General features: G+C 46.0%; 5 protein-coding genes across 7 annotated transcripts; 2 read left to right on the top strand and 3 right to left on the bottom strand.

Moving 5' to 3' along the window:
- Nucleotides 1–30,134: 30,134 nt before the first annotated feature.
- mfsd8l2 (major facilitator superfamily domain containing 8-like 2) lies at nucleotides 30,135–40,227 on the bottom strand (the record flags this gene model as incomplete). The annotated part of the gene is made up of 11 exons (XM_079751339.1): nucleotides 30,135–30,218; nucleotides 30,515–30,645; nucleotides 32,282–32,404; nucleotides 32,851–33,064; nucleotides 33,621–33,694; nucleotides 35,970–36,240; nucleotides 38,295–38,374; nucleotides 38,876–38,995; nucleotides 39,191–39,253; nucleotides 39,530–39,715; nucleotides 40,152–40,227. 11 exons carry the CDS (start codon nucleotides 40,225–40,227, stop codon nucleotides 30,135–30,137), a joined length of 1,422 nt encoding a protein of 473 aa, XP_079607465.1.
- Nucleotides 40,228–43,663: 3,436 nt separating this feature from the next.
- Nucleotides 43,664–46,185, top strand: kcnmb3 (potassium calcium-activated channel subfamily M regulatory beta subunit 3; the record flags this gene model as incomplete). The annotated part of the gene is made up of 4 exons (XM_079751338.1): nucleotides 43,664–43,749; nucleotides 44,163–44,354; nucleotides 45,060–45,234; nucleotides 45,820–46,185. 4 exons carry the CDS (start codon nucleotides 43,664–43,666, stop codon nucleotides 46,183–46,185), a joined length of 819 nt encoding a protein of 272 aa, XP_079607464.1.
- A 2,084-nt stretch (nucleotides 46,186–48,269) lies between these two features.
- Nucleotides 48,270–99,025, bottom strand: LOC307086162 (phosphatidylinositol 4,5-bisphosphate 3-kinase catalytic subunit alpha isoform). The gene is made up of 21 exons (XM_079751268.1): nucleotides 98,823–99,025; nucleotides 97,610–98,039; nucleotides 96,953–97,162; nucleotides 96,229–96,479; nucleotides 95,373–95,618; nucleotides 86,233–86,318; nucleotides 77,932–78,037; nucleotides 74,718–74,870; nucleotides 71,438–71,572; nucleotides 64,576–64,700; nucleotides 64,362–64,443; nucleotides 63,326–63,490; nucleotides 62,856–62,959; nucleotides 62,448–62,619; nucleotides 61,789–61,895; nucleotides 60,813–60,934; nucleotides 60,198–60,276; nucleotides 59,536–59,706; nucleotides 53,627–53,744; nucleotides 53,179–53,330; nucleotides 48,270–49,445 (listed from the first exon to the last, which is right to left on the bottom strand). Exons 2-21 carry the CDS (start codon nucleotides 97,959–97,961, stop codon nucleotides 49,175–49,177), a joined length of 3,207 nt encoding a protein of 1,068 aa, XP_079607394.1. The 5' UTR covers nucleotides 97,962–98,039; nucleotides 98,823–99,025; the 3' UTR covers nucleotides 48,270–49,174.
- A 554-nt stretch (nucleotides 99,026–99,579) lies between these two features.
- Nucleotides 99,580–101,185, bottom strand: LOC307085785 (calcium-activated potassium channel subunit beta-2-like; the record flags this gene model as incomplete). The annotated part of the gene is made up of 4 exons (XM_079750646.1): nucleotides 99,580–100,124; nucleotides 100,465–100,660; nucleotides 100,865–101,035; nucleotides 101,130–101,185. The coding sequence occupies 4 exons, from the start codon at nucleotides 101,183–101,185 to the stop codon at nucleotides 99,837–99,839; spliced, it is 711 nt and encodes a 236-aa protein (XP_079606772.1). The 3' UTR covers nucleotides 99,580–99,836.
- Nucleotides 101,186–117,427: 16,242 nt separating this feature from the next.
- On the top strand, nucleotides 117,428–135,100 carry LOC307086182 (F-box-like/WD repeat-containing protein TBL1XR1). 3 transcript variants are annotated; one of them, XM_079751310.1, is made up of 17 exons: nucleotides 117,428–117,596; nucleotides 118,187–118,266; nucleotides 118,820–118,886; nucleotides 121,041–121,143; nucleotides 121,379–121,524; nucleotides 121,957–122,212; nucleotides 123,036–123,168; nucleotides 123,363–123,504; nucleotides 124,409–124,472; nucleotides 124,556–124,653; nucleotides 124,922–124,982; nucleotides 127,297–127,418; nucleotides 128,498–128,572; nucleotides 129,568–129,695; nucleotides 132,434–132,599; nucleotides 133,123–133,224; nucleotides 134,684–135,100. In XM_079751310.1, exons 4-17 carry the CDS (start codon nucleotides 121,086–121,088, stop codon nucleotides 134,708–134,710), a joined length of 1,578 nt encoding a protein of 525 aa, XP_079607436.1. In that variant the 5' UTR covers nucleotides 117,428–117,596; nucleotides 118,187–118,266; nucleotides 118,820–118,886; nucleotides 121,041–121,085; the 3' UTR covers nucleotides 134,711–135,100. The 3 variants fall into 3 exon arrangements, with proteins under 3 accessions (XP_079607436.1, XP_079607435.1, XP_079607437.1); XM_079751309.1 differs by lacking the exon at nucleotides 118,187–118,266; XM_079751311.1 differs by lacking the exon at nucleotides 117,428–117,596 and having other exon boundaries at nucleotides 118,255–118,339.
- The last annotated feature ends 9,079 nt before the right edge of the window (nucleotides 135,101–144,179 follow it).

The raw sequence follows: 144,179 nt of genomic DNA, 5'->3' as shown, positions 1-144,179 counted from the left end.
AATGTCATTGCACCGTTGTTTTTGGTTTTGCTGAATTTAGGATTTTCTTTTTCGTCATGCCATCTGTTTTGAAAAACTCTGTCCACAGAGAAGACATTCATCTGCTTTACACCAATGGTATCACTCCTTAATGTGTTTTGCTGCTCCTAGTGCTGGGCTAGGGCATACAGGGCAGTGACGAATGCATCTACAGTCTCGTTCTCTTCTTTCTTGCGCATGTTGAAACGTGCACGCTCATACACAATGTTCTTCTTCACCACGAAGAAGGACTGAAAGCTTTCCTGTACTTTAGAGTAGTTGCGCAAGTCCGCGTCACTTAGCTTCAAGCCTCTTAACACATCGTCGCCTTCCTCTCCCATACAATGAATCAAAGTATTCACCTGATTGTCGTCGGAGCTTGCCGTTAAGTTGCTGACTTGGCGAAACCTTTCAAATCTACGTATTCACTTTGGCCACTTGTGTGGTTTGGAAAAATCTAAGGGATCCCGTGGCTGAATGTTGAACTTAGCGCCGTGCGTGTTAGCCATCGTGCTAGTGCTAGCTCCTGCCCCGCTATGCTCGTCTCAACTTTCACTTATCTGCGATGCTCACCGGTGTCCTTTTTGTATTTCCTTCCAGGTGGACCGTATTTTACTTTTTCTTGGTTCAGTATAACAGCACTTCTGACACCATGTCGTGTTTACTGGATATTAACACACTGTTCACTGTTAACTGACTACCACTTTATTGAATGACCCGCAGCCTTCAAAACAGCACGTGACCAACACTAGCCATGCACCTGACTAAAACCTCCCCCCAACACAAAGGTTCCTATCACGTTATATTATTATTATGAACTAAAGTGCAATAATACCACAGGACAGGGGGCTGCTGGCAGGGAGTCGGCTGTCTGGCTGGTGTATTGAAGTTTGGGTTTTTTGGGGCCAGTATTTAAAAAATCTGAAATTCACTTCTGGGTGATGTTGCAACTAAGCTCTATCGATCTTTCGGGCATTGCGTATGCTGCCTTGTGCGTCATACATCAGCCTACCTACACAGACAATGTTACAAATTGAAATAATAATATGATAAATATTATAAAAAGGGTGGGTGTCAAAAATGTAATGATATGATGATGTTGTATGATAAAGTTTTACTTTTAAAAAAATATTGATTTGTCAAGAAAACGTTTTTGACTTGCAGTTACAGCCCCCGCCAGGGAGGGGGTGCTGCCCCCCCTTTCCCGCGTCCCTGAGAGAGAGGAGGAGAGACCCTGCCCAGAGGAAGCCTGGACCCCCCGTCTGGATCCAGGCCCAGGCGGAGGGCTCCTCGGCGAGCGCCTGGGTTTGCCACGGACCCCCGCCAGGCACAGCCCAAAAAAGCAACGTCACTACCCCCCCTTCTCCGTCCTGTGGGCTCATCACCTGCAGAAAGACCCACTGGGGTTGGGTGCGCTGCCGCTGCCGCGTTGGAGGCTAAGCGGGTGTGGGGGAAGTTCGGAGAGAGGCCATGAGAAGAACTTTCGTTCAGCACCAAAGTATTTTTGGAATACCATCCGGCACCTCGGGAGGGGGAAGCGGGGAACCATCCAAGCTGTGTAAAAAGTAAAGTAAGAATGTGACTCTGTTGACATCAACTGAGGAGGTAGTCGAATGCTGGGAGCAACACTATGAGGAACTCCTGAATCAGACTACCACTACCTTTATGATGGAGGCAAAGCTTGAGGCTGATGGGGGTTCGTCGTCCATTTCCCTGGTGGAAGGCACTGAGGTAATCAAACATCTCTGCAGTGGCAAAGTCCCAGGGATTAATGCGATCCAGCCAGAAATGCTGAAAGCTCTGGGTGTTGAGGGGCTGTCTTGGTTGACACGCCTATTCAACATTGCGTGGGGGTCTGGTACAGTGCCAAAGGTGTAGCAAACCGGGGTGGTGGTTCCCCTGTTCCAAAAGGAGGACCAGAGAGTTTGTGCCAATTACCGGGGTATCCCACTACTAGGCCTTCCTGGTAAAGTCTACTCCAAGGTGCTGGTCAGTAGGGTTCGGCCCATCGTCGAACCTCAGATTGATGAGGAAGATTTTGGTTTCTGCCCCGGATGTGGAACTACGGACCAGCTCTTCACCCTCACAAGGATCCTGGAGGGGGCCTGGGAGTATGCCCATTCAGTCTACATGTGTTTTTTGGATCTGGAGAAGGCGTATGACCGGGATCCCGAGAGAAACTGTGGGAGGTGCTGCGGGGAGTATGGGGTGACGGGGTCACTCCTCGGGGCCATCAAATCTCTGTACTCCCAAAGCAAGAGCTGTGTCCGCGTTCTCGGCAGCAAGTCAGTTTTGTTCCCAGTGAGTGATGGCCTCCGCAAACACCCACTGGGCAGGATATCGAGGCGTAGTCGTGGTGGGGAGGGGTTGCCATCCGGTGGTCTGAGGATCTCTTCACTGCTTTTGCAGATGATGTGGTCCTGATGGCATCATCGGCCTGTGACCTTCGGCACTCACTGGGTAGGCTAGCAGCCGAGTGTGAAGCGTTTAGGATGAGGATCAGTACCGCTAAATCTAAGGCCATGACTCTCAGCAGGAAACCGGGGGATGCCTACTCCGGATAGGAAATGAGTCCTTGATGATGATGAGCCCAAATGAGCCCAAGTGAAGGAGTTCAATTACCTCTGGGTCTTGTTTGCGAGTGAGGATTTGGTGGGGCGTGAGATTGGCCTGAGAATCGCGAATGCACCGTTGTGACGAAAAGAGAACTGAGCCACAAGGCAAAGCTCTCGATCTACCGGTCAATCTACGTTCCTACCCTCACCTATGGTCAAGAGGGATGGTCGATGACCGAAAGGACGAGATCGGGATGCAAGCGGCCGAGATGGGTTTTCTTTGGAGGGTGGCTGGCGTCGCCCTTAGGGATAGGGAGAGAAGCTCAGCCATCCATGAGGAACTCAGATTAGAACCGCTGCTCCTCTGCTTAGAAAGGGGTAATTTGAGCTGGTTCGGGCATCTGGTAAGGATACCCACTGGGCGCCTCGCTAGGGAGGTGTTCCAGGCACGACCTGTGGGGAGAAGACCTCGGGGAAGTCCCAGGACTAGGTGGAAAGATTATATCTCAACACTGGAATGGGAACGCCACGGGACTAGAGCTGGTAAATGTGGTCTGGGAAAGGGAAGTCTGCTTGAGCTGCTTCCCCCGCGACCCGACTCCGGATAAGCGGTTTGGCAATGAGGATGATGAGGATATTAGAATGTACAATTTAGAAGACGGAAGATAGCATGTACAATTTAGAAAATATATCTATATATGCAATATAGAACTTGGAAAATGTGAAATTAAATATAGAAAATATTGTATAGAATATGGATCATTGAATATAGAATGTTAATATAGAACATAAATCATGGAACATAGAGTGTAGAATGTAAAATGTAGAATGAAGAAAATAGAACATAGAAGATGAAAGACGTAAGATTTAAGATGTAACATAGAATGTGGAATACAGAATATGTTCCATGTAACATGGGACATAGAGCAGTCACCAATAGAAACCAAATGGTTTTCCACAGCAGGAGAAGAGGTGGTACCCACCCACAACACGTCCAACAATAAGAGATGCAGCCGCAAATGTACAAAGGGGGCACTCGGTTTAATTGGCCAGAAAAGACGATTTTAATTTCCCTCGAGAGTTGGAGGTTGCCAACTTTTGTTTTTATGTTGTATTGAAGAAATAATGCGTTCAGTGCAACGCCAGGAATTCACAATGTCTGTGTTTCTTTTTCACTGTCTCTGAGGCTTTCAAAGATAAGGTGCAATATGCAGTATACAAACACATGTTGGAAGATCCACTCAATTTAAGAGGGCCTGTGAACCTCCGGTGTTGACTGTATCTTTCTCTCTCTCTCTCTCTCTCTCTCTCTCTCTCTCTCTCTCTCCCTCTGTCTCTCTCTCTCTCTCTCTCTCTCTCTCTCTCTCTCTCTCTCTCTCTCTCTCGCTCTCTGTCCACACACTAAGGCTTTCTATTGTGCATAGGTTTAGATGAGATTTGCATATGTGTTGGACTTGATTACACACAAGGCCGATAGGAGCCTGGCCACCTGCGGTCCCACCCCCCTCTGTGATCGGAAATGCGTTCCATTTAAGGTGAAGAGTAATGCAAAAAAAAAAAATAAAGCACATCTTAATTGGCCGAGAAACACATTGGCCAGGCTAAGGTGTAAAAAAGTGTTAAGCCCCCAGAGCGATATGTTTAATAAGTAGCCTTATCCCTTAGCTGTGGATGCAGTGGGCAGATTTAGGACTGGTGGAGCTCTGCAGAGTGGCTCTCAGAGATTGGAGACATAACACTGGTCTGCTGCATACGTCAATGGGCCCTGTGCCAGATATCGACCGTGTGACTTACTAGCAGATATAAATGGCTTGGTGTCGTTGACAAAGTGGACTTTGGTGCTGCTGTGGTGCCAAAATCTCTTTCTCAAGAGTAGAGTTAAGATATAACTTAAATGTTTAAAATGCTGATCCTATAACCCCACTCACACCTATGTGTGTGTGTGTGTGTGTGTGTGTGTGTGTGTGTGTGTGTGTGTGTGTGTGTGTGTGTGTGTGTGTGTGTGTGCTTGTAATATTGAGCAGTTTTTGGGGCGATAGAGGGAGAGAGTAACTGTGCTTTGTCCGAGCTTTATCTATGTGAATTGTAACATACTTGTATTTTAGAGAGAGTGTGTGTGTGTGTGTGTGTGTGTGTACATGCGAGGCCATATGTGCGTGTGTACTTATTGACAAACACAAATAGATAGCGAAAAAGTGCCCCGTAAAAATGGACCTCCTACATTGTAACGCCGAGGTACTTCGTGACTTCGTGACTACGTCCTCCCTCATGTGAGTGTTAAAGTAAAGGGTTAGGGTTAGGCCAACACTCACTTCTGTTGACAGACGCACCGGAGTCAGTGGCATTCTTGGAGCTCAGCAGGATTGTTAATGAGACATGATTTATTATTGATCCCGGGCTGACCTCCTATGAGGTATACTCATCATCTTATAATATCCACCAAGCAAGCTGTTAATGAGATCCACGCAGCGCCCCGCCAGACAGCGACCTTTGTGTGTGTGTGTGTGTGTCTGTGTGTGTGTGTGGGGGTATGTCTGTGAGTGTGTGCATGTGTGTATGTGTGTGTGTGTGAGTGTGTTTCTGTGTTTGTCTGTGTGTGTGTATATGTCTGTGAGTGTGTGTAAGTGTGTGCGTGTGTATGTGTGTGTTTGTGTCTATGAGTGTATGAGGCCCCGTCCACACGGGAGAAAACAATCTTTTCCCCTCCGTTTTCCTTGGTTGTGGTTCAGGAATATCTCCATTAAGACGGACTCATTGCGAAAACGCATCGAGTTGTAGAAACGCTGTAGTACATATTCAAAGCCACTGTGTGGCGGTGGTTCTCCACAAAAAAAAGAAGAAGACGTCGGCTGAGCATGTGCATCAAGCCGATGAGCTGTAGTCGAGGAGGAGAAAGCAGTTGTTAAACCTTTTAGATTGAGCAAAAAATGCTTTTAATATCAGTTAGTAATTACATTTACCAAGGGGCTGTATTTAAAACTACAAAAATAATGCAAATAAAATCAAACAAAAAAAATCTACGGAACTCTAACTGGTGCCCAGCTGGTGGGGGGGGGGGGCGATGATGTAATCATTTGCCCATCAGTCGTCCACACAAATCCGAACACGAAAACTTTTCAAAAATGTGTGTTTTCGGACACCTAAAACAGCAGATCCGTCTGACAGTCGGCCCAAATGCACGAGACGTATTCGTTTTCACAAAAAAATCTGTGTGGATGGGGCCTAAGTGTGTGTGTGAGTGTGTGTGTGTGTGTGTGCGTGTGTCTGTGAGTGTCTGTTTGTGTGTGTGTGTGTGTGTGTGTGTGTGTGTGTGTGGGTTTGAGTGTACTTGTTTTTGCTACTTGGTGGGGACTTGAACCTGATTGCACACCAAACCCGTGGGAACCTCGTGTGCGGTGAGGACCTGAGTCCAGGTCCCCAGAGACACAAGCATTGCAAATTATAGGAAACATGCTTGGCAATGTACCACTCAAAATCCCTATAGGTCCTCGTCGGGTAGGTTTCACAGATACACACACTGTGTGTGTGTGTGTGTGTGTGCATCTGAGTGTATGTATTTTTCAGAGTGCACCCCTAGTGGTCAGTTCTAGAATAACTGTGTGTGAACTGCATGTTTACCTGACATACCAGGTCCCCACCACACCCACTGCACCCCCACCTCCAAGAGATCATAGAAGACTTGATGAACTTACTGGAAGTTTTAAGAACTGTGTGTGCACCTGACATACCAGGTCCTCACCACGCGCAAATTTAAATTACACTATACACCATGTATGTAATAATAATTTCAGTTTCTCACTGAAATTATTATTATTATTATTATTATTATTGAACATATAATATTGGTGAAATCATTTCAGTGGAGATATTGTTACAGGCACATAGAAAAGTTCCTGTAAAATATGAATATGAATTTGATTTATATTCAGTGGGGCCGCCAAAACTTTGGATTGGACCAATGGAATGAACAGGACCAGGTTTATTATTTATAACAAAACAATATTGAAGAATCAACATAGACATATATAACAAAAATAAATAGTCCCATTACATGTTTAAAAAAAAAAGGGGAGAGGGAAGCAAAAGCTTGTAGGTCCCTAACCCCTTCTTTCAGTTAAATTAACCATTTTCAAGATCAATGTTAAGTATTTACATATATTTAAATACCTTTTTCTTATAATTGCGCATTTAACAAAGGTCCCCCTTATGTTTTTCATAGCCTACTCACAAATAATACATATCATGATATATTTTAAATACAGGCTATTTTAGTTTTACTGTCATGAGATAGATGTCAATTATGAAGATTATGCACGTAGGTGCATTAGGTGAAAAAGAAGGCTACTTTTAGGAAGGCCTAAATGTCAACTAGCCAGCCTTTTGGTTTCTGCTGTAAATAGTCAGGACTAGCTACAACATTTCATGATGTCGTTTAAATTGGACTTGGATGTTTTAACATGAGGAGCTCTTTTCCAAAACTTGCTTAACGCCATATAAAAAAAAAAATGTTGTCATGCTATTTTGCTGCGTACTGAACCTATTCACTGCTCCATCAACATTTAATGCCAAATCGCTATATTTCCTTGTTTAAAATACTGCAAGATGTAGTTCTTTGTCCAAACCGCGACAAGCGCAAAACCTATTTGTGCTGCCCTCGATATGTGTGGAGTATATCTTGGCTTTACGCTAAACACCTTCTGTTCATCACGACTCTGAAGACAGTTGTCAGTTGTCCACAGGTTTTTTGATTAGAAAAGGGTAGAACTGAGAATAAACAGAAAGCATAATCAGATAAATTCAATGTAAACATGTTGTAAACACACTTGTCATTAATTAAATGACTTATATTTAAATCCTTTTAACATACTTATATCTAAACATGTATTATGTATTTATAAACGATTTATCATATATTATACTTTTAAACCTTGGTCGCCATTTGACGTCAAACTGTGCAAAACAACTCTTAAAACGTCAAATAATGAATAACAATCATACAATCACACAATACATACAATCATATGCAACCATTCGGTTAAGGTTATAATATCACATTACATACCGACGATGCTACGCATGGCATACGATGTGAGCAGATATTGCTGGTGTAAACAAACAGTCAGACATAGCGGAACTCTTTGCCTTGTGCGTCCTTAATGCCTTTACGTGACTTCCTGAACTTCTTAAAGGGACCACTACCCCCTAGTGGCAGGTTACATGAATTGACGTAACACATAGGGAACTATATTACTGTCTTTGCTGGGAAAGACTTGAGTTATAAGTCCCAGAGGCCATTCATTTCTCTTTACTTGGTCGTCCTTGAGAAGCACAATGCTTCCAGGCTGAAGGTCCGGCTTGGAAGACTGCCACTTCCTTTGTAGTTGAAGTGAGGAAAGGTATTGTTTCTTCCATCTATTCCAGAAGGTTTGAGCCAGATGTTGGACTTGGCACCACTGGTGTTTATGGAGGTCTTTGACCTGGTCATCGACTGGGGCAGAAAGGATCCTCACTTTCTGAGTGAGGAGGGTTGCCGGTGTAAGTATGAATGGATCATCTGGATCAGTTGACACCGGTACGAGAGGTCTGCCGTTGATGATAGTGGCCACTTCCGCCATCAGTGTGGAGAGTGCTTCATGGGTCAGCTTTGATGTACCTAGCTGTAGGTACATAGAGTCCAAGATCCTTCGTGCTACACCAATCATCCTCTCCCATGAGCCACCATGTGAGAGGTGTGGGGAGGATTGAATATCCATCTGCAGCCTTGGTCCAACAGGAACTTCGCCACAGAACTGCTGTTCGATGTTGGAAGGAATCTTGAGCTCCGACTCTCAGAAGGCCATCGGCATTGATAAAGGGATCTAAGGATTTGAGAGGACTTTCCTTAGGGAGAGCTTCCCCCTTCTTTATGCAGGCGTACTCTTGGGCATATGTCTCTTCTTGAACTGCATGAATGACTGTTCTCTTAGCCTGCAAGAGTTCCTCAAACAAGCTCGCTTTGTGGCAAAGATGCCAGCCTTTGCAGCCTCTGCCTTTGGTTTGTAGACATGTCTTGAACAGACGGGCAATATGAGTGAGGCGAGCAATAGCATGAATCAGAGAGTTCCAACTGGAGAATTTGGAGAACCGCTGAGACCCAAATTGTTTGCTTAACATGCTCGTTTTCATAGTAGAGACATAAGGGCGGATCTCTGTGTCCAGAGAGGGGTTTAGCAGCTCAAAGGTGCTTGGCTCAGGAAGGGCTTGCTGAGTGTGTTTCAAAAAGGCGGGTCCATGAAACCAGCTGGTGCTTGAGAGATGTGCAGCAGTAACAGACCGTGTTGCAATGTCCGCAGGATTTAAATCTGTAGATACATACTGCCACTGCTCGGGACGAATGTAGATCTTTATCCGCTGGACTCGATTACTGACGTAAACCTAAAAACGTCTGGTGTCGTTACTGATATAGCCCAACAGTACCTTGCTGTCGCTGTAAAAAATTGTGTCGTCCATCTCCATGTCGATTTCTGAGGAGATAAGCTCAGCAAATTCTACCGCCAACACTGGACGGCACAAAGCTCCAGTCTTGGAACTGTATGTTCAGGGAGGGGAGCAAGCTTAGCTTGGCCCATGACGAAGCCAACGTGGACGTTTACGTCTGTATCTGTCAGTTTAAGGTAAGCAACTGACCAAATTGCTTTTCTGAAGGCATCGCAAAAGACAACAAGCTCTCTGCGTGATCTTTTTGCGGGAGAGATTTCTGAGTATGTCCTTGGAATCTGGAGACTGGTTAAATCCTTCAATGAGGATCGCCAAGTGTTTCATATCTCTTCCATCCCTTGAGGGAGTGGAGAGTCCCAGTCGCCGTTGTCCTGCGTAAGCTCTCGCAGGATTGCTTTGCCTTGAATGGTGACGGGGCGATGAAGCCCAGAGGGTCATAAATGCTGTTCACGGTCGATCGGACGCCTCGACGAGTAAACGGCTTTTCCTCTTTGGCTACATTGAAGGTAAAGGTGTCGGATATCAGGTTCCAGTTGAGACCCAGGCTACGCTGTGTAGGAAGTACGTCAGAGCCGAGGTCTAGATCTTTCAGGTCATTGGCGTGGTCGTCAGATGGAAAGGCTTCCATTACCTCTTTTTTGTTTGAAGCGATCTTGTGTAGTCGCAAGTTAGAGTCCAACAGAACTTATTGTGTCCTCCTCAGAGGGTCTGCTGCGGCCTCTACTGTGGGAAAAGCATCTTTAAGCCATCATCAACGCAAAAGTTGCGGTTTACAAACTGCTTGACGTCAGGGTCAGCATCCAGTACAGACTGCCTTAAACAGTAGATTGCCACTGCCGGGGAGGGACAATTCCAAAAGACATGGACCCTCATGCGGTATTCAACAATGTCTTTGAATGGGTTGTTATCTCTAAACCACAGAAACCTCAAAAAGTTGCGATCCCCTTCTCTCACCAGGCAACAGTGGAACATCTGCTGGATGTCTGCTTTTATGGCCACTGCCTCCACGCGAAACCTGATGAGTACCCCGAGAAGGGTATTGTTGAGGTTGGTTCCGGTTAAAAGGACATCGTTAAGTGACACTCCACCGTGCTGGGCGCTGGAGTCGAACACTACGTGGATGTTTCCAGGTTTCCTTGGATGATACAGGCCAAAGGATGGCAACCACCATCGCTCCTCGTTTCCCTTAAGTGGGGGTGCCTCTTCAGCGTGTGTCTTTTGGAAAATCTTCTCCATAAAGGTGAAGAAGTGCTCCTTCATCACTGGCTTCCTCTCAAGACTGTGCCTCAGTGATGAGAGTTGATTTAGAGCCTGGCCCTTGTTGTCTGGGAGAAGATGCCTTGGGGTCTTGAACGGCAGCGGAGCTACCCAGCTGTTGCTTTTGTCTTTCTTTAAGCCTTGTTCCATGATTTGAATGAATGTGATGTCGTCGATGGACGGAGCCACTTTGTTATCATCCTTGGTCTGCTGAAACACTGTGGAGCCTAACAGCTTGGCTTGTTTACAACAGGTAGGTGTCTCTGGAGGGTGCCCTCTTGGATGATTGGGAAGTTGGGAATGGCTGTATCTTTCTCTCACTTGAAAGACGTTTGGGCAGGGCTCAAATATGGAAGGGCGCTTCTGTTCAGTTGTGCTCGTGAAGTATGTATTCACTCTGGTGGGTTTGTGAATACCTCCTAAGCACACGTTGCCTACTATCACCCAACTCAGGTCGAGTTTCTGTGCGCAGGGAGCATCGTGAGGGCCGTTCAACTGCTTGCGCACCTTGTGGATTGAAATTATGTCTCGCCCAAGAAGAAACATGATGGGAGCATTTGGATCAAGCTCTGGGATGAGGTGAGCCACTGGTTTCAGGTGAGGGTGGTTTGATGCAGCACTGGGTGTCGGAATCTCCGATCTGTTGTCAGCTATGTCATTGCATTTCAAGAGACATGGTAGAGGGCAACTCGCTGTCCCATCCATGGATTCGATTTGGAAGCCTAGAGCTCTTCTTCCTGACGTTTCTTTCACTCCAGAGCAAGTCCGGAGAGAGTACGGCGAATTGGGACTTTGGACATTGAAGGCATTGAAGAACTCAACAAGCTAGTGATTTGTTGCTGTTCTCGTCGATGATTGCATATACCTTCAAAGCTTTATCACGATGGCCAGCAGGGAAGACCGTGACAAGGCAGATCTTAGAGCATGATCTGTCACTCTGATCGCGGCCACAGACTTCGGTGCAGCGGGTTGTGACTTCTGAAGATGGGGGAGGTTCTTGCTCCCCGCCATGCTCTGCAAAGGGGCGTGGCTCTTCCGTCCAAGGTGCTGGTCCTGGGTGGAGGGCAGAGCTATGCCTCTCACTTCCACAATCAAGGCATCCTGTTGTAGACTTACAGTTCTTGGCCATGTGTTGTGTAGATGTACAACATTTAAAGCAAATCCCGTTCTCTTTCAGGAATGCCTTACGTTCCTCTAAAGGCTTCTCGCGGAAGGCCCGACACTTCTGGAGTAGGTGAGGCATTTTATGGATGGGGCACAGTCTCTCATGATCGTCAGCTTTGTCTGAAGCACGAGAAGCTATACGAAGTACGTCTGTTTTGTGGACAGATATTTCCTTCTGTCTGTTTGGTATCCAAGGGGTTTTGTCTTCCTTTGGAGGAACCTCGGCTAGCCCAATAAACTTAAAGCATGGATCGTTTCTTATTAAAGCTTGTTGCCTAATAAAGTTGACGAAAACTTCAAAGGGAGAGAATGAGATCTTGTGCTGTATTTTGTAGCTGGATCCGAGACAAAGCCATTTCTCTTGTAGATTAAAGGGCAACTTTTGGACAAAGGGACTTATTCCCCGTGCTGTGTCTAGGTATTGGAGGCCTTGGAGATCTCCGTCTGCCTTTGCTGCCTCCAGTTCCATAAGGAGATCACTTAACTCATAGAGCTTTGAATAAACTCTGTTGGACATTTTAGGGAAGCTATTGATGCGTTGGAAAAGTAATTCTTCAATCACTTCGGGTGCTCTGTAACATGTATCCAGTCTATCCCATATCATCTCAATTCCCCTATCCCTAAGTTCACGTTGACGGCCCTGATCTGTTTGGTGTGCTCAGCAGAATCTTTTCCCAGCCACTTGACCAACAAATCCATTTCCTCACTAGCTGTCATATCTAAGCCTCTAACCACATTCTTAAAGGACCGTTTCCAGGCTCTGTAGCTTTGTGGTTGGTCGTTGAATTGGATCATGCCTGTGGTGACCAGCTCGCGGCGAGCGAAATATCTGTCATGTTTGATTGTTCATGGTAGGAGTTCTGGGGTGTGTCCCTTGGTGTGGGTGGAAAGGGAGGACTGGGATTTCTGGACCTTTCTCTAGGTGAGTGATGATTTTCTTGCCTATTTGTTGAGTAGAGATGTGTTTCTGGAGTGAGCCGTGGCTGCTGAGTTGTTACTTTCGGGTACGGTGTTGAGGAGAAAAAGTCAGCGTTGGCTTGGCTGCACTTTATGTTGAAGTGTGGGTTTTGGATGGGGTCTAGTGACGCTGGATCTGCGTATAGCCGGCTGATTCCCGTTTGAGAAGTCTGTTGCGGCTCTGGTGCAGCTGTACTTTATTTTGCTCTCTGGCCTGTTCAGCAACATATTATTTGGTACACTCTGTAGGGTCGAGGCGAGTTTCACCTAGTTGGACTGAGTGTGGTTTGGAGCTTACTCTGTCAGTGTCATCAACAGCTGCCTCCAAGACTTCTGCTTCGGCTGCGGCCATTTCTTGCTGTAGCGATAGCATACTCATTTTTGCTTCTAGCTGTGCCTGTTCTACTTTTAGGTCCATTTCCTTCTCTGCATACTGCAGTCGTGCCTTTGCCGCCTCTGCTTTTGCATGAGCCATGGTAGAAGCAGCCACGGCGGAAGAATTATTTGATCATTTTGTAGAACATGATGCTGAGGATCTTGTACGTGCAGAGCCTTCTTTGCTTTCCATTGTTTGTATCTAAAGTATGCTGCGTTATCATTTACTGTGCTGCCCTCGATATGTGTGGAGTATATCTTGGCTTTACGCTAAACACCTTCTGTTCATTACAACTCTGAAGACAGTTGTCAGTTGTCCACAGGTTTAATGATTAGAAAAGGTTAAAACTGAGAATAAACAGAAAGCATAATCAGATAAATTCAATGTAAACATGTTGGAAATACACTTGTCATTAATGAAATGACTTATATTTAAATCATTTGAACATACTTATGTCTAAACATGTATTAAACGATTTATCATATATTATACTTTTAAACCTTGGTCGCCATTTGACGTCAAACTGCACAAATCAACTCTTAAAACGTCAAACAATGAATAACAATCATAAAATCATACAAAAATAAGGTTATAATATCACATTACATTCCGACAATATTACGTATACGATGTGAGCAGATATTGCTGGTGTACACAAACAGTCGGACATAGCGGAACTCTTTGCCTTGTGCGTCGTTAATTCCTTTACGTGACATCCTGAACTTCTTAAAGGGACCACTACCGCCTAGTGGCAGGTTACATGAATTGACGTAACACATAGGGAACTACATTACGGTAACAGAACACTATTTTTAGCCTAAATGCGATGTATCCACCTCGCGCATGAGGGCAGTGGGACAACGTTGCGTGTGAGGCCGAAAGGGTTCACCTTGTCAGACTTGGCCCTAGTCCTATGCCACGTAGTCCCTCTGCCCTGGAGGGTTCACCTGAACTCCACACTCTGGGCCACTCACTGCTTACCTTAGTAACTAGGGTGAGGAAATCCCGAGTGGTGAGGAAACCTGGAGGTTTTGTGGACCCTCCAGAGCAGCCGGACCGTGTCGCATGTGAGGCCAAAATGGTTCACCTTGTCTGACTAGGGGGAACAGAGAGTGGCCCCGAGTGGGGAGGTCTTTATTTCATGCATATGCATTTATTTGATTTATAGTATGAGATGAGTCCCTGTAGCAACCAATAACCTTATAACGGCCAATAACGTAATAACTGCCAAAGAAGCACGACTCCGTCGAAGCGTCACAGAGTTGGATACATGGAGTACTAAAACGGAACCCTTCCTCACAAGGGAAGCAGCTCAGCTTCTAGTCCAATCACTGGTCATCTCCCGCCTTGACTACTGCAACTCGCTCCTGGCTGGACTCCCTGCCTCTGCGATTAAACCTTTGCAGCACATCCAGAATGCGGCAGCGCACCTCTTGTTCAACCTACCAAAGTTCTCACATGTAACCCCCCTCTTCCGGGACCTCCACTGGCTCCCTGTAATAGCTCACATCACATTCAAAATGATGGTACTGGCATACAAGGCAGTCAATGGAACTGCCCCTGCCTACCTCCAAGCGTTGGTCAAGCCACACACCCCAGCTCAATCCCTCCGCTCAATTACCTCAGCTGGACGTCTGGTACTGCCATCGCTAAGAGCAAGCAAAGGTCGGTCAGCAAAGTCACAACTTTTCTCTGTTTTGGGACCTCAGTGGTGGAACTAGCTCCCTGCCGAAGTCAGCATCCCAGAGTCGCTCACCAGCTTCCGCAAAAGACTCAAAACTCACCTGTTCAGAGTTCACCTCGACTCTGCATAGCTACCCAGCCCCTTCCGGCCACCATTGTATGTTGTTCGTCCTGGCGCACTTATGTACGCACTTATTGTACGCACTTAATCTACGTTGCACTTATTCATAGTACTTAATTGTGTAACATCTGCAGTAGCTGCTATCACTGCTGTACACAGGGAATGGGTTAGCCTAGCTATTGTTAGTACTTGCACTTGGTTCTATGAACATCTTTACTGTACCGACATCGATATATTGTTTCACTTCTTATGAGAAATGTACTTATTGTAAGTCGCTTTGGATAAAAGCGTCTGCTAAATGCCCTAAATGTAAATGTAAATCTAAGAGTTACATATACATCCAAATTGAATCTTTGCTCCATTAAGGCATCCTGTTGAGGGGGTATGAGGGTGGAGGGGCATGTGTTGCAAGATGCAATCTTAGCGCAATATTAATACATATTAATATATAATAATTAATAATGTGCATGTTAAAAGACATGTTATGTTACATTGCTCATTTAAATATATTGAGGTGAGGTCCCCATTGGCAACCTTTGAAACACACACAGTCATATGACAAAATTAGCATATGAAAACGACGTATGATTACGTCACAGGTCCCCTCAAGGGTCTTCTACCTGACGGTAAACTTAGACTTAAATGATGGCTGTTAAAACAGCTGCACATGGCGTGTGGATCAGTTTCTGCCTTGTATGTAGACCACTCAGAAAGGGTGGTTCCCAACAGGCTACATTTTGTCATGTGTCCCCACATATATCCCCACGTGTGTATGTGTGTTTGTGTGTGTGTGTGTGTGTGTGTGTGTGTGTGTGTGTGTGTGTGTGTGTGTGTGTGTGTGTGTGTGGAGGTGTGTGTGTGTGTGTGTGTGGGGGGCTTTTAAAAACCAGCCATACATCAAGTTGTGTGTCCGATGACTGCTGAGAGGTGCTTTGTCTGATTTATTTCTTAACGTTAATGGGGTGGATTTGTCGCAGGTTCTTGTGTTTTCTTCAGGGTTCTTATTACTTCTGTGCGTGTGTGCTTTGTTTCATCATTAAAATCCGTCCTTGGATAATCTGGAAGGAGTTGGTCAGAATGTCGAGTCCCAAGCAGGACTGGGGGGGGGGGGGAACCATCGCTGATGTCTGATATTCGACGAATATTCAGAAAATGAATGTGGGTGCTGGGGGTGATAAAGTGCTCCCTGTCACGTGAGGGGCGTGCTGAGTTAGGCTATCATCAGTGAGCCATAACCCACTGGCTCATTTTCACGTCTGATACCGGGGTCCGTTAGTTATACTCTCTCTCTCTCTCTCTCTCTCTCTCTCTCTCTCTCTTTCTCTCTCTCTCTCTCTCTCTCTCTCTCTCTCTACACGCCTCACAGAGTACCTCGGTTGGTCTCTTTCGCATAAACAGACCACCTAATTAAATATGAATACATTTCCATCGCTAATACAATGGGCTGCAATTAACGGACCCCCAGCTCTCCTTTCAGCGGCTCCAAGGTGTGGCGTCCTGACGGTGTTTATAATCGTATTCCACCACAGCACCGCTACCGCTGCTATGCTATGGTGTGTGCAAACGGGTGGAGAAGGGAGAGGGTGTGTAGGAGTTGGTGAAGGAAGACGATTGATTCAACGTTTCTGAGGCCATGCCAGCACCGGAATACAAAAAAAAACAAACCAGCCAACCCCTGTCCCCCCATCACCGCCACAGACATGAGGAAGGTGTATTCATAACAAATGCTGCGGGGGGCGGAGGAGCCGTCGCGAGTGCCAGCACACCGGCGTCACATATCATAAATCAAATCAGGGCGTATACCGTCGGCGGGCCGTTTTGTAAAAGTTTAATTCATTTGAAGGCGCACGTTTCTACAAGCTCTGCTTACAAATGAGGGAAATGAAGTGTGTGTGTGTGTGTGTGTGTGTGTGTGTGTGTGTGTGTGTGTGTGTGTGTGTGTGTGTGTGTGTGCGTGCGTGTGCGTGTGTGTGTGTGTGTGTGTCTGCTTATTTTACCAACCCCCCTATTATGCTACTTCCTTTCAAAATGCATAGACTTTTGCCAGAGGTTTTTATTTTGCATATGTCGAAAGCGATGAGGGGAAGGGGTACTCCATGCATACACACCAATGAAGTATTTATATTTCTCTACACAAGCAATACTTGTCTCCCATCCTACAGGATTGTGTTCTCAACAATAACCTTGGATCCTATGCTACCAATAGCATTATCATTCAGTCCAACGGTTAGCCTACTTCCTTTTCCCACCAGTGATAAGCAAGGCGCTAAACAACGGATATGTGAAGAGGCTGGATGCAACGCAGGAAACAAATGTTCTCCAAATAATAAACTATCTTTCTCAGGCTCAGGACACGGCACCACAATATACAGACAAAAACAAGAATACTTGCTCAGTATTAATCTCTTCATGCATTATATAAAATACTAGAAACTAGAAAAGCATTAGCGAGAGCGGAAAAATAACAATTGTATTATCATCATGAAATGAGTGGATCCGGACAGATTTCTTCAGTTCCTCCTTCATATTTACCATTTGAGGACCTCATCCATCTTCTGTGGCTCATTAACAACAAACCGACGTCAGACTAATGCCGTCAGGCAGACCAGGGACTGCCCTTCACTTCAGAGACACATAATTGTTATACATCGGCTAGGGTGAAATTAAATGCTGTTTTGCTTTGCGGCCAATTACCTTTATCTTTCTCACATGACAAGAGTTGATGTACCTTAAAAGATATCTGATTTGGATAAGAATATCCACGGCGGAAGGGATAATGGTCCAACTCAACGGGAGTAGGCCTATGGCTGTTGAGGGGTGAATTGGGTTCTGTTTAAGAACAAGCTGACTGGTTTAGTAAGGAAGGGGTGTTCAGAGTAATCTAATGGGTCAGGGTGTGGGACTCCCACCCCAACCTACCTGCACCCTTGATGATCAACAAGCCTCACCCAGGGGTTCTTTGGCCTCAGGTCTTTCATCCACTGCCTCCCCAACACAGAGGGACGGTTCCCTTGGAGGTTGTCCTGTTGTTAAACCTAACCCTGAAAACCACCCCGTCCCTAAAACCAAACCCTAACCAGGCCGGACCCCCGAGGTTGAGGAGCTCTGTCGGAGACCCAACTGCTCCTCATTGGCATACATCAAAAAACTAAATTCACTGTGGAAGTTGCTTTGGATAAACGTATCAGCTAAATAGAAAAGTAACTATGGTAAATATAATCCAAATTGTACTTTTGTAACCCAGTTCATGTAAGGGACTTATTCTGAAGGGGCAGAACGGAAGTGTCTGCGTGTGGGTCGCTGTTTTGACTGAGTTAACCGATTCTTCCTTTATATATTACCCAAGTATAGGCAACAATAAAATGGACGAAACTGTTGGGAAAAGTGGTGAAAAGTTTAGTTAAGTAATAAATCACTTCTAGCGTGGTTAGTTTAGCTGTTCACAGTTTAGCTAGTATGCGTGGAGAGTCCGTGATGCGTCCAGCGTGAGGACTTCAGCCTTCATCTCATCGTCGTTGTGAGCTCAGTTAAAAAGAGCTACATAAATGAGATAAAAGAAGCAAAATGTGGAAGTTTAACGAGGACCCGTTGGACTACAGGCAGCGCTTCAGGGAAAGACCGTTCTCCAGCAATGTAAAGATTGAACTTCCACCGCCCTTCACGAGAGGAGAGAAGCAAAGTTTCCCCTGCTGGGCCAGGCAGTATGAGGTTGCCATGAAGGCGCTAGTGGGAGGCACTGAAGGTGACTATGACTTTGAAGTGGTCTGGATTTTACCAACGCGTCTGTCCAAAGCTGCTTTTCTGTTATGGGATGGCCTGCCCGCAGCCGTCCAGGCAGACTATAATGCAGTGAAGGAAAAGTTGCAGGAGGCCTTTGGACAAAAACATTTTCTGGACTGTTTCAGAGCGAACATCGCTGCCCGCCTCCGTGCTCCAGGCGAGAGCTTGGATGTGTATGCATCCGAAATAAGTAAACTAGTTCTGGAAGCATTCCAAGGTTACGGCGACATAGCTCAGAAAGAAGAGAAGTTTTGCAGGTTTCTGGCGGGGCTCGACCCGGCCCTGAGAGCTAAATGTCACGAGCAGGGGGCTACTGATCTGGATGAGGCCCTCATCATCGCCAGCCGATGTGAGATGGCTCGAGAGGCTTTACAGATTGACTATGACAACACTCCAATACGCCAGACTCCGACTGGAGGCGGTGCAGCAGCAATGGTGCACTCCATATCTGATGGAGGTGGCTTGTGCAGAAACATGGACAGACTGACTGAAGATATGAGAGAAATGAGAGTGGAAATGAGATGAATGGCAGAGGAAAACAAGAAACTGAAATTCAATAGCTGGGGAGATGAAGGAAGAATCGCTCACCCAGTGCGTGGAGGCCAGTGCCAGTATATGTGTGGTGAGCAGGGCTGCCAGTCGCGTCGCCCGCGGGGTGGCCACAGGTGGCGCTCACCCGACCGTGGCTGGCGTGAACGAGAAGCGGAAGGAGGTCCCGGCAGAAAACAGGATTACAAGGCGTCCTTTGGTCACCGAACCCCCTCTCCAACTAGGCGGGAACCTAGAGCTCCAGAGGTTCCTTCCAGGATGATTCACAGAGAAGAAGAGGGATGCGTTTTCTCTCATCCAAGAGGGAGGATCCTGCCAACCGTTCGGGAAAAGAGATGTAGCTGATGTTGCGGCCCAAACGTCAGCTACCGCACTTTGGGGCCCTTTAGAGCGAGAAATGCTTCTCTCCTCAGCAGGTAACATCCAATTACATGACACAACAGACCAGCAGCATACCTCATATGTAAGGGGCAGCATCGAAGGGACCGAAGTCAATATATTAGTGGACTCAGGAGCCACAGAGTCATTTATCAGTGCTTTTTTTCGCATGTCAGTTCTGGCACTACGTAAACGTCCCTTAAATGCAGACTTCATTGTCGCAAGTGCTGTGAATGGCACATTGGGCACCGTTACTGCAACTCTATGTCTAGGGGAAGACTCCTGGCAGCATGTTCTCCATTAGGGGGTCGAGACAAGCAGCACTGTTGGGACTTGACTTTCTAAATGTCAACCATGCACTACTGGAATATGCTTGTGGTAAACTACAATTATGGGACACTGTAATTCCCCTTTTGAGTGCCAAAGACTTGATTCCAGGGTGTTGCAATGTTTCCATTACCACTGACACAACAATACCCTACCTCAGTGAGATGCTGGTTCCAGTAAATGTGTCCCTAGCTGGCCTCATTGACCAGCTCCCGAACTTTGTGGGCTACTTAGCACCTGTGGCAACCCGTTTCCCCGATTGTCAGATACCCGGTAGGAATTACACAGAAAACAGGGGTTAAAGCCGCAGCCGGCGTTTATTTCCGCAGCATAAATAGTCTGTATACTCGTGCTAGGGTCTCCGTGAGCCTCTAGCTCGCCGGCGTGGTGCGGAATCCCTCCGTGTCGCTTTCTCGTGGTGCGGACTCTCTCCGTGGCACTCCCTCGTGGTGCGGACTCTCTCCGTGGCACTTCCTCGTGGTGCGGACTCTCTCCGTGGCACTTCCTCGTGGTGCGGACTCTCTCCGTGGCACTTCCTCGTTCGCCCGGTCTGGTGCGCCTTTTAAACCCGGCTTCTGGTCCTTTCCCTTCCTCCGGCCAGGTGTCCCTGATTGCGCTGATTGGGGGGAGAGACGTGGTGCTCTCTGTCGCCGGCTGGGGGTTGGCGACGGTAAACCAAGTCTACTGAGTGTCCTCGGACCCGCCCGGTCCGAGGTCCGGCGGCGGGATGCCACACTCCTCCACCGCTTGCTCAGGCCCCTGGTCGTCGGTGAGCCCGCTCAGGCAGGCATCCCGGCGTGACAGGGCGTCGGCGTTCCTGGCTCCGGCCATCCACTTCAGGGGGGCGTGGTTGGTGACCAGGATGACCTCCCTCCCAAGGAGATAGTACCTGACGTTCTGGAGGGCTGGGAACCACCGCGTCACTCGAGCGTTGGCGTCCCTGGCTCCGGCCATTCACTTCAGGGGGGCGTGGTTGGTGACCAGGATGACCTCCCTCCCTAGAAGATAATACCTGGTGTTTCGGGGGCCCCGGAACCACCGCGTCACTCGTGCGCCGGTGTCCCCGGCTCCGGCCATCCGCCCCAGGGGGCCACGGCCGGCGACCAGGACGACCTCCCTCCGCCCTCCACCGGCTCCGGGCCCGATCGGCCCACCCGCGGCCCAACGCGATCTGCCGCAGCGGCCCAGCGGTCGACGCACCCCTGGGGCCGGGGTCCCCGGCCACCTCCATCAGGTCGTCGTCGCCATCGCCGTGGCCCGTGGGTCCAGAGGGGACCAGGCGGTCGTCGGCGCTCCCGTCGGGATCCGGAGGCCCCACAGGTCCACCTGTCCCACGGAGGCCGTCCCCATACCTATCCAGCGTGACGGCGTCCCCGCTGGGGATCGACACGGACAGGCGATCATCCTCCGCCCCTCCAGCGGAGTCCCTTGCTCCGACCGACGTCCCCGCCGCCTCCGTCTCGGTGCCGACGCCGGCCCCTGGCTCGGCCCCGAGCCCCGGCTCCAAGTCGGCCCCGAGCAGCGCCACGGCCCCCGGCTCCGGCGAGGCCCCTGTCGCGGGCCCGGCGTCGATGTCGGACCCCGGATCGGCCTCGAGCTCTGGCTCCGAGTCGGCCTCGAGCAGCGCCACGGCCCCTGGTTCCGGTGAGGCTGCGGGCTCAGCCTCCTCTGTTCGCCCTCCAGGGGGCGACGGAGGCCTGGTGGCCCCGTAGGCCTGTTGAGCTCCCCTCACCCCTCTGCGGGGTGGTTCTCTCCGGCTCCGGAGTTCACGCGCCGGGTCCTGTAGCCGGTGGAAGATCGGGCAGTCCTTCCCGATTAGCAGCGGCACCGGTAGTTGGGGTACGATCCCTGCCCGCGTCGTGAATACCCCGTGCGGGGTCCGGATGACGACGTGGCAGGTCTCGAACGTCCGGGTGTCCCCGTGTATGCAGGTCACCTCTATGGGTGCGCCCTCCTTCCCGCCCGCCAAGTCGGGGCGGAGGAGAGTGACCACGCTGCCGGTATCCACGAGGGCCTGCGTGTCCTGGGTCATTACCCGCGCCGGTATGGTCGGGCTTCCCGTTTTCCCCTGCGCCCAGCAGGTCGCTCGCATGCATCGCTGCGTCTGCTGCCGGCGTGGCTCGTCTCGCGGCCCCTCCTCCCACGGCCTCGTCTCCTGCGGCCTCGTCTCCCGCGGCCTCATCTCGGGCCGCGTCGTCTCTGGCGGCGTCTTCCTTTTAAACCAAGTCTACTGAGTGTCCTCGGACCCGCCCGGTCCGAGGTCCGGCGGCGGGATGCCACACACCCAACCTCCAAAACAAATGTGGGTGTGTTGTGGCTCACACAGTGATGTCAGTGAGAGAAAGGGTTACTACAGCCCGCATGTTAAACCCTACAGATCAGGACATTGTACTCAGAGAGGGTATGCACCTGGGGGAGTTTTTCTCGGTGGATGAGTCTGAGCTTGTTTCACTCCCGCAGGTTGCTGTCGAGACAGTCTCTGCTATTTCACCAAATGAGCTGCTCCCTGTGTCACTAGAGGATTCGCCCATCAGTCAGCAACAGAAAGCGCGATTGGGTGCTCTGCTTGTAGAACACAGGGAGATATTCAGCACATCAAAAAGGTTGACAGGCAAATGTACACTTATAAAACACCACATCAAAACCGGCCACCATAGTCCCATGCGACAGCGTGCCTATCGGACCTCACCAGACAAGCGAGAAGAGATAGACAGGCAGGTGGCGGCCCTTCTAGCTGATGGGGTGATTGAGGAAAGCTGTAGCCCCTGGGCCTCACATCCTCTAGCTGGCTCCCGGTGGTTCACCACCCTGGATTTCACAAACGGTTACTGGCAGGTGGAGGTCGCTTAGGACGACAGGGAGAAAACTGCCTTCAACACCGGCAGGGGTCTCTATCAGTGGCGGTCGATGCCAATGGGCCTCACCTGCAACATTTCAACGTATGATGAAGAGGGCTTCCCTGGCAGGTGTGCATGGTCTATCTCAATGATGTGCTGATCTACAGCCCCACCTTTGAGGGACATCTTTCCTCTCTGCGTGAAGTGTTTTCCAGGATTCAAACAGCAGGCCTCAGGTTAAACCCTAAAAAATGTAATCTTGCCCAAGATCATGTGGTATTCCTCGGCCATGTTGTGTCCCGCCATGGCCTGCAGCCAGACCCTCGAAACACAGACAAAGTCAGAACATGGCCCACACCAAAGACTCAGACCGAGGTGAGAGCATTTGTGGGCCTTTGCTCATACTATAGACGTTTTATCTAGGGTTTTTCCCGGCGTGCAGCTCCTCTGCACCGCTTAACATGCAAAGAAATACTGTTCCAGTGGACAACGGAATGTGAGGAAGCCTTTGAATATTTGAAGGGAGTACTTGTGTCCCAACTGTCACAATGCCAGACTTTCATGTTCCCTTTAAAGTGTATACAGATGCCTCCACGGATGCTGTGGGGGCTGTGTTGGCTCAGGACAGGGACGGGCTGGAGAGAGTGGTGGTGTATGCTAGTCAGTCGGTCAGACTGAAAAACGCTGGTCCACATTCGACAGGGAGTTGGGGGCTGTCGTGTGGGCTGTACGCCAGTTCAGACACTACATTGGATCAGCCGCTTTCACCATTATAACTGACCATAAGCCTCTGCTGGGTCTTTGCAGCATGTCGATTGACAAGAACCCCACAGGAAGGAGAGCGAGATGGGTGTTAGAACTAGAACCTTTTAACTGGGTCATGCAGCACAAAGAGGGTCGGCAGCATGTCAATGCTGATGCTCCCTCAAGGCGGCCTCAAAACCCAGGGTCTGGTGTGGTGAATAACACCCATCAGGAGACAGCTGCTCAGGTGAATTCTGTTGGCTCAGACACGGAGCCATTGATTCCCCGGTCAGACATCTTCTCATCTCCGTCATCTGCTGTGGACCCCTGCACCTCTGACCTCACCACAGGGCAGCAAGTGGACACAGACAGTGAGTCTGACATGTCTTTCATGCATGCACTTTCACATGACGGGACTGGAATAAGAGAGCTGCAAAAGACCGATCCTGACACAAGTGCATTGTTACAATGGATTGAGGGGAGTGGTTTTCGACCGCCGCGGGGGCACATGAAAGGAAGCTTTCGGCAATGTTGGAAATTGTGGACTGAATATCCCCGCCTTGCTGTAATAAATGGACTGCTCTGCCGGACAGGGAAATCTTCCCGCACGGGGAGGTGACATGTGTCAGGTGGTCGTGCCCTCCTCGGGGGTAAAGGTCCTGCCTCTGCACACTTTTCTGCGGCGCGAGTATGGGAACGGGCAAGGCAAACTTTTTATTGGCCCTCTATGTTTAAAGATATTCAACAGTGGTGCGAGCAGTGCATCCCATGCCAAACCCACAGAGCCCCAGCGCCCAAGCATAGGGCGCCGATGGGGGGTTCTCAAGCTACTCTACCATTTCAGAGAGTGGCGACTGACATTCGTGAACTGTCTATGACTTTTAAGGGTAACAGATATGTATTGGTGATAGAAGACTACTTTACCAAATTTGTAAATCTGTATGCTCTTCCTAACCAAACAGCCCAGGCGGTAACACAGTGTTTGTTCGAGGATTATGTTTTAGTGCATGGTATTCCAGAAGCTGTTCACAGTGATCAAGGTCGGCAGTTTGAAGCCGAGATTGTGCAAAGACTGTGTACATTTTTAGGGATTAAAAAGAAATGCACCACCCTGTATAATCCCAAATCAGATGGCATGGTTGAACGCTTTAATCTGACCCTCATTGACCATCTTGCCAAATCGCTGCTTGCTTGTGGTGGTGAATGGGACGATTATCTGAAACATGTGGCTTTCGCCTATAATACGTCTGTTCATTCCAGCACCAGCTACTCTCCCTACTATTTGGTTCATGGACGGGAAGCTCGGATCCCGGTGGACGTGCTGGTGCCATCACAGGTATCATCAGACCTACCTTCTTCTCATGCAGACTTTGTGGCCTCTATGGCAGGGATGCTGGAGACAGCGTTTGGTGGTGCCAGACAGAGCGGTGTCCAAGCACACAAAAAATAAAAGCTGTGCTACGATGGAGCCGTCCGTCACACACCATATGTAGTAGGAGATTTGGTGTGGCTTTATAATCCCACAGAGGACTGTATGGAACTTTCTCCCCACTGGAAGGGACCATACCGGGTGCTGGCTGTGTTGGGCTCTCAAGGAGAGCTTGGGCTCACCTATCGGATAGCCTGTCCTTTGGACTCTGACGGACGGACACAGGTAGTCCATTACGACAGACTGAAACATTATACACTGCCACTGCTCTCTGGTTTGTCAAGTTGCCCTCCTACTTCCCCTCTTCATGCAGAACCACAGCAGGACGAGGTACCCTGCTATGGGGACTGGATAGCTGAGAAGCCCCTCGTTGCTGTGGGCACGGGGGTGCCACAACAGACTGTATCCCGTTCAGGAAGAGCTGTGAGACCAGTTCATTTCAAGGACTTTATCAGTTATGGTTAGCCAGTTCATTTCAATGCAAGCAGGGTGTCTAGCAATGTGTGGTATTATATCTGAGCTACAAATGCAGGTTGACATGCTGTTTGAATGTTGATTTATTATTATTTCTGTGGAGCTGAACGTAAATGTTGTACCGCAACTATTTTAAAGGGATACTTCACTGGTGGAGATATGAAGGTTATATGAAGTAAATAATTCTATGTATTATAAATGTGCAAAGAAATTTGAAATCGGTTCATCCTAGCCTGAGAAAAGGCAGAATGTCTCTCTGTCTCAAAAGTAAGAAATCCTCAAACTCCCACAGTGCATTGCGCCCGCTGCACCCCCCGCCTGTTTCCGTTTGGAGGGGGAAGGACCCATGGTCCTAGCACGAGTGGTAGCGCGAGCAAACTTTGTGTAAACATATCCCAGTGATACGTTGACTAGTTTAGACATCTTCCCTCGTTTTTTCAAACGCATCATTTGTATATTACTGTACAGCATAAAAACATTTGCTAATTACAGTAGCTCAGCATATCAAGTGTTTGTACTCAACCTTTTCTCCCCAGTTGAAATAATTGTTGATCTTATACAGTAGGCCTACTTTAGTATAACAGCACTTGGTTGAGTAAACAAATCACAACAACCAACATGAATATGAAGTTTTAGAACTGTTTTACCCAACTGTTCAGATGAGGTGTAAAGCCTGGGTGAGAGGTTACCACACAAGGCCCCGTCCTTACCCCCTTTATTATTTTTGCAAAATAACAACTATTTTGATTATGAATAGTGGGTATGATGCTCCATGTTTATGGTTAAGGATATAGTATGAAATTCCCTTGGTTTTTGGCTCCGCTTGTGGCTCCGCTTTCTTTTTCTTAAGTGCGCTTAGGATGTTGCTGTGTGGAAACGGGGACGTTTCTTTTTGAAGGAGGGGAGTTATGTAACCCAGTTCCTGTTAGAGACTCTTATTCTGAAGGGGCAGAACGGAAGTGTCTGCGTGTGGGTCGCTGTTTTGACTTGGTGTTGGGAGCGCTGAAAATAAAGTGCATCGCCCCGTTCAGTGAATGAAGTTAACCGATTCTTCCTTTATATTGTGGCAAGCAGCACTGGAAGGACGAGACGGGAGCCCAGCAACTCTTGCGCCCCTTACACCGCACGACTACGAGAGTTGCCTTTAATGAACACACACACATGACACACCAAAACACACTCAACATAACTAATTAACATAAACGTCTCGTTGATGGTGTCGGGAACAGTAACTCAAAACACACAGCAACACTAACCCACCCACAGACAAACAAACCCCACACAATGTCTCTGCCGCAAAGGACCTGGGAGGGCGCCAGAGGTCCAACTTGCGATGGTCCTAACCCCCCCCCAGAATCTCTTGCGGCACCCTGAACTCGGCGACCACACCCATGGTCGCCACACAGCCCCCCACCAGGGGTCAGATGTCCCGACGACCCCAACACCCAACGCATAGTTCAGAGTGTTCAGGGGGCCGGCGCCGCCACCTTGGCCCCTGCCAGCGGCGGCCCCATTGCGGCGCAGCCTTCCTTCCTTGTTGGGACACCCATCTCCAACAGTCCTCAGAGGTCCTTGGGGTGTGGTCGGGGACCACCTCCATCGGGGCCCACACCAGGTTACGCTGTAGGGGGGCTCTGGAGCGCCGTTTGGGCACCCCGTCCTCCGCCGCCCTCCGACGTCTGGCCCTCCGACGGCCACGCCGGCGGCTGGGACGAGGATGGGTGGCACGCTGCCCCGTCCACCCAGTCCTCGACCAGCCCCAGCTGCCCACACTGCTGCGGCTCATGGTCAGCCCTGTTGTGCAGCCACAGCGCATGGGAAACCTCAGCCGTCTCGGTGGCGGGAAGGGTGGCCGTCCGGACCCGGCCCTTCCGCTGCCTGGACTTGACCCCCACGTTCTTTGTGTCGGGGGGGGGGGCTGCCCCAGCCGCGTCCACGGATGCACCACCGCGACGGCGGCAGAGCTCCACCTCAGCCCGTTCTGCCTGGTCCAGAGCTGCATCGAGGGTCTGGTTCTCGGTGAGGTGGACATGCTGCCCCAGACACTCCGGCTGCAGTCCCCGCAGGAAGGCGTGGAGCACCAGGGCCTCCCGTGCAGCCGCAGAGAATTCCGGGTAGCCGCGTCGGGTCAAGAGCTGGACGTCAGCGGCGTAGACCCCAGGCTCTCCTTCTCCTTGCGGCGGTGAGAAGCCAGCAACTGCCGGCTCAGGTCGCCGAAGACCCGTTCGCCGAAGCGCCTCTCCAGTGCTCTGATCAGAGCCTGATCTCGCTGCTCCGCTTGGTCCAGGTCGAGCAGCACCCGTGCTGCCGTCCCCTCCAACGCAAGAGCAAGGTGGACAACCGCCTCCTCGGCCCCCCAGCCGTTGTGCCATTCAGCCAGACGGAACTGGGCCAGTGCTCCCGTGCCGTTGCCCCGGAGAACTTCGGCAGAAAAAGTTGTGTTTCCCTCCACTGCCTACAACCCAGCCAAAAATGATGCTATTCGCTCTTTCGCTATCATTTCGGTCGCCTGATGTGGTGTAGTCTCTTGCTCTGGATCGTCTCTAAGCAAAGCAGCGAGCTCGAGAATCAATGTGACGCAAGGCAGTATCACTCGAGACACAACGTTTATTCAGATCAACAAAACATTCCTACAGATCGTCCAAGGGAGATAACGCCCCTGACTAGTTATTTCAGTAAAGTAGCCTATACGAGCAGAAAAGTGGCACACGGGGTTTGCGCGCCCTTCTCCGGTGCGATCCGGTGCAGGCATGTTGGTCGCTGTTTCGGACCCTGCATCCCGCTGCTCATCTAGAGCTGCAGCGGCCTCCCACAGCAGCTCCGCCACCGTCTTCTCCGCCATTTTCACGTTGTTACTATATACGCCAACCCAGTCAAACCTTGCACAATGCTAGACATAGAAAATAAAGTGCCATGTACTAGGTCGTGGATGATCAGCTGGTCTGACGAGGAAGTGACATAGTTCCCGCCCAGACGCGATTAACTGATACGTTTTGCAAAACGTTTTTCAAAATCTTTTGCAAAACGTTTTTCAAAATCTTTTGCAAAGCGTTTTGCATAATCTTTTGCAAAACGTTTTGCGGATTGGAATGTAACTTGAATTTCGCAACACACGGAGCGTGGCGAAGTGCATTGCAATCAGAGGGACGCTATAGCTTTTCAATTTGAATGAAGGAACTATAACTTTTGCAAATTGTATCGAGGATTTCATTGTCACTTTGCATATTAAAATACACTTTGAATAACGTATTTACAAATTACATCATTAAATTGCATGATGAATTGTCAATTGCATAATGTAATGACTTATTGAATTGCAAATTGCATTGCCATTTGAATTTTGCTACATATATGCTTCCATACGTCAGTGCTGCGCTTCTGGAGAGCGCCCATCGGAAACAAGGCTGAATCAATATTTGTAAACTCCAGATGTCGCATTAATTATTGCAATAGCACATGTACACATTGCCCCCCCCCCCCATACCCCCAGCCTGTCAGGAGTATTGTATGAACAGAAGTACAGCCATTAAAAGTCCATGTTTGTAAAACGCTGGGTACAATTTATGCAGAGTGTTGATTTCTCCCCCTGAAGGATAAGCCGCTTGAAGAAGACTGTACACAACCGCCGGCACCCACAACCGCTGGCACTCACTTTAAACGGTTATTCTGCACACATCTCAAATGTCACGGCTTGTCTTTCTACCTTGTATATTTAACGTGTCAGCACACAGCCTGTGACTACATTTGGTTGATTTTTGTGGTTTTCCAAACAGCGTAAATTAAGCAGAATGGCATTTACATTTTTTTAACAAATGGAATAATCTTTAATATTTTAAGGAAATATGTTTATAATAATAAAAAATCTTAAAGTGGAACATTTCCTTAAGGAAGACATGAAACCTGGGATCATATCAAGATTTGAGAAGGTCGCTAACGTCGAGTTGACCAAACGTTATCAGTTCTAAAATGTCAAGTACCTTCAACATGCTGATTGGGGCATGAAATGACTATTATGTCCTGAAGCTCCCAAGATAAGAAGTTCCACTTCAGGAAATAGTAACTGTAAAGTCAAACATCGAATGCTGAGTGGAGAAAACTATTAAGGTTACTCTGCCTTATCTATTATTATGCAAGAAAGAGAGAGATTTGTTTAAACCGCGGTCAGTTGCACCAAGGCACTGCAATTGACCTCGGTGCTCCTTCAAACTCTGAACGGGGACGCAGAGCAAACAGCGGACCCTAGAGGACGACCCGTGTTACTGTTAAAACACCCACTTCAACCTGCCAATGTTTCAGTCAAGAAGGCTTTGTCAACACTTTTATACATGTAGATATTTCAAGGGGAAAATTTGCATAGTTATTCAGTTCACTAGTGAAGATGTCCTGAAAAGTTCCAATATTATTTATTATTTATTTTAAACGAGGTGTGTTTTTTCATTCTCAAAATATCCAAACATGAACAAATTACTAAACAAGTGTTTAAACACTCACACATCTTGACTATGTCATCTAGCTTGGCTCCGATAGTCTCTTAATATCCAATCCAATCCACTCAGAGCCGCGGCCAGCCAGGGTCACCTGCTCTTCAATTCAATTGAAGGGATTAGAGTCGACGCGGGGGTCAGAGAGGGAGAGGGAGGAAAAACACATAGTGGCCAATTATAGCACAGCCATCATAACACTGACTTGAATATGTGTCTGTCCCTGTAAAGGTACGGTTGCATTGCGCGTACACAAGGCCTGTTGCCATAGCGGGCTACAGCAAGCTAAGGCTGTGGAATAAATGGAAGGGGTTTGTTTTGTACAACGTCAGCATACAACTGAATGACGAGGGCTGGCTGGGAAGCTGTGGGTGTTTTTATTCCAGAGCCGCAAGACAAGTGCATTGATGTGCTGCAGAAGAGTCTCCCCTCACCTCCACGGGGTCGGAGGCCCTAGGGATGCTCAGGAGACCTAGGGCCTCTCCTCACCACCCCTCTAGTGCTGCCCTAGTGCTCAGGGGCCCGGCCTACAGGCCGCTGTCTGCACTGCCCTCCGCACACTCCACGGTCCTGGGCTCGGTGAGGTGGCTGTAGGACAAATACGTCATTATCTAGGAAAAATAAAGAAAGCAGCATCAATAATAATAATTTCTGTATGGATGTGTGTACAGGAAACTATTTACGAACACTTTTTTTTTGCACGATAATGTAGGCTAATAGGGGATGATTATTTTCATTTGGCAAAGTTTGGGATATGATTGTGTGTGAATATATTAAGTTGGGGTCATACCAAGGGAGGGAATAGACAGCAGGTTGGTTTGGCTGTCTTCGTCTCCTGCATGCTAACCTGTAAACCCTGCAGCTGTAATCCAAGGTGGACACTGCTGGCTGGAGGCGTGGTACTCACTGTGATTAAAGTCAGGAGAGCTAGCATCATGCCCAGCATGACGTACAAGTTGTTTGTAAGGCCTCCCGCCCACAGCGGCCCCAGGATGGTGGCCAGACCCCCAACGGACCGCCGAACACCTTGACTGAACCCTGGAGCATGGAGGGGCAAGGGGATGCTTGGTGACTTATTCAAAGTTTGCAAAGTACTTATTTATTTGCACTTTTTTTTGAAATTCAAGTAACAAATATTTTTGTCTTGAATAATTCATTTTTTGGGGAAGATGCTTTTGGTCTAATGGAGGAATTTCAGTCAAAGATCTTTTTATGAGATTCCTACTTTGAAATAGGAACGCTTCATTAGTACTTTTGAGGAGCATATATTTCAATAATCATAAACCCAAAGAAAAAATATAACCGCAAGCGGCGATTATTGGGGTCCGAGCAAAATGAAAAGTCAAGAACACACTAATGGAAGATATATAAATATGACATGTATTTATGAAGGAAATATGTTGATGTTCCCCTTAATACCATACTGTGCTTCGACTTTCAGGTGACTGGAGCAATTGCCGAATGTCATGTTCAGCATAATTGTCTAATCGGGATTCAAACTCTCAAATTAAGGATAACCAGTACAAGGCATTATCCCATTGAGCCACTGACAAACCTGAAATGTAGCCTCATTCACATGGTGAAAATGTCTATTGATAAGCACACAACATCCAGAAAACTCCAAGCAAACATTTCTCAAATGAATTAAGGGCTTTCTTAAAAGCAAATACCTGAAAAATCTGGGGAAATTAAACATTTGTTGTCAAGAACACTAACGGAAGAAATATTAATATGACGGAGTTCATTATGAAGGATAAATGGTTAACGTTGGCTTTTCTATGAAATTGGGGGAAAAGTAAACATTTTTAGAGCAGAAGACCAGGGTGAAAAGATGCATCTGATTTTAGAGATTAATATGATGAAAGAATTTTGAGTCCAGGTCAATCTCGTAAGGAGAAATAAGGCTAGTTCATTTTTTTTAAATAGCGCCACCTTTGGGTGCAGTACCACAATTTGGGTTTATTAATAGTGGGGGGTATTGGTATCAACCTAATGATAGTCATATGTTTTTTTATACAATAACAAAATGGTCAAGAAAAATGGGCTAACTGCTCCAACCTTATTGGCCAATATTTCTCAAATGGAACTAAGTAAAACAAATTCTGTTCGATGATTTTTTGTGAGGCTCTGTCTAAAGGTTTTATGTGGCGATTTTGGTGATTTTTTGATTATTCTGTAGCCTGTGAATCCTTCTATCATGTTTAGCTTTAATATAAATGTGTCTGATTCTACAGATTAATATTCTGAAATAATCTTGAGTCGAAGTCAATCTGGTGAGGAGAAATAAGCCTAATTCATGATTTTTTACAATAGCGCAACCATTGGGTGCAGTACCACAAATTTGGGTTTATGGGTAGAGGAGGTTATTATTATTATTATTAATGCCAACCATACCTGAACATTTCAAGAGTTTTTGACTCACGGTATAGGCTGCAGTATGACTTTTACAGAATTTGAGGGAAAAAAAAAAAGTTACAGAAACAATAGGGGCCAAGCAGCTTCGCTGCTCGGACCCCTAATAACTGGATGCCCAAACTCCAAACTTAGTTAGTTAGTTTATGTAGATCTTTTGTCTCATTGGCTGTCAGGCCTCCAGGAACACCTGTGGTCCTGCGTGTGAGCGGGGCTGAAGGCTAGGGCAGGGCGCAGTGCGTGTATGAAGTTAAAGCCGCACCTTGTGTTTTTTCAGCGGTGACTTTGGAGAAGAGGGACACCTGAGACACGGCCACGAAAGGAAGCCCCAGCAGCTGCAGGAACACGCCGATGATGAATGCTGTCAGCTCCCACTCGTACCCGCCTGCAGGAGAGCCACCATGTGTCACTGAGGAGCTCACTGCTGTCCGTCAGGCCCTTGTTGGTCCGTCTGTTTGTTGGCTAGTTGTGATGCATAGCATAACAGCGCTAAACTTCTTTGGTTTTAACAAAGTGTCCAATTAGTTTTTTTTATGAAAAGCCTTCCGCTTCACATGAGCATCAGCTCATCTTTACGTAACGGCCCGCCTGCCAAAGCCCAATGATGTCATTGACAAGACAAACACAAGCACACAAACACACGCGTGTACAGCCTCACACACACATGCACTCTTTACACACACGCTTTACACGCTGCACAGGCACACACAAACAAATCCATTTGTGATTCCACTCTAGGCGTGTTTCTTTCTTTCTGCACGGTGTATAATTGTTCCCATGTTTCCCCCCTTGTGAAGCGGATTAGTCGGCCATCTGTGTGGTCCTCCTCACCTCGCGGGTCGGTGAGAAAGACGAGGCACCAGACGCAGGCCACGCCACAGATCACCAGGCCGACGGCCAGCACCACGCGGTCCGCCACGTGCTTGCTCAGCCAGCGGACCAGGAGGAAGCCCAGGATCACCTCCACGCCGCACGCACCGTACATCAGACTGTTGCCCAGCTCCGTGAAGCCAAAGTACCGCTGTGTCATCGGGGTCACCATTGTCTGGGGCCGTTTGGAGACGGTTAATGTTAATTGATATTAAATGATTTCATTGCTTCCACAAAAAGTAGCAACTGTTGGAATGTGCGTTTGGACAACTGGGGCCATTGCACGATGGCCGCCGGCTACTTGGTGGAACACCGCGATTGAATCGAGTATTCAACGAAAGTGTTAATATGCTGTACATATACAGTTGTTCTGTTAGGTATACCATGAGGACAGCAGACTCATGACTCTCTCAATATAGAAGGTATGATGGGAAACATGCTTTATTGTCATAGTTCAATGATTAACATGATTGTTCTGCCTGGTATCCTCACAGTGACCAAAACACAATCCGAACTCTCTCGCTATTATTAACCAACTATGGCAGTTACACTTTTGGCCTTTGAAGAAACATTATTATCCTAACCCTAACCCTAACCCTAATCCTGCCCCCCCCATGCTGTTCATTGGTGAGCACGGCGTGTGTGTGTGTGTGTGGGGGTAATGTTGAAATCAACGACAGAATGCATGTGTGTGTGTGTGTGTGTGTGTGTCTGTGTGTGTGCTTCTTCACCTCCAGTGCGGTTTGGTTGAACAGCGTAATGAACTGAGCCGTTAGCAGAACCACCACCTCCTCACGCAGGAACTCTGCAGCGGTGGGGGGAGAGGGAGGTGGAGGGTAAAGGGAGGAGGTGGAGGGTAGAGGGAGGTGGAGGGTAGAGGGAGGTGGAGGGTAGAGGGAGGAGGTGGAGGGTAGAGGGAGGTGGAGGGTAGAGGGAGGTGGAGGGTAGAGGGAGGAGGTGGAGGGTAGAGGGAGGTGGAGGGTAGAGGGAGGTGGAGGGTAGAGGGAGGAGGTGGAGGGTAGAGGGAGGAGGTGGAGGGTAGAGGGAGGTGGAGGGTAGAGGGAGGAGGTGGTGGGTAGAGGGAGGTGGAGGGTAGAGGGAGGTGGAGGGTAGAGGGAGGTGGAGGGTAAAGGGAGGAGGTGGAGGGTAGAGGGAGGTGGAGGGTAGAGGGAGGTGGAGGGTAGAGGGAGGTGGAGGGTAGAGGGAGGAGGTGGAGGGTAGAGGGAGGTGGAGGGTAGAGGGAGGAGGTGGAGGGTAGAGGGAGGTGGAGGTGGGTAGAGGGAGGTGGAGGGTAGAGGGAGGAGGAGGGTAGAGGGAGGTGGAGGGTAGAGGGAGGAGGAGGGTAGAGGGAGGTGGAGGGTAGAGGGAGGAGGTGGAGGGTAGAGGGAGGTGGAGGTGGGTAGAGGGAGGTGGAGGGTAGAGGGAGGTGGAGGAGGGTAGAGGGAGGTGGAGGGTAGAGGGAGGTGGAGGAGGGTAGAGGGAGGAGGAGGGTAGAGGGAGGTGGAGGGTAGAGGGAGGAGGTGGAGGGTAGAGGGAGGTGGAGGTGGGTAGAGGGAGGTGGTGGGTAGAGGGAGGTGGAGGTGGGTAGAGGGAGGTGGAGGGTAGAGGGAGGTGGAGGAGGGTAGAGGGAGGTGGAGGGTAGAGGGAGGTGGAGGAGGGTAGAGGGAGGTGGAGGGTAGAGGGAGGTGGAGGAGGGTAGAGGGAGGTGGAGGGTAGAGGGAGGAGGTGGAGGGTAGAGGGAGGTGGAGGGTAGAGGGAGGAGGTGGAGGGTAGAGGGAGGTGGAGGGTAGAGGGAGGAGGTGGAGGTGGGTAGAGGGAGGTGGAGGGTAGAGGGAGGAGGTGGAGGGTAGAGGGAGGTGGAGGGTAGAGGGAGGTGGAGGGTAGAGGGAGGAGGTGGAGGGTAGAGGGAGGAGGTGGAGGGTAGAGGGAGGTGGAGGGTAGAGGGAGGTGGTGGAGGGTAGAGGGAGGTGGAGGTTAGAGGGAGGAGGTGGAGGGTAGAGGGAGGTGGAGGGTAGAGGGAGGTGGAGGTGGGTAGAGGGAGGAGGTGGAGGGTAGAGGGAGGTGGAGGGTAGAGGGAGGAGGTGGAGGGTAGAGGGAGGTGGAGGTGGTGGAGTCAGAGAGAATAGAACAAGCTGAGAACAGGGTTAAGAGTAGAGAGGAAGAGGGGGAGGACCTAGAAAACATCCACACATCTTTCTGACTACAAAGAAATAAGGGGAGGAGGACTTCATTTGTGTAAAATGACCTTTGAGGCTCAGAGACCTTCTTGCCCTTTGGCAAAAGGTCAGAAGCCATCAATAATTGAGTATAAGCATACCAGGCCCTGGTGCTGCTGTTTAACAACCAATCAAACGATACACTTCCTACAATTACACTTTCACAACCCACCAAACTAAAGGAACATCGGATTCATATGAATCCTGTCTCTTATTTCATTGACCAAAGTCAACTACTATAAAGATGGTGAGGGGGGTCTCTGTCTTTAACTGTCGTTCCACCTCTCTCTATCACTTGCTGCTGTGCACACAAACGCTCTCCCATACAGGTAATTAGACTAAGAAGCTGACGGGGGGAGGGGGAGGGCTTGGGGCTGATGGAACATAAATTGCAGCTTGAAGTAAATCAATGGCGGCATACGTTGGCTGCCTGTAACCCATGTATGCTCATGACACCTATTGGATTGGACACCTGACAGAACGGATACTTATTCTGACACACAGCAGACACATCCACGCAGAGGCTGTCAATACACACCGAATGGGATCTGACGTCCGCCAGAGAATTGCACACACAGAGCTGTGGAATCAGTGCTTTTGAATGTGTGTGTGTGTGTGTGTGTGTGTGTGTGTGAGTGAGTGTGTGCGTGTGTGTGTGTGTGTTTGTGTGTGTGTGGGTGCATGCCTGCATAGAGATCAATACAGCAGATACAAAACATGAGCATTGGCATAGACATCGCCGTCCTGGCAGATCTCCACAGATGAGGCAGCCGAGGAAGAGCTGAATAAAAACTAAAACCCAAAGCACCCAAGCAGCGTGAAGCCTTCTGTCATCGACCGACGCCCCCCCCCCCCCCTCCTCACCGCTGCCGGAGCCCGGGCTGGTAGAGGGAGCTGGGTCGTGGTCCTTGGAGGAGCAGCAGACAGGCTGGGGCCGGTAGTCCGAGTGGACGGCGAGGTAGCGGTGCACAGAATCCTCCCCGGCGGCCACCAGGGGCAACTCCTCCTCGTTCATCTCCAACAGCACCACCTCCTCCTGTTCCGGACCCCCCTCCGCTGAGTCCTCAGGTGGTACGTCCCAGTAGAAGGCAAGCACCACGAACTGGAGCAGAGTCCATAGCACACACATGAAGATCTGAGAGGGGTAGTGGAGAGAGAGAGAGAGATAGAGAGAGAGAGAGAGAGAGAGGAAAAGGGGAGGGGAAAGGGAGGGAGCGAGGGATAAGGAAAGAAACAGAAAGGAAGGCAGGGAGGAGGAGAGAGGGGGGAACGGGAAAGGAACGTTATTCCCATTCACACAGTTTTAATCTGAAATAACCAAAGCGTTTGTTTGGTTCATAGGGTCCGGAGGATTGCTTCATGGAAAGAACATCCTGGTTGGCCTCGGGTCATCATGGAGTGTTGTACGGGCAGTCAGAACTTGGCAGACAAACACACAGGAACTAGTTTGCATGCGTAGATGAGAGACTATGCTGTGTCATGCACTTTTACAAGAGGGGCCGTATGAAGGTATTATTGTAGCAAAAGTCTTTAGCACCTGTAACTGCAGATTTTGTATGCGTCCTAAATATTTATTTTGCATGTGTACTCTAAAGTCACAAATGTGTAACAGTACATCTGATGTCGTAAAAAAAAATTCTACCATTGTAAACACTAGATAGGGTCTACGAGTTCACAAGTCTGTGTTACAGGTGCACAAATCCTATCCTGTGTATCACAACTTTAAAGAGTCATGCACTTGGCACTTTTGCTACAATCATTGCAGCGCAGTTGGTGCAAAACACATTCACACACCCGTGTTTCATTATCTGAGAACATGCACAAAAGTTGTGCATTTGTAAACCCAAATGTGAACTAATGCATCAGAAGTTACAAATCTGTGAAATATTTCCTCACAAATGAAATTATATAGATCGTTATGTTCAATGAGCATTTTAATGAGCGAGCACAAGTCCATCGATACAACTGCTCGAATCTGCTGCTACGAGTCTCAGCTGTTGTTTTTCTTGCGGATACTTTTGCAACACGTCTATGTGGTACAACTGTTGCAAAACTGATTCTTCTCCGTATGAAACAGAGCTTCCTGGGCGAGACAAAATTGCAGCGTTAACCAATGAAAGTCGCCGGCAGGGGGTGCATTTTTCCAACTACACTGGGAACATCAAAGCACACTTTTACTTTCTGGAGTCTTGAAAGTAGACAAGAGGGCATCCTACATGACGTAGTTGGGTATCTTACATTATGTCAAATTAAATTATTTAGTTCAACGGAATCCCCCCAAATTATTGCATTAACATGCCGTAAGTGTCCTTCAATGTATTTCAGTGGTCTGCTTCGATGGTCCCAGTGTAGTCTGAAAAATGCACCCCCTACCGGCGACCTTTATTGGTTACTGCTGAAATTTTGTCCCGCCCACGGACGCTTTGCCTCATACGGATAGAAATCACTTTTGCTACACATGTACCACCTAGACATGTTGCAAAACTACCTGCAAAAAAAAAAACACAGCTGAGACTTGCAGGAGCAGATTCGAGCAGTTGTAACGATGGACTTGTGCTCGCTGATTAAAATGCTGAATCAACATAGCGTTCTATATCATATTATTTGTGAGGAATTTTTTCACAGATGTGCAACTTCTGATGCATTTGTTCACATTTGGGTTTACGAATGCACACATTTTGGGCATGTTCTCAGATTATGAAACACGCGTGTGCAAATGTGTTTTGCACCAACTGCGCTGCAATGATTGTAGCAAAAGTGTCAAGTGCATGACTCTTTGAAGTTGTGATGAACAGGATAGGATTTGTGCACCTGTAACACAGACTTGTGAACTCGTAGACCCTATTTAGTGTTTGCAATGGTAGAAAAAATATTTACGACTTAAATGTACTGTTACAAATTTGTGACTTTAGTGTACGCATACAAAATCTGCAGTTACAGGTGCTAAAGACTTTCGCTACAATAATACCTTCATAGGGCCGGGGAAAAAGCAATGGATAATAAATGGTTATTGGCTGAAGAAACAGCGAAGGGGGCGGCGACCTCTACTTATTTGGCAGGAAACAAAAGACGGCTGCTGTGAGAGGAACCACCACGTGTCATCAGGAGTCCTAGCACCAACGCCCAGCGTATTGATAGGCTCAGCCAATTGATAGGCTCAGCGTATTGATTATCAGGTGACTCGGTTACCCCGGGAGAGGTGTACTTGTCCACAACAAACGGGCCCAGCTTGAAGTCACACAGTCGTAGGAACATGTTGAACGCCGGGCCTGTGAAGACAGACAGACAGACAGACAGACAGACAGACAGACAGACAGACAGACAGACAGACAGACAGACAGACAGACAGACAGACAGACAGACAGACAGACAGACAGAGAGAGAGAGAGAGAGAGAGAGAGAGAATATTTTGTATTTAACGGTTTATACTTATTATATTATTATAATATATACTATAATAATATAGATAATAATAATATATATATAATTATATATAATATATAATATATATTTTTATTTTATAACGCTGTTTATTTTATTGTTCACCTGCTTTGGCAATGCAAATGTATATTGCTCATGCCAATAAAACTTTTTTGATTTGAATTGAATTGAATTGAATTGCGAGAGAGAGAGAGAGAGAGAGAGAGAGAGAGAGCGAAAGAGAGAGGGAGAGAGCCGTGAGTGAGCTCTGACATCACGATACACTGAACAGAGAGAGAGAGGAGGGAGGGGGAACGTGACACCGTTCTATTTCCATGGCAATGACTGACCTATTAGTAGACCGGCCTGGCGAAAGGCCATGATGGCGGCAAAGACACTGGCACGTTCGTCTGCTTGCGTGCAACGCGTTAGGAATCCAAAGATGGCGGACCCGGCCCCCGCACCCACACCTGCAATACACACACAAACACAATAATCAGTAATAGATCTGTAGGTTTCGTTTGTGTGTGTAATTGTGTATATGTGTGTGTCGGGGTTTGTGTGTGTGTGTGTGTGTGTGTGCGCGTGTGTAATTGTGTGCATGTGTGTTTGTGTGTGCATGCACGTGTGCGTTTGTGTAGCCTTAAAAAAAAGAGTGTGTTCACCTGCTACAAGCCGACTACATAACAACAGCCATTTTGAATATCCCAGGAAATACATGAAGTTACCTGAGGCGACAAGAGAAGGGATTAAAAAAGGATCACAGCATGGCTTTAAAGGTGTGGTGAGTGGGGTTAGGGTTAGGGTTAGGGTTAGGGTTAGGACCATGATGATTGACTTTATACAACACATCTGTCACAATAAGAACAACAATAAATCTGTATTTTCCTCCCTCCCTCCATCTCTCCCCTCTTTCTCTTTCTTTCACACTCACACTTTCTCGCCCCCCCTCTCTCCCAACATTACGTGTGATGGAGGATCATAACTGAGTCAAACTCTCTCACCGGCGATCTCAAAGAGGTTGGAGAAGAGGATGATGTGTTTTGTGGCTCTGCTGCGGTCCGACCACAGGCCAAACAGCGGCCCCGTCAGCAGCCCGCTCAGGCTGAACGCTGATAGGCCCAGACCCAGGAAGTAGGGCGGGGCTTCCAGGATCTGGAGGTAACGCCATATTGTAGGCAGAATGACCGCTAGAAGGAATGGAGAGCTAAATAAAGAGCTGGGGTGGATAGGGTCATGGACTAGAAGGAGGTGGTGCAGTGGACTAGGGGACTGAGGAGAGAGGGAGGAGGGAGGGAGGAGGAGAGAGGGGAGGAGGAGAGAGGGAGGAGGAGGGAAGGGGAGGGAAGGGTGAGGCTATGCCCCATTTGCCTTCATCATAATCGGATTCAATTATCCAGATGGTGCAGCCGTGAATGTGTGTGTGTGTATGTGTATGTGTGTGTGTGTGTGTGTGTGTGTGTGTGTGTGTGTGTGTGTGTGTGTGTGTGTGTGTGTGTGTGTGTGACAACCATCTCTGCAAGTTATACCAGTTCAATCATTTAAATGTCAGGCCCAAGTTTTATCGTTTGCACTGCTACTTTGAGCTACAAAGTCTACGAATCAGACAAGCAAAGCTAAACTCACCGTACTCGATGCCGCTGAGCAGGAATATCAGTCCGATGGTTAAGAATGTGATCCTCCGCTTCTGGTGTTTGTCCATGATGTTGAAAGACTTTCTCTCCTTTTAATCACCAGCTTCTGACTCCACATGTCCCTCTTGGAGGAGGGGAGGAAGGGGAACGGAAATAGAAGACAGTGTGACTCCACTTAGAACAGCATCTCTGAGGAGACTCACAGGAATAATCTCCTTCCTAATCTCCAGAAGAAAAGTAGAATCAAACTACAGGCTTCTTATCTGAATAAGAAAGCTCAGAGAACAAAATGAGGCAGTGAATTCAACTCTGTGCCCAAACCTTCTTTGTAGGCTTGATACAATAAAAGTCTTCCCAAACAGAATTATATAATCTTTAGTTTAAAATCTATAAGAATAGTCTACTTCATGTGGGGGAACATCAGCGAGCCACACCACAGTGCTCTGGGAGCTGCAGTGTGTCAGGTAACAAGAGGAAGGTGAGGGAAGATAATCTGCCTTATGCATTTTTTATTAACTTTTACTCCAATTTCATATCAAGCGTTGTTTCTCAGCAGACAATTACACGAGGTGAGCAAAGGGTGTCATCCACCAAAGTTACACTGTTATTGCTGCCATTATCTTTTAATACAAAAAGCCCTTTGTATATAGTTTAGAATTTTCTGCAACTACCTGCGATTTACTTTAGTGACAATTGTGTAACTAAAAGTGTCAATAAAAAAAATTCTATGTGAGTACAGATGATTATAAACTTTTAATTAATAAAGAAACACAATCTCTAATTAGAAATCAACATTCTGGTCGCCAGACAACCAGCTTATTCCTGAGCCACTTCTTTTGTATGGTGTGTAACTATGCACTCTTGAGATGTATTTCATAGGGTTTAACCGATCACCGCTGCTCCACTTCAGAGATGTAAAACAACAAGTGAACTGGGTCACAATTGGATCGCCCAACTCTCAATTCTCACTTGTACAAATGTGAACGTCACTGAAAATGTGAAAATTTGCATAAAATATTCTCAGGGTTGTATGGCAACAATGGGTTTGGGCGCGGGGGGGGGGGGCACTTATGTTTAGTGTTCTGTTTGTTGTTATTGTGGAGTTGGAACTGAACTTTGTGATGTTTCTTTGTTTTTGATTCTGCTCATACCGATTCTGGTGTGTAATGAAGTGTGAGGAGTAGCTAGTGTGAGGAGTAGGAGTAGCTAGACAGATTGTTAGGAAACTCTAAAAAAAAAATACGTAGATTAGGCTTGATTCTGCAACCATCCATCTTCACAAGCTCCCTTCAAAATAACTCAAATTTGGAGCTGCCAGCACTTTCCACTTTCTGGGGGTTGCTCGGTGTGTTGAAAATAGTTCTGCAAAGTTCTGCCAGTTCCTCTTCATAAGGAAGCAGGTGAACATTGAGGGTGTGGCACGGTTTCAGTTATAAATATGGAATATGTTTGTGGCATGGAAGGTAAGTTTCTTGTTTGTGTGTGTGTGCATGTGCGTGTACCTGTTTGCGCATATGTGTGTGTTCGCACAGGCAGTCATGATATTCCATAAACAGGCTGGATGTAGCACACATTCCTGAAGGACAATATAGTTCTAGTTTTTATGGTGGGTGGGAGGGACAGGGGTTTGTGTTGTGTGGGGAGGGCAGGTGTGTTCTCCAGTCTAAATGGATTTGAGTGGATTTGTGATGCAGACACAGTGTTTTCATATATTTAACGGACACAACAATTGTGTGTTTTTGAGTACTATGCCATGAAATGCTAAAATGCTTTTCTTTATCAGAACGAGTGCTAGGGACAAATGAAAGTTGTTCTGTTCAACTGATGATCTGGGGGCCAGCGGGGGATAACATCACCTCTGACAGCTAACTAAATGAGGATGAACGCTCAAGCAGTAGCCTCTGGCTGCCAACTGCTTCCTAAAGCCCTCCTACACAAAAAGTCTAAAGGACAGCAGCAGAAAAAAAGGAGTCAACAGCATACTTACTCAGAGCTGTCATGGCCAAACAGAAACATGAAATAATGACTGCAGAAAGTTGCTGCCATTCAACGTACCGCCATTTCCAAATGAAGCACAAGGCATTCTGGAATCAATAACATCGGGAGAACTTAAAACGACACAGAGGACTACATTAACTTTTCAAAACAAAACAACTAAAAAGTTAAATCTGGGGAAGAGGAACTTCAGCATTTTGGGAAAAAGGCAAAGAGAATGCGTATCCTTCGAATGCTGTCCTTCGGAAAACAATGTGACAACAGATACCAGTTCAGATGGATGGAGGCTGAGGCAGGTGATGGATCACCATCCATGATCATGTTAGGATTCTAATGACACTGGACCTCGGTATGGAACAAGGAAAACCCTTCATAAGACAAATGTTATCAACACCAGCTGTATATACCTAATACCTGCTATTATATTACAAACAAAGACATCACAACAGTTGCAGTAAATCCTAACATATCTCAAATGTTTAACAATCAAAGATGTGCGACAGGGCCGCTCAGTGGCTTCCCTTTCATTGCCATTAGCAGCCAAACAACTTCCTCCCCGTCATTGAATGAGAGAAGACCACTGCAGCCTATGCTTTCAGAACACACAGCACAGCCAGCAGGGCACTGCACCACTGGTTTCTCTCCCGGGCGCTCTCTCCCTGATCCTGCTGATGGAGTCTCTGTTTATCAAAGTGTGTATTAAAGACACCGGGAACTCCCATGCAGAGCAGCCAATCAAACTGCCCCTGCATATTGAATATGAACTCCAGCCTGAAATCAAACACTTCAAAAGGAGATGAATCCCTCTCCCATGTGTGGAGGAAGCATCCCTCCTCCGTACTGTGGCAGAGTAAAAAACAACCCCAACTCCATAACCTCTCCAATGCTTTCCCACCACAGAGTGCCTCCTCTCCCCTCACATCAGCCCCCATCAATCCCCTTCACCACCGCCTCCACCCTGTTTACTGTGACAGGGGTTTGTGTTCAGTTTACTGTATATTACTTTGGATGAATGCTGAATAAAGTAATATAAAGTAATGAAGCACAGCACACCACTTGGCCTTCATTGGGTACTTAACCCGGTCTTGTATATACATTAGCACTGTGTACAGAAGAGGGAAGTCTTACAAAACCAGAGTCTCTGATTGGTGTGTCTGCAGAGACACCCTGGTCCAGTGGGAAGCCATTAGTTACCTGGCTCACCTCATGGCCGTTTCTATAGGAACCTGGGAGTCGCCAGGGTGGAAGCCTTTGTGCAGTCACCTTTGAGACTCGGTAAACAACAGGAAAATCCAGCTTCAACCGCAATCACTTCCTTCAGTCCGCGCGGTGAGTCCCATCTACAGTGTCTACGGGAGGTTACAGCTGCACATTGAGCCGCACTGGCTCCTAGTTTGACTTGTGGATCAAGGCGAGGAGAGGTAGGGGTTTTGGTGGCGGGGCTGTGGTTCACCCAGGTGTGATTGGTCGGGCGCAGCCTTAGTGGTGAGTATTCAGCAGGGTGTAGAGATGTTCTTGAGCACGACGGCTCCTCGTGGATCCTACAACGTCCCCATCAACATCAACCTGCAGGGAGCGCGCAAGAGGCCCACAAGGTAGGACCCGGACCCACTTCCCTCTCACAGAGAGGTCTGCTTCATTACCAATGTGTACACACCGTCAGCATTCTCCCTGTTCTGTTTGCTTTTCTGCACCCTTGACCATTGTCATCCCTAGGGTGTGCGATGCAGAAAGAGAGACCGAGAGAGCGGGAGAGAGTTTGTGTTTGTGAGCTTGTACACAGTGTCCACATAGCTGCATTGCATGTAGCCTTGCATGAATTTGTGCCGGTGTGAATCTGTAAGTACCGGTGTGTAATCCATATTAATGTGGAAATAAAGTAGGCAGGTGTTGGAGTCTCTGCCATGCAATGGTCATGCATATATTAATGTACACATACAATCTTGCGTGTGTGTGCGTGTGCGTGTGCGTGTGTGTGTGTGTGTGTGTGTGTGTATGTGTGTCACAGAGGGCTGCTCCAGTCACGCCCAGTGCAGGAGCAGATGTGGAGGGTGGCTGATGATGGCGGCCTCAAGGCCCAGATTCCCGTCTCCAGTGCTGGGGAGGACCGGGCCGTTCTACTGGGCTTCACCATGATGGCCTTCTCCGTTCTAATGTTCTTCGTGGTGGGAATCACTACAGTCAAGCCCTATGTGAACAGGTAAGGATGTGTGAACACAGGTAAAACCCATCGCTGTTTTTCCATCAGCACTTTTGGCTGTGCCGAGTCATACCGTTCGACGCTGATTAGCGTCTCCACTACCAGTTTAAGAGCTCCATGCTTTGCCGCTTTGCCTCCAAGTGGGCTGTGGTGACTTCAGCCTAGTCGCTGGGTAGAGTCAGAAATGATCTATCAAATCGTAGGAATATAGACCTATAAAAATACAATAATCTGTGCAGTGTAGTGTCTGAGACATGTCTACATGCACAAAGGGTATGGCTAGATTCTTTATTGTTTATTTTATTGTTGTTCAGCTTGATTCTTTATTGTTTGTTCCTGTGTCTATATAAGCTGAAGGGGTAATAGATAAAGGGTTTAGATAGAAGCGCACTAATTGATTTTGGGTTGTCAGAATTCTATTGCAAAACAGAATAGCTATTTGAAAGGAACGATTTCGTTCAAATTAGTCTTGGTCTAAAGGCTGGACATTGGACAATATTTCACACTATTAAACCGCTGGTATCAATATTCAATGCATTTTATTCCTATGAGTCGAGCGCCTTAGTGCTTATTTTCATTATTAAAGTAAAGCTGTGTTTCCTTGGTTGGTGTCCTGTGGGTCTGTGACGCCCCTTTGAGACTGACCGTGGTGAAGTTTCATACCAAGAAAAACTTGACATACCTGATTGGCCGGTGTTCCCCTAGCAACTGGGTGGAGCGCGGCGGCTGCGTGCTGATCCAGGTGGAGCTCCTGCAGGACTGGGTGGGGTGCCGGGGGGTGAGCATCATGCCCTGCCTCCGGGTCACCGCCAACCACAGCGCCTCCGGCCGGGCCACCCTCCTGCACCACCACGAGGACGCCCTGATCCTGGCGCCCCAGGTACGAGACACCCTCGGGCCCCCGGCCACCTGCACAGGTCATCCCATCCAGGCTTCTCCCTTGGGTGGGTTTGCTGTTCTGGAGGAATTTAATTTAATGCAAATTATGGGATTTCTTAAATTTGAGCATGCTGGAAATGATGGGATAAGAAGCACCTTGTTCTGTGCTCTCCAGTCTTTGTAAATAGTGTGAACATGCGGTGGACGAAGGGAGGCCCTCATTGTCACACACTTTGATTCTGAGCGGTGCAGTGGGGCAGGACTATGGGGTTAATAACAGGAGTTAGGGCCTGGATCACTTCTATCCAAACTGGCCTCGACATTCCTCAGCAAAATTAGGCAAAATCTAATTACCTCAAAGAAGTGGAGATGGTCAGAGGGGGACCATAGTAAAATAATTTCCCCAAAGGCCCCCTGAAAAGGTATCTGCTATGAATTCGACCACACATTAGCCAATGGTGTAATGAGCAGATCAATCTTCCCAGCCTAAGAAATAATGGTTAAGAACACTGGGTAAGTTTTAAACAAACCTCTAAGTCTATTAAGAGGGGAATTCTGAGCCCCCGTGACATATCTCTTCTCCCAGTGCTTCTACGTCCCCAAGTGTAAGATGGAGGAGGCGGCGCTGCAGGCCGAGGCCCTGGTGGTGAAGGACAACCTGGGGGAGCAGCTGGGCCAGAGCCTGGCTTGTCTCACGGACCCCGCCAAGCACCGGGGCCACGCCCTGCTGCACAGGAAGTACTCCCTGAGGAGGGCCCTGCTGGCCCTGCTGTGGCCCGGCCTCATGCTAGGTGGAGGGGCCCTGCTGGTGGTTCTAGTGAAGCTCACCCAGCAGCTGGGACTCGTTCACCGGGACCTAGGCCGGAGGGGCCCTCCACATCCAGACCTAGCCCCCGTCCCCGTGCACCGAGACCAGGGCCCCGAGGACCGGCCCCTCCACGTACAGACCTAGCCCCCGTCCCCGTGCACCGAGACCAGGGCCCCGAGGACCGGCCCCTCCACGTACAGACCTAGCCCCCGTCCCCGTGCACCGAGACCAGGGCCCCGAGGACCGGCCCCTCCACGTACAGACCTAGCCCCCGTCCCCGTGCACCGAGACCAGGGCCCCGAGGACCGGCCCCTCCATGTACAGACCTAACCACCATCCCAACGGCCCCTTAGCTGGCCCTCAGCGGAATGCAATGCAGACCAGAGGCCTGTGGTTGGAGTTGGATTATGATGACGAGCGACAAACACACACAATTAAGACTGCGCTTTCAATAAAGAGAAATATTTTTTATTTAACAGTACAATGAGTTTATGAATTAATACTTTTGTCAGACATGGGTTCATAAGAGGAATGGGGGAGGGGAGGGAAGTGGGTTGACAAGATCATTCTAAGAGGTGTTATGGAAATGTACACATGAATAGATGTATCATATGGATGATGTGTCCTTTACAACAAACAAAAACATAAAACATGCAGGGCAGCCCCTTACTGAGCTCAGATCTCTCTCTGCACAACAATACTCTGCACTTTTCAAAGACCCGTCCTTCAACAGTTAGGATTCATATCGTTTTGACAGCTAGGAGCCGTCTACTTGGTTTCGCTAAGAGAACTGCTTCACACAATGCACGACTCCAACTTAGTTTTTATTTTTTATTCATTTCGTTCTTCCTTCCATCTTTCGCCGATTTCGACAGACATCAGCTCTTCTGCCTATACGTTTTAAAATACAAAAATATATTACCTCTGTAGCGTTATTCAAGAAAAGCATTTGCACGTTTTTTCGATATCAGTTACCTTCATCGTGACATTGTAGTACCACACACAAGTACAAGTAACAAGGTCATTTTTCTTTCTTTTAACATGAAATTCAAGTAAACATCAGGTCAACCAAAAGACAATCGCACTCGGGACCTCATGCATGATGCAGCGATATAATGACTAAAGCAACCACAAACAAAGACAAAGTGTAGGGGGGGGGAAGGCATTGAACTTTAGGATAATTTTTCCATCTTATCGTCTGCATGTGACACTCTTGAATGGGGCCAGCCCATTGGGTCTGTATCCTGTACGGAAACGCACACATTCACTAAGGGATCGCTTTCCTGGACAGTCCACGGCCCCTCATCCACAGGTTAGTGAGATACATGTGTATCTATGAGAGACGTGAAGCCTGGCCAGGAAGGCGTCCATCTCTTCTTTGTTATTTGGTAGAGCTGAGACAAGGCCTCAACACATGAAGCCAGCGGGCACTCTCAGATGTAATTCTTTAATTTCCCTTTGAGGTTGAGACTCTTTCTTTGGGGGCGGGTTTGGGGGAATTAAAGATCACAAGGTTGGATTGTAGAGTAGATCTTCTAAATCAACTACATCGCCTCGGTATCTTAGCTGAAGAGGCCTGAAGCAGAGGGTTAACAGGTTAAAACAACAGGGTCACCTCTAGGGCTGTGGTGCCCATACAGGTCATGACTCAGCACAACAGAAATAAAAGTTAAATAAGAACATGGAAAAGGCAGGGTTGATGGTCCTTCTGTGCGTGAGCAGCCAGTTCTACAGCGATGATGACGCAGTATCGGTTAACTTCTCTTATTATTATTCTTCATTTTCATCTTCTCTGTTCAGTCTATAAAATGCTAGCCTTGGACTGCGACAAGGTGGGGAAAGTCATCTGGGTTTCACTTCATCACTTTGTCGAGGACTTAACCAGAACACGTTTGTGTGGGAAAGTACGAACAGACAAATAAGGTACAGTTTGCATAGTGTAACACAACATCACGATGAGAACAACGGTGTGCCTTACAGTCACTCACAGAAACCAAATAAGGACAACGATAAACAAGAATAGAGCTGAACTCAAACATTTACTTTAGCTTTCTCAAACCTTGAAATGGGTATTTCATCCCTCGCAACGTTAAGTAACTTAATGCTGGAAACACTAATTATAATACTGACCGACAGATAAAAATAAAAAAAATAAAATTAAAATAAGAAACTGAAATGGAGCAAAGATCAGTGCTACGTAGATAAACGGGAATTGGAATAGTAGTGAGTTAATAACAACAAATGATGTATAGGTGGCTTACAGGGACTTTGGCTCAGTAGAAAATAAAGACTTAAAAAGGTAAATGTGCACAGTAAGCATCCAGGGATGAATATACTGCAGTAAAAAAAAAAAAAAGCCCAGGCCCACATCTGTAGAACGAGAGGGGATATATGGAGGACACAAACATTAAAAGAAACAAAACAAAGACGTGATAGTCGTCAGCGGGAGTCAAACGTTATACTTTGAATAAAACTCAGCTTTTTGCGTAACACCTTGTCCACAGCAGAGCGACCCTCCTGTCCTTTGCAGCGTTTGCCGAAGCGCCGATACCTCCAGATTCAACCTGTCGACCGGCTTTGAGGGCACCTCAGGGATCTTTTTCGGGTCCGCTTTTCAATTCCTTGCCATGCATCCTCCGGACAAAAGAGGCCCAAAGTGAGGCGAGATGTGCTCTGCCTCCTTCAGGTCCTCATAGGTAGTGGGTAGAACATGACTTAGTGTAACTGCTAGGCGACCAGAATAAGTCATACTGTCTTTCAATGCTGATAATCTAAGGATCAACTAAGCAGTGCGCTCATGGTTCGGTGCTTACAGGAAGAAGGCTGAATGTTCCCTGCTCTCCTCTTCTCTGCTGTGGAGAAGGAAGAAGATCTGAGCAGATCCTCTCCTGCTCCCCCCGGGCCTTGGAGAGGTCCACGGAGCAGACGGCTGAGGTTCAGACGCAGAGTAGAAAAGGCAAGAAAAGCACGCCGGCGATCGTCACACCGCCCTAGACGGCATTCTCCAACAAACTCACGCCGTAGGAGAGGAAGGGGAACGACTCCATCCACCGGGTGTAGGAACCTTTTCCTTTCAGTCCAAACCGCCCTCGCCTCAGGCCCACCATGGTCTGCCGCGGGGGCTACGCCCACTTCAGTTCATGGCGTGCTGGCGGATGGTGTGGAAGATCCAGTCCATCTTTGTGGTCCAGCCACCGTGGTGGGCATCGTTCATCTGCTTCATGAAGTAGTCCACAGCCTCCTGCTCTGTCTTGTCCAGGGCCAGCGTCTTGCGGATGTAGGCAATGTCGTCGAAGGACTGCAGCTCGGGCATGCCGGAGCCCAACATCATGGAGAACAGGTTGATGAAGAGGTTGGCATGCTGGCGGATGGCCAGATAGGCCTTGTAGCACATCTCCTGGAACCTGAGGGGGGGAGAGAGGGGGAGAGAGGGAGAGAACATTGACATTTAGACCTTTAGGGCATTTAGCCGACATTGATATTCGCCTTAACCACTGTATGGTTAAGGCGGCCGCCTTAACAACACTAGGGCCCTGCCTTGAATACCAATGTATTGAAATATATATATATATATACATATATATATAAATATATCAGTGTTTCCCCTGTATGCACCTAGCAGCGGCGGTTCGCCGCTGCTGAAATATGACAGCCGCTGAATTTATTTTTTTTAACAAGAGGAGAGAAGAGCTTCAGCATATCTCTTTAAAGACTAATTTTGCACTACGCAAAATAATATAACATTCTGTGCGCTACGGACGCTGGATATGCGTTTCATATCCAGGTCAATTCACACACTTAGTAAAGCATACAAACGGAGAGGAGAGGACAGGGGAGGAGAGCTCCGTCTTATCTCTTTAAAAAACGAATGTTATATTATTTTGCACTACGGACGCTTCCTATCAAGGTCAATTCACACACCTGAGTAAAGCATATAAACGGAGAGAAGAGGAGAGGGGAGCTCCATCTTGTCTTTAGAAACAAATTTTCTTTGCGCTACGGACGCTTCCTGGAATTTCTTTTTGGCAAAAATGTCAATATACTTTTTTTTTAGCAACAATTTCAGTAGTGTCGCCATTATTGACTCTAAAGCCCTTAAACATGTTCAATAGAGCCATGGCCTCTTTATGGTTCTACTACAACCTTTTTGTTGGGGAGAGGGCAGGGAGTGGGAAGATGCATTGGTTGGAGGCACAGACCTTTTCGATTGTTGTAGTATTTGTGTTATATGATTTTATTGTATAGGGTGGTTGTTGATATAATATATTTTTTGTTAAATAAATGTAAATAATTGTTTTAAAGATTATACTTGTATCACGTTCAATCTCTCCATATTTCCCCTGCTCATTACTGTGCATAAATGTACTGTATGTACACCCTTATGTTGCCGACAGACACATAGCAACCTCCCGGCAGGGTGCGCTTTGCGAGCACACAAAAGAATTTGCGAGCAGAAAGAAAAACATTTCACCTCTGCTGCTGCAACTCCATCCTAGGGGAAACACTATATATATATATATATATATACATACATACATACAGGACGCTTCCTATCAAGGTCAATTCACACACCTGAGTAAAGCATATAAAAATTTATAAAAACATTATATATAAAAATATTTATAGATGAATAAATGTTTTTATATATAAATAAAAGACCCCCCCCCCAGTCAAGACCACCTTGACTGAGACATTTCCTGGGGGAAACACTGAGTACATTTGTTAGAAGAAAGGGAAACGACAATATATAGCTGTTGATGAAGTAAGGATGTTCCTAGAAGAAACAAGTGCCAAGGACTAACAATTGCTAGGCTAACCCATTCCCCGTATACAACAAAGATAGCTGGGATAAAAACAAGGAGAGAGGATGGAGATAGACAATTGAGAGCAAGAACAAGAGAGAACGATGCTTTTCTCGCTGGCGAGAAAGCTCTCTCTCGCAGCGAGAACGATGCTTTTCTATGAAGGTATTATTGTAGCAAAAGTCTTTAGCACCTGTAACTGCAGATTTCTAAAGTCACAAATGTGTAACAGTAAATTTGAAGTCGTAAATATTTATTTTGCATGTGTACTCTAAAGTCACAAATGTGTAACAATAGGGTCTACGAGTTCACAAGTCTGTGTTACAGGTGCACAAATCCTATCCTGTGTATCACAACTTCAAAGAGTCATGCAACTGACACTTTTTCTACAATCATTGCAGCGCAGTTGGTGCAAAACACATTCGCACACCCGTGTTTCATATTCTGAGAACATGCCCAAAATGTGTGCATTCGACCATCCAAGCAGACCATTAAAATACATTGAAGGACACTTGGGGCATGTTAATGCAATAATTTGGGGGGAATTCAGTTGAACTAAGTAATTTAATTTGACATAATGTAAGATACCCAACTCCGTCGTGTAGGATGCCCTCTTGTCTACTTTCAAGACTCCAGAAAGTAAGAGTTTGCTTGGATGTTCCCAGTGTAGTTTGAAAAATGCACCCCCTGCCGGCGACTTTCATTGGTTAATACTGCAGTTTTGTCCCGCCCACGGACGCTCTGCTTCACATGGATACAAATCACTTTTGCTACACTTGTACCACATAGTCATGCTGCAAAAGTATCCCTGAGAAAAACAACAGCTGAGACTCGTAGCAGCAGATTCAAGCAGTTGTATTGATGGACTTGTGCTCGCTCATTAAAATGCTCATTGAACATAGCGATCTATATAATTCCATTTGTGAGGAAATATTTCACAGATTTGCAACTTCTGATGCATTAGTTCACATTTGGGTTTACAAATGCACAACTTTTGTGCATGTTCTCAGATTATGAAACACGGGTGTGTGAATGTGTTTTGCACCAACTGCGCTGCAATTGTAACAAAAGTGCCAAGGGCATGACTCTTTGAAGTTGTGATGCACAGGATAGGATTTGTGCACCTGTAACACAGACTTGTGAACTCGTAGACCCTATTTAGTGTTTACAATGGTAGAAAAAATATTTACAACACCAGATGTACTGTTACACATTTGTGACTTTAGAGTAGACATGCAAAATAAATATTTAGGACTTCAAATTTACTGTTACACATTTTTGACTTAAGTGTACGCATACAAAATCTGCAGTTACAGGTGCTAAAGACTTTTGCAACAATAATACCTTCATACTTTTCTCGCTGGCGAGAAAGCTCTCTCGCAGCAAGAGCGAGAGAGCGAGAGATGAAGAAACAAAGAAAGATATAGAGTTGGGGTGTAATTGTGCGAGAGAAAGAAAGAGATGTGCGGGAGAGAGGCAATTGAGAGAGTGCAAGAAAGAGAGGTGGAAAGACAGAAGGAGGGGCATACATTTTTGGGGAAAACGCAGAAGTCTTGTGCGTTTGAGCTAAACCTCTAGACGGATCCGGCATTTTTCGGGGCCCGACAACACACTTTTTTGAAACCAGGTCCCAGGGTAAAAAAGAGAAAAACGGCTCTATGCGCTTTCGTGTTAGGATTCGTGTGGACGCCAGATACGCAAACGATGAAGTCATTGGCCCCCCACCAGCTGGGCAACATTAGAGTTCCGTCAAATTTGTTTTGTTTGATCTTAATTATTTTTGTAGCTTTAAATACAGCCCCTTGGTAAATTCAATTACTCTCTGTACATCCAATAGTATTTTCTGCTCAATCTACAAGGTTTAACAACATACTCCTGGACTGTATGTTTGTATACATCGCGCAGGCTTGATGCGAATGCTCCGCCTCGTCTTCTTCTTTTTTTGGTTGAGAACCAACGCCACACAGTGGCCTTGAATATGTACTACAGCGTTTCTACCGCTAGATGTGTTTTTGCAATGAATCCGTCTTTACAGAGAAATTCCTGAAACGTTGCAAGGAAAACGGAGGGGAAAAGATTGTTTTCACTCGTGTGGATGGGGCCTAAGAGACAATATAGAGAAAGAGGGAGGTTGATAGAGTGAAAGAGAGGTGGAGAGGGGGAATAGAGTGAGCGAGGCTGTGAGAGAATGAGAGGCCAAAGGGAAATAGATGCAGACAAACAAAACACACATGAGATTTGTCTCTGCAAAAATGCAGAGACAAAACAAACAGATAATGATAAGGATAATAAAACGCTTAATCCCCTATGTAAACTGAAGGAAATGACAAAGTACCTCTCAAACTCCCTGGTCTTGGTACACTCCTGGGTTCCTTTGCTGATGACTATTAAGAAGTCCTGCGTCAGAACAAAGGGCACACGCTCTCGCTTGTACCCAAACTTCTTCTTCTTGTGATCCAGGAAGTGGCCGAAGTCGATGTGGAACAGCTATCGGGGGAGGGGCAACAACAGAGAGAGTGTAGCAAACGCAGTGAAGCGTCATCGGTGTTAAGACACACACATCGACCGCCATTAGGAGTTTAAAACCCTTATCGTTCCAATGCGATCTGTCACGTGTTATGAGGGGTTGACCCTATTTACCTAGCGGCCATCTTGGTCCTTAACGCTAGCTCTATATTCCACATTCAGTTCTATCCAGCCAGATATTAGAGCCAGGATGGCCGCTAGGTGAATAAATAGTAACTTTAATAAACCAGGTGGACGTAGGCCAGCTGAACATTTACCTGTCCGTCTTCTTTCACCATAATGTTGCTGTTGTGTCGGTCTCCGATGCCCAGGATGAAGGTCGCTACGCAGTAGCCAGCGCACGACCGCGTGAACAGATCGATGGCCTGGTCGTACCTGAGGAACAATATCACGTTTAAATAACAATGCATTACGATTACATTGCAGTAAGTAATCTGGCAGCAGACCCTTGAATCCAACAACCATCACAGCACTAAAACACAGTATGTTTTAAAGTGTGTGAAAATACATTTAAAGCATTTTATCAGATTCAAAAGGCAGGTTACTGATTCAATACACCAAACGTATTGCATGCCATTCAAGTACAAATCTAACAAGTAAATACATATATAAATAATTATGCCGATGAATTATATAACAGGGCAATGTAATAAATCCATAGATAAATAAAGATCACCTCATCCCCTCCCTTGTCAAACCTACATTATCTGTTTTAATTATTTAATATTGACTTAACTGGCATTCCATACAAACGAACGGATGACTCCAATTGTCCCTGAATATGAAGCTACAACATGTTTTACCATAAAACTGAATCCAAACTGTCGATTATCAAAGCAAAAAAGCTCCAGGCTAAAGAGACACTTTTTATAATTAGGATTCATACGTCCACACCAGAACTGCAGACTTCGGGTTTACTATCTATATTGTAGACTTACTGTTAACAACTGTGGGGGAAGAGTCGATTAACTGTCCTAATCCGTGTGTGGATAATCAGATTCATAAACCTGATAAGAAATCTCTATTAGCGTACTGGGATTTTTGAAATGATAACAGGAATATGCAAATGTATTTTCAGTATCGGTATGTGCCTGATCTGATAAATGATTGTCACACACACACACACACACACACACACACACCCACACACACACACAGAAAAGCTGGCTGAAAAGTCAAGGAGTTTTGCTCCAAGAGCAGGAAATCAGTTACAACTCAATTTAACACCACACCATCCCACCAAGGTGGATCATTTGCAGCTTTAGCCCGTGAATAAATCAAATCAACCAATCCCAATGGGGTTTCTTAGTCATAGTCCCCATGGTCATTGTACATGTTGGACATGCTGAAGCATTACTTAAAAGCCTATTAACATTTCTCAAGACACACACCTCTAATTGCATCCGTAGTGGTAAACTACATTAAGGACCATCTGTTATGTATATTGATCAGTAATATGCATAAAGTTGCCACTACTAGCCAATTTTTTCGTGCACTTGGGTACTTGAATAGGAGTTGCTTTATGATATCGGTGGGTAGTTGTAACAGTTTCTCATTGGATACCACCCTTACCTGACAGAGAAAGCCTCCAGATAGATCGCAGCAAACAGGGTAAATAACTTAAAAACAAACGTCTCCAAAAAGCATGAATAGATTTACAAAAGGCCAAATGACTGACCAATCATCATCCCCCTCATTAGGGATGGGTCAGAATATCAGATTATTCGTTCCCGAGGGTCAAAGTAGATTTTTTAACATTTGGACCGTTAACATTTTGTCCCATTCAAATAAACGGACGGAACTAATGTTGGACACTTCAAAGGGCATTATCCCGATTATACCATGGTCACTTGCCAAAGAAAATAAATATTTTCATTTATTTTTCATGCGTTTTACAATCTAAATATAAAGTTTTGAACAAGCCATAACTTTGTTTCCCTGGTAACGCCTGAGGGTTTGACTAATACCTGGTACAGTCATTACCCTCCCGTAAGGTTCTTATGCAACGGAAACGTTGTTCACTCCTCCAGTAAATAGGACGGACCTTCGCTACGACTTGGCAACGGGAGGTATTCTAGTCCGCTCAGCTATGAGCCAGAGAGCTAACATTATGCATTCTACATATTCATAATTCAACATTCGTCCCAGTCTTTATACCACAGATAATATAGGGTCTAGAGCAGGGGTTCTCAATGTTTTGACAGCTGAGGGCCAATTTAGGAACCCGAAATTTGACTGCGGGCCGCCAAAGGAAAAAAAAAAAGGCGGGAAACACCGTCAGCATCCCAATGGTAAAAAGAAACATTGCAGACCTCTGGGAGTGAGGTCAAGTGAGGTCTAAATCCCGAAACTGAGGTTCATCCTTTCAAAGTAATGTACAGTCGGATTAAAACTAACAAATTTAACAGGATTTAATTGAAAGCTAGAGAGACGACTTTTCTCTTTATATTTCTTTGAATTAATATTGATATATTAATTTTAAAAAAAAACTTTTTAATTTTTTTTTTTTTAATTTGCAGTATGTCATTGCGGGCCGCCAGGAATGTTTCTGCGGGCCGCCATTGGCCCGCGGGCCGCACTTTGAGAACCAGTGGTCAAGAGCATATAACCACATTGTCTGATTACAGTTTAATGCATTTTTTACAATTTACCAGCTCTCGTTTTGAAGGCTGAACAGACAATTTGACGGAACTACTTAGCAGGTAGTTGTTTTTTTGCGCGTAAGATATTTAGTGATTTCTTGCCGACTATTCATGGCAGCCTTTGTGAATGTCGGCACACATCGAATAATCGATTATTCGTTCATAGCACCCACTGATTATTCGACCATGAAAATTTTGAGTTATTCACATCCCTACCCCTCATCCCTAAATTATGTAACACTTGGATTAGAAGTTAAACTCCATTTCGCTGAAAGGACGTTGGTTCTCTAACCTATTTAGGCTGAGCGTATCTTTCTTTTTTCCCTGATGTAAAAGGACCTTAAAGGAGACATACTATGGTGTTTTCCCATCAAGTAAACATAGTATTTGAGTTCCAGAAAACATGTTTTTGAAGCTGTTTGCTGGAAATAGCTTTTAGGAAAAAAGATCTCGCCTACTGCTATTCCCCTCTGATTCAGTCCCTTCAGAATGCGCTGTTTCTGGTGTCTGTAGCTTTAATGCAAATGAGCTGCTGCCCATTGACCAATGAGCTGTCAGAGTGAACCACAGCATGGAGGAGAAGTGGTTGTTGTATAAGTGGCTCTATATCTATATAATATAATACAGGCCTCTCAAGTCTCACGCATTCGGCGTGAGACACACGCAATTCAACCCATGCACACGCCACAATTAGCATTTCTCACGCAGAGAAATTACCAGGATAGTGTCACCAATTTGCGCCGCTATTTAACAGTGGAACAGGTAGGAATCAAATGGGTTTCCCATAGGGTAACCAGATGTCCTCTTTTGCCCGGACATGCCGTCTTTTTGAGACACAAAAAAAAATGTGTGGCGGAATTTCAAAATCGTCCGGGATTTTATTAAAGCCTCATACAAGTTCACATTGAATTTGCGTTGCGTTTCTCTGGGTCGTTCACAAACTAGTTAGGCTACACCCTCCCCTATTCAGTTCTGTTCGCTTTGCATTGGTGGAAGTGAGTAGGGGGAGTGGTTAAGTAGAGCCTTCAGATTGGAAGGTTTGACTTACTTAGTTACCGTCATGTTTTGTATTTATTTTTTTTACCATTATTGTTTTATAGGGACAAACATTAACACATTTCTCCTACAGGGGATTGATAAAGTTCTATAGATCTATTGAACAGAAAGAAACACTTGGTCATACTTTACAAACTTGACCACAGCATTGGCTTACTGAATAACACATATATTTTAAGCATTGGACTGAATGCCACATAAATATATCATGATGTTTTTGCACGTTTGCAACATTTAAAAGCTCAGGGAAAAGTATATACCTCTACTGGTGTTGCTTAAGCCAATAGCCTTTTGAGGCAGTGTTGTTTCTGAATATGTATATGTGTTAAGGGCCAATAATGCTTACTATCATACATTCGTCACCATGTCTGTGGACACATTTGCACGCAGTCACATGTTAATATACCCAAAATTTTGTATGCGGGTGGGAGCACCAGAGACCCAGAACAACACCCCAAATCCCAGGAAAAGTGTTGTTTTAATAATATGTCCCCTTTAATACAACAATATAATTCCAAAATAAACAGCTCACCAAATGAAATAGCCTACCGATTGCTATTCAATAGGTGGTCTTATGCAGGATTAAGGACTGCACACGTGATCAGAGACAGTCGGCTACACAGTCCATTTACAGTAGATCCCTCCGTGGAGAAGTAGGCCTATGTTTCATGATAGATATCACGTTCTTTAATGAGTTTAATGATTGATTACTCGTCCCCATCCCTAGTATCTCCTCAGGTGTGTAATTTAGGTGTGACATTAATGGGCTGTGAGCCGATGCAACACAGACTAGGATGGATCAAATGGGCATAAACATGTTATTTCAGAAAACACAGATTCATTGAGACTTCAGATTTTAGAGCACCTCCTACAAAATGTATCAAGCCACATTGTTTACAAAAAATATATATATATATATATATATATATATATATATATATATATATATATATATATATATATATTCATTTTTTTATTATTTGCTGAGGTGGTAATATGATGCGTGGAAGGGGGTAGTCTTTCAGGACTCACAACAATGTCCCAACATTGGAAACAAAAGCATAGCTGTGTGGCTTGAAAGACGTCACATAGAGATTCCTAAACAAAGACGTAGGATCCTTATTTTACTAAACGGAAACGGGTCGAAAAGTGTCACAAAATGACCGAATGATGGTACAATACGTGCATTTGGTCATTCATGATCGTACAGATGGCCACATTCTTGTAAGAATACGTTAAAGGGGACATATTATGAAAACAACACTTTTCCTGGGATTTGGGGTGTTGTTTTGAGTCTCTGGGGCTCCCACACGCATACAAACTTTGAAGAAGTCTGTACATGATTTTTTGACTGAGATATGCATTCCTGAAAGCACCCAACCTACCAAACGAGCGAGTCAGTTTCGGCGCCCCCTCCTACGCAGGAAGGGGGCACAGTTGAATATTACTCCCCACTTCCCTACTCCAAGATATCCCCCACTAGGAGTCTTTACTTGTTGTGGAAGTGCCAGAGACGTCAGACGCAGTCTTTATGATTCATAATATCATCCGAGGTGCACATAGCTTTTGGCCGTGATATTGGATATAATATTATATAAATACCCATATATAATATTATTATTATATTATTTGGTATAGAGCTCAGAAGTCCGCAAATGGCAACAATCCCTTCTCCTCCATGCTGTGGCTCAGTCTGACAGCTCATTGGTCAATGGGCAGCAGCTCATTTGCATTAAAGCTACAGACACCAGAAACAGCGCATTCTGAAGGGACTGAAACAGGGGAAAAGCGGTAGGCGAGTTTTTTCCTAAAAGCTATTTCCAGCAAACAGCATCAAAAACACTTTTTCTAGAACTCAAATACTATGTTTACTTGTTGGAAAAACAACATAATATGTCTCCTTTAATGATCATATTCTGGTTACTCTGCAAACACAGCCCAGCCCTGTCATTTTTAAAATCACTGGGTGCTACTGCCGACTGCTGGTATGTGGGCTGACACACAGTCAGGTACTTCTCAACTACTAACACACAGACAAATATCCAAACACATTTGCAAATCGCCACACACATTTGCAGATCTCTGCCAATGCAGAAAAGTTAAGAGAATGCACAAGTAACTGATGACTTGAGCAAAATACTTAGCCATATGGATTTACAGTTTTGTTTGGTCATTTACAGATCTGTTTTACACATTTACAAATCTCAATAGGTAAAGGCACATGCAAATTCTGAATACACGTTCACAAATCGCAGTACGCATTTGGAGATTCTCATATCCCATTACGCACTCTTTGATGGAGATACAGTTACCCAACTTTCCACTCAAATTTGAAAATAGTTCTACTACATTAACGGCCCCACTTTTAATGGCTCAGAACTTCTTGAAAGAGAAACACAGAGACTACTGGACTATCCTGCCTCCAGGATTACCACTGTAAAGACCTGGCGAAAGGTAAAACAGCTCACATCTCTCCTCGGTTCTTGTCCTTGAGCCACTGGTGCAGCGTGTGGCTGTTGAACTGCAGCGCTCCCTTCAGGCCGCCCTTGCACTGGATCTGCATGATGGTGTGGGAGTTCCTCACCACCTCGATCAGACCCACGCAGTCCCCGATGGACAGGCACCCATATGGCAGCATCCTGCGGGGCACAGCAAGTGAGAGAGTGAGGTGTGTTTGTGTGTGGGTATGTTTGTTTAAGAATGTGTGTGTGTGCGAGTTTTACCATATATGTTTGCACGTGAGTGAATAAGATGGTGTGTGTTGGTAGTAATAATTAAAAGAAATGTAATATTCTGAGAATCTTCCAAAGCAAAGTGTAAAAGGAGAAGCTAAGAAGTGTATTTATCTGGTACCTCGAGACTTTACTAGCGAGAGGGAGAAAGAGATGCAAGTGAGCAAACGAGTGAGCGTGTGTGATACAGAGGGATATAGAATGAGCATAGGAGCCACTTTTAAATCACCGCATCCACATGGGCCGGCCACTGTAAATCAGCATGCAGGTACTGCAGCACAGATAAAACAGAAGTTGAAGGGGAAGGAGGAGGAGGAGGAGGAGGAGGAGGAGGAGGAAGGGGGCAGGGCCAGTCCGGTTCTATCACAGGGCTGTCACTACGGAGACGGGGAGCCTACCTGAGATCAAGACCCTGGTTCTGCCAGATGTTCTCCATTATCCTGATGATTTGCAATGTCAGCATGTCCTGCCTTAGATCTGGAGGTAGAGAGGAGGAGAGGGAGAGCGAGAGACATATGGAGGGAGGAGAGATGGAGAGAGAAAGAGAGGATGAGAGATGAAGAGATATAGAGAGGGGCAGGACGATGTGGAGAGGTGTTTGAGATGCAGAGAGGGTGAGGGAGGGGGAGTTGAGGATGGACCATTGGACAGAGAACAGAAGGGTGAACGTGTTAGCAGGAGCGCATCTTTGATCACCTGACGTCCCTTAAGGAACTGAGGCTGAGGTTGTATGAACTTAACCGCCTGCATCCGTCTGCGATGCGGCAGGCTGCAGGAGGAGCTGTGGCGTGTGGAGTTGGACACGTTCCTGGCGTCGCCAGGAACGTGTCAGGGTTAAGGACCACAGAGGGAAGTGGTGTTGTATAAATAAGCCCTGCTCATGCATTACGCTATACAACTATACTGTGTGCACGTCACAATATGAGACAAGGAGAGATGAGACTGCCGGGAAAATAGGCAATAATGAAGGAAGGACATGGGGGAGTGGGGAGAGGGCGGCGTCGTGAGCTCACCATCTCCGTTCTTGAAGATGATTTCATTGCTCTGGAAGAGGAGCTCAGACATCATGTCAGGGTTCTCCCAGTTCAGCCACAGAGGTCGCTTGGCAGAAGACATCATCCTGCATTCCTCTAGCCTACAATAGAACACATTCAAAACCAATAAGCAAACAAAAGCAAAGCACAATGGACTAGGAAAAAAAAAAGGGGGGTTGCCTAATGGCCCTGCGGTCTTCGGTGAGGGTTTCAGTTCGCAATAGTATATACAACCACCTGGTGCCGCCGTTTCAATTCCATTCAAAAAGCTTTATGGCACGATTATTGTTTAGAACAGTATTACCGATGCATTATTTATCTTCATTTTTGGTACTTGATGGAAGTATGTTTTCTTTCCCTACGAGAGTTTTGTTAATGCTTGATTATAAAATATATATCTATAAAAATACATAGATATATATAATATATATATCTCTATATTTTTTTAATACATTGGTAGTCAAGGCGGGGCCCTATTGTTGCTAAGGCCGCCTTAACCATACAGTGCTGGGGGAAACACTGAAAGCTATCACGCTCAACAACATTGGACCAGCCTACATACTAGCGTGAGAGCTAGGCAACATACTAGCGTTAGATATAGCTTTAGTACTAGGTTGAGGGTTATGCAAGAGCTTGCTTACATACTATTCTATAACAAGGAAAGCTATATAGCAACATACTTTGAGAACTAGCTTTTTTCACTAGCCTATGGAACAGGGAAAGCTAATCTTCTAGTGTGAGATAGCCTAGAAGTAGCCTACCCGAGCATATCTACGTACTAGCATGAGAAATAATCTACGTACTAGTCATGGGAGCTAGGCTACATATTAGCGTGGGAGCTAGCGAGAGAGCTACCTTCTAGCCTGAGAGCTTGACCTCATACTAGCATGAGAGCTTGCCTATTTACTAGCTTGAGAGCTAGGCTGCTTCCTAGCCGTAGCGCTAGGCTTCCTACCGGAGGTTTCCCAGCTGGTGGGCGGGGTTGAGGGGCGAGGTGAAGCTCTGCAGGGCGTCCATGTAGTCGGGCCTCCTCATGTGCTCCACCAGGAACTTCATTTGGACCTGGCAAGAGCACAGAGATATAAAAAACAAAATGATTAAATCTATCCTTTATAATAAGTGTCGCATTAAAAAAGGCTTGTCAGGTGATTTAACACGCCGTTTCGTTGCAGCACCTCCCCGTGTGTGTTCCAACAGCTCTTGGCAGACAGTGTGTAGGCATGGGAGCGTGCCAGGGTGCGTCTCAAACGTTATTAGTTACGGTTTTCACACTTCTCTGCAGTTTTGTCTTCTGGCAGCAAAGAAACTTTCTTTCATCATCGTTTCCTCAGCCAAACAAAAGAAAAAACATCCCAACAACCATTTATCCAGCGCGCTGAGATCCGATATGAGGTGCCGACAAGACCGCTCGGGCGGCTGTCAGCACATTTCTATACCCCACTGTCACTCACTCCTCTTTCAAAGTGGGCTGCTGTTTATTATTAAATATAGTAAATTAATGAATTAAGTGAGTCGCTGAAACACAGGAGGGATGCTGTGAACCGAGGCGAGAGCGTGTGTGTCCACGCCTTCATCTCTTTAGGGTTAGGGCTAGGTACCTTTTTAGTCCCTTACCTTCTGGGCTTCATCCTTCTTCTCCTGCTTGAGAAGGTCTGTGAGGTTGATGAGCTTCTCCATCGCCTCCACCTGTCTGCTCAGGTGCTTCAGGTACATACCGCATGCCCGGCAGTAGGACTCCAGCAGCAGGCCGAACCGCTGGCTCACCGTCTTGTTGTGCATCTCTGACCTGGTCAGGCGAGGAACACAGAGAAAGAATAGGGGCATGTGAGAGATAGCGAGGGAGGGCGTATTTTCTTATGTATAGTGTTGTTTTTGTGTTGTCAAATAAGAGTAATTACACTGGTGTGTCAAACACAGACTAATAAACATTTCCATTCTATTAAATGAACGGGTCGATGTGAAGTGAGGCGAGGTCCACGAGATCACATGAGCTATTGGCTCAACAGCTTCCTGATTCCTCACTTCAAATGCCAGAAGAAGAAGTGTCCTATACGCTGATTGGTCAGGGCTTTTTTCAGGAGGAACCGGGCCAGCGGGTTGTCCAGGTACTGCTCGTACTTCAGAACCTAGAGACCAGACACACAAGATCATTGTTTACTTGTTAAAATTAACAACACCTAGTAAGCGTTATATAAATCCTATTACATAAATGTTTGCTTACACACACTTAGAAAGAGACAAAAGCGAACGTTTTGTAAATCCAATCAGATGACCGGATTCAAACAGTCACATTGGATAGCATCTATAAAGTATTTATTTCGACAATTTCATCCAAAACAATTTACAGCTTATTTACTTATTAAGATACAAGTCAATCATGACCTTGGGATGCCTACACGCAAGACTGAGAATCATACCAATACTAATGGTTCTCCAGTAGAGTCCCTAAACCAGACCCTAGACCCTCCCAGTATGCTACACAGTACACACACCTGCACCAGCTGGATGAGGTACTGGGACAGCCGGTCATCGGTCAGGTACTTCTCAAGGCACTTCACCGCAAACTCCCTGATCTTGGGGTCAGGGAAGTTGCAGTCCAGCAGCTCCATTGCCTGCTCAGGCTTAATGGCCGGCCAGTCCTTCAGCAGGCAGTACATCTGGGAGGGGAAACAAGCCCTTCAGCACACATGGAAATGCGCCCCACCCCCACCAAAACAAACAGTACTTTGACTTCCCTTTACGTTGTTGATACGGTTGCGGACCGACGCCCCGCCCTCATGGGTAAAATCCTCTGTTTGTCAATGGCCATGCAACTGACCATGTGTTTTTCCCCGCATGTGATTTGTTTACCATTATGTTAATTTTGATGTGGCTTTCCCCGGACGTGATTGGTTGCTGCATCGGAAAGCCGAGGATCCGAGGAAGACAAAAGACGGGCGAGCTCAACATTTGCGGCAGCTTGTCTCGGATTTGCAGCTTGCCACTTATGTCTTCAAATGCTTATTTTGTACTTGATCGAGGCTCTTGTTAGCTACCTGGGAACTGGGCCAGGGTAAGTTTGTTAGAAGTTATCGAATACCGACACACAGTTACACCTTTGTTTAGAAACACTAGGCGCAGGGGTGCTGTTCCACTCGTGTATTTTGCGGAGCTTTTCTTTGGTTATATTCATTTCTTTGATTTGGACAGCACCCAATGGCCTTTTTCCTTTTGTAGTTTTGCCTCCTCTGTTTGTGTTTAGTTGATTACCCCAAGATCCGGGTTAAATAAACAACTTTAAGTTAACTAAAGACATCTGGTTTTATGTTGCCACCCTTTTCCCTGGCGGGGGACGTAACAGTTGTATTTATTTACTTTTCCAACATCCTAAAATGCACTCCAAAGCACATTTGTCCCAGCGTTATCTCTGTAAAAAATCTCTAGAGTTGCATTAATCTGACGAACAAGGCCACAGGCCGAACCGGTTACCCATGTGATGCCCTTCAAAATAAGAGCCCGTCAGCGTTTGGAAGTGCGAACACAGCGTACCTGTGCGGACTCATCTCTGGAGTTCCATTTCACCGCCAATAGGAGCTTGGGAAGGATGTCTGGTATGTTGAAGCAGTAATGTCTAAAAACAAACCCAAATGTTTAATAATTCATATCATATGCATAAATATAGTAACAGCATATTGCACAGGTTAGGTTTGGAGAGCTTCTCGCTACTTAATAATGGAATCAGAGAGAAAACACACAGCCTCACCTGTGCCTCCAGAGGAAATCTTTTTCCTGCTCTGTGATTTCAGAGAGGGGGTCCCTGCTACAGACCAAGTGGAGCTGCTCGTTGTCGCTGTCAGTCAGGGGGTTGTCACGCGCCAACCTGTTACTCTGGGCACAATAGAAGTCCCTAGGATTAGATCCGCTGATCACATTCTGACACTGTGCTGTTGTACTGCCAGAACACCGGCCCATCTACACCCACTTATACTTACACAAATGCTGACACAGACATGCGCAGACACACACACACACAGACATTCAACCACTGACACACACACAAGCCTAGAGAGACACACGCACACACACACGGCTAGAGACACACGCACACACACACGGCTAGAGACATACGCACACAGATGCCTAGAGACACACACACACACGCCTAGAGACACACACACACACGCCTAGAGACACACACACACACACGCCTTAAGAGAAACACGCACATACAACCACTGACACACACACACACACACACACACACACACACACACACACACACACACACACACACACACACACACACACACACACACACACACACACACACCTAAAGAGAAACACGCAGAAATACAACCACTGACACACACACACACACACACACACCAGTGGAGGCTTCTCCAGTGAGCAGAGGGAGGAAGATCCTCCTTAACATTGTTGAGAATAAAAAAAATGTAGATTGCCCAGACTACTAATGAATTAATGCCCTTAAATATGACTACTCTAATGCCTTTGTATATGTAATGTTTGTTTCCCTGTGTAAAGGGACATTAGCACCCCCTATCGCCTATTGAAAATCACTGCTTGAGGACATTCCTTCCTCGGCCTTCACTGACTCCCATTCATTTCCCCGGCAGTGTTGGCGGCTGGGGAATAACATGGGGTTCAATGGGAGAGAGCAAATTCCTCCTCTGAGTGGGAGTGACCAGCTAAGGTGTCTGAATCACGCCAAAATCTATTCATGAATAGGCTGGAGCCCTGGCTGCACTATGAACCAATAAGAAGGAGCCCTGGCAGCGCTATGAACCAATAAGGCTGTGGAGCAGCCGGAGGGAGGGGTTATCCCCTCAAGTCTAGGCTACGAGAACCAACAAACCTGCTCAGTCACATGCCTCATTTCCACCAAGCGGTGCAGTAATGTTTTTTGCGGTACGGTGTGGCTCTGTTCGCTTATATTGCCGTTTCAACCGAGCGGTGCGCTTCGGTGCGGCTCGGTTCACTTATATTCTTGTTTCCACCACCAAAAGTTAGGCAAGGTCCCGAAATGAACGCACTGAGCCTACCTATTTTTCAGCACCCCTCTGTTGGGCTACCAAGCCGTCTGAAAGGGTGCTGAAAACTTGGAGCTACACACGTTGTGGCAACCCGGCCCCGACACAGCGGCCCTGGAAGCCCAGGGGGCAGGTAATACAGGCAGTCTACCACCCTTTTCCCCCAGAGGGAGCCAAGGACTGCATTGGAGCAGCCCCAATCAATGCAAACGGGAGACACCTGCGAAGGAGGCCAATCAGGCACAGGAGAGGGTTTATAACCAGAGTAGAGACGTTGTCTAGAGGAAGGAGGTATGTGACCCATGCAGGAGCAGAGAGCGGACCGAGACTCCTTACCCGGACGGACCTTTACCCCAGCACCTGGTCTAGAGGAGACCACGGGACTACACGGAGGGACCTCCTCAACGGGATACCGGGACAGCGCGTGAGAGACGACCACAGCGTCCCCAGTGGCTCACGGAGCCCAGACTCTTTTTAGTTATAGTTTTCATTGACGGGTGATTCCCCTTTTTTTCTGATCCGGATTTAATAAACGTGCCTTTGGTGGCAGTTTGTGAGCATCAGAGACTCCTGTTCATTGCTCGGAGGCGGGGCTGATAGACTCGGGTCACCACATATGGTGGAGAAGGCAGACAATCCGGCCGCGCAACCGGGTTTTTTTCCCTACTAATTTCTCGGGAACATGCAGAACCCAGACGGAGCCGCAGCTGCGGCCGCCGCCCTGGGAGACGCCGCAGAGGAAAGGGCCCTCCTCCGGCAGGCCGTTAGACGGCTGGAAATGCGCTCCTCCGAGGTTTCTCCGATCTCGGCGCCCACCAGCCGCCTAACCAAATTAGGACCAGAGGACGATGTGGAGGCGTACCTGGAGATTTTCGAGAGGACGGCTCAGACAGAAAGTTGGCCGGAGGACCAGTGGGCCCACATCGTGACCCCCTTCCTCACGGGACCAGCACAGCAGGCGAGCCAGGACTTGTCCCCAGAACAGGCGGGTCAGTACCAGACCCTCAAGCAGGCGGTCCTGGCGTACTATGGACATAGCCTAGCGGCCCGGGCCCAACGGTTCCACAACTGGCGGTTCGACCCCAAGGGCGCCGTGAGGTCCCAGGTCGCTCAGCACGCTCGGCTCATCAGGAGATGGCTAGCGGGAAACGATGGCCCCAGCACGTTCGATCGGGTGTTACTGGACAACACCATCTGCCAGCTACCACCGGAAGCCCAGAGAACCCTCGCCACCAACCACCCGAACACGATGGATGAGCTGATCCGCCAGCTGGAGAACTGGCAGATGGCCTGACAGCTGAGCAGCGCCGTCCGGCCACAGCCCCGCCCGTACGAGACCCGTAGGGACCGACGGGGACCGGAACCCCCTCGACGGATAGATCAGCCGAGACCGCCGACCCCATCGCAGGAAGCAAGGCATGGCGGTGTTATATCTGCGGCCAGACAGGACACTTTGCTCGCCATTGCCCGGAGAACCGGGACGAGTCTATGCCCTCGGCCGGCCAGGACCATGCCTACTCACCACCTGTTGGGCACATCAGGAGGCCGGAGCACCGAACCTCCCGGCTCGGGTGGGCGACAAGGACACTCAGGCCCTCATTGACACGGGGAGTGTCGTCACCCTCCTGCGACCCGACCTAGCCGTCGGAAGGACGGGGGAGCCGATGGAGGTCGCCTGCGTACATGGGGCCACCCGCACCTATGACACGTGCCATGTGGTCGTGCGGACCCCCCGAGGGGCCTTCACCGTAAGGGCCGGGATCGTACCCGACCTCCCCGTGCCCCTATTAATCGGGAGAGACTGCCCCATCTTCCACCGACTATGGAACGCGGAGCCAGGACCCAGACCGCCCCGTCCGCAGCCAAGGCCACGCCGACAACAGGTTCGACACACCTATGGAGCCCGGGCGCCGCACTCCTCCCCGGCCGAGACGTCGGGAGAGGGAGACGTCACCGGGGGAGATGGCCCCGACCCACCAGGCACGCCAGGCCGCCGGATAGGCGAGACTCCTCGCCTGGACCCGCCGGGGACCCCCGACACACTGACCGTGTCGGAGCAGCCGGCTGGGTTAGGGGAGACGGAGAGTTCCCCCCTCATGGAGCTCTCGGACTTCTCCCCAACCCAGAGAGCGTCGGCTCGCCCCGGACAGTTCGCCACTGCCCAGCTGCAGGACGACAGCCTGAAGCACGCCTGGAGCCACGTTTTCGCCCACGACGGTCACGCCAGGGACTCGGTGAGTACCCTACCTCACCCACATTTCTGCACCAAGTCAGGCCTTCTGTATAGGGTAACCGAGAAGGGGGGAGTAATAATAGAGCAGCTGGTGGTACCTCGCCCGTATACCAGTAAGGTCCTCTTCATGGCCCACACACACGTCCTAGGGGCACACTTAGGCATGGACAAGACTAGGGAACGGATCCTAGACAGGTTCTACTGGCCCGGGATAAAGAAGTATGTTACCGAGTACTGCCAGGCGTGCCCGGAGTGCCAGCGAACGGCCCCGAGACCCTCGACACGGAGTCTGTTGATACCGATGCCTATTATAGAGGTACCCTTTGACCGGCTGGCTCTAGACATTGTGGGCCCTCTCCCCAAGACCAGCCGAGGGCATCGTTATATTCTAGTCATGGTGGACTATGCCACCCGGTACCCGGAAGCCCTACCCCTCCGCGCCGCAACCGCTAAGGCAGTAGCCCGGGAGCTAATGATGCTTTTTAGTCGGGTGGGGATAGCACGGGAGATTTTAACGGACCAAGGGTCATGTTTTATGTCGTGTGTGCTAAAAGAGCTTCTCAGCCTTCTACAGGTGAAGCAGCTGAGGACTTCAGTGTACCACCCCCAGACGGACGGGCTGGTGGAAAGGTTTAACAAAACCCTTAAGCACATGCTAAAGAAGGCCATGGAGACGGACGGGAAGAACTGGGACCAGCTCCTCCCTCATGTACTCTTCGCGGTGCAGGAGGTACCCCAGGCCTCCACCGGATTCTCCCCCTTCGAACTGTTATACGGTCGGCGGCCAAGGGGACTCCTAGATCTGGCTAAAGAGGCTTGGGAGAGCCGGCCCTCCCCCTATCGTACCCTAGTGGACCATGTTGAACAGGTACGAGAGAGAATGGCGCAGGTCTGGCCCATAGTACGGGAGCATCTGCACAAGGCACAGCAGGCCCAGGCCCGGACCTACAACCGCGGGGCCCAGCTGCGTCTCTTCCAACCCGGTGAGTGGGTCCTGGTCCTCATCCCTACTGCCAAATGCAAGTTCCTGGCCAAGTGGCAGGGACCGTATGAGGTGGTCGACCGCGTGGGGGAGGTGAACTACCGGGTGCGTACCGGGTTCCAGAGGCCCGTTGGGTCGCCATACGGGCGGAGGTCGAGAAAATGCTCCAGCTCCGGGTGATCGAGGAATCGCACAGCGCCTGGTCCAGCCCAGTCGTTCTGGTCCCGAAGCCAGATGGATCATTCCGATTCTGCAACGACTTCAGGAGACTGAACGAAGTCTCGGAGTTTGACGCGTACCCAATGCCACGGGTCGACGAACTCAAAGAGCGGCTCGGGCCCGCTCGTTACCTCACCACCCTCGACCTTACCAAGGGATATTGGCAGGTTCCCCTCAGCAAGACCGCCCGGGAGAAAACGGCGTTCGCAACCCCCGGGGGATTATACCAGTATACAGTGCTCCCCCTCGGGGTACATGGAGCCCCGGCCACCTTCCAGCGCATGATGGACCAGCTCCTGCGACCACACCAGGCCTACGCCGCCGCCTACATAGATGACATCATCATCCATAGCGCCAGCTGGGACATCCACCTGAGACACCTGCGAGCGGTCCTGCGGGAGCTGAGGAAGGCGAGTCTGACCGCCAACCCAACCAAGTGCCACCTGGGCTTGGAGGAGGCCTCCTACCTGGGATACAGAGTCGGACGCGGGAACGTCCGACCCCAGGAGGACAAGGTGAAGACCATCCTGGACTGGCCCCGCCCCACCACCAAGAAGCAGGTCAAGTCCTTCCTCGGTCTGGTAGGATATTACCAAAGATTCATTCCCAGTTTCGCCACCCTGGAAAGCCCCCTACATGACCTGACCCGGAAGGCCCTGCCGGACCGCGTTAGTTGGTCGGAGGCAGCAGAGGGGGTATTCAGTCTCCTTAGACGAGCCCTCTGCTCCGAGCCAATCCTACTAACACCTGACTTTACTCTGCCCCTTATAGTCCACTCCGACGCCTCAGAGGTGGGCATCGGAGCGGTCCTATCACAGGTCCGGGGCCCGGAGGAACACCCAGTAACATACATCAGTAGGAAACTCCTTCCAAACGAAAGAAACTACTCTACCGTGGAGAAGGAAGCCCTGGCCATTAAGTGGGCGGTAGACAAGCTGCGGTACTACCTCCTGGGCCGGGAGTTCATCCTGGTGACGGACCATGCCCCACTCAAGTGGATGGCCACCGCCAAGGATACCAACGCCAGGGTGACAAGGTGGTTTCTGGCCCTACAGGACTACAGGTTCAAAGTGGACCACCGACCAGGGCGGGAGCACGCCAATGCCGACGCCCTGTCCCGTCGGGACGCATGCCTCTGGGCAGTCGGAGGCTCCCCGGGGCTTCATCTAAGAGTGATGGAGTGTGGCAACCCGGCCCCGACACAGCGGCCCTGGAAGCCCAGGGGGCAGGTAATACTGGCGCTATGGATGATGATGTCATCCAGACTCTTTTTAGTGATAGTTTTCATTGACGGGTGATTCCCCTTTTTTTCTGTTCCGGATTTAAAAAACGTGCCTTTGGTGGCAGTTTTTGAGCATCAGAGACTCCTGTTCATTGCTCGGAGGCGGGGCTGATGGACCCGGGTCACCACAACGTCATAATTCTGAAATCACTTAAAAAAGATCCAGTTTGGTATGAAAAGGTCACTGATATCTTTGCAACTCAAACAGCGAGGAGGATTGATTTGATCTATAAATGAAGTCCCTCAATCTTAATTGGCTTAACATCATGACCAACATTCTGAAACATCCATTAAACTTCCACATTTGCCTCAAACAATGTAAGGCTTACAGCCCATGTAAATAGTTGTGAAATAATGTTCTTGTTGTTCTTCTAATTGTTTGTTACTCTGACCGTTCTGCTTGATGTTGTGGAAAGGATGTTAGTGAATGATTCAGAGCATGATGCATCTTAAATAGCATCACTTTTGGTCTTGTGTCTTCATTTTTCTTAAAACAATTGTAGCTGACATAGCCAAATTACAACCAATAGCCTCAGTCATTGAGGACAAAAATAAACCCAATGATAGGCCCAGATTTTTTTTTTAGTTTTACAAATCAAGAGAAGGCCTGATTTGACTAATGGACCTGTCACTAAGATCCGCTCTCAGAAGCGCACAGTCCTTCCTCCTCACTTTGAAAACCAACAGCCGCCACTGACACACACATGCATAAAAAGACACCTGCAGACATACAACAACTGACAGACCCACACACACACACATCGATCCAGACAGACAGACAAAGACACAAACACACAAACCAAATACACACACAAACCGTATGTGTAATTTCACAACCCAATCCTGTGTTTCCCTTACCAGGCTGGTGTGGCAGTAGTTGTATCCCAGCTCCCTCGATATGTTCCAGTTAGCGTGCTCCTCGATGGAGGCCATGTCGGGGAACTTGACGGGGCAGCTGAAGTGATCAAACTCCAGCTCCAGACAAGGTGTTTCCTGTGTGTTCAAAATGCCATGAAAAAACGACCATGTCAGCCCAGGTGCTTATTGATAATCAACTAGTGGATGCCGGGGGGAGGCCGCATGCAGACTTATTCATCACCTATCTCTGAACATCTGGGCAGTGATGTACTGCAGCGTCCTATAGAGGGTTAGTATAGCGCTGCCTTATACTATAGGTGACTTTAGGTGAACGTCCTCTCTCGGACACAAACATCCAAAATCTAAGGCTGCCCAGAATAAGCTCCTTACATACAGACACATACCACGGCGTTAAGGTGACATATTATGTAAACAACACTTTTTCTGGGATATGAGGTGTTGTTTTGGGTCTCTGGTGCTGCCACACGCATATAAACTTTGAAATAAGTCCGCAAATTTTTGAGCGAGATGAAAGTACCCCGCCTACAGTATCCAGATGAGCCAGTCAGCTTAAGCGCTTACTCTGACGTAGGAATATAAGACACATTTGAATATTACCACCCACTTCCCCATCCCCCTTCCATCAGAGCATAAATAAGATACGCCCTTTTGTGGACCAGCAGACGAGCGCTGGGCGGAGATGTTCTTGCATTTCAGAAGCAGGGAGATTCCGTACAAAAAGGCAGGGAGTCTGCCGGAGCTCCTGCCGGACTCCCGCGGCGGAGATGCCACAGGACTTCCGGAACTTAGAGAGTTCCAGGAGCTCCGTGAGTCCGCAAACGGCAACAATCACTTTCTCCTCCATGCTGCTGTTCACTCTGACAGCTCATTTGTCGGCATTGGGCAGCAGTTAATGTGAATTTAAAGCTACGGACACCAGAAACAGCACATTCTGAATGGGACTGAAACAGAGGGGAATAGCGTTAGGGGACGTGTTATCCCCATCTTAACCATGGGGGGGGTTAAGTCTGGGATGCACGAACATAGACCTTGCATAACTTTATGCAAGGTCTATGTTCGTGCAGTACTCGGCGTTGACTCTATCCTAAAAATACAATATTATTGTCAATTATATCACATCAAAAAAGCGGTAGCTAACGTTAGTTGAATCAAGCAAACAATAGCTGTTGGTTTTGCTCCAAAAAGCTTGACTTATCTCGAATTTAACATAAGATAGTTCCTTCCAATTAGGGCTGTACGGAATGGACTAAAATGTATATCACGGTATGATTTGCTGCATAGACGGTAATGGTATTATATCAAGGTATGTTAATTGTACCTTCTAATTTTGATATAAATGCTTCTGAAGGGGTAAAATACTGGTAAGGCAGCAAAACGGAATACCGTATTTTCCGCACTATAAGGCGCACTTAAAAGCCGGTAATTTTCTCAAAAAACGACAGTGCGCCTTATAATCCGGAGCGCCTTATATATGGATCAATTGGTTAATTGGTTGATCCATACTGGTTGTAAACGGCGCTCTGTCAAAATGTTTCAGTATGAAAAACCAATAAAAACAATTTAATAATAATAATAAAATGTTTCACTACGACTACGATAAAGCCACACCGCTTGCAGCATTACTGCTATCGTAGTCAGTGCACACAGCATTTTACTGCGCTTACTCACGGAAGGTCACACTATACGATCACAGAGCCAGGAAATCGGGCGGAAGACTGGCCACACTACAAGATTCGAGGGTGCGATGCTCTACTTTGTATCATTCACGTTTGCAAGATATTTAAAAAATCTAAGGTTTGGAACTGCGTAATTGTGTTTTACTTTTTTGTCATAAAGGTTCCAGTTTTATATCTGCTAAATGCAGCAACTCGTCCTCACAGTTGCGTTGCGCGTGACGAGCTATACAATTAGCACAGCGCCATCTAGTGGATGCATAACGCATCCCCAGTCAAACGTTTGACTGCAGTATCTTCTATGCTATGCGCCTTATAATCCGGTGCGCCCTGTTTATGAAAAAAGTTCTAAAATAGGTCATTCATTGAAGGTGCGCCTTATAATCCGGTGCGCGTTATAGTGCGGGAAATACGGTATATATATTTTTTCATCTTTTCTCAATTTACTTCCATCTCTGAAAGTCCACTTGCTTGTGGACCTTGCCGTATAGTTTTGGCATCTCAATTTGGCTGAAGTGTGTGCTCACAGGTAACGCTTACCTGGGATTGAGTGTTTTGACCATCTCTTTAAAGCCCTTTCTATCGACAATTTGAAAGGGAACCATGTCCTTACACAGGTAATCAGTGAAGGCGTTGGCCTTTTGTCGTAAGGACTGGCTTTGGAAAATGCCTGCGGAAGCAATGTCTGATATGCAGAGACAGCTTCACGCTACCAGCATCTGTCTCGTAGGCTACGGTTTGGAATGAGAGCTTCTGAAGGGATTAATGCGCAAGCACGCAGGCGCGCAGCAAGCGTGCTTGCCCAATAGCATACTGTCTGAGAAGGCAGTATTGCTGTCAAATCTGTCCCTGGGAAAAGTAACGTTGCGCCAAATTGAAAAAGGAACTATGTTTCGTTACCATATTTTCAGTAGTTGCGCGTAACTTTACTTTTTACATGAAAAAGTAGTAAGGTTACTGTATTAATATGTTACTTACTTTGTTACGTGTTACACACAACACTGTCTACCGGTCACACGGTAACGTCAAAATCCATACCGTAGCGCAAACTCACACTGGTGTACTTTCTATACCGTTTATACCGTACACCCCTATTTCAAATCGACGTTAAGAGTTTCCATCAGACTCGCGAGGTAGCCAGGCGTCTCATCCAAAGCCGAGCTCAGTTGGCGCTGTGTGCTTCAAGATTCTGAAGCAAGTGCTGAGATTCCAATTGGCCCAGAGAAATGTCAATTATAAGAATTATCCAATAATGTTTCGCAATTCTAGCCTGCATGGCATGCATATGAAGGACAGCCCCCCCCCCCTAAAAAAAACTTGCGAATGACCCGATTGACCAAGAAAACGGCGATTGTCGCCGAAAAGCGACAAGTTTACAGGAATGAATAATGTGTGAGTGATTGCGGGCAACAATTAATATTTCGACCACCAGGCAGTCACAGTATATTTCAATTACTTTTATGTAATTGGGCTGTTTAGTTCATTTATTTTTGTGACTATGTTCGATGTAAAATAGAATTGTGCGCATAACATTTTTAAATGCCTGTCTTTTCTTTTGCCCAGTTAGCAGAATTTTGGTCTCTCACCTTGTTGGGGTTGGACCCCGTGACACCGATGGGGTTGAGAAGGTCTTCCAGGCCGTGGGGAACAGGCCACAGGTTGAGGGCCATCTTCCCCGCCACCAGTGTGTGCGTGTAGTCAAACAGGTTGATGTTGCCCCAGGCCAGCGGACAGTGCTCCTGCAGGACCCGACAAGCCAAACACATCCAGCATGGGGGAGGGGATCAGCATTAGTGGATGGAGGAAAAATATATTTGTGTGAGCATGGGTATTCTTTGCTGTATTCCAATACTGCATTTGTCAGTTTGACTAGAAAATGTGTTATCTCAGTGGAAGCAAGTTAATGGTGCCATCATACATATTATTTTGTCTTTGTCTCCTGGTCAATTCACATTTTCAATAGATCAATCAACTTAATTCAATAGACCTGGACGGACCTGTAGCCCACGAACCTGGACGGTAAACCCAAACATTAAAGCTAGGGACAGCTATTTATTCTATAAGCATTTTTCGGTATGTTTTTAAATTTGTTAATTCAGCCTTAATAAAATGATTAGAGGGCCTACCTGTCTTTCTACCCGCCTAACTGCTTGCACTCTGCCTGTCATCACATTGCATGACCGGAGCCTTCCACAAAGCTAGGCAGACCTATTGCTAAAGCTAGCCAGCTAGGCGCACCACACCCTCTCATGGACTGGATCTCCAGCAGTAGCCAAGCAGCACATGTTTTAGGGGAGGGGCCTTTACAGGGAGGCCTGAAGGGAGAGTGTTTTTTTTTTTGGATACTTTCAAACTCTACCTTACTCAGTGTGGGTTCTTCAATGTTGCCTGGATACAGGGCTGTACAGTGCGACAGTTTTGATCGCATTTGCTATTAAAATATATAACGTGCGAAGATAAATACAAGTCCACTCGCACCGGTGGGAAAGGGTGAGAAGGACCCGTGCCGAAAAAAATACGTCTTTCTATACAGCTTTCAATGGCACTGCTAAGCGCGAGTGTGTGGGAGCATGATGGGAGTGATGCATGTAGGGAAATGTATTTCGAATTATACGCTCGCCAGTTCCGCTCAACTACTAAAAAACTGCATTTCCCGAACATTCGCACGTTGAGGAAGAGGCTTTGTAATGGACGCAGGAAATTCACTTCTTAAGCAAAACAGAAAAATGAAAAGGTATTTTTCTGTATTCGGAAGTTCTTCTTCATCAAATAAAGATGGAAACATGGAAAGAAATCCAAGTATGGAAGAGATTGACTCGGCGACCACATGCACGGAACCGGCCCCTTCGGACGAAGCCGACTCCACCCATGACTCCGTCTCGGCCAACAGGAAAACGTACAGGTTTAACCCCCAGTGGTTAAAAACTTTCAATTGGCTGGTCTACGACCAATCCAAGAAGTCTATGTTTTGTAAATATTGCCTCGAGGCAGGGGAAAGGACATCTGGGAAGACACCCTACATTACAGGGAACACTATTTTCAAGAGGGACAACGTCACTAAGCACAACTTGTCAAAGCGACACATCGCTTGCCGGGAGGCTTTTTTTTTTGCAAAAACCAAGGTTAATCGTGCTGCTAAATTTGTAATAATTACTTAATTTTGTTGAATGTGTTCACCACTGCTGGCTGCTGATGTTTAAAAAAGGCTCTCATAGTCACTTTACTATTTAATATGTTCATTGTCACTTTACTGTTAAATTTGTTCATATTGTGTTACTTTTGAATATACGTCCTATTCTGTTCATATAGTTATATCTGAATAAAATAATTATTTTGACTATAGTATGTGTGGTACCAAAATTATTTTTGTGCTACTGAATTTTTTTGCTTGCTAGCACCAGTGCTACCACTTTAAAATGTACAATTTTATCAAGAAATGTATAGAATTGCAATGCTTACTGAATCGCATTACATATCGTCATAGCACTCAAAATATGGTATTGTGAGTCCTATGCTGCTCCTAGAACCCCAACAATTAGAGATCAGAGAGGTGGGGAGCAGCTCATAGCTTCAAAGCTTCCAATGTATTGTGTCCGGTGTTTGACTGTTGCACCTTTTTAGCTTTGGTCCACTATAGCGGCCAGGTTAACATACTATAGCAACACAAAGAAAACTGTTTTGACTCATTGTGTAGATCTTCTGTAGGATTTTGATGGTACTTTGTGTTGAGACACAATACGCTTGTTGAAAAGATGTGACAGATCATGTTTTCTCATTTCCACAGCTACAATCAGTCCAGTTGATATTTTTAGAATCCTCCACATCTAGGAATTGTTTGTAATTACACTGCACTTTTAGATTCCTTTGGATAAAAAAAAGCTAGGGGTGTAACAATTCACCGTTCACCGATACATATCGGTATCAGGTTGGATTAACACAGATGCGAATACATCGATAAATGGGCCCCTGAATCGATTTAAAATGACCAAGAATCTGTCGATGCACCGATTTAAACGTTGCAAATGGGTTGAGTGAGCTTTAGCCTGATATCAAGACAGCATTGTCAACTCATTTCATTCCGTTTCTATACAGATCAAGAAAATGAAACTTAAGGAAAAGAGCGGATCCGTGTGTGTTTGTGTATGTTTATGCGCGTGCTCTGCGTCTCCGCGCGCGCCTTGCATCTCGCGAGCAGAGAACAACTGGAGTTGTGAGTGTGCGAATAACAGCCATATGTCCGAAAATGGTGAAACGAATTTCAGTGCACCAGCGAATCTTAAATCGGAAGTGGAAGTCCTTTGGGTCTTGCCTCTGACAAATGCTTCGCTATTTTTTTAAATTGTGTAGGACAGCGATTAAGTCAATAAATAAACAAATAAATAGACATGTAGTTCTACATTTATAAATGTCTTCCATTTTTTCCCCATGCCACATAAAGAAATAAATATAAAAACCTTGGATTCCATGTTCCCTATGTCATATATATATTTGAAAGTAGGCATGTCTCTTTCACAGAAGGCTTATTTTAATTAATAGAAAATTTATGTGTTTACGTTAAACTAATATTAACTATCTATCAGAGTGATTCATAACGGATCGTTAGAACATTGAATCGAATCGCATCGAACCGTTCAATATTAAAATATATCGTCCCTGAATCGTATCGTAGCACATGTATCGCTACGTATTCGGATTTTCCTATAAAGGAGAGATGCACACCCCTAAAAAAAGCCCTCTTTATATATCGTTATAGATATATGTCATTTTGGCCCATCAGGGGTGTTGAAGAGTGTTGCTGACCTCCTTGGCGCCCTTCCTTCCCTTCACAGAGCAGATGGAGAGGCAGAGCCGGGCCGCGCGCGGGATGTCTGGAATGTACATGTCGTAGTTCAGCCACTCGTTCCACCTAGGAGGAAAAACACCCATACCCACCCGATAATATTGTTATTCCCAGCTTGCCCTTAGTAAAAACATTGTGATTGTTGCGGCCATGGAAAAGGGAAACTGTGGTAATGTACAGGGGCTGGTAATATACAGGCGATGGTAATGAATTAATCATGGTAATGTACAGGTGGTGGTAATGTACAGGTGGTGGTAGTTTACAGAGGATGGAAATGTACAGGAAGTGTTAAAGGTCCCACGGCATGAAAATTTCGGTATGCGAGTACCCCTAGCCTGCCTATGGTCCCCCAGTGGCTAGAAAGGTCGTTAGGTGTAAAACAAGCACTAGGCATCCTGCTCCGCCTTTGAAAAAACAAAGCTTGACCGTGCGAGCGCCACGTGTGTGTGTGTGTGTGTGTGTGTGTGTGTGTGTGTGTGTGTGTGAATACACACACTGTAGTGTGCACTTCTTTGAAATTTGGATATCGGTTCTGCTGTTGGTGTTATGGCGCATAACACGCAACACAAGCTTGCATAAAGCTCCCATTTGGATCGGATCGTGATTGTTGCCCGAGATGGGCTCCTCCTTGGCTCCTCGGCAACAGGGCTCGGCGCCGTTGCCCCAGCAGGTAGTTCAATCTGGACTTAAGGGAGTCAAAGCCAAAGTTCCTTACCCCCAATTCCTTCTAGGACTGGGCGATTTAGCCTAAAAATAAAATCCCCAATTTGTTCAAACCAAACCCAATATCGATTGTTTATTGATTTTTTTCAGAAAGTGAAAAAAAAAAAAAATTGAGCTTGAAATTTTATTTGTAGAATAACAATAATTAACAAAAGCCACTCTGCTGCGTGCCTCAGTTTAAGATGTTGGAATAAATAACCCTAACTAACCCTTTTAAAAAATTGATTTTCTTGAAAAAAAAAAAGAAAATCGGCCTAAACCATTCATTTGAATTATGATTAAAAATCGATTAATCGCCCAGCTCTAATACCTTGTCAACCATGGCCGAGATAACCCCACTACGAGTCTCGTTGTGGAAGTACCAGGAGTCCTCAAACGGTAACAATCCCTTTCTCCTCCATGTCCTGGTTCAGTCTGTACTTCAGATTGATGTGGAAGTGGAAGAACCAGAGACGTCTGAGAACCCGACGCAGTCGTTTGAAATTCATAATATCAACCGGAGGCGCACACAGCTTTTGGCCGTGATAATATATATTATACCACGGTCTGGGGGAATACTCGATTCTGATTGGCTGCAGGGTGTGCATTAACCCTGGATATATGGACACCAGCTAACCAGTCAAAATGTCTGTTCAGCCTTCAAAACGAGAGCTGGTAAATTGTGAAAAATGCATTTAACTGTAATCACAAAACGCAGTAATATGCTATAGACCAGGGATGGGCAACTGGCGGCCCTTCCACAAAGCGACCCGTGGGCCGCATGCGGCCCGCGGGTCGAATTTGTGCGGCCCGCGAGTTCATTTGTATATATTATTGGTTTTTCAGTCGTCATTTGAACCAAACTGTAATTAATTATGTCAGCCGCTAGATGGCGCTCCCCGAAAATGTAAAGGTATGTAGCCAAGTGGATGGTCTTGGAATTACCACGTCGACCTCACCTCCTCTTTTAGCGGGATTTACAAAAAAAAAGAATTTTACAAACATGAGCGCTCAAAAAAGAAAACTAGAAGGAGAAAATCGCGTTTTCCAGCCAAGATGGGAAACAGATTATCTTTTTACAGATTGCAAAGGAAAACCCATGTGTTTAGTGTGCTTGGAAACAAAAGCTCAGGGAAATCATGAACGACTGCAAGTACTTTTCCTTAGCGCTAGATGAGAGTACAGATGTGATGGATGTAAGCCAGCTCCTCATCTACACACGAGCAGTAAACAGTTCATTTGAAGTGCATGAGGAGTTATTGAAACTGGTGTCTTTGCATGACACTACCAAAGGACAGGACATTTTCAACGCTGTTGAAAGTGTTGTGAGTGAGCACGGAGGCTTTGACAAGCTGTTGTTGCTGACGGTGCGCCATCAATGCAAGGAAGACGCACTGGATTCGCCGGGCTTCTCAGACAGAGTGGCGTTGACTGTCCAATACTGCACTGCATCATACATCAGGTTGGTAACGTTATTTTCAGCTATTGTTATCGGTGATAAATAGGGCTGCCCCCAACTAAAAACTTTCCTAGTCGTTGCCACTTTATTCCGGTTATCGACGAATGGTTTGCGGTGCTGTCAGAGATCGGCGGCGGAGGCAGGCACGGAGCGGCCGGGCAAACGCTTTTACTAATGATCCGTTATTTTCTGACTGAACAGCCTCCTGGAAATTATATTTTTTCATTCATAAAATTATAAACTAACGAAACTCGTTAAAGCAAGTCATTTGGTGCTTTAAAAGTCACGATTTTAATCTGAGACAGATTCCACTTCTCTTCCTGTCCTTTCTGGTTGACTAACGTTTGTTCGCCTGTGAGGCAGCCCTAATTCTCAATGTGTTTGTCTTAGTGAGATTTAAAAATAAATAATGACTACAATGTTGGTGAATCCAATTTATTTTATATTGCAGAAGGCCCTCTGTGCCAAGTCTATGAACTTCAGCCATGTCATGGATTTAGTAACGAAAGTTACCAATCTCATTCGAGGAGGAAACAGGTCTCTTAATCATCGGAAGTTTGTAGCCTTTTTAGATGAAGTGTGCGCGGCGTACGGGGATTTACAGATGCATACGGAGATAAGGTGGATGAGCCGCGGGAAATGCTTGGAGAGGTTTTTTGCGCTGCGCTCTGAAACCCCTGTATTTCTCGAGGAGAGCATACGATGTGACACCAGTGCGTACTGCAGTCAACTCAGGGACACTGATTTTCTCTGTGACATGGCCTTCCTTGCAGTCATCACATCTCATCTCAATCGCCTGAATTTGCAGTTGCAGGGAAGAGGCCAAACTGTGTCGGATCTGTATGCACACATGAACGCGTTTAATGCTAAACTAGCCCTGTTTAAAGAAGGCTTCCAATCCGACCGTCCGAATTTGGCACACTTCCCCTCATGTGAAGAGATGCGCAAAGATGCTCCCGAATGCGATGAAACCATGCAAACCAAGTTCAAAGCAGAAATCGAAAAACTGCAGCAGCAGTTTAAGAGCCGCTTCCAAGACTTCTACGCCATGCAGTCACGCATCGCGTTGTTCACTGACCCGCTCTCTGCTGCTGTCAGCGAGCAGCCCCCTGAGCTGCAGCTTGAACTGTGCGAACTACAGGCAGACCAGTTTTTCCAAGCAAACCGCAACGAGAGGGGAATCTCCTTTTGGAGACTGCTACCAGAGTCCCGATTTCCAATCCTCAGGGATTTTGCACTTTCGATGGCCAGCATGTTTGGGAGCACTTACATCTGCGAGAGCAACTTCTCAATGATGAAGCACATCAAGTCCAAAGAACGAAACCGACTGACCGATGAGACACTCTTTCAGCTCATGCAGATTGGATGCACCAATATTGAGATTGACATTCAGTCTATTGTGCGCCAGCAGGAGAGGCCACAAGTGTCTCATTAAGACAGGATTTTACAGATGTAACAATTTTAGAAATATCATTTGAAAAAAAAAGAATTGCACTATTAGAGATAGCTATGTTTTGGTTTTTGTAGTAATATTAGATAATTGTTTGAGACCCCATTGCACTGAAATAATATATTCAAAGAATGTGGATTTTTTCTTTATGTGTAAAGTTCACAACTCACCCATGGTGAAATGTTGATTTTTCTTATGAAAATATAAATGTTATTGTTGGAATATGGATTGTTCTTAAAAAATAAATATGTAAATTGAAATGTTCGAAATGTTGGCCCACTAGTGAGCCTTGTTTGGGTCAGGTGTTCCTGACTGAAAGAGCCAAATTGTCTGTAATGTTTGAAAATTGGTATAATAAACTTTGATTGCCAGTATATTTGTTCTATTTATTAAATTAGTTAGCTATAGTAGGCCAATTAAATGACAAGGTTATAATGGTGAAAGTGCATGTTGATATACGTGGCCCTCTGGTAGTGAGGTGAAAATTTGTGTGGCCCTCTGGTAGTGAGGTGAAAATTTGTGTGGCCCTCCCTTTTATCAAAGCTGCCCATCCCTGCTATAGACCCTAGTATGTGTGGTATAAAGGCTGGAATGAATTTCAAATTATAGATATGTACAATTTATGTTGAAAGTATAGACCGTCACGATTCCCATTGAAACGAATGGTGCGCTGATTCGGTCTTCAAAACGAGAGCTGGTAATTGTGAAAAATGAATTAAACTGTAATCAGAAAACGCGGTTATATGCTATAGACCAGGCCTATTCATATAGTGGCCCGCGGGCCACATCCGGCCCAGAAGCAACTTCCGAGTGGCCCAGCCCGTGGTCCCGCAAAAAGCGCATAGAAAAGTAAAAAAATAATAATAATAGCCTTGCCTTCAGAAATTCCTACAGTAGTACAGACCATGAATGCAACACTCAGCGTTACATAGCTACATGAATCTAGCATCATTCAACCCTCAATTCCGCGCATTGTGTTTCATATGTCCATGGTCTGTCAAGAAAGTGATTGAAGGCGAGTAGTCTAATCTGATGTAACATGTCTTTGTCAACTCAAAAAATTCCAAGTGGACACTGAAAACCGGTTCAACCCAAACTGGACTGACAAGTATTTATTCATTTTGCCGCCGAACCCAAACGCCAAAGCGATGTGTTTAATTTGTAATGAGTGTGTTGCGGTACTTAAAGATTACAATGTGCGGAGACACCACATTGATAAACACCCGACTTTCCGCTCAAGCTTTCCCAAGGGATCTCAGGAGAGGGCTGCAAAGATGCAGAGTTTGCTGGCATCTTACAACCGGAGATTTGCTACTATGATGCGGGCATGCACGGCCCAAGAGAGAGCTACAGCTGCTTCCCTTCGTGTGTCATGGATCTTGGCAAAAAAGAAAAGACCATTTACAGACTCTGAAACCGTGAAAGAGTGCATGCTGGCCGTCGTGAATGAGGTTATAAATGACGACAAAGTAAAAACAAGCGTGACCTCTGCCATTACAAACGTAGCCCTGTCAGACACCTCAAATATTTGCAGGGTTCAACTTCTTGCTACTGATGTGTTCGAAACGCTTTTGGAAGACCTGAAGAAAGCTGATGTCATGTCTATAGCAGTAGATGAGTCCACAGATAAGACGGATACCGCCCAACTGTGCATATATGTCTGTTTTTTTGACGCAAATGCTTCAGAGAAGAACTGCTCAGTTTACTGCCGTTAAAAGGACACAACAAGCGAGGTACTCTTTGAGAAGATTTCAACTTTTTTTGAAGACAATGGCCTTGATATGAGACGTGTGTGCATGCTTGTAACGGATGGGGCTCCATCCATGACGGGAAAAGTTAATGGTTTGGCTGCACGTTGGTCCGCAGTTGCACCTCAAATGATATCCCTACATTGCATTGTGCATCAGACGATATTTTGTGCAAAACTAAGCGGGGAGCTCAAGTCGACAATGGACAGCGTGATGGCGAAAATTAATTTTATCCGCTCCACATCAAGCCTCCAACACCACTTCTTCTGCATGCTGCTGTCAGAAATGTCTGCTGAGCACCATGACCTGCTTTTGCACAACGACATCAGGTGGCTGTCCAAAGGCGAAGCTCTCGAGCGTTTCTGTGATCTAAGAGAGGAAATCACAGCTTTCCTCCGCAGCAGCAAGCATAAAAAGGCCGAAACACACTTGAACCGAATGCTGGATGACAACTTCATTGGCGATGTCTGCTTTCTCAGTGACATATTCAAACACCTGAATGACTTAAATGCGGGACTACAAGGCAGAGACAAAACTGTCATTGAACTGGTGGAACAGATGCACGCATTCCAAGTCAAACTGGATCTTTTCGGGACTGAATTGAGCAAAGGCCGAATGTTGCATTTTCCGACGCTCTGCAAATGCATCTCATCCCCGGCACGCATTACCGCTGTAATGACAGATTTCGTTGCGAGGTTAAAAGAAGAAAACTTTGCTGGTCGATTGGATGGACTTGCTTTGCCAACAGAGGTGATGTGTTTTGCCAGAGACCCGTTCACTGTCACAATAGAAAGGGCTTTATCCGCCAAAGCAAAGCAGGTGGATGTTCCCATTGACGAGGGGAAAATCATTCTCGAAGCGATCATCCTTAACCCTGGCACAGGAGCTGCGCACCAACGGGCCTGCCAGGTTTTGGACTGATGTCAACCCACATCAGTTCCCTAACGTCAAGAGAGCAGCAGTCCTCGTGCTAAGTATGTTTGGCTCAACATACACATGTGAATCAAGCTTCTCACACATGAACTCAATTAAAAGCAGCTCTCGTTGCTCACTGTCTGACAGTACACTTCACGAATGCCTTCGGATTGCATTGACATCTTATGAGCCCAGAATCACTGCTCTCATTCAGAACAAAAGATGTCACATCTCCCACTGAGAACTCAGCAGTGAAACTGTTGCATACATAGCAACAAAAGGATGTGTAACTAAGTGAGTAACAAAGTATTCATGTGTGTTAAGCTACTTAGTTATTTCTTGTTTTGGGTTTGTTTACTAAGCTTTAATATGCCTAGTTGTTTTTGTTCATGCACTTTGGCATATTGATCCCAGGGGGGATATGCTTGTTTTAATATGTGACCCAAATGTTTATTTTATTTATTTAAATAAGGAAACCTCCGATAAATGTGCACTATTTTGTTTTCATTGCACCGTGTGTTTTGCTTATTGGTCAGATATGACAAATATTTATTTTATTTTGTTTCAAAAAGGAAACTGGCTATTGATAGGCCTAATATTGTGCACTATTTTGTTTGCAGTTTTGCCTAGGTCAGACTTCACCAATGATGTATTAATGTAATTTTTCAGATATGACAATTAATAAAAATGTTTGTGTTTTTCAATACATTCATTTGTGTTGGTCCAAAATTTGTCATTACTTGCTGCTGAAAATGTCTGGCCCAACTGAATTTGTAATTGAATAGCCCTGCTATAGACCCTAGAGTATCTCTGGTATAAAGGCTGGGCCGAATTTCGAATTATAAATATGTACAATGCATAACGTTAGCTCTCGGGCGCATAGCTGAGCGGATCAGAATACCTCCCGCTGCCAAGTCGTAGCTAAGGTCCGTCCTATTTACTGGAGGAGTGAACAACGTTTCCGTTGCATAAGAACCTTACGGGAGGGTAGTGATTGTTCCAGGTATTAGTCAAACCCTCAGGCGTTACGAGGGAAACAAAGCTTTGAATGGCTTTTGAAAAACTTTATATTTGGATTGTAAAACGCATGAAAATATAAATGAATGGTCTTAATTTATTTTCTTTGGCAAGTGACCATGGTATAAGCGGGATAATGCCCTTCGAGGTGTCCATTATCAGGAATTAATGGACTTCGCGGAAACAACCGTCCTCCGCTGCGCGTCGGACTGTTCTAAGGCCTCCGCGTCGTCCATTAATTCCTGATAATGGACACCTCGTCGGGCATTATCCCTTACTTATATGATAAAGATATCTATGTATAATATGATATTATTTAGATATAGAGCTCCAGGACTCCCACCGGAGCACACGGAGTGTTCTAGAATATTTACAGAACAAGGCCAAAGGCTGTGTGTGCCTCCGGATGATACTATGAATTTGAGCCATTGCGATACATCCACTGTAAACACTAGTGCATGGTACCGTGGCGGCAAGCTGCTCAGGGCCACACCCCCACCCTCCACTTTGACCTGCCTCCAATTAACGGCACGTTTGGGGAAAGCTCATGTGGGACAGGTTCGTAGTGGCTGTAATTCTGCACCAAGGCTGAATTTCTAGAACGTCTTCAAATACTGTATTAGGGGCCCACTAACACCTATACAAAAGCATCCATTAAGTATAATGTCAAAACGGTGGTAATGTACAGGAACTGTTAATGTACAGGTGGTGTTAATGTACAGGAGGGGGTTATGTACAGGAGGGGGTTATGTACAGGAGGTGGTAATGTACAGAAGGTGGTAGTGTAAAGACGATGGAAATGTACAGGAGGAGTTAATGTCTAAAATGTGGTAATGTACAGGAGGTGGTAATGTCTAAACTGTGGTAATGTACAGGAAGTGGTAATGTACAGGAGGTGGTAATGTCTAAACTGTGGTAATGTACAGGAGGTGGTAATGTACAGGAGGTGGTAATGTATAGATGTGATTACCTGGGGTTGGAGCACGGTACGCGCTGTGTGTTCACATTGTCACACAGTTGCTCTCCACCATGGTAGATGCCTGTCCTGACGTAGATCTAGGAGGAACAGGATAACACAGTAAATCAGTTGGCAAGTGCACAGCCTCCACAAGACATTGACATCCTGCTCAGAGTCAACCTTTGAAGACTGAACACGTTGCCAGAGCAGGGAGCAGGAAGCCAGATGGGGAACCGTTCCTGCTGGTAGAATCACACTGAAGAGGAACATTTCCAATGGACACATTTAAGAGCACATAAGCCCAGGATGGATGGATGGAGATAGTATAATGTAACGATATAAATATAATAAAAATAATAATAGTCCTTAAACCAATCAGACCAACGATCGGTTCAATCACAACAATCCCTTCCTGGTCTTCATTGTGTTAAACCAGCCAATAGCAAGCCAGGGGGAAAAGCCATCTTGGTGATTGGCTCCAGTAAAACAGGATCGGAAACAGAAAAAGATGTATTGCTCTCCAGCCCCTGCTGCAGAGCGAATTCAAATCGCCGGCAGAACGGGCTGGGAGTACCCAGTCTAATGCTGTAGCCCAGGGGTCGGCAACCCTTGGCACGTGTGCCACCACTGGCACGTGGCAGCATAATCACTGGCACTCTTAAAAAAAAATAAAAAAATTATAATAATCTTATTTTATTATTATTTAAAAATGTCACCGCACAATACGGCAGCATAATTATTACTCCCGATTCTTTTTGCACTTTATTCTGTTTTGGGCATGTCCTCCCAGTGCAAATATAATTAAATCAGTTACTGAAAGCAGTACATGTCTTAAAGGGTAATTCCGGTGTAAAATGGATTTGGGATATGTTTTGTATGATAACGAGTTGAAACGTTCGTTTTGGCGCACAAAAAACGTATATAGACGCTTTCTTCAGTTGGCTGTTTATAGCCGATTCTATCAAAACACTATAAACTTAGAACGATGGGGGCACTGGTTAAGGTAAAAACTAAATCGCTATTTTAAACCACTTAAAAGGCTAAAAGTAGCCCGACACGTCTTTAGTAGTATAATAAGGGTCTTAACATATAAAACGAGGCATTGAGAACTTTGTAAGTGTACAGATTGTTTATTAAAAAATACATTTTATACACACAATACCATCAGTAGATCACCCGTCGACGCCATTTTCTTTTTAAGACTCGATAGGTAGATTGACGAACACAGATATTGTGACATCCGTCAGCAACACGCAAGCTCTGTGTTCGCCAATATGCCAATGTGTTAGCCAGTTCGAGTTTTTACCATAACAAATGCCCCCATCGTTCCAAGTTTTTTGCGTTTTGATAGAATCGGCTAAAAACAGCCAACTGAAGAAAGTGTCTATATACAATTTTTGTGCTCCAAAACGAACGTTTCAACTCAATATTATACAAAACATATCCAAAATCCATTTTACACCGGAATTACCCTTTAAAGATATTGATGTGGATGGTTCCAACATTCTCATCTATTCTTGTTTTTTACATTTCTACATTTTACGGTGGTCACAAATATGTTTTTGAATGAGTTTCTGAAAGTGTTTTTTTAAGATGGGACATATGTTAAAAACATTTAAAATGTTGATGCATGATTGTTGACTATATGGAAATAATACAATTCCAGGTCTTCTTGAAATGTTTTTGGTCGCTGCGTCATAATTCAGCTTAATATTTAATATATTGTTGCTTAAGGCACACTCATTAACAAGGAAATGTCAAACTGGCACTGCATGTTGAAAAGGTTGCTGACCCCTGCCGTAGCCTATCTCAACTATAGCCGCATTTCATATTGATTGCATCGTTTGCTGCGTTACCAATGTTTTCTATGCTGACTAAGGGTGCGGATGTTCAATATCCAAAACATTGAGTTCATAAGGGCTAACATTATCTTTTCTGAGTTAACAATAATTATTGCCATGTGTTTTTGAGCACAGTATAACATACTAAACTTTGGTAAATCTTCTCTGTACCAAATATCTCGCTGCTTCGGGTTTTCCTTTGATAGGCGCGTTGAGAGGAGGAGCGGGAGAATCAGCTGTTACCTGCGCACCACTGGCATGAATGCGCGTTTGTCTCTGTGTGTGCTTGTTCGTGTGCGTATGCGTGAGTGAACGAGAATGTCAGGGAGAAAGAGTGCTATGAGGAGATGAATGAACGGAACGATATTTATATTTAAATCGCAAAATAAAGAAAAAGAAGCAGAATCAATTTGTGGCGCTCGTGTTGACTCTGTGGCCTGCGCCACACATTGGTCTATGTATGGGAAACACTGCACATACATACACACACACACACACACACACACACACACACACACCCACACACACATATACTAGGGATGCACCGATTTATCGGAAACGGCCGATATTCGCGTTGTTCACTGCCATCGGCCTATCGGAAAATAAGATGACATTCACCGATGGCAGTGGCCGATGTTTAATGCTTCCTCCTCTTGAAATGTCACTGGAACAAGTCTTACAAACTGCATATCGCTGATCTTTCTCCGAGACAGTGAAATACTCCCACACGACCGACATTTTCTTTCACTTTTATTTGTAAACAAACCACACATGCGCGCGGGCGGCTTTTTTTTCTGTCGTATCACTCCGCAAGTGTCCTCGGTTGCTAAGCGACGTCAACGTCTTTGACGGACTATCAACACTATGAATGCTGGTAACAAATAAATTGTAAAAAGACACACCGTGTAAAGTAATTTTTTTGGCCATAGTTTCCATATGCTAAAGACGTGTCTAGTTCACCATCATGCAGGCTGTGTTCAGTAAAATAAATAGCAATCTGTTTTCGGCGCATGTAGGCCTATCTGCCTAAGCCCACGTTGAAATAATTTTGATGTTGAATGTTGATGGCGCAGTTGTTGAAATAAACAGATTGATTTCATACAAATCATAAAAGCCTCTCCCTGTGTCATTGTGTGTGCGTGTATATGAGGTGTGTGTCTGCGTGCGTGCGTGGGGGGTTAGGGTTTGTTTCCCTGGCACAAAAGGGGGAATAAATAACAACAAAAAAACATCGGCATCGGCTATCGGCCAAATTGTTATTTTGAACATCGGCCTTGCGCGCGATTTCATTTCACGCTGCTAGGCAGCCTGCATTCCATGGATCCGATTTTCGCCTGATATAGGGAACCAATCACAGAACAGGGAGGGACGGCAAGACGATGACGACATCTATGAAGGGCTGTACAGTGCGACAGTTTTGATCGCATTTGCTATTAAAATATATAACGTGCGAAGATAAATACAAGTCCACTCCCACCGGTAGGAAAGTGTGAGAAGGACCCGTGCCGAAAAAAATACGTCTTTCAATGGCACTGCTAAGCGCGAGTGTGTGGGAGCATGATGGGAGTGATGCATGTAGGGAAATGTATTTCGAATTATAGGCTCGCCAGTTCCGCTCAACTACTAAAAAACTACATTTCCCGAACATTCGCACGTTGAGGAAGAGGCTTTGTACTGGTCGCAGGAAATTCCCTTTTAAAGCAAAACAGAAAAATGAAAAGGTATTTCTCTGTATTCGGAAGTTCCTCTTCATCAAATAAAGATTGACACTTGGAAAAAAATCCACGTATGGAAGAGATTGACTCGGCGACCACATGCACGGAACCGGCACCTTCGGACGAAGCCGACTCCACCCATGACTCCGTCTCGGCCAACAGGAAAACGTACAGGTTTAACCCCCAGTGGTTAAAAACTTTCAATTGGCTGGTCTACGACCAATCCAAGAAGTCTATGTTTTGTAAATATTGCCTCGAGGCAGGGGAAAGGATATCTGGGAAGACACCCTACATTACAGGGAACACTATTTTCAAGCGGGACAACGTCACTAAGCACAACTTGTCAAAGCGACACATCGCTTGCCGGGAGGCTTTTTTTTCGCAAAAACCCAGGTTAACCGTGCTGGTTAAATTTGTAATAATAACTTAATTTTGTTTAATGTGTTCACCACTTCTGGCTGTTGATGTTTAAGAAAAGGCTTTCATAGTCGCTCTACTATTTAATATGTTCATTGTCACTTTACTGTTGTTAAATTTGTTCATATTGTGTTACTTTTGAATATACGTCCTATTCTGTTCATATAGTTATATCTGAATAAAATAATTATTTTGACTAGTATGCGTGCTACCAAAATTATTTTTATGCTACTGAATTTTTTTGCTTGCTAGCACCATTGCTACCACTTTAAATAGTAAGCGTACAGCCCTGCTATGCGACAGATCGAAGCTTGTACTTTACGGATCCAAAATCACAGCAGACGCATTACCTTTTGATGCAGCCTTAGATAGTGTTCTAAGTAGTTTAGAACGCAAGTTTATTTTGAAAAAATAGCAACTTTCGGCGTTAAACTCTTTCATTACGAAGAAGGATGTCTTTGCCCTGCTACCAACAGGCTTTGATTGGCTATGAGCTACGTAGACTCATACGATAAACATTCATAGCGCCCAATAAACGGCTCCGGGCAATCGTAAACCATGCCTCAAATACGAGAAAATTAGTGTGTGGTTCCCAGACCCAAGCCCCCAGGAACAGTGCATACTTCCGCAATCCACCAGTGCTCAGCGGCCAGGCCTGGTATTGCAGCTGTTTAAGCGGGCTGTGGACGGGTCCCTCGATTCAAGGGGCCCAGAAGTAGATATATCCGTTCACTCCAATACAAGTGGGGAACAGGATATCAATATCAATCAAAGGCTCATAATTATCTTTATACCATGTACTAAAAAAATGTAAGTTCAAAGTTTCAAAACGCCACCTCAAGCGTTTTATTAGCCGTTTTATGTTATTATTTTTTGCTGGAGAAGGAGGGGCGGGCAGCTGAAAGGAGTCGTAGTGAAACAAATGTTGTTTCGGCCCGGCATTCAAGAGGGCCTAGTGCACGGCTCCGTTAACTTCTCGTGTCTGAGGTTTTTCCTTTTACTTAACATGAATGACGTTGATGGTTTTTAGGCACTGTGATGACTTTTTATCACTAAAAGTGTTCTAGTGATAAAGGGATTTTTAGACTGGTTCAGCTGCTGCTCAATGACTCTCACGTTCCTCTGCTTGCGATCATTGCGATTCACCATTTATTGATCCATTTATTCAAAAGATCCAAAGACAAAGAACGGGTGCATTACGGTATCATTTTTATAATATTGTTAATAGCCTAATAAACATTTCAGTTGTGTTAGTATTTATTGTTTCATTTGCTTGTTTTGCTATGTATGACAGTTAACAATGTTGGTGTAGGCCTATTACAAATATTTTTGTGGGTAGGCTACTCCAACCTCGTTGCTGATCGATATGTAACCATTTATTTGCATTTAAATTATTGGTAGCATTTTTCATAAATAGTTGGATGGAATCTGTTTCTTAAGCAATAACATTGAACTGTATTGTTTTATAGGCCAACATACATTTACTATGTTGTTGGTATTATGTTATATGGAGCAATCTTTCATATTTATGAAGTTAACTTATACTTCCATGGTCGGTAAACAATGTGACTGCGATCGTTCAGACCTCTCGCTTATGATGCTACAATGCTAAAAAACAAGAATATTTCTGCATCCGGTACGTCATGAACTAGGGCGTGGCTAGGTTCCCATGATGCGGAAGCATATCTCTCCTTCATGTTGCCCTGCGCCATTGAGCAGTTTACATAGGAATGAATGGGCGCCATTTTGGAATCCGGTGTCCATTCTATAATATGTCCATGCCCAGACCTCATCTCAATGTAGATTGAGATGAGGTCTGGCGAAAGCCAGGCTACATCGGTATCGGCCCAGAATTTCCCAATAGGTGCATCCCTCATATATACACACAGACAAATGTACACACATCTCACACACATATATACACACACACACACACACACACACACATATATGCACACACTACAGCCCGACCGATAGATCAGCGGGCAGATATTATCGGCCGATATTAGGCATTTTCCAAACTATCGGTATCGGCCGATTAATTAATATTTTAAAAGAATATATATTAAAAAAAGGTGTTTTTTTGGTTATTGTTCAAAGGACTTTGAGTTTCATATCTTAAGTTTGCATTTTTATGCATTTTATTTATCAGAACTTTAATAAATTTTGATTTTGACTTTTCTGTTGTGACAATAAAACAATAAAATGAAGTTTATTTTTAAACTGCATTACCTTATTATTTTAGTGAGGACTCATAAATAACTACAAATAGGGAAATCTGTTTATGTTTTGTAACGCGTTTCTGGAATTTCTTTTTAAAATATATATCGGCCGATATATTGGAATATCGGATTTTTAAATCACCAAATATTTGTATCGGTATTGGCCTTAAAAATCCTTTATCGGTCGGGTTCTAACACACACACACACACACACACACACACACACACACACACACATATACATGTATACACACACACACACACACACACACACACACACATACATATATATATCAGTGACAGCTGGTGGTTTTTAAAGTGAGGGAGGAAGGACTGTGCGCTTGGTTGCCATTGGCCTGCTTGCACTGATAGTGGCCTATTGTGGCATAAGTATGTGACACTCAAGTTGTTTCAGGGTGTTTTGGTGAACTACAAAATAGCAGGATGGGATGATTATTTGAATTGATACAAATCCACCAGTGGCAGCATTGTACTTTGAAAGCTGGTGGGCAGCATGTCTTGGACCACAAGGGCAGAAGGAAAGGATGCAAAGCCAATTAGTCAAATCAGGCCTACTCTTGATTTGTAAAACTAAATAAAAAAATCTGGGCCTACCATTGGGCCTATTTTTGCCCTCAATGACTGAAGCTATTGGTTGTAATTTGGCTATGTTTATTTTCAGCTACAATTGTTTTAAGAAAAATGAAGACAATAATATTTCACCACTATTTATATGGGCTGTAAGCCTGACAATGTTTGAAGCAAACTGGCCGCGGGCAGCCCTGCTTGGCCGCGGGCAGCCCCGCCCTGCCGCGGGCAGCCCCGCCCTGCCGCGGGCAGCCATGCCCGGCCGCGGGTTCCGCAGATCGGCCAAGGGCGGCCCTGCCCGGCCGCGGACTCCGCAGGCCGGCCGTGGGAGCCCTGCCCGACAGCGGGCTCCGCTGACCGGCCGCGGGATCCGCTGACCGGCCGCGGGCTCCGCTGGCCGGCCGCGGGCTCCACCGACCGGCCGCGGGCTCCACCGACCGGCCGCGGGCTCCACCGACCGGCCGCGGGCTTCACCGACCGGTCGCGTGCAGCTCTGCCTGGCCGCGGGCTCCGTAGCCCGGCTGCGGGCTCCGTAGCCCGGCTGCGGGCTAGGGAAAATCAATGGAAGCAAACAGAGCCCCACTGTACCGCAACGAACAGTAGCGCACCGCTCGGTGGAAACGAGGCCTTCGACTGAGCGGGTTTGTTGGTTCTCGTAGCATAGGCTTGAGGGGATAACCCCTCCCTCCGGGCTGCTCCACAGCCAGGACTCCTGCTTATTGGTTCATAGCGCAACAAGGGCTTCAGCCTATTCGTGAATAGCGTAGGCGGGATCCAGATCCCTTAGCTAGTCACACCCACTCAGAGGAGGACTTTCCTAATCTCTCCCATTGAACCCCATGTTATTCACCGGCCACCAACACCTTCAGGGAAATGAAAGGAAGTCAATGGAGGCTGAGGGAGAAACGTCCTCCCTGAAGTAAAAGTCAATAGGCGATAGGGGGTGTCCCTTTACCCAGGGAAACAAACATAACATATACCAAGGCATTTAAGTAGTCCTATTTAAGGGCATTCATTTATAAGGTAGTCTGGACAATGTACATTTTTTATTCTCAACAATGTTAAGGAGGATCTTCCTCCCTTTCCTCACTGGAGGAACCTCCACTGACTGACACACACACACACACACACACACACACACACAAACACACACACACACACACACACACAGCTTTGCAGTTCCAGAGGTGGGACTCGGGTAGAGGTGTTGAGACAAGGCAGCAATATCAACATGAGTAGTTCTAACTGGAGAGACGGTGAAATCCGCAAGCTTCTGACCATCATGGGAGGTGATGCAGTCACATTAAACAAACTTTCCTTACAAGACTTTCGTCATTTTTGCACTTGAAAAGAGTAGCCTACACTGAGATGTCGTCTACTTATTCGTGCATGCGAGTGGATTGAATAATAAAAGAAAATAACATTCAGAGTATGCAAATTATTCTAAAAAGGTCTACGCTCCGTGCATAGCCCCGCCTACTTTAATGAACCAAGAAAGCAGCCTCTGTGACGAAGGTGGATTATACCCTCTCGGTTTTACACAGGCAAGACAATGAAATTGCAGGGTGTGCCAAGCCGCGACCGTACCAACTTGGCAGTGTAAAAATGCCAAAAAAAAAAAAATGCCTTCGCGAGCCCAGTGTAATCGGTTGTGCTAAATATTACACATTGTACTTTTTGCCTTCGACCGCGACTAATACCAACTTGGTTGACTAATGGCTTCCACCGAGTGGTGCGGTACGGTAAGGTGCGGTACGGTTCACGTTTACATCACCCCAAGTGGGCAGGGTACCAAAATAAGCACACTAATGTTACACAACGCTTAGCCGTACCTACTTTTCGGTACTCCTCCGTTTGGGTACTAAGCGGTCTGAAAGGGTGCCGAAAAACTTGAGCTACACACGCCTACCGTTGATGGTCGACAGAATCGTCTCATCTCGTGCGACAGGGGGAGAAAACAAACCAATACAGAACCCACAAGGTATTTGTGGACAATGGCGAAAGCTTCGTTTATTGAAGAAAATGTCACGCAAAAGTTTTCTGTCTTTCTTGGACGTCCTACATTGTTGCCCTTTGTTATATATGTCACGTTCTTCTTTTTCATTTAATTTATTAGCAGGCTACACTGTCATCGGCTGCTATGTTTTCACAATGCTTATGTATCGGCTATCACCATCCTGCTCAAACCCCACCATACCATAAGGGGCTGTCGGCGGTGGAAACGTGAGCCGCACCTAACTGTACCACACCTAAGCTGACCGCTCTGTGGAAACACGCCATAATCCTCTTCTGATCTACAGGGGGCATTCGGGGTCAGCCTTAGGAAATATCGAGGTGGACTCTGCCGCCACAAAGCCAGCCGGTGTTACCTTATCGATGTCCCGGATGTTGACGTTGACATACGTGGCGCATAGTATCCTGATGCGCAGCGTGCCGTTGATGGCCCACAGACACTTCGTGGCCGTCTCGCCATTCATGTAGGGCGTCGCCGTGGAGATTCGGCGGGCATACGAGGGCATGGTGAAGGTGTCCATGGGCAGCTGTGAGTAGAGACTGTCCTTGGCCATCAGCATAAGGTTGGGCATCCGTCCCAGCATAATGCAGCTACGCACATACTGTCAGGAGAGGGGAGAAGAACAGGAGGGTAACCAACATCATTTTCAGGATTTGAGAACACCAGTTGCTGATATGTTATTGGAAATCAGACTAAGCAATCATTCCTTCCCGCGGAAGGAATCAGGGATGTTTGGCCGCAAATCTGAAACACGCAGAACTTCTCTTTGAAGTTACCTGTTCATGTGGAAATCACAATATTGATTAAGGTGTTCCATCATTTTCAGGAAACTTATGACCTATTTTACATACCATAACCTGATAAATGTAATGTATATATAAAGGAATGATAAGAATTGTATGGAGTAACGGGGTGCGGTACACGCAAGGTAAACTAATGTAACGTCATGTAAACCATGTAAGCAATTGTGATTCACTTTCTTTGACATGACTTGCAAGTGCATGGACAATGGAGAATGAATGATATACCACCGACTTTCAAACTCGAACAGAACCCGCCTTAACATGCAAACACACATAAAGAAACCCTCTTGGCAGCTCCAGTCATCGCCGTACGCCTAGCCGCATCCCCGGGCGAATCTGGCTTCAGCGGAATAGCAGAAAGTGGGGTGGAGGGTGTTGGTGGGGGCAGAAGGTTGGGGGTCCTCTCACCTTGTACTGACTCAGAGGGTACTTCTCCAGCAGGTACTCATCGCAGCCGCACACCTTGAGGATGTACTTGCCCTGGTACTCCTGCACACACATCTTCAGCTGCTCCTGGGAGAGCAGCATGCTGCGGGTCTTCTTCTTGATGGCCTCTGCGATCACCTGCTCCGGCACGTAGTCGTGGTTGATCTTCAGCGTGTACTTCTGCTTGTCGTTGCTGGGCGTGACAATCACCCATATCACCACGATGATCTGACCTGAAGAGGGAGGGGAACCGATGTCCAGTATAACACACAATTAATTGCATATTATCAAATTTCATCTTATGTGATTGGCTTGCCAAGAGAGGTCACAATTAACTTAATAAATAATATTTAGTCTAAAACAATGCGGCCAATTTTGTACTACTGCTACATTAAACCAAATTTAAGAATGTTACAACGCTGCAATTGCTTTATAATTATTGTTTCATAAACAGTAGGGGCCGTAGAATATTAATTCAACCAAATCTGTGAATCTCAATAAACCATCTTCATGACAGCATTGGGCAAAATAATGGCAATTATCTTGATGTGAATTGTATAATACATAAATTGCCTATGTGAGGTCCCTCTCTCCCCCTCTCTCCCTCTCTAGTGATATATATATATATATATATATATATATATATAATGGAACAACGGCTGCAATACTGTATGGTGGCCTGTAAGAGATGGAAAAAGGTCCGTACCCTTGTCTAGCTTATTGAAGATGTGCTTTGGAAGTTCTGTGGAGGTCTCTACGTTTGGGGGGTAGACGTACAGGGCCCGGCTATGAGGCCCGTTGGTGTCCCGGAGGTCCACTGCCTCCTTGCACACGTTCAGGATGTTCCTCCTGAAGTCCTGTACTTCCGGGTCCTTCACCAGATCAAACTCACATATGGGCATCCCGATGGCAAATCCTATGTAATAAGAGGATGTATTATCGTATTATACTGTAAAACCACACTCTGATTAACCTGAGTTAAATTACCTGAACAGTGCAATTTGAATATAAACAGCCTTGCATGAAAGAAGACATACTAAGCTCAAACACAATTACAACAACAATAATACTGGCCATCCACTAATTTGTAATTTAGCATTCGCTTTTACCCAAGGCGACAGATACATGTAATTAAACAGAGGGTAAGAGTTAGGCATCATGCTCCAGGTTAGTTCAGGCATCGGGGCTTAAACCCAGTCCCCGTCCAATCCTGTCCTGTCCTGTCCTGCCCAGCTCTATTCTGCTCTAATGATCTCTACAGGTAGGCTGCGAACCAACCCAGTGCCACCACCATCACTACCACCATCACCATAACCTACAGTAGACTGACCTGGCATTTGTAACGAAAAGACTCCCGACCTACCAATCTCCCTATTGAGGATCTTCTCCTCCCTGTTGCCTACAGGCTCGATGACCTTCAGGAAGGCCTGGAAGAGCCTGAGGTCGCACAGCCGGCGTGTCTCATCGTAGAACTCCTCCCGCTCAGCCTCCTGCGTGACGCTGACGAAGATGTAGGACGTCTCCTCCTGCAGCAGATGGTGCAGCGGGTGTTTCCGGGCCTCCTTGAACAGCTCGTGCTTCACCGTGATCAGTGTGGCCTCCCGCAGGCACTCCAGCGTGAGGAACATGCCGTTAGGCAGGAGGCAGTCCACCAGGATGCGCGGGGGCATCAAGTGCATGCCCCATAGTTCCCCCGACGACGGCCTGGGAGGCATCCTGCTTCTTGGGGGTTTCTCAAGCTCCTCTGGTTCTCCTCAGCACTCGCTATGTAAGGTGAATGATGTGTGTTTGTGCTGAAAATAAAGAAAGAGAGGTGTAAAAAGCATTTTATGATTCTTCCTATGGTCTGGAGCATCATTTAATGTTGTTGTTCTTGGTTAGTAGTGTCAACGTTAGTGGCCTTCAGGTTGTGTAGTCAGCTCATCGTGACACGTCGTTTAGTAATCCAGATACGATACTATAGCTTTATAAATATCGATCATTTATTTAAGTGTTATGATGTTGTTATAGCATATAGGCCTTCCTAGACTAGACGTATCAGGTCAACTCATTCACATCTTGAACAACATTTTAGAAACTCAAACGTTGACTTTTGCATTAACATGAATGAATAGGTTGACAGGTAACAACAGTGCGTGACGATGTTTTGAGCTAATGGCACGAAGCGTCCATGTAAACAAACCTAATGGCTAGCTCATATTCATTAGCGCTACTTCAGCTAGCTGTCGTTAGCTCTCGGTCGGCAAAACAAGCGAAGTCTGTTACAGACAAGCGAAGACTGCTACAGACTGTATTGAGTGTTCAGGATACATGACCTGGTAGCAAGCGAAGTTCACTGAGCAAACCAGTCACTTTCCGATGTGAACGGGCTCACTATTCACTTCATAAAGTGAGCTAAAAGAGGGGTGGCAGCGAATGGCGTGCCTGCCATCTACGGTGTTGACTAAATTCAAAGATGACCCTCTTTACTTTTCATAGATAAATTAGGAAACCGCAAGAAAATGACTATGTTTGTCAGCTAGCTAACCGGTTAGCCAAGAAGGTAAAAGCCAGTAGGCTAATTAGCTTTAAGCTACCTGAACGATACCGTCCGTCCCGAGCGGCTCACCAGCTCAGTCCATCCAAGTTTGGATCGATGAAAGTCGGAAAAGCCTCGTTCTTTAAGAATTATTTCTATAGCTACTGGTGATGGGGCCGATATATTCTGGAGAGATGCGTATATGGCACTCCATCGTAATATTCATCGTGGCGGTTCCGAAATACACAGCATACTTTGAAAGCTCGCTAGCCGCACACTGTTAGCTCGCTGAAGGAGGCTAGCAGTCTCATCATGGACCGCCCTCCTCAGAATGGATGTGGAGGAAACATTCATTGTCATTAGACAAGATAATAGAAAATCACAATAAACCTACATTACAATTTATTACATTTTACTTATGAAATCTTAGACAAGCGCCTCTAATGACAACCCCTCACGCGTGACATCAAAACAAAGACGAAAGATGTAAATGTACAATGTTGTAATACAGTGGTGTGCAGACCTAAACAGTTTGTCATGCACCAACTGGCCATACACCCCATAGACTAGAGCTATTGGCTGGATATATATATATATATATATATATATATATATATATATATATATATATATATATATATATATATATATATATATATATATATATATATATACATACAACCATTGCTCAAAGACACACTCTTAGGCTTGGATAAACTATACCTTCAGATGCTGGTTCTTGTATGTATTGCATATGAAATGCAATGCAACAACTATACTTTAATTCAAGATGACTTCCTCCCATCTTTTTAAAAGGCACGTGCCATGGCAATATGTGTTGCCCTGTGGCACTTAAATAACCTTAAATAATAAACACCCAATTTTAACATAATCTTTAAACTCTCAAGAGGTGAGGATTAATGAATCTTACACAGCAGGAGAGCAACGCTACAAGAGGTCAGATATGTTTGAACTAATCCCAACCCTGCTTCTTCTTTTCCTGATGGCCCAGATTATTTTCTCTTCTCAGTTCTTACTTCAGCTGCATACCTAGATGTCCCCCACCTTCCTCTCACTTGTGGACCTTGCCAAGCTCTTCACAGAGCATAGAGAGGTACTGGTTGAGCTTCACCATGATGATAATGAGGGTTCCGCCAGTGAGCATACACGAGGGCCAGAAGAGCGAGTGGAAGACGGCGGTGTTGCCGTACAGCCGAGAGAGGAGCGCAGTGTCGTGCTGCCTCTCGCTGGGGTTGTAGTAACAGGAGATTTGCTGGTTGGCCTTCAGACGCTCCGAGATGTTCACCACCATGGCCTGCATGACCCCCATCTCCTTCTGGCACTTGGGGACAAAGAAGCACTGGACAGAAATAGATATGTAATGACACACATGGAGGGTTATCTCAAGACCACTGTTTAATATACTAATAATATAAATTTCTTTCTCTCTCTTTCTCTCTCTCTCTCTCTCTCTCTCTCTCTCTCTCTCACACTCTCACTCTTTCCTGCTGACACTAAACACGAGGCACTGTCTGTTCACATTTTCTGAATCGGTGTGTGTGTAAGTCAGATATCAAGAACACCAAGTATTCCGAAGACCAGTTGCCAACATTTGACATGGTTCAGCAATTCCCGGTATTTATATTGTCTTTGTTCCCCTCCCTTTCTGGCACCACCACCACCGCCAGCAGCTTACTCACTTCAGAGCTGGCGTCATGGGTCTCCTCGTTGTGGGACAGCCGGCTCACGCGGCCCGTGTTGTTGATGCTCACGTAGATCTGCAGACAGGGGTACCGCGACACCCGCCAGCAGTCCGGTCCGCAGTGGTAGGAGCAGTTGACGTCAGCGGCGATGGTGGAGTTGAGAACCACACACACTCCCTCCTCTGTCCACACACTGGGGTTAAAGTTGCAGAGAAGGATGTTTTGAAAGCCAAATCTATTTAGCAGAAGCTCTACTGAGACATAACTTTACAGACAATAAGATGAGGACGTCTTGCTACAGGTCAGGCTGCGGATGTTGCAGATTAAATACAAATATGAATCTCCATCGTGAATCTACAATATGGGATTAATGAAGTACTATCTTTTCTTCTCTTACCTGTCTGCGTAGGAGCGCAGGATGGTGACACCCAGGACGAAGTACATCATCACCGAGGAGATTATCATCCCCAGACCCAGCAGGATGGCTCGATCTTCTCCGGGTTTCAGAGCCGTCACTGTTTTCTTCTTGTCCAATACATCCACATCGCGGAACTTCTGGTACATGGACCTAATGACAGAAGGAAAGGTTTAAAGGTTTTGTGGATTGATATGAATGCAGACACATAGGGGTGTCATCTGATATACTTTGAGATAACATTTACTTTTCATTTCCTCTGGCTGCTCCTCCGCTGCGTTTGGAGCCAGCGACAAAGAACATCTTTCCGGAAGAGTGGCGCCCTCCTTTACTTGATGAAGGGGTACGGAGAGATTGTTGAAAAGACCTGTGGAGAAGAGTTATTCATATACTTGTTGAGCAGAAACATAGAACCCCTGTTGTGACAAATATTAAATATTTCATACAATATATTTAAGGATCATGACAACCAAAATAGTCAAAGTTGTTGGATGTTATATTTCATAACTTACTGAAAATGTTATAATTAGGCAAAACAATAAGGAAGCAGGAGAAATATTACTGTACCTTTGGTGCATACTGAGAGGGTTGCCAAGCTCACAAGCTCTAACCACTCCCATCACTCAAACATATAATCAATGTATTTTCAAGTCCTATACAACACTACACCACGACCACTACCACTGCGACCACCACCACCTGAACAGGATTCTAGAGATCATGATGTCAAGGGGTGCCAAGGGAAAGAAGCAATGATCTCCCTGTCCCTAGATAAATATCTAATTTCAAACACACAGTAATGCTAATGGGGTTAGCATGAGATGATGAGGGAGGGGCATAGATAAAAGGTGGTAATGCTGACAAACTGAACTGGCTCCAGTTTGAAAAGCATGCAGTACCTGCCTGCAGCATGAACACCCTGCTGTCAACACAAACTCATCGTTGGGGCTGCACCAACAAGAGTCTTGCTGGTGGTTTCCTATCTCCTGGTCCCATCGACTGGGACAGTAAATATTGCTACCGGTGATGCACAGCCTGGTCCCATACTGACCCTTCAAGCCCATTCACCTTTTATCTGTTTCCACTCAGACAAAACAATTTAATACATTATGAGTCATTAGTTGTGTGTCCCTCAGTGGATAGGAAATGAAGAGAGGATCAATTGCAAATGCTTTCAGCTATGGTTTTTTATTACAGATGATATTTTAAAACATTTGAAATGTCAGGTCACCAGGCATTGCACTCAACAATCTAAATTCTTTATTAAATATTCAGAATTTTATTTTATTCTAATTCCAGGTCCAATTAGAAAACCAAACCGTTGATGTTAATATTGACACTTCTGTTTCACTCTTTTGATCACTTTTGGAAACATGGTTTCCTTATGTGATTTCCTTCTAGGTAATGTGCAAGCAAGACAGAGGGCAGATTTAAGTTGTTCAAAAAATTTGAGCGATAATTAATTTACAATTAAGGAGGGAGAAAGAGAAAAGGCCAGGGTTTAGTCTCGTAGAGGATACACTCTACAATCTGGGTCCGACAGAGGGAGAACAGTCCAACAAATTCCTCTTTTATGAGTCATTTCCTCATTGAAATTAAAGACGAGAGAGGCCTGTAATTTTCATCATAGGTAAACCTCAGCTATGAGAGACAAAATGAAAAAAAAAATCCAGAAAATCACATTGTCTGATTTTTTAAGAATTTATTTGCAAATTATGGTGGAAAATAAGTATTTGGTAACCTACAAACCAGCAAGATTTCTGGCTGTCACAGACCTGTAACTTCTTCTTTAAGAGGCTCCTCTGTCCTCCACTTGTTACCTGTATTAATGGCACCTGTTTGAACTCCTTATCAGTATAAAAGACACCTGTCCACAACCTCAAGCAGTCACACTCCAAACTCCACTATGACCAAGACCAAAGAGCTGTCAAAGGACACCAGAAACACAATTGTAGACCTGCACCACGCTGGGAAGTCTGAATCTGCAATAGGTAAGCAGCTTGGTGTGAAGAAATCAACTGTGGGAGCAATTATTAGGAAATGGAATACATACAAGACCACTGATAATCTCCCTCGATCTGGGGCTCCACGCAAGATCTCACCCTGTGGGGTCAAAATGATCACAAGAACGGTGAACAAAAATCCCAGAACCACATGGGGGGACCTAGTGAATGACCTCCAGAGAGCTGGGACCAAAGTAACAAAGGCTACCATCACTAACACACTACGCCGCCAGGGACTCAAATCCTGCAGTGCCAGACGTGTCCCCCTGCTAAAGCCAGTGCATGTCCGGGCCCGTTTGAAGTTTGCTAGAGAGCATTTGGATGATCCAGAACAGGATTGGGAGAATGTCATATGGTCAGATGAAACCAAAATAGAACTTTTTGGTAAAAACTCAACTCGTCATGTTTGGAGGAGAAAGAATGCTGAGTTGCATCCAAAGAACACCATACCTACAGTGAAGCATGGGGGTGGAAACATCATGCTTTGGGGTTGTTTTTCTGCCAAGGGACCAGGACGTCTGATCCGTATGACGGAAAGAATGAATGGGGCCATGTATCGTGAGATTTTGAGTGAAAACCTCCTTCCATCAGCAAGGGCACTCAAGATGAAACGTGGCTGGGTCTTTCAGCATGACAATGACCCCAAACAAACCGCCCGGGCAACGAAGGAGTGGCTTCGTAAGAAGCATTTTGCAGGTCCTGGAGTGGCCTAGCCAGTCTCCAGATCTCAACCCCATAGAAAATCTTTGGAGGGAGTTGAAAGTCTGTGTGGCCCAAAAACATCACTGCTGTAGAGGAGATCTGCATGGAGGAATGGGCCAAAATACCAGCAGCAGTGTGTGAAAACCTTGTAAAGACTTACAGAAAACGTTTGACCTCTGTCATTGCCAACAAAGGGCATGTAACAAAGTATTGAGATGACCTTTTGTTATTGACCAAATACTTATTTTCCACCATAATTTGCGAATAAATTCTTTAAAAATCAGACAATGTGATTTTCTAGATTTTTTTTTTTCATTTTGTCTCTCATAGCTGAGGTATACCTATGGTGAAAATTACAGGCCTCTCTCATCTTTTTAAGTGGGAGAACTTGCACAATTGGAGGCTGACTAAATACTTTTTTGCCCCACTGTATATATTCTCTTTCTCTGTATGAGTGCAATCATTTTCTGGGTGATTTTCTTGCATTGATTTGAGTCAAACAGGGGACCTACACTTTCAGAAGAACCAGCATACTCCTTTTACTGGACCTTTTGAAGACTCTCAGGTCCAATTGAACGTCCAGTTAACAGCTGCTTCACACATTTTGAAGGCAGAACTTGGGGAGGGGCTTCTTGTCCAAGGTTATATAAGGGGGGACTACTACAGTGACCTCTTAATGTTTCCCTTATGTCTTGAGAGACATGAAGTATCGCATGATATTACAGCTTACCAAAAAAAATGACTTACAAAAATAACATTTCTTAGTAGTCAAAGCAACTGTTTCCGAAAGCAAAGCAGTCTTCATTTGAGAATTGGCTTCTCTAGCAATGCACTGCAATGCAAATTCTCAACGAATGATAAAGGAAGGGATTCAAATTCATCCGTGCCATGTCACAGATGGCTGCTGACGAGGACTTTGTATCATATTTATCTCCAAGAAATGTAAACTTAAATCTAAGCGTGCTGCTATAACCACATTAACTGCTAATGAAATTTTTATAATTATTCTATTTTTTAAGTATCATTGTTATTACTATTGTGGTAATTATTGTTATAATTATAATTATTATGCATTATGTATCATCATTATCATAGAATATCATATCAAGTTACTCTATAATGATTATTTAAAAACAAAACAAGATAGCATGCAAATATTTGTCCTCCTCTGTGTGGTTACTCAGGGTGCCACTGTGTGTGCTAACATCACATGCGGGAACGAGTCTGATGCTCTGCTCTGTGCCTACTGTATGTACAGATGACCCAACTATAGCCAGCTAATGCCGTAATGTCAAGTTCACAGGTCTTCCCCTTTAACGTTCAGATGAAGCGTGTGCCGTAGGATCAATGGACCATACTAGTAAAAATGAATAATCCATCAATGCCGTTCGGGGTAAACCTCAGACATGTAGGTCTATATGTGTGGCTGCATGTCGTATTTGAGGGTCGTCAAAAAGGGCCGTCAAAGAGTGTAATGTCTAAGCTGGATTCCCTTAAGGCTTACTTCTACATGTTTCATATAGTTTATATCTTCTACAAAGCACTCTGAGCAGCAGACTTTAAAGCCTGCTATGTATTCAGTGTTTAATAGAGAATGCCTGAGCGTGTGCATGTTGCCATGCAGAGATTATTGGCCAGGTGGGCCCACTTGGTATGGTGGTTTTAGAGAGACACAAGCCCTACTGTATGTGGGGAACCCTGCAGTTCAAAGTATGGGTAGTAAACACTTAACAATTCTAAAAGTGGAGAAGGCAATTCGATATTGTGGCCTGTATAGGGCACGCGACTTGCATATCAAGAGCATGTTGTAAAGGCTGTTCATACGGCAGTTGTACAGTAAAGGCATTATATTCGTACAATCATGTATGTTCCATGCATGTGTGCAGTGTGTAACATATATGCATACTTGTCACATAGGGACTGATTTTCATTTGATAAAAGTTCCCTTGTTTCGGCAGTGTATGACCTCAAAAATAGACATCACTATTCCCTTTATTTCATACTATATAGGATTTGTGTATTCTATCACAATGTAATATTATGTATAATCAAAACTCTTTGTATTTACATTTCTATTGCCTCAAAAGTCATTATAATTCTAAAATGATACCTTGCAGTACTGTAGGACTTCTTGGCGGAAACAGCAGATGAATGAATGCATGATTGAATGGGTTTAATCCACAAGGTCCTACCTGTTGTGGGCTTGGTTGGTTAGGATAATCCAAAGTAGTGTGTGCATCTGTTACCATTACTCTCCAAAATGGTATGGGCTCTAAGGAACAACATCCACGCATGGCTTATTTAAACCTTTTCAAGTGAACAAAATGCCTGCCATACCTCTGTTCGTCATATGACTTCCCTTGTACAATGCTGCCATGCTTCAAATAAGTGGGCCAGGCAGATTGTGTCTATACTGTATACCATAATAGCCAATGATAACTGGGTGAGCCTGCTAATTCTGGGCTGCTCGTTGCTCATTTTCGCTGTACACATAATACTGTACATGTTCTGTATGGGTTTACTGTACTGAACGTGAGATATTCGGGAGGAGTTGTATCAAATGAAAGGCTTAGTTCAAACTACAGTTAAAGTATTGAAATATACTGTATGATAGAATGACAACTGGGAAACATTACTGCATTTCACCACAAGGGAGCGCTACCGCCTCAGAGATTACAAATTAGAGGGCTTCGTCGCTGGATGTCGACAACCCTTCTCTGGATGATTTGTCTTCCAATGTTCTAGTAACTTATGACCATTCATTATTATCTGTCGAAATTTGAAATCGCTCCAACCTGAAAGGCACTTTTTTTCACAACACAGGCATATATCATTTGCACCTTTGTCTGACAGAAATATGTTGTTAGTTGTGATTCCCACCTCTCAGATTTTCTGCAAGCTTCTTCTCAGCAGAATCTATTATAAGCCATATTAATGTGAAGCTAGTAGATCCTCCCTTTTTTCCCTTGACAATAAAGCATTTTACTTCATTGATGCCTTCATTTTACTGACCAAAACGTTCTGGGGATGTTTTTTTTCCTTCCAAGACCATCTGTACCAGACATCTGTTTAGTATCAGCAAAAAACAATTGATTTAGTATCGCGTTTCTGGGTCTGAATATTTCTTACTGATGCTAAGAATAGATGATCACACACCATACAAGTACTTGTATGTGTATTTTGGTCAAACCTTAAAATGGAAACAGAGCAAAATATAAATTTAAACCTTTGTGGGCAACATTTGGAGTAACAACAACTGTTGCTTTTTACACAATCTAAAATAGCCCTTGCTGATCATGCAAGCCAAATATTTTCTCTCTCTCTTTCTCTCTCTCTCTGGCTGGGAAGCAAAGACTACATAAAGGTATCCATCAATGGTTATACATAAAAGCAAAACATGTTTTATTACTGGGTATTCTCCTGTAGAACCTATGCATTATTAAACATTATCAGACATAAGGCCTTCCAACCTGTTAGATTGACCGTGTTATCGGAATTCACAGAAGAACATTTTTAGATTTAATTTAGCAAATAAATAATAATTGAAAATACAATGTTGTGCATTAACCATAACCTGTGAGTGGCTCACCAAATGCCAACTCTGCTGGGGCGCGGAGTTCTCTCCCCAGCATGAGAAGGGCAGGCGTGCATGCTGTGGACTCTTGGACTGCGGAGCGACACGCCAGGAGCAGCATGGGAAGATGGGTGTCCCAGTCTCGCTGGTGCCGAGAGGTGAGATGGCCAGCTGCTGGCCCAAGGTGCGGTGGAATCTTTCCACCAAGGCATCACTCTTGGGCCGCAAGGGGGTGGTGCGTGTCATGTGTACGCCCAGCCGCTCACACATGGTGGCAAACACCCAGGTCTCAAAGTTCCTTCCCTGGTCACTGTGTATGCTGTCTGGCACTCCCAAAGCGGCTGAACATTTCCCCCAACCAGGGCATCTACTATGGTGGCAGCGGAGTGTCTTCGTGACTCCAAAATGCCCAGACCCTACTGCTCCATGAATGGGCTGAAGCAGCGCCTCCCGCAGGCCCTTGGGGACCACTACCTGCCACCGCTACTCACCCGTGGCTGGCTCCCTTCAACGCCCGCTGCAGCACACCCTCATTCAGAAGTAGGGCCCCAAACTTAGACCACAGCCCCTTGGTCGTCGTTGAAAACACAGCCACCTCTTCCTACTGTGGTGCCTGCTGTGTCTCCACCTATAGCAGTAAAGGATGTAGGTCGGTGTCCTGCTCCTGCTGCTTTCTTCACTCTGCCACATCCACTGCCTGCAGCTTCTGGCAGAGGAACACCTCTACTTGTCACACCGCAGCACAGCCCTCCTCCTCCTCCTCATGCAGCTCTTGCCCATGGGTCTCCCTCAGTACCGGCACCCGGCTGTGGCAAACGGGTGGCGATGGAGGTTGTCTGCATTGCTGTAGCGTGCCCGAGCCCTGTGCCTCACTCTGAATTGGAAAGCCTGGACCTCCACCCACCTGGCGTCCTGCCCCTCTAGCTCCCCTGAGAGTCATGAGCCACTGAAGAACAGAGTGGGCAGTCGTCACCGTGAAGGGCAGGCCACACAGATAGTACTTGAAGTGCCTGATTGAGAGCACCACTGCCAAGAGCTCCCTGCTGGTGACAAAGTAGCGACGCTCAGCCTTGTTGAAGCCCCGACTGAAGGAGGACAACACTCTCTCTCCCTCGGACCCCACCTGGGAAAGCACCCCTTCCACACCCACACCCGTAGTGTCTGTATCAAGGATAAAGGGCAAAGTGGGGTCGGCTGGGGAGAGGCACGCTGAAGGCTGCTGAAGCCCCCTCACACGCCTCAGTCCACGCAAAGTCCGGATCTTTCTGTAGCAGTTGATACGGGGGAGCTGTATCAACTGCTGTTGAAGGAGCTGCCATGCACAAGGATGTCATCGAGGTACACCAGGCACTGCTGTCGGGGAATACCAGAAAGCACCTTGTCCATCAACCTCGCAAAGGTGGCAGGGGCATTGCAAAGTCCAAAACTGAGCACCTTGACCTGCCACAGACCCCGTCCGCGGCAGAAGGCTGTCTTGGGTCTGGCCTCTGGGGAGAGAGGTACCTGGTAGTATCCGCTGCGAAAATCCAAGGAGGAGAACCAGGAGGACCCCGAGAACAAGTCCAGGGACTTGGCAGATGAGTGGCAGGGTGTAGAGATCTTTCTTGGTGACCCCATTCACCGGCCACTGAAGGGACCCCCACCGAAGCCCTTACAGCAGAAGAAGCAGAAGACCCTAGTAGCCCCACACGGTCCCTCTCTACCACCATCTAAAAGGCCGCCTGCAAAGTCTGTGGATGCTGCAGCTGTACCTGGACACGTAGTTCAGTCGGGAATAAGGCTCTAATGAACTGGTCCCATGCCTGCTCGCTATGCACACCTCGGTCCATGCGGGCGCCGCCATGTTTGTTTACATGGGGGTGATGGGCGCCGCCATGTTTGTTTACTTCACGAGCCTCGAACGGTGACCCACGTCCCGCGGTAGGAGAAACCCAAGCCCCCAGGAACAGTGCATACTTCTGCAATCCACCAGTGCTCAGCGGCCAAGCATGGTAATGCAGCTGTTTTAGCGGGCTGTGGACGGGTTCCTCAATTCATGTAGGTCTGAAAGTAGATATTGCCGTTCACTCCAATACGGAGTGGGGAACAGGAATGTGTCTCCGCAAAAAATGTCTGGATATCATTCAAAGGCTCATAATTATCTTTATACCATGTAGCCTACTAATAAAATGTATGTTTTCCCTTTTCAAAACGCCTCCTCAAGTGTTTTATTAGCCTTTGTTTGCAGGAGAAGGGCAGCTGAAAGGAGTCATAGTGAAACAAATGTTGTTTGGGCCCGGCATCCGAGAGGGCTCAGTGCACGGCTCCGTTAACTTCTCGCATAAGTCTCGGGTGGTAATTATGATTTTTGTTTTAAAATACAAAAATGTAGGTGTTTTTCACTATTAGGTCAAAAAGGGACAAACTAATCTAAAATAATAAAATAAATGATAATTGTTAAATAATAATTGTTGCCCAGATGGCAGGAGGAGTGTAATTTAAAGATGAAATATAGCATCATCGGGGGGGTTAGTAACTTATACTTCCATGGTCGGTAAACAATGCGACTGTGCTCGCTCAGACTCCTCGCTTATGATGCTATAATGCTAACAGTAGTTAGAATTATATAACTATACTATATAGTTATACTATATAGTTATATAATGTATAATGCTCCCTCCTACTACATAAGTCCCATCGTCACGTCATCTCTTCAGTCTTTAACCTCTTCTCGCTCCTAGAAGCACCTGTCGGACAGAAGTTGTAGACGCCCTAGCAGACTGTTCTTAGAGCGAGCTAACCCCTCGGTCAACGAACGCTAGCCTACATCGCTACATCTGACCTCTGAGAGGCTAAAAGTCACCAAACAAAAGCTGCTAGTACCCATACTAGCCGCAATCCACGTGTTTAAGCTGGCCTGTCACTAAACAGTGGCTGTTCCTATGCGGAGATCGGAGAACATGCAGTCTGAACCTACCCTAACCGAGGGCTCGGGGAAGCCACCGACAATGACTTGCTTGTGCGGGAACAAGATGTCGGGAGCGGATAAACACTCCGCTTGCATTCACTGCCTTGGGCTGGAACACACCAAGGCTGCCCTTGCATTCCCGGCTACCTGCGAGCATTGCGCACGGTTTTCACATAAAACCCGCAAACGCCGACTGAATAAACATGCGAAGCTCTTCACAAAAGATCCCATAATGGGGGTAACCGACCCACCACTTCCGGAGCTAGCTGGGGGCTCGCCGGCCCAACGGGCACCAGCTGGGGATCAGAGGTGGATCTCACTGAAGCTTCCCAGCTGCTGGAGTAGACTCAACCCGACGCTATCGAGGCTAGCCTGCTGGCAGGGCCTGACGAAGCCGAGGGCGGTTACTCCGAGTCGGGGGAGGAATCTATTAGCCTCGGCTCTGATGAGGACGAGGATGATGATCCCTTTTCCCCTCGCACCAAGTCGCCTATGGTGGTAGGCGGCGCATGCAACAGCTCCCCGAACCCAGCCATCAGCGTGGACCTCCATGAGGCCTGCAAAAGGGCAGCTGCGAGGCTGAACATCGAGCGGCATGAGCCCCCGGTGGAGACCACCACAGGCCCAGCCAGACGCCGTCGCCGTCCCCCCTAGATGTTCTGTTCAAAACCCAGTTCCAAAATGGGTTACAGAGGGCGTGTTCCAAGCCCTGCAAATGGCGTGCAGAAGGCTGTTCGGCCTTCACAGTTCACGACCAGGCAAAGGAGAGAAGGGTCGGACCTGCAGAGAGCTCGGTGGAGCCCCAGTTGTGTCTCGCAAACACATATAACGCGAGTGTATAAGCACACACCAGTGCCCAAAATCACACGTGTCCCCCTTCCCCAATAAATTGTTTGTTAAAAATGTTTGCCAGCACGCATCCAGGCTCCGAGCCGAGGGCGCAGCTTCATGTGAAAACAGAAAAAATTATAAACATGAAAAAGGAACAGAATGTAATAAAACGGTGCCTGGTGGGCATGAGCACTGGTGCGCAGCCCACCATGCCTGTTAGGCCAGCAGGACGGTGGAACCAGCGAAGCTGGGGCCGCTGTCTGGCCGGGCTCAACAGTGGCGTGCATGTGGTGCATCAGATTGGGTTATAAAAACTGTAACCGCCGGCTACAGGCTCCAATTTGCGTCCACTCCTCCCCGTTTCAACGGGATACTGCAGTCGCAGGCTCGTGGAGAGATAGCTCATGTTTTACAGGAGGAAATCACCTCTCTAAAAAACAAATGGCAATTCAGATAGTGCCACCGGAGAATAACCAAAGCGTTTTTTACTCGAGGTACTTTCTAGTCCCAAAGAAGGGAGGGAGCCTGCGGCCTATATTAGATTTACACGCACTGAACAGATAAATAAGTGCAGTTTCAGGATGCTGACACGTGGCCGCACATGATGCTTTGTGCAGCCGGGAGGCTAGTTCACAAGCATAGATCTGACGCTTATTTCCATATCCCCATTTATCCCCCTCACAGAAAAAATCTCAGGTTCACCTTCCAGGGCGTAACGTACAAGTATTTGGTTCTCCCGTTCGGCCTTTCGTTAAGTCCAGGGGTGTTTGTGAAATCGGCAGGGAGGCTGCTATTGCGCCCCTCAGGTTTAAGGGAATGCGATTGGCAATGTACATAGACGCAAGGGCGTAGAAACCGGGGAGGACGGAGGGGACGTGTCCCCTCCAATATTGGAGACAGGCGCATTTGTCCCACCTAAAAATTAGAGAAAAATATTTTATTTTATTTACTGGCTTCTAGCCACACAGTCACCCTAGGAGGCTCAGGCGCAAACCAGCTTGCTCAGATCGCACCTAATGTCCCTGGGTTTCACAATAAATGTTACAAAGAGTGTTTTGGTCCCTACTCAAAACATAACATTCATAGGCTTTGCTGGACTCCCATGGAATGTCATTACAACTATCCAGGGTGCCAAGGCTTCCTCTATGCGCTATGCATATGATGGAAAATGGCGTGCGTTCGAGGAATGGTGCGTGAAAGCTGGGGAAATAGCTTTCCAGAGTCCTGTACCTGTTATTCTGACATTTCTACAGGACCTGCTGGATAAAGGCAAGGCTTTCTCCACTGTCAAAGTGTACTTGGCCGCTATATCGGCTTGTCACTGATGTAAAATCTACATGTTGTCACGTTTTTCTTTATGAACTTAGGTTTTGTTTACTATTCCGTGCATGTTCTTGCCATCCTGCTCTCCTTCAGGGTCATCTAAAATGTAAACCTTTGTGGTTGGTGATTTAATCTGTTCTCACTCTGTTCCCGTGTTATCTTCTGTTGGTTTGGGCCTGTTCCTCGACCCCCTGGGGAGCGTCGGTAAACAAAGGGTTACATGGCATGGCCGCGACCCCTTATTTATGACATCCTAAGGAACTTCAATCGATAGATTACCATCTGGTTAACAAAGGCTTTTGGTTTATTGGGGACAGCTGCCCTCAAGAACCTAAGTGTATAAGAACTCCTGACTTTAGCCACTCAGTGGACTTCTTCTTGCAAACCTTTAGAGTATGAAGTAAGACACAGGGCGAACTCCCATCTGAGGCCTCAGATTATTGTAGTGTATGCCTGTTATGTTGTTTGTTGATGCATGTTGTGATGTATCTTTGTTCGTACTTTTACTACAAATATATATGACCACCAATTGCCTACAAGTATTGTGCGCTTTTTGCATCTAAATATCTCATCTGTCTTAGACGCAAACTCTGATAGAGAAATTGCCACGACATCACAGGCCAGCTTCCTATCGTTTGCCGGTTTATGAAAGGTGCCGTCTTCGGCCAGTGTCGCGGGACTTAACTGCTCCGTTGGAGTTATCTACGGTGCTTGATTTGCTGTCACACCCACCGTTTGAGCCCTTACAACAGGTAGAGCTTAAGACGCTCTCCTTTAAGGCGGCTTTGTTGCTCGCGTTGGCCTTGGCTAAACTCGTGAGTGACATCCATGCGCTGCCGGTAAGCCCGGCGTGCATGCAGTTTTTGCGGGGTAAATTAAAGCTTTTATTAAAGCCGAATCCTGCATTTGTTCCGAAAGTACTTGACTCTGCGTTGTCATACCGCCCTATTGAGCTGTTGGCTTTCCATTCTCCTCCTTTCTCCTCCCAGGAACAGGAGCGGCTGAATGCGCTCTGCCCGGTGCAGGCTTTACGCGTCTATGTTGATAGGACGGCTGGATTCAGGAAATCGGAGCAGCTGTTTGTATCATGTGCTACGTCACACTTGGGGAAGCCTCTCTCGAAGCAGCGTTTGTCACACTGGATCGTAGAGGCTATAGCCATGGCTTATAATACCGTGGGTTTGGAACCCCCTATTGGCCTGCGCACACATTCAACTGGGCACTGTTTCAGGGGGTCTCAGTGGAAGAGATATGCGCGTCTGCCAGCTGGGCGATGCCTCACACTTTCACTAGATTCTACAGCTTGGATGTTACTGCGCCTAATCTCACACAGTCTTGAGCGTTAGATCAGTGAACATGCCTGTTTGATGGGTTTTTTGCACTGGTACTTCTTTGGCAATACGGGAGTTACCATATCCCATAGTGAGATACCGAGCGAATTTTCAAAGAAAACTTAAGGTTAAGAAATTATCCAAGGTTTTCTGATATATGAGTGAGGTATCTCACCAGACCACCCTCCTTGCCCAGAGCGAGGAAGAGGTGTTTGCCTATAAAAGAGATGACGTGACGACGGGACTTATGTAGTAGGAGGGAGTCCCTCCTCTGCAAGCAGACGTCAAGTCTTTTGGCCAGTCACGACTGGCGTAGTGTAAAATCGCTTCTGGGGGACAGCGCGAGGGACACGTCCCCATAGTGAGATACCTCACTCATGTATTAGAAAACCTTGGTTAATTTCTTAACCTTAAGTTTTCATAGGAATGAATTGGCGGCCATGTTTTATGGTGTGTTCCTGAATCCTCGGACGCCAGCCTTCCGAGTTGCATCCATTCCGTCACTTCCGGACTTGGAGCATTTATAGCGTTCCTGTGTACTTTGTGATTGTGTCATGAAATTGGCTAGTCGTTGTTTATTGTTAGCTACATTAGCCTCTTTAGCAAACCAGCCCGAAAACAAACAACACAACTTTACATTGTATTGCACGCACAGCAAGACCCATGCAATGTATAAATTGGTGACCAGAATTAAGTAGTAATGTTATCAAGTGTGTAAGAGCATTTAAAAACGACATTAAAATGACCAACGTTGTACAAATACAAAAAGAAAAATCTCTTCACGGGCGCAGCCATTTTGTTGAGAGCGTCATCAATGCTCTCGGTCTCTCAGATTTCCGAAAGAGGAAGACAAAAAGGGAGCATGCCATCGAGAAATGCCGCAAGAAAGCTGCAAGATCTTCGATTTTCGACTCGTAAGTCTGGCGTCCGAGGAATGAGGAACACACCATTAGTCCGCTGTCCTTTCTTTAATAGGTCAATGGAGAAACCCAATGGGCTCTACCGGAAGAGGCGTGACTTCGCCACCCTATATCACGGGGGGATGGCTCGAACAGCGTACGTGAAGCAATAGACCTCTGAAGAATAAGTCCCGCCTCCGAGGCTCCGGTTACATCGGACAAATGTCTATGGGAAACAACGGCGTAGGAATGAGTTTAACATTGGGGGGGACACATATCGGAAACCTGACAGATCCGTTAATGGTTTGTACAGAAATATGTCATAAATGGACTACACTGAAAAAATGGAAAACACATTTTGAATGGCAGTAATGAACTGATAAATATCAAATCAATTCTTTAATTGCACGCTCAATCATCCAGTTTTTGAAAAATAAGAAGCGGTGACAAGACGCTGTGTTGCGCTTTCAAAATAAAATAAAATATTTTTCTCCCCCGGTATGATTGTAGGTGGGACTAATGTGCCTGTCTCCAATATTGGAGGGGACACGTCCCCTGCGTCCCCCCCGGTTCCTACGCCCTTGATGGGAAATAACATGGGTTTTTTTGAATGACCGTACATAACAAACTCTGTAGGTGGCGAAGAAGTAAAAGCTGCTCAGGTTTTGAACCACACATTTTTTCCATCTAGATTCCACTTGTTCGATGGAACCAGGAGCCTCGGAGGCGGGACTTATTCTTTAGAGGTCTATAGGGTGGCAAAGTCACTCCCTTTCTGGTAGAGCCCATGGGACCGATGAGATCGAAAAATATGAATGGGTTTCAATGGAGAGAAAGTAATTATTTTCTGGTCCCAGTCTTTATATGCCCTGGATTACACATACGTTGTTTGTGGATTTAAATTAGAATTTTTCATGCAAAGAAAACTAAAAATTTTCGCAAAGAAGTTTGATAATGTTAAATAAGGTTTTGTGTGAGGCCGCTTTGTTATCTACAGCTCTTCGCTGCTCTCGACAATAATGATTTACGTCACCACCCGCACTTGGAACTCCGGTACAGACATGGCGATCTCTCTGCTCCACTTCACCGCTTTAATTATTTTCTGGTCTCAGTCTTTATATGCCCTGGATTACACATATGTCGTTTGTGGATTTAAATGATATTTTTTCATTCCAAGAGTTTGACCGTTTATTGTGCAATTGTTCAGTTAAAGGCTGTAGAGAAAACCCAATGAGAAAGACTACATGTCTCGTATGTGACGTCACGCTCCCTGCGACTGGCGTGGGCAAGACCGACAATCTCCCCATCGGCATAACTAAAACTCTCCACATGCCCCGATTTATAATGGTTTTCACCGCTTTCGATGCTTTTATCCTCCCCTTGGAAAAAACCTAACATTATCAAACTTCTTCACGAAAATGTTTAGGTTTCTTTGCATGAAAAATTATCATTTAAATCCACAAACAACATATGTGTAATCCGGGACATATAAAGACTGGGACCAGAAACGAATTACTTTCTCTCCATTGAAACCCATTCATATTTTTCGATCTCATAGCTCCAATGGGCTCTACCGGAAGGGGCGTGACTTCGCCACTCCATTAGCAACGAGTTGACAACACCAGCCAATAACTTACAGAGGTAGACTATATTACACAACAAAATAGAGAAATATGCCTACAACCATATTTGGGGATATCCTTTAAGTAAAGGATGGATTTTCTAGATATGCTTCATTGTGTGATCTGAACATTTAATTGTCAGAATGAGTTAATATGTGTGACATTAATATGTCAATATAAAACATTGATCGCAAAAATAAATTCCGCCTGTTTTGTCTGTCCCAGAGTTAGAGCCGCACAGGATTGGGGCGGAGTGTAGTGAGGATGACCAGTAAGGCAGAAATTAGCTCTAGTGGGGGATGGGCGCGTTGTTATGACTGGTGCTTGGCTGGAGAAAATCTCAGGAGACCTGAGGCATACATACATTTACATTGGATTTGTCAAGTCCGCTTAGACCATGGGACACAATTTTTGTCACTTTCACGTGTAATCGAACAGGGTAAAAAACGGACTATACAAAGATAGTCGTTTTTATTTTTCATTTTATATTTCAGCTGGAATGCATTTGCAGCGCGCTGTCAGTGTAGTTTCCTATTTGGTAGAGGCCATGCATAACATATTTGGTCATTGCGCATCGATATATTGAATTAATATAAAATAAAAATAAATCATAACTATATGGCAACCAGTTGGAATAGCTTTGGGTGAGCTTATATCCCAATTGGCAAAAAAAAAAATGCAATCACTGTCAACCGCCATACGGTAGACTAATGTCACTGCCAACCCCAATAGAGTAGACTACTGTCACAGACAACCCCAATACATTAGGTTACTGTCACAGACAACCCCAATACATTAGGTTACTGTCACAGACAACCTACATACAGTAGGCTATCATCACAGACAACCTCAATACAGTAGGCTACTGTCACTGACAACTTCAATACAGTAGGCTACCGTCACTGTTAACCTCAATCCAGTAGGCTAATGTCACTGCCAACCTCAAATCAGTAGGCTACAGACAACCTCAATCCAGTAGGCTAGTCACAGACAACCTCAATCCAGTAGGTTACTGTTAAAGAACACCTCAATACAGTAGGCTACTGTCACTGACAACCTTCAAATCAGTAGGCTACTGTCACAGACAACCTCAATCCAGTAGGTTACTGTCAAAGAACACCTCAATACAGTAGGCTACCGTCACTACAACCCTCAAATCAGTAGGCTACTGTCACAGATAATCTTAATCCAGTAGGATACTGTCTCAGACAAACTCAATCCAGTAGGCTACTGTCACAGACAACCTCAATACAGTAGGCTACTGTCACAGGCAGCCCATTTCTGCGGGTCAGGTCACTCCTCTGTGCCGAGCATCTGAAGCCGTCGTTAGCTTCTTACCGCCTGGCTCTTTAGCTTTAATATTATCAATAATTTTTATGCGAATACAATTAATTTTGCGATCGAAAGAAGTGGATAACATGGTTTGATGTAATAAAAAGGAACACAGAAGAAATCGTCGATTGAAAGATCTTATGCAAGCAGGTAGGGGATATCAAAAACACTGTCGTTAGCTTAACTCGCTAGTATTCCCGTGCACGCTAGCTGTAAGCGGGCTTTCAAGGCTGACTAGTTAGTGGAGGATATTGTAGTTGGATATGTTGATGTCTTTGTCAACTTTATTCGGAGTATATCGATTTAGAGAAGTGGGAATGGGCATAGCTCAGGTTTGTTAAAGGGTGGAGGTAAACGAGGTGTTTTGATGACGGGCGGCCGCTAGCTAGCAGCTAGCTGAGAACACGGGGCTACGGGCTAACGATACCCCGGACCCCGACAGTATCTGGAAATACATCAATCAAACATCGGTGTTTTTAGAAAGCATCCGAAACAATTACATTTAAATAAGTATTCTTTGGATATAATAATTAATGAATTTGTTGTTTTAGTCAAACTGTTTTCCGGTGTAAGTTCCTCAGTCATTGACTCATCATATGGACTAGCGTCTTATAACGTTAAGGCACGTGTTTGTATCCATTGGCTAAATTAAAGATCTCTACCTCTCCATACGGCCGTTTGTACGACATGTTTCAATAAGAGCCAGCTAACATAAACCTTCATCTCATCCGCCTATACAGGCTGGGAGAGCACGCTGGTTTTCTCCATTCACTCAGCCTTGTGCGGGGGATGGGCATTCGATTCACTACTGTTAGCCACTGTAAGCTCCATGCCACTGTGGGCAAAAAAATAATAATTGGATGTTGGTGTGTATTACATCGTGGATGAATAAGGTGCGCTTCAGTAAGATGAAACTAAAGCTCTTTTATTCTAAAACGCAGAATTCTCATTCAAATCCCGACCTCAGTTATTACAGTATTAGATATGCTACTGTAGTAGTTAGAGTAGCATATCTACGATATGAATCCTACTGTCCCTCGACGTTTTGTTTGTTTTTAGCTTGTGCGGTGCATAGTAGCCTTTGCACAACATACCATTGCCTTCATTTGAATCACCTCGTACCAAATCGGCTTTTACTTGACCAAGTTTGGATGACAGTTCAAACCCCATAATAAATAAAACATACAATGTAAATGGTATTTATTGCTACATTTTATATGTTAATGTTTTGAACCACCGAGATTGCAAAATAGGGGATAGGCTACATATAACGGAATATTATATTCCTGACATGTAGATAATGTATTATTTATAAGATTAACCTGCTTAGTTAATCCAAAATAGCATACTTTATTTGAATTTATTTCTTCCAGGGCTCCAGAATTCCCGCTCAGGACCACATGACCCATGATGGACCTCTGAAGACCTCTGATCACATGGGTAGCTTATTATCATTTCACATCTTTGTTGAATTCGTAATTCCAATGGGTCACTATATGGCGGGTTCCATGGTCTGTTATTTCAGAATAGCAGACCGCTGCTATGTATAACAGATCGTTGCTATGGACACTAAAACCCAATATTTTTGCGGAAGCAATGCAATACTTCTTAAATCCAATAACATATTTGTTTACGTCAAACTATGATTTTTTTTTTTTGGCGGGGGTTAATTTTTAATTTGCTTTGTTAATGCAAAATGATGAAAAAATATTTCTTGAAAAACAATGAATAAATATATATATATATATTTTTTAAAATATATATATATATATATATATATATATACATTGGTAGTCAAGGCGGGGCCCTATTGTTGTTAAGGCGGCCGCCTTAACCATACAGTGCTGGGGGAAACACTGGGTTGAAGTAGTCAATGGTGGTGGTGGTAGTCTGTGGTGTGATGGTGTTGTGGCAGTGGTTAACAAAATGGCCTTGGCTCATCCAGCTGCCATGTGTCTTAATGGTGTTCTACAGGAGCCGTGTGTTTGGAAATAGAAAGCCAGCCTAGTCCCTGGTGAGAGCCTCAGTGCATGAAGTCACACGTTGCCCGTGCGTGACTGGACTTTTACACCAACCCACTGTAAGGTTGTGATGGGGGAAGGGGTCTTGTGCAGGGTTCACAGGGCTGAATTGCCATGTATTGTACGTCCCTGTGTTTCGCTATGGTGGAATGTAGGCCTGCAGCTCAAAATGGGGGCGCCAGCACGTCTTACTTGTGAAAGTCAAGTTGGGGTCAAGTTTGTCCTTACAATAATAGGAGAAGGGGAAGGGGAATACGCTGAACAGATGGCCTCTTAGATACTACTTTTATATCCATTTATTATTTTTATTTTATTTACTATGAGGACTAGGCTGCCCTGTTTTCTCACTGTTCGGACTATTGTTGCTGGTGATGGTTGCGTGAATGGATGCATTCAGCCTCTTACAAACACTTAAGGTATAGAACCGGTTTCGTAAAAGTTGGCACTGGTTGAAGCTGCTGATGGCTGATTTTGCCTTAGCTCTCGAGCAATGTGCTTGGGGTCTTCTTTCATGGTTTTGTGTTCTTGGACTTACACTTTAGCAGTCAACAAGATGCTAAGCATATATAGACCAAGGAATGAATCGTAGTTGGGGTGTCCCAGCAGAAATGTTCTGGGTTTGGAGCCGTGTCTCCAGTCTACCTGTAGGCATCCTTGAGCAAGAGGCCTAACCCTTCGTGGTTCCTGAATGGCCTGTCCCTTCTGGTATAACCCTCTGATACATTGATAAAAAATAAATTAATATTTTTGCATCAACAAACAGCAGCAGTCTAATTCATAGCCTCTCAAACTCTTCAATATTCTTGTTCACTGACTTAATTTATCTCTCATCTTTGTATTATTGGCCTGATTCTCACCAAAAGTTGCCAGCAAAGCCGTAAGTAGTGGCTCTCTGCTGTTAGGAGGCAGAGTGGAGAGGGGAAAGTTCTGACTATACAACTGTCCATTATGACGCTCCTGGACCTCCATTCAAACTCAGCCACTTGTTTATTTTCCACCAGTCCTTTTTAAACCGTCCCTGGTTCTGCCTTACAAAACACCAGGCTGTATCCACGGTGTGTTGGCGGACTGTGCATACAGCCTGGTGTATCCACGTGCTCCTCCAGCGCCCACTTCCTTCTTGAGCAAAGGCCCAGTAATTACTTCCAGTTGTGAGCTATTAATTGGATCTCATCCCCTCCCCAGTGCCAGCATGGCCCCGCTGTCCCCCACAACCACTGCCTTTTGTCTTGACAGTGCTTTATGTCTAGTGTCTCCTCCATTAGCTTCAGTCGTTTCGTCCCGTTTCTCTATATCACTATGTACAGTTTTGTCTTGCATGCTGTATTTGTATACTCTTACATAATCTGCCACAGCAGCCATTTGTAATTCCTCGACTCTGTTTTAAGATATTGATAATACTGGACACACAGACGCATACGCATATACTCACAAACGCAACATATGCACAAACACAAGGCAAGCCTCTGCCTTAAAGTCATTTGCTTGTGTTTAATACTATATGTCTAAAAATGAAAATGTATGTTTATCTGTATATGTTCTAATTCTAGTGGTTCTCTCTTTTCTGACCCAGGCTCCTATGCAGCGCTGGCACATGGTTTAACCACCAGGACTAACAATGAGCATAAGCAGTGATGAGGTCAACTTCCTGGTGTACAGATACCTGCAGGAGTCAGGTAGGAACCACCTGCTTGGAAGAAGAATTGATCGTCGCTGTTCACCCAATAATCATACCGTCAAGAGATCAGAAAGGGGCTTTGATCTGCATTTCAACCTTCATATCTCATGTGTTCATGCGTCATTAATAATAGATGGACTTATGGGGACTGTAGATCATCTTTATCACCACCCTCTGTCTCCTTCTGCTTATTCCTGTCTATCACCATCTCTGGGCTTCCTTACCCCTCCCAGGCTTCTCCCATTCGGCGTTTACGTTTGGCATAGAGAGCCACATCAGCCAGTCCAACATCAATGGAGCCCTGGTGCCCCCGGCAGCGCTCATCTCCATCATCCAGAAGGGCCTGCAGTATGTGGAGGCCGAAGTCAGCATCAACGAGGTCCGTAGCTCCCCCACCCCCTCTGTTTCTCTTCTTTTGAAGTAGCGGCATACAGTGTCTATTCTGTGTCCAGGGGCCTTTGCAGAAAGGCCTTTCCTGTCAATGAAAGCTCCCAGGCAAACCTGCCTTTGGTTTAAATTAGAAAAGCAGACCTGGACGTGATCTTTATGCTTAACCTGATTAGCATTTTGTTACTTGGCCCAGTTAACGGAGATTAAACATTCTTATAATGCAGCTTGAACTGCCACAGGCTCCAGGATTCCTCCCTTAACGCCAACCGCCCCACATTCCAACTCATGACTTCACAGCAGTCATTAAATCATCACCCAGTGACGCCGACATTTGGGTCAATACGGCGCTAACCTCGCCAACCAGAAGAAGACTTTGTACACTAACCCCGCCCACCTTCTTCTTCTAAACACTTGGACGCAGGATGGGACGCTGTTCGATGGGCGACCGATCGAGTCGCTGTCACTGATCGATGCGGTGATGCCCGACGTGGTACAGACGCGACAGCAGGCCTACAGGGAGAAGCTGGCCCAACAACAGCAGCAGCAGCAGCAACAAGCCCAGCAGCAGCAGGTGGCGTTGTCCGCAGCCAGCGGGAGTACCGCAGGGAGCCAGCCGGCCGCAAAGAACGGCGAGGGTGCTCCCAACGGGGAGGAGAACGGAGGCCACGGTGTAGCCAGTAAGGAAGTGGCTTGGTGTGGTTTCTGGGTGGATCGGTGGGCGGGGGTGTGGGACTTAATTCTTATCCTTGGGCTGCTGGTCCCTTTGTGGAAAATGTTGATGAGGCCATCCAAAACCATCCATTCATAATTAAATTACGATCAGATTAAGTAGTTTTCGAGCAACTAATCGTTTCAGCGTTATATTCTTATAATAATAAATATTTTATTATTATTTTAAATTATAAATTCCACTGAAGAAAACAAGATTTCAGATGGGGATTTTAGTGTGTATAACAGTGTTCATCTCAATCTACACAGTATTTATAGATCTCAGCCCCCAGCAACATGATTGGTCCAAACCGATATGAAGACACCCTGTACCCCCAAAGCCTGTCTGCCCTCAGACTAATGTCTTCTTTTGGCTGCTGCCTTGAAATGCAAAAGGGAAATGGGAACAGATAAATGTCCCTCTCCCTGGTCGTTATCTGAGGCGGATCAGTAAGCATAAGCAGCATTTTAAAGTGTGTACTTTATTTAACAGACTGTCGTGTTTGCCAACTTTACTATATACTATAGTCAACATTACAATTGATCACACACACGTTTGTTTGCATTACAATTTGTAAGGACAGGGTAGAGTTTGTAGTTGCTCATGGTCGACTCCCAGGCGAATGTACTGAGTTCGATTCCCGACGTCCGCACACTTCTGTAGTTATCAGAGTGCTAGATGACCATACCCTGCCTTCTCCCTAATGCCTGTCTCTGAATTCCCTGTTGGATGGCGTTTGATTGATCACTGAATGCTGGGTGATGAGCAGTGTACCCTGTGTGTTGGCGCAGACCACCACGGGGAGATGATGGAGGTGGAGCGGGACGTGGAGATCCCCCAGAGCAAGGCCATGGTGCTGCGGGGCCATGAGTCGGAGGTGTTCATCTGTGCCTGGAACCCGGTCAACGACCTTCTGGCCTCAGGGTCAGCATCCCCGTTTCATCCCCTCACTTCCTCTTTATTCTCCGAGTGTTTCCTCGTGCATGTTCTTCTGTTCTTCATAATTAGATTTCCAAATGATGACTCGATATTTTTCCCACTGTACTTGGTAACTTGGCAGAAGCAGAGAAAGTTGGCGTTATTTTCAGCATGTGTTTGTGTTGTGGTTGTGTGAGCAGCTCTGGAGACTCCACGGCGAGGATCTGGAACCTGAGTGAGGCCAGCACAGGGGGCTCCACCCAGCTGGTCCTTAGGCACTGCATACGGGAGGGCGGCCAGGACGTCCCCAGCAACAAAGACGTCACCTCGCTCGACTGGAACGTGAGTGTGTGTGTGTGTGTGTGTGTGTGTGTGTGTGTGTGTGTGTGTGTGTGTCCGTCCATGTTGTGGATAACAGTCTTGAATAACGACCCCGCTTTAAAGTTCTTGCTGAGAAGATTTATTTTTGTGTTTTGCTCAGTATTGCGTCGCCCGCTTCATTGCTCTGATTAGTTTTAGGCCTATCCAATGTCGTCCAGAGGCATTGGGGTCTGGGGCCATTGATGACGCCCCCTGGAAATCTAAAATGATTATTTGATTAGCTTTTAATAGGATGGCGTTCAACTCAAAGGCTTGCCAGCAGCGCCACTCAGCGGCCGTGGTAGGAATGATTGCATGAGGTCATATTTGTCATTGAATGGATGTTACTGGTAGGGTAGGCTGTTTGGAAAAACCTGCCAGTGTAGGCTTGATCTTTAAACGATCAAACCGAAGGAATCCCAGCCCTCCTTTCAGGCTTTCCTCCTGAGCCTCTTGCCCAACATGATAAGCTGGCTAGCTTCAGCAGTCAGCCTGCCTAGCCTTTTGGAAGACTGCGGTCATGCACATGAGTAAAGGGCAGAGTGCGCTCAGGTAGCTGGGTAGGGAGGTAGACAGACACGGAGGCCGTTCATTAATTTGATTCATGCTGCGAATCATATCGCTGAAAAGATGCAAAGACAATAAATAAATTACAACATAAATTGATTCCCTGTCTAGCTTAAAATTGTCATCACAGCCGCATTGATTGACCTATAGAGCTAGTTCTTAAGTAGATTTCCAGGTTATATAACTAATAATAATAATAAAAAAAATCGTATATTAATTTGGCCCAAAATGTGAATGATTAAATATGAATATGAAAGTGAGCTGACCATGTCAGTATTATGGTAAGCTGAACATTAATCAGAAGGTTCTCTGGTTCTAGAGCGAAGGCACCCTGCTGGCCACGGGATCTTATGACGGCTTTGCCAGAATCTGGACGAAAGACGGTAAACCCTTCCCCTCCCGTACTCAGACCGTTCAGTTGACCCAGTGGCATGGGCAGAGGAATGACCTGCTGTGTGTACCGTAGGGAACCTGGCCAGCACCTTGGGACAGCATAAAGGGCCGATATTCGCCCTCAAGTGGAACAAGAAAGGAAACTTCATCCTCAGTGCAGGTGTAGACAAGGTAAAGGATACAAAGTGTTATTTATATAATTTCTAAAAAATAAATAGAAATTATAAAAATAAAACTGAATTACATTGTGGTTAAAAAATGTACAACTAAAATTGTCTGTTAAACTAAATAATTGGGACATAATAGATTCAACAGCTGAATAGGATTGGTCACATCCTAGTGTGCTGTGCTGAGGTCTGTGACTTTCTGCTCCTAAAACGAAGGCTCATGTTATTATTAAACGTGTTTATCACATCCATGTGTTGTTGGTCCTCTCCAGACCACCATCATCTGGGACGCTCACACTGGGGAGGCCAAGCAGCAGTTTCCTTTCCACTCAGGTGAGAACCCGGGGTCGAAGTAGTGCTGGGCGATATGGACCAAAAGTCATATCTCAATATTTTCAAGCAGAAAGCCGATATATATCGGCTATTATCGATATTTGTTGACACAATAACATAGTTGCCTTTGCCGCGCTCCAATTTCTGCTTTAATTTCTAGCCTGCCTGCATTGCTGTACTCGTTAACCTGCCTTGCTGAAGCAAAGTCAATCCTAAATTTGGGTGCAGGCCAGGGTAGCTAAACATTTAAAAATAAATCAGTCAAAAACAGTCGGAGCAAGATGTGGCAAATGCATTTGACGGACTCCATGTTTCGCGCTGAAGTGGATTTAAAAAAGTGATGTGAGTGGAAGAGCGGGGCCAGGGCAGAGTGTGTGTGAGCAGCATTGCCAGATTGGGCAAGATTTCCCGCCCGATCTGGCAACCCTGGGACCAACCCGCTGCAGCCAGTATTGCCAGATTTAGTGGGAACTTGACCCAATCTGGCAACACTGTGTGAACCGGAGGCAGAGCGGGACGTAGATAGATAAGCAGAGTGAGGAAATAGCAGGCTGCAGGCGCGGCTCGGAAGGGCTTTTTTTTAATTTTTCTCTAATTTCAACGCAAATGAACTATTTAGCTGTTGACGATAGCGTCTCGTTCTTGTTTGAAAAAATATCTATATAGTTAAAATACCGATATAATGCCCAGCCCTAGGTTGAAAGTCGTTAAAGTTATTGGTCACCCTCTTGTGTAAAGTGGTATTTCAGCGAAAATTGAACCCAGTATTTTCGGTATGAAGACGCATAAAATAAGCCCTCCAGACATTTTATTTCGTTGAGAATCGAGTATTGAGCTTGCCCCGAGCAACAAATTTAGCTTAACAATCTCCCCTCTTGATACATGGCTGTTTTAAATTTGCTGGCGCCTCTATTATGTTATTTACGGTAGCTGGTTATTGACTTGTGTGGACTTCCTGGAAACATGGACCTACCGGTAAGGCACAGACTAGTGCCGCTTTTCCACCAACAGTATCAGCTCAACTCCCCTCGACTCGAGTCGGCCCGCCTTTTTTTGCGTTTCCACTGCCAAAATCTGGTACCTGGTACTTTTTTAGTCTCACCTCCGTTGAGGTTCCATGAGAGCTGAACCGGTACTTTTGTGCGACATAAACAGGCTGCTGGCCACTGATGACGCCACTGGACGAGCGCGACGTCCGAGCCTGACAACCGACACCAGGTGTTGTGCCGAAAAATGGAATCCTTTCTGAAATCGCAGCCCCTCTCCAGGTTATAGCAGTGTTTATATCATATCGTCACAAGATGAGCCACCTATCACAGAAAGCGACATGTAAGATTTCTTCTTCTGACGAAAAGAGGGTTTATAGTTTATAGCAGTGTTTATATTATTTCATCACAAGATGAGCAACTTGTCACAGAAAGCGGTGTCACATTTTATAGGAGACCCACAACGTAAGATATATGTATGCACGATGTGACTCGCAGAAAGCGCAGATGAAATAAGAGACTTCAGACGGGGATTCCATTTTCGGCACAACACCTGCATGTTAAAATACTAGCATCAGCGTTCAGTCCACAATAGTGATTGATTATTGAACACCACAAGATCAGTGCACAAGAACACGCCGTGGACCGTGACCTGGTGGTGATGCTCCTGTGTGTAGCCCTGTCTGTTTATGTGTTTGGTGAATAATCATGCACAGTTTCGCGCATGCATGCTTTGCAAACCATGCGACCCGCCCACGTTGAAGAGGTACTTTTTGAGATGGAAACACGACGTGCCTGGAACCAACCCAAGTCATGCCGCTCTATGTCCTGGCGAGTTGAGCTTGTACTGTCCGTGGAAAAGTAGCATAGGAAAACATTTTTTAATAAATGCCCGGTCGCTTACTAAGTTGTTGATGCTTAGTTTTATGTGTAGAGACCCTAGTCATGGAACTGCACCGGTTTGGTGCTATTTTGAGCAATATTAGTGGTTAAATAAAAAGGTTTGGAAACGTTTGCTGTGCCCCTAGCCAATAACATTGAAGCCATTTGGGCTGCCATTGCTCCGGGCACACTCTATACTTGATTATCAATGAAAAAAGTGGCCGAAAAAGACCCTGGGTTCGATTTTCGCCGGAATTAGACTTTAATCTGAAGACTGTATTTGATGCAGGTCCTTTAAATATTTAATATTTACCTAGCTTAGCATACCTGTATTTCAAAGTTGTAGCACGATCTATCTCTCAATCACTTACTCACTCACTCTCACTCACTGTCACTCACTGTCACTCAATCAATCACTGTCACTCACTGTTTCCCCACCCAATCAGCGCCGGCCCTGGACGTAGACTGGCAGAGCAACAACACGTTTGCTTCCTGCAGCACTGACATGTGCATCCACGTGTGCAAGCTGGGCCAGGACCGACCTGTCAAGACCTTCCAGGGACACACGGTGAGCACCCTCTGGGTGATGGTGCTGCCAACCTCGGGCAGAGGGAGGAGGGAACAGAGCTCTGAGGAGCTCTGTTCCCTTTGACACTTCAATGCTCGTTGTCTCAGTCGATGTCATTAGTTTCCTCTGTGTTGATGAAGGAATGGGAGATTGACACGCAGACTTTGAAGATTACTCGTCTTTACGTTTACAACAAACCTGTTGCAACACGTTTAATATTGTTCTGCTGGGAAAAGGGCTGTGAAAAAAAACCGCTGCCAACCCTAGGGTTTCTCGTCAAACTCTTCCTCTGATTAAGTCGGTGCTCTGTGTTCCCATGCTGCATCACACTCCACAGCAGGAGGGGGTGGGAGGGGAGGTGAAGGCTTGGCTTTTTTATTTGGCCACATAACATAGAAGAACTATCATGAATGATGCCTATTCAGCCCTGTAAGATAGCAATATCCTTTTCCGATATACCACCAACTGAACTGGAACGGCCACACCTTTACCCCTCAACCGTCTGTGGAGCTCCAGCCAGAGTTCACCTGACATCTCCACACCTTGTAGACCTTACAATCAGATCAGGCCTTGCTCTTTGGCAATGTACAGCTGTTGAGAATCCAAATGTTGTGTAGTCTGTTTTGGCTTATTTTGGACCTCTGCCTGGATGGCACCTCAACACTAGTTTTTATCAATTGATTGTTTTCCTTTTCATTTCTACAGTTATGTATTTATTTTATAACACTAAATGCTAAACCATAATATCCCCTAGGATTGCTCTTCAAAGATTTGATGAACTTGCACGGCGGGACTAGCTCCATTCACCCAAAGAGAAATCACACAGAGTAGTTCATCTATCAGGGAAGAGATGATTGGTCAGAAGGACCCAGGAGCCCTCGTGATTGGTCAGAAAGAACCCAGGGGCCTTTGTGATTCTAGATTGGCTCAGACAGGCAGGAGCAGATATTCTCTCACTCTCTCAACTGCTGGATGGCTCGGCCATTTCTGACAAATTAAACTCAAATATCAGCTCTTAAATCGTACCTACTTGTTCATGTACCTATCCTCCCATTTCTCCCTCCATCTTTTCTCTGCAGAACGAGGTCAACGCCATCAAGTGGGACCCCACCGGCAGCCTGCTGGCGTCCTGCTCGGACGACATGACCCTCAAGGTGTGTGTGTGTGTGTGTGTGTGTGTGTGTGTGTGTGTGTGTGTGTGTGTGTGTGTGTGTGTGTGTGTGTGTGTGTGTGTGTGTGTGTGTGTGTAAGCAAGCAGCTTTGGGTCGGTGTCATGGCACCATACTCTTAAACACTTTCATCTCACACACACGTATGTACGTTCATAGTAAGTCATGTGGCAGACGCTTTTATACGAAGACGCTTACAAGTGAGGCACAATTTTAATACACACACACATATATATCAGTGACGTGCAGTCAGGGGAGGAAGGTGAGGCAGAGCCTCACTTGTCATCATGAAAAGAAAAAAATAATTATGATAAAAAAGTATTATATTTGTATTTGTCTACTGATCTGTGGTCTAAATGTAATTAATGTACGATTCCAATAATTTAAATCATTTTTATTATCAAAATCGCTGAAGAGCGCATGCGCTCAACCCAGTTTGCTTTTTCACCGTTGTCACCAATGTAATGTTTGTAGACACTTATTGTATGATCGCACTTTACTTAAACTAGTTAATATATTTGATGTATGTGTATAACATATTTAGTCTTGCAACAAGACTAAATATGCTGATCTGACATAAAACCACGCTGAAAAAGCATGAAATGAGGCAGCCAGTACCTCTGCCTCACTGAAGGGGGCGTATGCGTGAGCCCAGTGTTTACAGGATGCTTCCGTTAACTTCTTTTAAGCAGTCAAGTGCACTACATCAGTTTGTTTATTTAAAAAAAAAACATTTCTGACTGCAAACACGGAAGATAATGATTCAAGGACGGTACTATATAACAATTGGGTTCATATATTTGTAAATATGACTCTGAAAAAGTCAGTGCCTCACCAGCCACGGATCTCACAGTCTCTGATATATATATATATATATATTTTTTTTATTGTGCAAGAAGTGTAGGTCAGTGTGCCATAGAAGCCACCAGATGGCGCTGTTACATTGCCTTGTCTCCTCATCCCTGTCTGCTACTCCACAGATCTGGAGCATGAAGCAGGACATGTGTGTTCACGACCTCCAGGCCCACAGCAAGGAGATCTACACCATCAAGTGGAGCCCAACGGGCCCCGGGTCCAACAACCCCAGCGCCAACCTCATGCTGGCCAGGTGCAGTGAAGCTTGCTGATAGGTAGTGGGGAAACTGTAGAGTCCTCCCGGAGCTCAGGAACACTGACCTGGAGGCCAACTTTGTTCCATGCATTGGTTTGGTGGGGTGAACTGAAAGCCTCGGTCACCTGTCGGCCATCTTGAATGACAGATGGCCACGAGGTGAATACGGCCCCCTTTTTCTAGATTCCATTATTTATACCTAATAATCTGTTGTGGCCCATGTTCATACCAGTCCTCATCGGAAGTGCTGTGTTGATATTGATGAGGGAGATTGATTAGTGGAAAGATTCACTCACTTTGATCAAAAAGAAAAAGTGCATACGAACGAACATCTGCTCCCTACTGATGGTGTCAGACAGGAAACACTGTCCCAAACAAGTCTAATTTTCCATCTCTGTTGAAATTCTCCGCTGCGAGTTCAGCTCCCCACCAACCCGTCTCCTCCTCTTCCTCCTCTTACCCGTCTCCTCCTCTTCCTCCTCCAACCCGTCTTCTCTTCCTCCTCTTACCCGTCTCCTCCTCTTCCTCCTCTAACCCGTCTCCTCCTCTTCCTCCTCTGACCCGTCTCCTCCTCTTCCTCCTCTGACCCGTCTCCTCTTCTTCCTCCTCTTACCCGTCTCCTCCTCTTCCTCCTCCAACCCGTCTCCTCTTCCTCCTCCAACCCGTCTCCTCCTCTTCCTCCTCTTACCCGTCCCCTCCTCTTCCTCCTCCAACCCGTCTCCTCTTCCTCCTCCAACCCGTCTCCTCCTCTTTCTCCTCCAACCCGTCTCCTCCTCTTCCTCCTCCAACCCGTCTCCTCCAACCCCTCTCCTCCTCTTCCTCCTCCAACCCGTCTCCTCCTCTTCCTCCTCTAATCGGTCTCCTCCTCTTCCTCCTCCAACCCGTCTCCTCCTCTTCCTCCTCTGACCTGTCTCCTCCTCTTCCTCCTCTAACCCGTCTCCTCTTCCTCCTCCAACCCGTCTCCTCCTCTTCCTCCTCCAACCCGTCTCCTCCTCTTCCTCCTCCAACCCGTCTCCTCCTCTTACCCGTCTCCTCCTCTTCCTCCTCCAACCAGTCTCTTCCTCTTCCTCCTCCAACCCGTCTCCTCCTCTTCCTCCTCTAATCCGGCTCCTCCTCTTCCTCCTCTTACCCGTCTCCTCCTCTTTCTCCTCTAACCCGTCTCCTCCTCTTCCTCCTCTAACCCGTCTCCTCCTCTTCCTCCTCCAACCCGTCTCCTCCTCTTCCTCCTCCAACCCGTCTCCTCCTCTTACCCGTCTCCTCCTCTTCCTCCTCTTACCCGTCTCCTCCTCTTCCTCCTCTGACCTGTCTCCTCCTCTTCCTCCTCTAACCCGTCTCCTCCTCTTTCTCCTCTAACCCCTCTCCTCTTCCTCCTCCAACCAGTCTCCTCCTCTTCCTCCTCCAACCCGTCTCCTCCTCTTCCTCCTCTAATCCGTCTCCTCCTCTTCCTCCTCTTACCCGTCTCCTCCTCTTTCTCCTCTAACCCGTCTCCTCTTCCTCCTCTAACCCGTCTCCTCCTCTTCCTCCTCTAACCCGTCTCCTCCTCTTCCTCCTCTAACCCGTCTCCTCCTCTTCCTCCTCTAACCAGTCTCCTCTTCCTCCTCCAACCCGTCTCCTCCTCTTCCTCCTCCAACCCGTCTCCTCCTTTTCCTCCTCCAACCCGTCTCCTCCTCTTACCCGTCTCCTCCTCTTCCTCCTCCAACCCGTCTCCTCCTCTTCCTCCTCCAGCCCGTCTCCTCCTCTTCCTCCTCCAGCCCGTCTCCTCCTCTTCCTCCTCCAGCCCATCTCCTCCTCTTCCTCCTCTTACCCGTCTCCTCCTCTTACCCGTCTCCTCCTCTTCCTCCTCTTACCCGTCTCCTCCTCTTCCTCCTCTGACCTGTCTCCTCCTCTTCCTCCTCTAACCCGTCTCCTCCTCTTTCTCCTCTAACCCCTCTCCTCTTCCTCCTCCAACCAGTCTCCTCCTCTTCCTCCTCCAACCCGTCTCCTCCTCTTCCTCCTCTAATCCGTCTCCTCCTCTTCCTCCTCTTACCCGTCTCCTCCTCTTTCTCCTCTAACCCGTCTCCTCTTCCTCCTCTAACCCGTCTCCTCCTCTTCCTCCTCTAACCCGTCTCCTCCTCTTCCTCCTCTAACCCGTCTCCTCCTCTTCCTCCTCTAACCAGTCTCCTCTTCCTCCTCCAACCCGTCTCCTCCTCTTCCTCCTCCAACCCGTCTCCTCCTTTTCCTCCTCCAACCCGTCTCCTCCTCTTACCCGTCTCCTCCTCTTCCTCCTCCAACCCGTCTCCTCCTCTTCCTCCTCCAGCCCGTCTCCTCCTCTTCCTCCTCCAGCCCGTCTCCTCCTCTTCCTCCTCCAGCCCATCTCCTCCTCTTCCTCCTCTTACCCGTCTCCTCCTCTTCCTCCTCTTACCCGTCTCCTCCTCTTCCTCCTCTGACCCGTCTCCTCCTCTTCCTCCTCTGACCCGTCTCCTCCTCTTCCTCCTCTGACCCGTCTCCTCCTCTTCCTCCTCCAACCCGTCTCCTCTTCCTCCTCCGACCCGTCTCCTCCTCTTCCTCCTCTGACCCGTCTCCTCCTCTTCCTCCTCTGACCCGTCTCCTCCTCTTCCTCCTCCGACCCGTCTCCTCCTCTTCCTCCTCCGACCCGTCTCCTCCTCTTCCTCCTCCGACCCGTCTCCTCCTCTTCCTCCTCCAACCCGTCTCCTCCTCTTCCTCCTCTAACCCGTCTCCTCCTCTTCCTCCTCCAGTGCGTCCTTCGACTCCACGGTGCGTCTGTGGGACGTGGAGCGCGGGGTGTGCATTCACACCCTGACCCGCCACCAGGAGCCTGTCTACAGCGTGGCCTTCAGCCCCGACGGGCGCCACCTGGCCAGCGGATCCTTCGATAAGTGCGTCCACATCTGGAACACGCAGGTAAATACGCCACCTTCCACATCTGGACACCAGCTGCATTGACCACCGGATCTGATGGAAAGAAGGGAAACAATCCTCTGACTCTCCAGTGCTCATAAATCACAATATAACCTTTGACGGTCCATCTGAGGATCAACAGACCGTATGATATCATTAATAAAAAGATAAATCAATTGGGAAATGCTACTCATAAACTCAAGATCGTAAACTTTGATAATAAAGGTATAAATTGGACTCAAATGTTGTTCACCTTGAGCCCCAAAAGTTCAAAGTTCAGGTTCACATTTGGATGCAATGAAAGGGAATCTTTTATATATCTGCTTAAGCTAGTGGTTAATTGTCACAGGGGCAGAAGTGTCTCTCAGTCTGTCTCAGTCCTCAAACACTCTGCATGTCTCCTTACGTGATAAGACGTCTGTGGTTTATAAATAAGTGGTTAATCAAAGTATAGCAGCTCGGTGCATCAGGACCCTCCTTGCACCGGGTGGTGCTAACATTGTGGTGCCGTGTGTGTTGCCCTCAGACGGGGGCTCTGGTCCACAGCTACCGCGGGACCGGGGGGATTTTCGAGGTGTGCTGGAACGCCATGGGAGACAAAGTAGGAGCCAGCGCTTCAGACGGATCGGTTAGTCACTCGACATTCTGAAAACGTTGTCAAAAATAAAATGAAACATTGCCTCTAGAAACCAGAAACGCTTCAAGAGATGATATAACCTCTGAGAAAAATGACATTCATGAGACGTCTGGTGTGTAGAATGTAGCAGCAACTAGAGGTAAGGTGGCAGATTGAACCGAATTACACCCACCTCAACCCCCCCTCAGCAAGGACCACTGTGGGCTGTACTGGCCTGTAGTGGAAGGTGCCAATAGGTATTTCCGTTTTGAAAAAAGCAACATTAATTATAATCACACAACATCGATTTGACGGCTCTAGCCTGCAATTAAATCAGTTGAACCAATAATAATGGGGTATGTTTGTCATAGTCACTGTAAATGTTGTGGTCCATGGCAAAGGTAACAGCCTATTTACGTTTCTCAGCAAAGAGTCCTATTGTATCCATTGTGGTGAGATGCATTCATATACCTATAATTATTCATTTTTAATTAACGCGTAGAAACTGTATTAATGTGTAGAAACTAAATAAATGAATGGGTAGAAACTGGAGGTTGATGTGAATAGTTTGGGTGAGTGAGGTTCGGCGAGCAAGCAGAGTCTCGGTCAGAAGACTGATATGGCTGATGAATAAGAGCAGGGAGGAGGCAGGGTTTGATGCAACACAAGTCGGTTTATTTTCTTATTCTTCAGGTTGATTTTATGCTTTATTTTGCATCCCTTTCCCCCGTTATATGTATTTATCATTCATCTCAATAGCATTCAGTACTACCAGTCAATGTTTACTTTGCACTGTGGTATGTAATAGGTTACTTTTAATAACACGAAGGTGTGCAATTGTATCACAACAACACACAACTTTCTCAATATTAGTAAATTAGGTCTCTATTGTTTGGTCATCTTTCCAACGAGGTCAAGGGAAATGACGTCATTGACATTCAACCTACTTATATGTTTTGTACCGTTACCTTAAATAAAACTGGATTTCTCTGTGCACATTGTTGGGAACAATTGCTAATGTACTAGGCTAGGAGCGCTGCTCAACGCACCTCAATATAATGTTGAGGCGCGTTGCTGGGAACGCGCCTCAACATTATATATATGATAGATTTATTTATGCAGGAATGCTACATGTATACCTTTTTAAAACATGCTTATGAATATTCTATTCAATTTCTGTCTTCCGCTAGATGCTAATATATTCTACACACTGCACCCTAAATATTCCTATTGTTGAATTCACTTCTGTTTTTGTCTGACATTTTTTTAAATGTAATGAATATTTAAATTGTCTTTGACATGTAATTTATACAGATTAATTTTCTGGTAATTTCTTCAATATTTGTAAAAGGGATAAATATTGTAATTGAATGGAACAAATGGGCTTAAAGGCACTAGATATCAAGGCCGGTTGAAAGCGGTCAATGCCACTTGTGGGCGACTAAGGCTGTTTCTCCTCCTGTCTCCACAGGTGTGTGTACTTGACCTGAGAAAATGACGCTGGTCTGAGGGAGCCATGGACCGACTGTGAATGTGTACATAGCCAAAATGACTGTCTCTCTCCCTGTCCCACACACTGCTGTAGTGCCATCAGCCGCCACACACACACACACACACACACACACACACACACACACACACACACACACACACACACACACACACACACACTCTCACCCCCCCAAGCAAAGCAAAGGACTCCTACCAAGCAAAGTTGTCGAGTCATGGAGTACAACAATATGCGACTCCACGGACATGCGTTTGTGTTTGGTTGGCCCTGACGCAGTTTGAGATCCCATCAGTATCTCACAATGAGCAGACTTTAAAAATCCCTACCAAAATGTAAGGAATTTGTAATCCTTTGTAAAATAAATGCTATGTTATTTCATTTTTTTGTATTTGTTTTGTGTTGGCGTGAGCATATTGCACAAGCCAACTTGTCCTGTGGATGTTGTTGTTGAGGAATTTGTCAGTCGCTGTAGTTAGCTGGTAGTTAGTGGGGGGGGGGGGGGTCATCTAATGACACTCAACATACTTTTTTGGTAGTTTTAAAATTATCACGCAGCACGGCAAAAGGTTGTTTTAGAATTTGTCCCTTTTTGATCTTTCATTTTGATTTATTCTAACCAATTTAAGAAGGCAGTGAGGCCATGCGCCATGGGCCCTTGTTTTTTCTTTTCTTTCTCTTGCCCGGCTCAAACAAGACTGCATTTCAGGTGTTTCAATATCGAACAGGTTAATAAACAGCTAAAGAGCTAAAATCTCCCAAACCGACCGATTATCTCTGAAGGTGTTTATATATCTCCAACGGACGCACACAATCACATGAACAGAATGCACAAACAGACATCATGCTGCTGGGTGGGGGGAAGAGATGTCTCACCTGGCGATCTGTCTGAAGCCTTATTGTCACCCCTGTTAGCAGGGGCGGGGGGTAGGGCTGTATCTCCTGCTCTTGCACACAGAGGGCTGTGCTGGTGTCCGCCTCAATGCTGCCTCTCTGAACTCGGGGGAAACACAGCTATATAACCACTCAGCTAAAATGTGTAATCAGTATTGGGTAGTCATTAGTGCCCTATCTCGCCACCACTTGCATCTTGTTGCTTGGGGTGCAGAACGATAATCGGACCTTTTTGTTTGTCGGCAATCTTCTCGCTTTTACCTTCTTTTTTTGCCTCATTGTTTTTTCATTAAATCAGAAGCGTTTGACTCCCAGTATTGTGCGGAGGGTCGCCATAACACTGTGTTAGGAAGAGGCCTAGCTGGAGTCGCCCTTCACTTCACACATCTTACAGCTGGATGGATGACATCGTCGTGTTCAGTGCTTTGACAATGGGTTTAATGACTTTCTACTCTTTGCATTGAATGCCTGTCCATCTTGTTTGGCTGAATGACTGAATGTCTAAATGTTTAACTCTGTGAACACACCCAAAATAACCTTTGTTTGCTTGCTTTTTATGAGGAGAAAAGTGGTTGCCCAGCATTAACAAGCTCTATAATAGACGCCGTTTAGGACGTTTTGAGGACAGATTTATTGGCTACTTCTATCTCCAGAGATTGTGATTTGAAGCAGGCTTGTTTTTTTTGTGGTTTATGTGGAGGAAGACTTGTGTTTTATTACCTTAAATGTGACATTTGCATGTGTGTGTGCGTGAATCACACTTTAACAAGGCATCCTGCATAACTCTTCGAAGACGGGCAAAGCTATGGAGTCTGTGTTATTTAGATCCATCAGTCATGTGGGATCTTGACCATGTCGAATGGTTCTTTATAAAATACCATTATACAGTCATTGCTTAAAAAAACCTGAGCCTTTGGTTAAGTTATGGTGAAGAACTACATGAATGGACACCTCTGATGGCCACATACCGTCTGAGCTGCAGCACAAGATGAGACAGACGGAAGGTGAATAGGCCTCTGGGCTTTTCTCACCTTTTATTTTGGGGTTGGTCATGCTGGACTAACCTCATCTTGGGCTGCTGCAGACCTAGCTTCATATCCAACGTCAATCATAGAATAAATAAATTGGTCAATGCCGGGAGTTTTCAAACATTCAGAAGTTTTGCTTGCAGTCTTTTTAAAGAAGGTTAGTTAAAAAAAATGATACATCTAAAAAAATGTTTTCTACTGTGCTGAAGTATTTTGAATTTTTGCTTTGAAATGGTTGCTGGTGATTTGGACCATACCACAGAGGCACTACTTCATAAGTCTATGGCAGTGGAATGGTATTTTATAATGTAAGATTTTTAGATAAGCCTTTTACACTGCATTGAAGTGCGTTTGCTATTTTTTGTTCCTACCTGAAGTACTTATTCTATCTTTGCTATGTCATAAAAATGGGGCATACATATTTTGTACTCTTTACACAAATAAGTTTGTATCTCATTTCATTTGTAGTTATGTACTCAAAAATATTAAATCCCAATTTCAATGGATTTATAACACGTCGATGTCAATACAAGTTTTCTGATTCTTTTGTATTTCTTTGCCCTCACCAATATTGTATTATTTTCTCTTCACATACATGGTTGCAGAATCTGCAGAATGCTGATCTGATTATTCCTCACTCAAATCCCCAGTTCTAGAATAAAATTTATTTTGATAATATCAAAGAGTTATTCTTGGCGTTGTGTTTTTAATCCATTCATTTTTTAGAGCACAAACTTCTAAACGCATCATTATTGAATGATTATTTTATAACCTAACGTTATAAAATAAGATGAGGTTATAGCAGGTTATGGGTTGGGAGCACTGGGAGCCAATGGATGACCCCTGATGATTACTGGGAAAAATGAAAAAATACCCAGGTCTGCTACATACACTGATTATATGTAGGGTGGGCAATCTGGAGAAACCAACCAGAGTTAAAATAGTTGTTGAGTAAACAAAGCTACTCCCTCCAATTACATTAGCGCCCAAGTATCTAGAGAAGTTAAGAAAGGTGGTGGAGTAGCCCTGATATCTAATTCTAAGCTTAATTTATAGCCAAAGAATAGATATATATTCAGATCCTTTGAGGTGCTTGCGTTCTGCTCCTCAGCTCCCCGACAAGCGAAACGAGTTCCAGACTCTTTCGTTTTAGCTGTAGTATACCGTCCCCCAGGACCGTATTCACTTTTTGTTGATGAGTTTTCTGACTTTGCAGTTGATCTGGCTACATATTCAGACAATATTTTGCTTATTGGGGATTTCAACATTCATGTGAATAACCCATCTAATGCCCTCGCAAGGGCTTTTCTGTCCATTACAGATACGCTTGGCTTCAAACAGCTCGTCCAGCACCCAACCCACACCGGTGGAAACACTTTGGACCTTGTTTTGACCCGCGGTCCAGACATTTCACAGCTAGTGGTCTGTCCCTACACCTCAGCTTTATCAGACCATTTTTTGCTCACTTTCCAGGTGGTGGTATCCTGCCCCTGCGACGATCAGCAGGCTACTTTCAGCTGTCGCCACATCACACCTGCAACCATTACAGTGATGGCAGATAAGTTACCCTGTTCACTTGCTCCGCTTTGTAACTATAGGGGTTTTGTGGAGTGCCTTACTGATGACCTCAACACCTGTCTGCTGCCATTGATTCAGTTGCTCCGCTCGTAATTAAAAAACGATCATTGAAAAAAACAGCTCCCTGGTTTAATGCAGGAACGCGCACCCTGAAGCGAAGCTGCAGAATCCTTGAACGCAAATGGCGCTCGACTAAACTTGAGGTCTTTCATCTTGCATGGCACAACAGTCTGCTCACCTATAAGGGTGCGCTGACTACTGCCAGGAACGCCTACTTTTCCAGTATCATCAACTTGAATAGAAACAATCCCAAGTTTATTTTTGACACGGTGAAGAGTCTGACTCAGAAACAGACTGAGACAGTAGGTTCTTCAATCGTGGCAGGTGAATTCATGGATTTCTTTGAGAATAAGAGTCAATCGATTAGAGGGTATATTGATGCTTGCCGTGCAGCTTGTCCTACACATCCTGCGGGGTAGGATGGGGTCCTGCCCAGTAGGATGGGGAACTCTGACGCAACTCTCTTGGAGTTCAAGGCAATTCCTCTGGTGGAACTTGAAAAGGTGATAAAGGCATCGAAACCAACAACTTGTAGGTTGGATCCTCTCCCTTCCAAGGTTCTCAAAGAACTTCTTCCCACGGTGGGGCCTGTAATCCTCTCGCTTATGAATCTCTCGCTTTCAACAAGAATTATTCCCTCCAATTTCAAGGCTGCGGTGATAAAACCGCTACTCAAAAAGCCTGGCCTAGACCCTGAATTAGTCAGGAACTATCGGCCTATATCGAACCTGCCCTTCCTGTCCAAGGTACAGGAAAGGATTGTAGCAAAGCAAATCGTTGATTATCTGACGAGGAACAATCTCTTCAAACCTTTCCAGTCGGGGTTCAGGAATTTCCACTCAACTGAAACTGCTGTTACAAGAGTTGTAAATGACATCCTTCTTGCTTTGGATAAAAATACAAGCTCAATGCTTGTGCTGCTGGACCTGAGTGCTGCGTTCGACACGATCGACCATAGCACTCTTCTACACCATCTTGAGCACTATGTTGGTTTCGGGGGTACGGCTCTTGGTTGGCTTGAATCGTACCTCACAGATAGAACCCAATTCGTGCTCCATGAGGGTTCAGAATCAAAGCACTGCAAACTACACTTTGGCGTACCACAAGAGTCGGTCCTTGGTCCATTACTTTTTGCAATCTACATGCTTCCCTTGGGCGACATTATCCGCAGCTTCGGAATTAGTTTCCACTGCTACGCGGATGACACCCAGCTCTTCATTCCTGTAGATTCAGGGAACTCGGCCCAGATCCAGAGGGTTGAGTCCTGTCTGGCTGCGGTGAAGGGCTGGATGTCACAAAACTTCCTACAGCTTAACACTGGGAAGACAGAGCTGATAATTATCGGCTCGAAGCGGGACCGGAGAGAGTTTGAGGATGTCTCACTGTAGTTGGATGGCCTCGCCATCCCACAGAGTGCATCTGTCAAAAATCTTGGTGTCCTGTTCGACCCTGTGCTTTTTGTTAAACCACAGGGTCGAACATCGAACATGTTAGAAGTATAACTAGAGAAACATTGCAAGAATCCATCTGAGAAACATTGCAAGAATCAGACCAATGTTATCTGCAGCGGATGCAGAGACACTGATTCATGCATTTGTTTCATCAAGACTGGATTATTGCAATGCACTGTTCTCGGGACTACCAAAAAAAGCCACAAAAAGTCTACAGCTTGTACAGAATGCTGCAGCTAGACTGCTGACCAGAACGAGAAGGTTTGATCATATCACACCTATTCTCACCTCTCTGCACTGACTACCAATAACTTTCAGATAGGACTTTAAGGTGCTACTGCTAACCTATAAAGCCTTGCATGGATTATCTCCATCCTACCTGAAGGACCTGATCATTCCTTATAGTCCTTCTCGGTCCCTCCCGTCTTCGGGAGCTGGCCTTCTTTCACTGCCGAAGGTTAAAAAGAAATCGGAAGGACAGAGAGCGTGTGCCTATCGAGCCCCCTTCCTATGGAATAGGCTGCCACAAGTGATCAGGGAAGCTGACTCTGTGGAGCTATTCAAAGGAAAGCTCAAAACGCACCTCTACAATCTTGCATTTGAAACAGAGGAGTGTGAAAACGACAGATGCGAAGTGAAGACCACTCTGTTTGTTTGTGCTTTTGTTAATACAGTATACATTCCCATTGTGTACTTTTCCATTCTAATTCACTATTGTGTCTGTTCTAGCATTCTGCGGTGACTGGACTGGATGCCTGGACTCTCCTCATGGTCAACCGGCCAGCACCACATCACCATTTTAACATGAAGTGCATGTATTTACCTGTATGTCAATTATGGCACCCATTGCACTCCTGACCATCCCTGGAAGAAGTGATACCCTACTATGCGTTTCTTCTCAAGATTTCTTCCTTGCTAATTTCAAGGGAGTTTTTTCTTGCCCTTGTGGGGGCTTGGGTAAAGGGGGGTGTCATAAATATTTGGCCTGTTAAGCCCTTTGAGACTGTAATGGTGATTAAGGGCTATACAAATAAAATTGAATTGAATTGAATTGAATAGTCAGCCTCGGCTGCTTAGGCCTGTCCTTGGAATCCCCGGCTGCTTCAGTTTTTTTTAAATTAAAAACCTTGAAACTTTTAAATGAGTATTGAACATCATATTTTGTATATCTGCAACTTGAATTAGTGTATCTCATTAAGTGGACATTGAAAAATGAATGAATTGAAATCGATTTCTTTTTACAACTTCAAATGCCATACTTTAATTTAAAAGGTTATTTCAAAACAAATACATTCAGATGACCTGGTTTTCACAGTATGATGAACAATGTTAGGATTTCAAAGGTGTTTATATTTCCATATACAAATTCAATGGCTTTTAAAATTATAAGCATTATGTCAATGTTTTGCTTCCATATATGGCAATTATTTATTTAAATATTAAAAAATGAATATGTTATTGTCAAATAAAAAAACGTATAGAAGGCCTCACATCCGATCCCAGTTCTGCATTTAAGTTTTTTTTTTTTTTAATAAAAATATAGATTAAGACATAAATAAACGTTAAATGGCTTAAATCAAGTGAAGGGATTTGAACAGAGTTCAAAAGTCTAAATGGAGCAAACAATGTAAACATGCACACCATTAAAAAAAAAAAATGGTTGGAAACAAATAATTTGACAGCTGAATGAAAAGTGCAAAGCATTGCTAAAATTGCAGAAATGTAAAAGGAATTGAACTGAAGAATCTGAAATAGCCGAAATTGTATGTACTCGCTTTATGCTAATTTATTTCAGCCTAACGCAGTGGCGTGGCGTGGGGATTTTTTTTGAGGAAGCCAAGTGAGGCCAAGCCTTTAGAGAAAATAGTACGTTTCAGCTTGGATGTAGTTAATGCAACTACAACAGCTATTTGAGCGCCTGGTCATTTACCAGGATTTACACACACCGGTAATCTGACCGACACGACACACGCTCTCTCTCTCTCTCTCTCTCTCTCTCTCTCTCTCTCTCTCTGTGTCCTGCGCTCTCTCGCTCTCGCGCTCGCTCACTCTCTCTCGCGCACACACACACACACACACACAGACACACATACACACACACACACACACACACACACACAGTCCTCCTAAACATCTCACTAAATTATACATTTTATTATAAATACAACCCCTCCCCGACCGAAATGCACAAGCCGCTAAATGGTCAAAGAATCGACAGCGCGGTTGTCGGCTATTTCAAGTTTCATGTTCACGTGTAACACGACCTCACACAATCACAGTATTTGATATACATCCTTTTCGTAAAACTAGGCCAAAATCAATGTTAACTATTCAACACTTCTTAAAAGACAACACCAAGACAACCCAGAACAAGCACATTTTCTGCATCATGCACGAGTTTGAAGCTAGACTCGGAATGGGTACATTCGTTTTGTGACACCGGGCAATACTTTCTTTCTTGAAAGCGTCTTACTGACTGTAGCGTCTTATGGGGAAAGAAGCAACGGTGATTGACCATACTAAACACCTTATCCATACTATGGGTCTGTGAAATGCTAATGAAATCAAATGTATTTATTAAGCACATTTAATACGGTATGCAATTATTTATTTATGTTTTTGTTTATAATGGCCGTTTTTATTTGTATGCCCACCGTTATTATTATTTTTTACTGCCGTTTATGAAATAAATATGAACTAATGCCACAATTATTCATGTCTGCGATCATCACAGAGTCCACAAGCAACGCAGGTCGCAATCAACGATCAATCAATCTAGCGCACTGTCGAATTCTGCGCCCACACTGTAAATGCAGGGAAAATTAGGCAAACCCAAACCAAATGTTTTCATGTCATTTATCGTCCTCATATCTGTATTTGCACACAATTATTCATGTCTGCAATCATCACAGAGTCCACAAGCAGCAGGTCGCAATCCCCGATGGGTCACAATTCATGACAGCACACAATTATTCATGTCTGCGACAGTGGTTAAATGGGGCCGGGGAACGACCCCATTTAAGTTTTAAATTAATTAATTTGCCTTGTAGAATTCAGCAAGATTAAAAGTGCAAATACATCAACAAAATTCATATAAACGGGCAACCTTGTGTGGTTGTTCAAGACACACTGAAGGCATGATGCCACCATAGGTGCAGAGAACTATATACAATATGCACACTGAAGGCATGATGCCACCATAGGTTTGCAGAGAACTATACAATATACACACTGAAGGCATGATGCCACCATAGGTTTGCAGAGAACAATATACAATATATGCACACTGAAGGCATGATGCCACCATAGGTTTGCAGAGAACTATATACAATACAACTATATACAATATTCACACTTGAAAGGGGTTTGGTGGTTGGTGGGGGTTGTGAGGGCCGCTGAAACTCCAGTGTCCATCCTCAAAAAAAAAAAAAATAACGGTGGGCATACAAATAAAAACGGTGGGCATTTTAACAAAAACATAAATAAATAATTGCACACTGTATTAAATGTGCTTAATAAATACTTTTGATTTCATTAGCATTTCACAGACCCATAGTATGGATAAGGTGTTTAGTACGGTCAATCACCGTTGCTTCTTTACCCATAAGTTCAGGAAACATTAGAGCCGCAACGGGAGAAGGTGTGTATTTTACTCACCCTATTTGTAGAGGAAGGCCATTCTCCGGTCTTTCATGGTGGCGAAGTGGTCCATAACTTTGTCATAGAAATTCCCTTTGGCCTTCAGGTCCTCCACAACTACTGAGTCAATGGAAATCTTCGCTAGGTTCACAAGTCTGTCCTGTCCACATGTGTTCCTCAGGTATGTTTTGATCCTTTTCAGACAGGAAAACGAGCGCTCTGCTGATGTGCTGGTGGCTGGTATTGTGAGCATGAGCTGCAGCAGTTTGTAGATCTCGGAGAGTGTGCCCTGCCTCCTCAATAAGGAGCTGTAGCAAGTCTCCAGGTGGCTTGTGAAACAACGTGTTGTTGTACAGACGTGTGCAGCTCATTCCTCAACCTCTGCTCGTCAAAAAAGGGATACGTCTTCAGCAACTGAGCAAGTTCACTGGTGGGAAATGAAGCAGGCTTGCTGAAAGACGCAAAGGATGTGTGCTCCAGTACGCGGAAAAAGCTCAGGTGCTCCATATCGGCAAACCTCTGGGTCACGTGCAATGCTATGCCATCCACAATCTGGAAGTACAGACGTCTGTAAGATGCCACAGCGTCCTCCTCTCCTTCTCGGCGCTGCTCGTGGAACCCCTGCTCTAGGTCATCCCAGCCGCGACGACGACGAAAACGTCGGGACACTGGTTCTCCGACTGCCTGGACTGCTTCATCATAAATGCCAGTGAACGTCTAATCTGTTCGTGTTGCTTTGAGAGCACTGATCGTGCTCTTGATGCGATCCTGGCATTTTTTGATGTCCACCGTCTTGCTCTGCAGTACTTG

The sequence above is a fragment of the Pollachius pollachius genome (genome assembly GCF_949987615.1).
Source record: "Pollachius pollachius genome assembly, chromosome: 14".
NCBI classification, from domain to species: domain Eukaryota; kingdom Metazoa; phylum Chordata; class Actinopteri; order Gadiformes; family Gadidae; genus Pollachius; species Pollachius pollachius.
This window is presented reverse-complemented; position numbering and strand designations above follow the sequence as displayed.

Bases quoted from the DNA above. Each gene is read 5' to 3' on its own strand.
- LOC307086182 (XM_079751309.1), top strand. From the start codon at position 121,086: ATGAGCATAAGCAGTGATGAGGTCAACTTCCTGGTGTACAGATACCTG. The intron at 123,505-124,408 runs GTGAGTGTGTGT...CTCTGGTTCTAG, and splicing joins TCACCTCGCTCGACTGGAAC to AGCGAAGGCACCCTGCTGGC. The intron at 124,473-124,555 runs GTAAACCCTTCC...TGTGTACCGTAG, and splicing joins CAGAATCTGGACGAAAGACG to GGAACCTGGCCAGCACCTTG.
- LOC307086162 (XM_079751268.1), bottom strand. From the start codon at position 97,961: ATGCCTCCCAGGCCGTCGTCGGGGGAACTATGGGGCATGCACTTGATG. The intron at 96,480-96,952 runs GTACGGACCTTT...CTCCCTCTTCAG, and splicing joins CTTCAATAAGCTAGACAAGG to GTCAGATCATCGTGGTGATA. The intron at 61,896-62,447 runs GTAAGGGACTAA...TGCTCTTGCCAG, and splicing joins AGAAGGATGAAGCCCAGAAG to GTCCAAATGAAGTTCCTGGT.